The 112827-nt window shown below is 42.8% G+C and overlaps 6 protein-coding genes across 7 annotated transcripts; 3 read left to right on the forward strand and 3 right to left on the reverse strand.

Annotated features, from left to right (window-relative positions):
- Window positions 1-580: 580 nt before the first annotated feature.
- On the reverse strand, window positions 581-10826 carry DUSP3 (dual specificity phosphatase 3). The gene is made up of 3 exons (XM_084222067.1): window positions 10659-10826; window positions 6565-6791; window positions 581-2517 (listed from the first exon to the last, which is right to left on the reverse strand). The coding sequence occupies exons 1-3, from the start codon at window positions 10778-10780 to the stop codon at window positions 2312-2314; spliced, it is 555 nt and encodes a 184-aa protein (XP_084078193.1). The 5' UTR covers window positions 10781-10826; the 3' UTR covers window positions 581-2311.
- A 54-nt stretch (window positions 10827-10880) lies between these two features.
- On the forward strand, window positions 10881-17367 carry LOC311163494 (ras-related protein Rab-18-B-like). 2 transcript variants are annotated; one of them, XM_084222385.1, is made up of 7 exons: window positions 10881-11016; window positions 11087-11142; window positions 12827-12888; window positions 13248-13320; window positions 14246-14364; window positions 15471-15537; window positions 16316-17367. In XM_084222385.1, the coding sequence occupies exons 1-7, from the start codon at window positions 10952-10954 to the stop codon at window positions 16489-16491; spliced, it is 618 nt and encodes a 205-aa protein (XP_084078511.1). In that variant the 5' UTR covers window positions 10881-10951; the 3' UTR covers window positions 16492-17367. The 2 variants fall into 2 exon arrangements, with proteins under 2 accessions (XP_084078511.1, XP_084078512.1); XM_084222386.1 differs by having other exon boundaries at window positions 10919-11010.
- A 137-nt stretch (window positions 17368-17504) lies between these two features.
- Window positions 17505-45424, reverse strand: MPP3 (MAGUK p55 scaffold protein 3). Its single transcript, XM_084222387.1, has 20 exons — window positions 45293-45424; window positions 44306-44372; window positions 42458-42562; window positions 41106-41224; window positions 40538-40615; window positions 38047-38127; window positions 37400-37537; window positions 36104-36185; window positions 35234-35319; window positions 33718-33792; window positions 32599-32795; window positions 30564-30628; window positions 29411-29431; window positions 27708-27749; window positions 25835-25993; window positions 25125-25205; window positions 23644-23737; window positions 22791-22899; window positions 21149-21271; window positions 17505-19545 (listed from the first exon to the last, which is right to left on the reverse strand). Exons 3-20 carry the CDS (start codon window positions 42480-42482, stop codon window positions 19366-19368), a joined length of 1755 nt encoding a protein of 584 aa, XP_084078513.1. The 5' UTR covers window positions 42483-42562; window positions 44306-44372; window positions 45293-45424; the 3' UTR covers window positions 17505-19365.
- A 1432-nt stretch (window positions 45425-46856) lies between these two features.
- LOC311163453 (G protein-activated inward rectifier potassium channel 1-like) lies at window positions 46857-57700 on the forward strand (the record flags this gene model as incomplete). Its single annotated transcript, XM_084222307.1, has 3 exons — window positions 46857-47507; window positions 55277-55493; window positions 57020-57700. 3 exons carry the CDS (start codon window positions 46857-46859, stop codon window positions 57589-57591), a joined length of 1440 nt encoding a protein of 479 aa, XP_084078433.1. The 3' UTR covers window positions 57592-57700.
- Window positions 57701-87566: 29866 nt separating this feature from the next.
- LOC311163249 (olfactory receptor 10C1-like) lies at window positions 87567-88505 on the forward strand (the record flags this gene model as incomplete). Its single annotated transcript, XM_084222019.1, has 1 exon — window positions 87567-88505. One exon carries the CDS (start codon window positions 87567-87569, stop codon window positions 88503-88505), a length of 939 nt encoding a protein of 312 aa, XP_084078145.1.
- Window positions 88506-90741: 2236 nt separating this feature from the next.
- On the reverse strand, window positions 90742-105144 carry LOC311163250 (histo-blood group ABO system transferase 2-like; the record flags this gene model as incomplete). Its single annotated transcript, XM_084222020.1, has 5 exons — window positions 90742-90893; window positions 91425-91582; window positions 102047-102727; window positions 104840-104974; window positions 105071-105144. 5 exons carry the CDS (start codon window positions 105142-105144, stop codon window positions 90742-90744), a joined length of 1200 nt encoding a protein of 399 aa, XP_084078146.1.
- Between the last annotated feature and the right edge of the window lie 7683 nt (window positions 105145-112827).

Consider the following 112827-nt stretch of genomic DNA (forward strand, 5'->3'; position numbering starts at 1 on the left):
TCACCTGAAGGACACAGCACAGAAAAGGCTCCTTGATGTGGCCCCTCCATCCTGTGGAAGGAAAAACAGGAAGGCTGGAGCTCCAGCAGAATAATCTGCTCTGGAGTTTAACTTCAAGAACTTTACCTTGCTGTACAGAGCCTCCACTGCCACTGCCACACCTCAAACCACACAACCCCAAAACCAGCAGTAAAACAGTGCAGGCATGGCCTTTGTGATTGCTGATTGCTGAACAATTTCTGATTGTAAAACAATGCAGGCATGGCCTTTGTGATTGCTCATTACTGAACTGAGTAGACAAAACTACACCTGGGATCACATTTGTTACTAATAGAGTGTTTCTGTTTAAAACAGTGTTAAGATTTTTCATTCTAGAACTACATTAAAGCACAGGTGAGAATGGAGCAGTCCCTCTGGTTTCTGATGGTTTAACTAACAATTAACCAACAATTCCAGTTTGCAGTGGGAGATCACTGGCATCAATTCAGGGCTGTAAATCACAGGCACACACTTTCACACTAAGTCAGGCACAGTGCAAGAAAAGCTCCCTCTCCCAACACTCATTTCATCTGTAGTAAACAGAATCAAGTCATCATTTATTTGAATAGAATGTAAATATTTCCTGTACAGTGTGGTACATTACAATGCTCATTTTTATTTCATGATAACATGCAAGCAATCCAAGAAATCAAGAGTGTTCTTGTGCAAACTGCTTTGTAAGCACACCTGTGCTGGAAGGAATCTGCACATGTGGTTATTCCATTCTGCTACTGAACAGTGATAGTGAAGAAGAGATAAAGACACTGTAATTCCATACAAGCTTTGAAAGGCATTATATTAGGATACTTAAATTATACATCCACCACAAACACTTCTAAATACTAATATTATTTCTTCCTTGTTCAAGTTCTTCCCTCAGAATTTGCTCTTAACATTTTTTCTAGTATGATTCTGAAATAAAAATAAAAGAGCATTTAATAACAGACTATTTCATGTCCATTGTAACAGAAGAGATAAAAAACTACTCTTGGAAACACAGTGTGCATCAAGCATGGGCTCTGAATGGCTTTACTCTCACACTGTGCATTGCATAAATCCACACAAAACACTGCATGCACTTTATTTTCCAAGTGAATGCATCTGTGCATTTGTAAATATGCTTCCCATTCCTTGAAGCTCCTACATTCAAACTTTAGGCACCTGTGTGCATGAAAAAGAAGCTTTAGAAATAACAGTGCTCCTATGAAGAGTGAGTGAAGGGATGTGTTGGGGCTTTTGGGAGCTGGTTGACAGTATAGGGATAAAATATTTCTAAAATCATGGGATGTTCAGGGGAGTTGGAAAGAAAGGTTGGGCCTGGGAAAATGTTAGACTGCAAAACTGCACCTGTATAATCATTTAATGACTATGATAAAAGATCTGATTGTTATATGATAAATGATATGATTGTTAAATGTGATGATTGTTTGGTAATTGGACAGAATTATTGTTTAATCATAACAAGAATCATGAGAAACTATGTTTGGGAGGTTTGATGGAAATTACAAAAATCCACGCTTGGATGAAATCAATGTGTTTGATTTTTGGATTGGGAGTGGCAGTGGGGACACTGGGACAGTCCCAGTCCAGTGTCCCCAAAGGGCTCATTCTCAGCAGCAGCTCCATGCAGGACACTGGGGACCCCACCACCAGCTCCAGTTTGTACTGGGAACAGGGAAATGGGGACACTGGGAGTGGCACTGGGACAGTCCCAGTCCAGTGTCCCCAAGGGTTTGTCAAATTACAAAAATCCATGCTGGGATGAAATCAATGCATACAATAGAACAACATAAGTTTAATAATTAATATGTAGTTAGATAATAAGGGTATAAAAATGCATTCATCCTGAACCCATGGTGGAGTCAGATTTGGGTCTGTGCCCCTGCCACCCCGAGCTCTTCAATAAAAGCACCTGCATAGAATCATTCTGTGATTATGTGTTCCTGAACGCTGACACGGTGAGACTAAAGACAAAGCTTAAACAAATCACATTCAATGGCAACGCAAACCATATATGCTATGGAGTCTGCAGGGGCTCTGAAATGTGTGAAGACAGCTGAGTTATCCCTCTAAAAGCATCTCCTTATGGCAACAGCTCCAAACAGTGACACCATTGTGTCCCACCTCGAAAACATCCCAGAGTTCCAGACGGATATTTTCACTAGACAAGCAGGAAATCCAGCCCGGCGGTCGAAATTCGCGTCTCTAAAGCGCCTAACCCATCCTCTAAAGCTCTGAGAAACCGACAAGGAAACCACAGCGGTGCTGCTCTCTAGGGTTTGACCTTGCCCTCCTTGAGCAGACGCTCGTTGAGCTGGCACAGCTGCCTGAGGAAGCCGTCGTTGGGGCCGATCTCGCGCTGCTGGCGCACGGCGCAGAGCGCGCCGCGCACGTCCATGCCCCGCCGCAGCATCAGGTAGGCGATGACCAGCGTGGGCGAGCGGCTGTAGCCCTCCCGGCAGTGCACCAGCACCTGGCCTGCAGGGAGACAGTCACAGCTCAGGGTTATGCTGCAGTGGAGGGCTGGAAAGCGACAGCAAATGGAATGGGTGATGGGTGTTGGGAAGGATGAAGGTGGGATGAGTGTCAGTCCCTGGAGCGTGGGACTCTCAATCCCAGGGTTGTGGGTGTGAGCCGCACGTTGGGCGCCAAGCTGTGTCTGTAAGAGCCTGAATGAGGGATGTGGGACTCCAGGCAGCTCTTCAAAATGCAGTTTATTGTATCCAAGGTATTACAGCAGTCCAGGGTCATGGGCAACAGAGCCTGTGCCTACAGCTGCCAGCTCCAGCTGCAGGCAGGCCTGGAGACCCTTTGGTTTTGGTTACAATGCATTATAGACTTTGCTGAGCATCTTCATAGAGTAGAACCAATCTATCCCTTAACTATTGTCTATAGCCCATCATAACCACTATAGTTACCATATTCATGTTACTGCTTTCCAATCACTCAAAGTCAGTACATTACAGTTTAAGCTAGAAGTTGTTTTTCAGTTTTCTTGCAGTGGAAAATTCTGAGACCTTTTTTCTACTTGTCACATTGGCAGGCTTGTTTGCCTGTGCTCTCTTTCTGCTTGGTAAAAACATCTTGTTGTTTGGGGGTGGGTTTATACTTTGCTCTAAGTCATACTAACTAACTAACTTCTAACTCACACACCCTTTGCCTTCTTGGTTACCCAGTAAGACTGGCTCAGCAATTCTTTTCTTCTATATCAAAACTTGCTTCCATCTCTATTCCTTCATCAGACTCTCCATTTAAAAAAAACTCACACCAGAAACAATCACCTGTGGGTGAACAATCTCCAAACACATTCCAAAGGAGCAAAACACAGGAGAAGCAAGTGAGATAAGAATTGTTTTCCTTTTTCTCTGAGGCTTCTCAGCTTCCCAGGAGAAAAATCCTGGGTGAAGGGATTTTTCAGAGAACGGGAATGCCACAGAGCACAAGTGAGAAACAGAAAAGAGGCAGAAATAGCTAAGCATGCTTTTTGTCAGCATCAATAAAATGCTTCCAGTTGTTTGATTAAGGAACTCTCTCTACATATTAGGTGGGTTGTATTCAGTTTGCATGGCAACATTTTTGTGGTAGGGGGGCCAGAGGGGTGGCTTCTGTGAGAGGATGCCAGAGGCTTCCCCCATGTCCAAAAGAGCCAGAGCCAGCTGGATCCAGTGATAGTGGTGGCACCTCTGGGGTAATATATTTAGGAAGGGGAAAAAAAAACCTGCTGCACAACAGCAGGTCAATGAGAGGAGTGAGAATATGTGAAAAAAAAAAACTCTGCAGACACCCAGGTCAGTGAAGACAGAAGAGGAGAGGGAATTCCAGGCACTGGAGAGAAGATCCCCCTGCAGCCTGTGGGGAAGACCATGGTGAGGAAGGCTGTCCCCATGCCAGTGCCAGAGTCAGGGGAAATGCCCAAAGGAGGCCATGACCCCATGGGAAGGCTGCCCTGGAGCAGGACCTGTGGCTCCATGGATAGAGGAACAGGATTTCAGCAGGATGAACCTGTGCAAGCCCTGCACCAAAGCAAACTGCTCCTGGAGGACTGTGTCCCATGGAAGAAGGGATCCAGCCTGGAGCAGGGAATGCAAAGCTGCAGCCTCTGGGAAGGCCTCACACGGGAGAAATTCCTGGATGTCTCCTGTGGGTGAGACTGGAGCAGGGCAAGAGAATGAAGAGGAAGCAAAAACATGTAATGAACTGACTGCAATCCCCATTCCCTGTCCCTTTGTGCTGCTTGGCATGAGGAGGCAGAGAAATACGGTATGAAGTTGAACATGGAAAGAAAGGAGGGTAGAGGAAAGGTCTTTTAAGGTTTGCTTTTGTTACTCATTCCCTTACTCTGATTTGATTGGTATTAAGTGAAATTAACTTCCTGAAATTGAGTCTCTTTTGCCTGTGATGGTAATTGTGGGTGGTCTCCCTGCCCTTACCTTGACCATGAGACTTTTGTTTTATTTTTCTCCCCTGTCCAGATGAGGCAGGGATGTGCTGGCACAGCTTGGTGGGCACCTGGTGTCCTACAGGGCAAATCCTACAGTGAGATACCCAAAAATAAAAGAGCAGGCCACTTTTCCCTTTGAGAAATCTAACCTGATTTTATTGTTTCTCAGCTTCTTCCTCTTTGACCTGCTTTTCCAGACACAGAAATTTTCTCCTTCCCAAATGCAGTGGGACATGTGGCCCCAGTCTACTCTCCAGAGTAAATTGTTTTTTGAGACAAGAAATCAGCTGAACCATACACACACACCCTTATTACATGAATCACACCAAGAGAAATCCTGTTACCACATTTACCTCAAACAGCAAAAGCTTCTCAGCTCAATGAAAATCATGGTAAAAGAGCTAAAACAATTAATTCTCAGCATTTCTTGAGAGTCTATAGTCATAAATTAGTAAAATTTAGAGATTCTTCATTATATACATGGAAGAGAATTGACTTTTCAGCAAGTGGTCAGCAGTAAAAGGTTTCCAGCCTCTCTGTGAAAGGCAGAGGCTGAAGGGGTGCCTTTCAGACCTGCAGGATACCAGACCTGCAGGATACCAGACCTGCAGGCACTGCACACTAGAATGAAATTGAAGGAGAACACTGTTACATTCCTCTTCTCTTCACTATCCTCACTCTACACTTCGATGTCAAACAAAACTGACAATTTGCAGTAGCCAGTTAATCTTAAAACTGGCTCCAACATCACCCAGCTCCAAGGTTCCTCTTTGTTTACCACATTAAAAAAACAGTGGTGGGTGTGGTAAACAACTGCTAAGACTGAAATAATCAGCAAATGAACTGCTTCAAATCCAGACTGACTGAATTTACTGACCCTGAAACTACTGAGATTAAACTGAGCAGGTACAGTCATGGCACAGCAAACCCTTCTCTCCTCTTGCAGCCTGTTTCAGTGAGTCACAGTGCTAACTGCAGGAGTTACATTTCATTTTTAGAATTTTTCATACTCCACCAAACTGAATGTAGAATTTATTTCCATCTGTCAAAACCTGCAGCACAGCTCCAGAACCCCTTTGCCCATTTCAAAGAAAGAACTTCTAGAATGGTGGGAGTTCTCATTCCTCCTATTCAATGCTCAGTCACGAAGCAAGAAGGAAATTAAGCATGTGTAGAAATAACTGGAATGTTGAAATAGCTAGACAACACAAACACCATCTGTCCCACTGCACTGTGTCCTAGGATTTCTGCTCTGAGGAAACACACTACAAAGAAATGTGGCAATAAACAACATTGCAAATGTAACCTTCAACTTTCCTGCAATCCTAGGAAATAGAAAAAATCAACACATAAAATAATGTAATGACAATGTAATAAAAACTGTAAGGTGACAGTCTATATTCTTACTGTACATTTGGAAAAAACCCCCATGTAACAGGTTATGTGAGTACTCTTTAGTACTTGTATTACTTGTATCACTTCTGCCTTTAGATTGTGATTTCTAATGTCCTTAAACAACTTTTAGATGCTTAACTTATTTTTGTAAGAATATTTTAGCAGAAAAAAGTAAAAACATCTAAAGAAAAGTAAAACCATCTCTTCCCAGAAAGGTGACAGTCTGTATTCTTACTGTACATTTGGAAAAAAACCCCATGTAACAGGTTATGTGAGTACTCTTTAGTACTTGTATTACTTGTATCACTTCTGCCTTTAAATTGTAATTTCTAATGTCCTTAAACAACTTTTAGACACTTAACTTATTTTTGTAAGAATATTTTATTAGAAAAGAAGAAGAGAAAAAGTAAAAACATCTCTTGCCAGAAAGAAACTATAATAAGATGCAGCAGCTGTTCCCCATTTCAAAGTCACCCCTACAGAATTCCCTTTGCCATGTACTGGAGACTGCACGTATAAATACAAGACTAAGCTGGGCCTTCTTGTGCCTGACTTAGGGGCTTTATCTGAATTTTTCACTTGATTGTTCTGTGGATAATAAGAGCAAAGAAGCATTTTAAACAGCAAATGACTAAGAAACATATGCAGTGCACAGAAAACATGTAGAAAGGTATTTCAGTTTGCCTTACCATCCTTCTGGGAAAGGGCTTTGTCAATAAAATCAGCTGCCTCCTCAAAGTAGCGACTGAGGTTAAATTCCTGTGTATCATTAGCTTTAATGCCATGGTATCTGATGCCTGAGCCTTCATAGAACTCTGCATTAGTGTTCACATGCATGAATGATTTCCCCTCTGCTGCATTCAGAACATGGGTTATCCCCAGACGCTGCAGCCTCATTATGTTCTTGGCTATGAACCTGCGTGACAAAAAGTGTCAAGAAAATGATTAGAATTTGGTGAATCATCTCAGTATTTAGGTATTGAGAACCAAACCCTTGGATTTTTCTGTTAATAGATGCCAAATATACTGTGCCCAAAAGTGAATTAGCTACAGGTTATAAATTCACAAAAATATTCAGAGCCATGGTCACTACTTGTGCTGATTTCTTGGCTGACACTGAGGAATGCACACATGAAAGTGAATCTGCATCTGCTAGATCCTACTGTGGCATAAAATTCTAACTTTCTGAACATAAAATTCTGACCAAAGTAGGAAGATACTGGAGATGATAACACATTAACTTCTAAGATTAACCTTTATCCACATAAAATAATTTAAAAAACAGTTATAAAAAGCCTCTACTGTCAGGTACCAGTGTTGTAGAACTTGATAAGCAGTACTTGCTACTTTAGCAGGCAGCCCAGACAAACTGACATTTTAGGGAGCAATTTTAAGCACTGTGAAACAGCACTGACTTCCTATGAGGCCATGGGAAGAAAGGACCTGAGTGAATGTTAGTTAAATCTTCAGAAGACCCATCTAAGAGGTGTAGTCCAATGCCCTGTGCTATTCAACACCTCTGAAGTCATGAAAAGATCTGTCAAGGCTATGCAGAGGCCACCAACACAGAGATATCATTCAGTCTTTTCATCACATGTGTAATTTTCAGTGTCTTGGCTGAAATCAGTATCTGGATGGGAAAGAATCCAGATGAGTGATGTTTAAGATGCTAAAGTGCTTAAGAAAGCATTCAGTGGATATTCTCTTACTTTCTAGTTATTACTTGGCAGAAATATCCTGTTGGAAGTCCCAATACTTTCTAGAGCACAGAAGCTCCAAGACTGCACAAAATGGGGGCTCAGCCTGTTCTCATTTCTGGGAATAATGCTTGGAAGTACCCACAGGGCAGGACTGGAAATGGAACACATGAGGTTTGCTCAGTCATCCTGCTGCTAAATACAACTCAGGGGTGAGTATGATGGCATAAACTACAGTCAGTATGTAGTGAAAGCTAAGCCCTTTCCAACTCCTCAGTTTTCCCAATAATTGTAGCAAAATCATGAGCTTTAGGTGGCTAAACGTGACCTACCCTATTAGTGAATAATTAAGCTGGATGACAATAATCATGCCTTTCAGGCTTGATGATGATAATTAATTAGATCCAGTAATAATGCCATGAGCTTTGATAAAAGCTCCAGGATGTAAAATGGCAAACAAACCTGCTCAGTAACACAAGTGACCATGCACCAACCTCTGCCTGTGCCCTGGAGTGCAACCTACAGTAAGAGGAGCTAACCATAAAATAATATCAGGAGAGCATTAACTCCTTTTTGCCATAATCCCACTACTTTTCATTCTGATGCTGCTTATTTTCATATGTCAGTTGCAATATTTGCCTCACTTTCCTGGGAAGGAAAAAACCCCACATATTTTATCACTCTATGTGGTCTCCCAGTAAAATCTAAGCCCCACTGGTGAACATTAGCAGAATGTGACAGAAAGCTTGAGCTGAAGGATAACTCAGTTCCTGCACACTGTGGGAAAAGAAGTAGCCTAGACAGATTGTTTTTAAAAGCAGCTTTTAGTATGTGTTTAACTGCATATGGAAACAAATATTTTTAAAAAACTCCCCACAGCTCAACTCATCAATTGCAAATACAAGAGGACTTCATATTAAGCTGAGCTCCAGATAAACATTTGTGCAGTATCATTTTGGACAAGTTTCTATGAGATGGCAATGCATCCAGGGCATTTGGCTGGACCCTTGGGTAATCTAAAAAAATAAACACCCAAATTAGTCAGTTTACATCTACATGAATCTCTGAGTCCATTCACTCACAATTTTGAAGTAATTCAAGGCCATGAACATCTTGAGAATTTCTTTCTTGCTGATGACTGCACACCCCTTAAATTCTAGTGAAAGCAGATGAAGATTTATGCATGACTGAAGCTTCTACATTTTCTGCTGTCTGTGCCAAGCAACTATGGCAATGAACCAAATATTTGTAAGACTTCATTACCCAAACAAATGCTGACAGATTTTCCATCTGGCAGGACATCATCTGTGCCAGGGGAGAAGTTTCAGTGTCTGGAGAATTCTGCTTTCAACACAAAAATCCTACAGAGCAAGGCCAAACCAAAAAGTGTTAATTCAGTGGTGAGTTCCTATGCTTAGCAGGGTGAGAATATGGTTTAATTAACATTAAATAGATCAGCATCTATCTGTTCAGCATCAACAGGAACTCCCATCCTGAAATCATGGTTGAATGTGGCAACAGACTGTTATTTTAAAATTATTTACTGCACAAATCAGCTTGCAAGCCATGACTTCCTTTTTTCCCCAGGAAAAAACTACTGCCATTATTTTGTAAATACTACAAGTATGAAGGAGATGGTGGCTGTCAGAGTGGCCACTGAATCATTTCAGTCCCATCTCTAGATGTGCATGTCCTGGCAGTAACAAATATAATTTATTTTGCCTTAGGACTAAGTGACAATCTATGATCCTGACTTGTATTTCCTTAGGAGATACAAACCTAAAATAAGTACAGGCATCCAGTGTATTTAAAAAAATCCCCAATTTCACAGGGAAGAAGTGCACATAGATTGACCAAAAAGGGGAAAAAGAATCAGCAGTGTGAAAAATGTCTATTTTATTATTGGCTTTTGGCAAATATTAAAATGAATATTACATGTGTTGTGATAGAAAGTAATGCTGCATTAATTATCTTAAGTAGTGTGTTAAATATAGTTTTAGGTTATAACAAAATGTTAAAATAGAAACTATGCTATGTAGGATACTTTTTTTCTAAAGAAAGGACTCACACTGAGATAGCAGCTACAGGACACCCAAATCTTTCAGAGAAAGAGAATTTATTGCTCCATTATCAGAAGAAACGAACTTCTTCCTGCCTTGCTCAGCCCTGAAGACACCATGAGGATTCAGAGGAAGAAACTGACACTGCCCAGCCAGAATCCTGTGTGTGAATGGAATTGATGCATCATGTGTGAGGTGTGTGAATATGCAACAGGCTGTTGCTTTTAAGGGTTAATCCTCTGTGTACGTGGGGCCTTTTCGGGCTTATTTTGCCCAGAAAAGGTACCCGGACGGTCTGTAACTCTTTGTGTTTATTGTCTCATATTGTCCTAATCCAAATTGTCCAAATTATTATTACTCTAATTATATTACTATTTTTAAAACCATTTTATTACTGTTAAACTTTAAAAATTTTAAAAACAATTGACTGGCGTTTTTCATAAGCAGGATAGGACAGGATAACTAAAATCATGATGTGGTGTAAAAAAAAAAAACCCCGCTGAGGTCCAGCAGATCTCGTCCTGCAGCCCGACTGCCGCCGGCTCGAAGCACCGGGAGCTGCTCGGTGACCGCTCTGCGCCTCACGGCCCGGCCCGGCCCGGCCCTTCCGCCCGCCGGGCACGGCAACCGGCAACCGGCCCGGCCCCTCAGCGCACCGCACCCGGCCCGGCCCGGCCCCTCCACACACCGCACCGGTCCGGCCCCACCACAGACCGCACCCGGCCCGGCCCCTCAGCACACCGCACCCGGCCCGGCCCAGCCCGGCCCCTCCGCCCTCCGGGCACCGCACCGGTCCGGCCCGGCCCCTCCTCACACCGCGCCCGGCCCGGCCCCTCCTCACACCGCACCCGGCCCGGTCCGGCCCCTCCGCCTGCCGGGCACCGCACCCGGCCCGGCCCCTCCGCACACCCCACCCCACCCAGCCCAGCCCAGCCCAGCCCAGCCCGGTCCAGCCCCTCCGCCCCCCGCGCCCCCGGGGCCGGGCCTGCCCCGCGCCCCCGGCCGGCCCCGCTCCGGCGCACTCACGCGTTCCCCACGTGGATGCGCGGCACCACCTCGTTGCTGTGCGCGCTGGGCAGGCTGTAGCAGCCGCTCCCGTTAGACAGGAGCTCGTTCAGCTCCTCCACCGAGATCTGATAATCGCCCATGGCCGAGCCCTCGGCGCTGCGGCTCCAGCCCGGCCCGCTCCCGCCCCGCCCGGCCCCGGCCGCCGCCTCCGAGGCGGGGCCGCGGCAGCTGCCGGGGCCGCACCGCCGGGAGCCGCGGGCGGCCGCTCGGGGAGCGCGGCGGCGGCGGCGGCCGGGCCGGAACGCTGCGGGATGGAGCCCGCAGGCCTCACCCTGAAGCTGCTGCTGGTCGGGGACAGCGGCGTGGGCAAGTCCAGGTGCGGGAGCGGCCCGCGGGGCAGCGCCGAGCGCAGCCCCGCGCTGAGGCCGCGCTCTGTGTCCCCACAGCCTCCTGCGGAGGGTCACGGACGGCGCCTTCGAGCCGCGCCTCACACCCACCGTCGGTGAGCCGGGGTCTGCCCGCCCGGGGCTGGGCTCCTGCCTGCCGGGCTCCTTCTTGCTGGGTGTCTTCTTGCTTGGCTCCTTCCTGCTGGGCTCCTTCTTGCTGGGCTCGTTCCTGCCGGGGTCCTTCTGTGAAACACAAAGCTGTGTTTTGTGTCAGGTACAGACAGGCAATGTGTGTATTTGTCATTGTAATATGTGTGGAAACTGACCATGGGACAGTTATAAAGACGAATTCTAATAATAACTGAGGAAAGTAAAGCATGGAAGAAGGCCTTTGAGCTTATCCTTTGTTTGCAATTAACCTTTCTAAGTCTTAAGTTGATTTAGGACCCTTTGAATTAAAGCTTTAAGGATGTTGCTTTTTGGCAGGAACTTTCTGCTTGTAGCTAAGCCTGAAAGGGTTTTGCAATAATAACCTTTTGAAGTATAATTTTAGAATATTGCATGTAGTAAGGATCTTTGAAACTATAGCTTTAGAATATATAAAAAGGAAACATGCAGCTTGAGGAATAGGAAGATGAATATCAACTCAAGGATTAATAGCCTCGACCAAGGGAAGCTGGACATCACTGTAATGAGATTTATAGTCCTTGCATTTAAAAGTTGGACCTACATCTGGAATCTGGGAGACTTCTTCCTTCTTTTGGAAACCAAACCACCACCCTGGGATACTCCTTTTTCTGGGATACATGCTGAGAAAAACTAAATCACCATAGTGTATAGAATTGTGATGTAAAAATTGGGAATAGAAACTGCTGAGAAAGCTGATGAGTTCCCCTATAAATACCTGTGAGCCCAACCATCGGTGTGCAGCGTGAGGGAAAACTTCCCCTGCTGTATTACTGCTGTGTTGTTCATACCTTACTGAAATAAATAGGGCAGGAGATGTTTCTCCTTTTTAATGCTTTTATTAAATGTGATCAGCTCAGTGGGGAGAGCTGACAGGTTGCACTCACATCGCTGCTGCTCCCAGGAATGGTGCAGAGAGGGAGGAGAGGAGGAGGAAAATGCAGTTTTGTCTACTAGAATGCAGGCAGAGCTGGGAAGTCTGTCCTCAGGAGAGCTCCAGGGATTCCCAAATTTCTTGTCTAACATTTGAGGTCCTCTGTCCAGCCAGCATTTTTTAGGTTATGGTGAGGGGCAAAATAAGGGTCTCAGCGTCTCTGCAGGCTCTGGACTTTGTTCCTCACGTCCAGACATCACTTTGATCTCTTAATTCTGGCTTGGCTCGTTGTTTTTGGGGGTTTATTTGGTGAGTTTGGTGGGGGGTTTACCCCGTGCATCCTGCCTCCGAGGTCATTTGCATGTCCTCCGATGTCCCCTCCTTTCACCATCGCCATCCTCCTGGCAGCAGGCAGGGTGGCACTGACAAAAGGGGAATTCTCAACAATGCAGAGTTAACAACCTACTCACAACATGCAGCTAACAAAGACTTCTCCTCTGCCAGAACTAGTTAAACTTGTAATTCTACAACTTTTTTTAAAAAAATGGGTAACCCTTTTTTTTTTTACTCATAACATTTACCATATTAATTAATAAATTGATTACTGCTTGATTATTGGCCTAGTCAAGCTTCTCATTTATAACACTTCTTGCTGGGTTCCTTCTTGCTGGGCTCCTTTGGGGCTGCCAGGGTGGGCATTCAGCAATTCCTTCTGATGATCCTCCCTTTCTGCCTCTCAGGTATTGATTTTAAAGTGAAGAAAATGGTGGTGGAGGGCCGTGCAGTGCAGCTGGCCATATGGGTAGGTTTTGTTCCAGACACATGGGGTGTGTTGGGTTTTGAGAGGTGTACCAGCTTCAAGAGCTCCTTTTTGTGGTTTCCTCGCTTCCTTCCTGCCCCTCCTCTCTCTTTGCTGAATTCTTCTTCATTTTGAGGTTTCATGAGTGTCATTGTACAGCAGGAGCTGCAGACAAACCAAACCACTTCTAAACTCTTCTTTAGTCAGGGTTTGGGACTTCCTTCCATTTCATGTTTTCCTTACTGCTCAGGATTTAAAATTTTAAATTTGCTCATCTTGTTTAGTTTAAAATATCTTTTTTTTGTTGTTCTAAATGTATTTGATGTTGTGTGTTTGGGGTTTTTTCCCCCCTCCCTCTGTAGGATACAGCAGGACAGGAGCGTTTCAGAACAGTGACTCCCAGTTACTACAGAGGAGCTCAAGGGGTTGTTTTAGGTATGAAATGAATGGAAGAAAAGCATGATTACAGAAATTGTGGGGTTTTATTTCTGCTAAATGTGCATGTCCTTGCAAAAGGTTGGTTATACAAGATAATCAGAGGAATAATTATGGCTGTTAGAACATTATTGCTCATTAGCTCAAACACTGGGTATGCAAAACCTCAGGCAGGAAATATTGCTGCTTCAAAGTATTTTAAATTAAAAATGTCATGCTGCAGGCTGTTGAGTGGATGAATGATCAGCTTTGCAGCTATCACATGGCTGGTGTTCTGTAATAAGGCTCATCAGGGGTTGGGCTGTGTTCTTTTCCCCAGGATGTTTTTACTTTTCTTTTCCCTCAGAAGCTATTGATGTGATTATTGTGATTATGGTGAGACTTGAGGTTTGTACACACACAAAGCCCTTCTGTGTGACAACAGCAATTAGAAAACAAAAGGGTTCTTCCTTTCAGGATTTGTGAAGGCTAACCTTAACTTTGCTGTACAAAATATTCTTTCTATGACTTTTAAACCTTGGTGATTTATGTAAATGCAGTTATTAATTTACCAGTGCCCAAAAGTAGCTTTGAACTCAATCCATGTTTTAGCAGCAGCATGTGCATGTACTGATACATAAAATTAGCTGACAAAATACCTATTTAAAAACATTCTGTGTGCCCCAATTCAGCACTAGCAACAGGTAGAATATTTCTGTTGGTAAATCTGATTTTCCCTCGCAGAGGTGCTTGTGTTCTGCAATCCTGAGGTGACTTTGGGTGAGCACAGGAGCAGTGTGTGGTTGATGCCCCTTTCTGTAGTTCCCTAGAACCTTTTCTTTTTCCAGGCAGTAGTTAGGAAGTGTGGATGGACTAAGTTCTGTCACAATGAAGGAAAGTTGTCCAAGACTCTACAGCTGCTCAGCTCCTTTTCCTCTGTTCTCAGTGTATGATGTTACAAGAAAAGCCACTTTCACAGGACTAGGAAGATGGCTGAATGAGGTGGAGATGTACACCACCTCCAGCAGCACTGTGAAGATGTTGGTTGGCAATAAAACTGATAAGGTCAGTTTGGGAATGCATCCTTTTCCATTCTTCCCTGGGTTAATTGATTCATTACAGTGTGTAAATGTGAGGTGAGTGCTGTGAGTAACACAGATGTTGTGTCAGGAGGAAATTCACTCTGCAACTCACTTGGGAAGGCTCAATTTCTGGATTATTGATTCATCACAGTGTGTAAATGTGAGGTGAGTGCTGTGAGTAACACAGATGTTGTGTCAGGAGGAGATTCACTCTGCAGCTTAGTTGGGAAGGCTCCATTTCTGGATTATTGATTCATCACAGTGTGTAAATGTGAGGTGAGTGCTGTGAGTAACACAGATGTTGTATCAGGAGGAAATTCACTCTGCAGCTCACTTGGGAAGGCTCCATTTCGATCATTTTAGAAGCAGACATTGTTAAAGATTTTATTGGGAGCTTTCCTGGAGAGATGCAATTGATGATATTCCATTAAGATGGTCCAAGGGTCTGCCCAAAACCTGTCTAACACTGAGCTCACCTGCAGCACAGCTGCTGCTCTCTGCCCAGGCTGTGGGACAGGGGTGGGGAAGGGGAGCTCAGCTCTTTGGCTGGCTGTGAGGTGCACTGCTTGCTGCTCGTTTCTGGGCTCTTCTGACACATTTCCATGCCTGTTGCACAGTGAGGTGCTCTGCTCTTGCCTTGCAAGGAGAGGATTTGAGTGTGGCTGTGCTGAGCTGGGCTCTCTGCCCCTCCCAGTGTGCCCAGTTTCAGAAGCTTTGATGGACTTTTGGCCTGACTGCTGGGCCTTTCTGCTTTTGCTTGATTCAGAACACAGCAACACATCCAATTCCTGCTGGTTTGGCACAGGCTGTGGCTCTGGGGCTGTGTTGGACTTGGATGATCCTGGTGGGTCCCTTCCAGCTCAGGAGATTCTGTGGTTTGATGTTCAGTTTGACCCCCTGACAGCCAGCCTGGCAGTGAGCTACAGAATGGGAAAATCCAGTTGATTAATACATATCACAGATGTTTTTTCCCTTCAGCAAAACCTGGTTTTTGAGGTTTTGTTCTCATTTCAGTGCTGCTTTTCTGGGTACTTTTTTAAAGTGGCAAGTGTAGCTTATTTCAATCATGTTCTTCATCTGTCTCTGCAGCCTGACCGTGAAGTGGAGAGAAAAGAAGGGCTCCAGCTTGCCAGGAAACATGCACTGCTTTTTATAGGTATGCACCTCTGGGACAAAAACTTCCACATTCAGATGCTTATTTTGGTATTGCCAAGCATGAAATACAATTGTATTTTAGGTTGATGGGTTGTTAAACCTTTTTTTAATTAATATGGGTTCCTTTTGCTGTAATTCCTGGGCAGGGATGTAAGTTTCAGTTTCTGTATTGACCAGAAGCTCTGAAACAGATTTACTGCATCTACTGTACAGGCATGAATTTTATATTCTCTTGAATCAAGCAGGATTTTTTAATTCAGAGCCCAGAAGACTGAAATTTTCCTCCCTACTGGTGTCTGCAAGGACTTTGGCTGATCTTTCATTTCCAAGTTTCTGTTGCAGCTCCATAAAAGACAATATTCTTAGAGCTACAAGAAAATGTACAATGTGAAGATGTAAAGGTGGGAGTTTCTAAAGAGAAAGCTTCTTGAAAAGATTTCTAGGAGAAATTCAAACACAAAGGGGACAACATGCAATTCCCTCTGTAATCTTTGTTTCTCAGCTTTGTTTTGGAATAATTAACCAACTTGAGAAAAATTTTTTTTTCTCCATTATGGAGAAAAAGGGCAACTGTGGATTTCTTTTTGGTGGAAAAATGTGGTACTTCAGACTGGGATCTAGTCTGTTTATCCTATTCAAGTGTACCTTTAGGAGAGAATGGAGAGGAGGTTCACTCATTAAAAAACTCCCATCTTCTTTCTGCTCCCAAAATATATTTTTCTAAGTGGAATATACTCCCTGCAAATAAGATAAAATAATTTTTTCCCCCTTCTCTCCAGAGACCAGTGCCAAGACTCAGGATGGAGTGCACCATGCCTTTGAGGAGCTGGTCATAAAGATCCTGCAGACTCCAGATCTTTGGGATAAGGGCACAGGGAAGAAGGGAGTCCAGCTCATGGAATCATCAGCACAGCAGCAGAAAGGGTTATGTGGTGCCTACTGTGCACTTATTTAAATGTACAGCTGCCTGTTCTGCCTGACTGGAGGGAAAAAAAACAGGGGTGGGGATGGGATTCCAAGCACCAATCTGTGCCATCAGTTGTGCAGATCCAAAACACAAACTCATTAGCAAAATACATTTTTATTCATTAACAAAATACAGTTTCCCTTTCCCTTTTGCACAACTGCTGCCTGCAGGTAGTTTTTTGGTATCTCTCAGATTTTTCACTATTAAATCATAGTGCTGCTTAGAGAATTGTGCTTTTGCTGTATGACATTTAACATGGACTTTTGCTGGAATTCCTGCCTCAGCATAAATTAAGTGGTATTCAATTCTGGAACATTCTTGAGAACAGATTCTCTTCCTTTGGATGGCTTTGAGACACCCAAGGGAAGAGACATGTAGTTACTCAGCAGGAGTTTGATCAGTGGACAGTGTTTTCTGATTTTGGATGGTTTTAAAAAGTCAAAATTGCTACATGTGCCCAGACAGAAAGCTGAGTTACTGGTTAATTTCAGGGCTGTGATGAAGAGGATTTGTATTTTAACACTTGCCAGGAAAAGTGCAGGACACTGAAGTGATTGCTGTTCTCTTTGCACTGAGGATCAGGGATGAGATGCACTCATCATTGTGGGCTGTCACACCATGGCTGTGGTTTTGCAGTCACTGAGAGTCTCTGCAAACTCTTGTCCTCTTCCAGAAACCACAGATAAAATTGAAAATTTTATCAGAAATTGATAAAACTCAATTTCAGAAAATGTGCTGCCTGTGGGAGACTTTGCACTTGGGTGAGTGTCACCAGTCCCACTCTGAAGTTACCTTTTTGTCTTTTACACTTTTAATGGCAATATTGTATTTTGCTAACTTACATTAAAATAACTGAAAATTTCAGATGTAACTTGTGCCTTGCTTCTGTTAATGCATATTTCTACTATTAGACTATGTTAGATCATAAAGCAAGCATACAGCTTTATTTACTGCTAGTCATGCAAAATATGTTAAGATATTATGATAGCAACCTTGCTTTAAATAAATTTTGACCCTTAGCTTTTTAACTTAAATCTTCTAAATATGTTCATGTCTTGCAGACTCTAAAAATCTGTTTGTAACCTGAAATACAGACCTAGGGTGAGATCAATCTGGCCATTTATTATTGTCATAAAATGACTTAGTTTGAAATGCTGTTACTGAAATCATTTTTAAAATCTTTCCTCAGTTTTTTATAGGATCAAGGTACATCTGTCATGAATTGCCTCTCTAAGAATCCAAATCCTTTTTGGTGGCTGTGCTGGCACATGGTTGCAGAGCTGACAGCCCACTGCATGTGGAGGAGTCCTCAGCATTTTTTGAGGTCACCAGGCTGCAGCACTGACAAGAGCAGGGAATAATTCTTATTTTTGTAGCAGTGGGAACAGAACCTCAATGGGCAGGACCACAGGTGAAAGTTCTCATTTGGAGAGGATGGATGGGGGTGATTCTTCTACACAACTTTTTGGGCTTGACATAATGTAGATTCAGGGAGACTGGTATGTAAGAAATGTGCTTTTAATATGCAACTTTTAGTTCTGCTAAATGTCATGGAACAAGAAGAACATTATCTGTTAAGATAGAAGGTACACCAAAAGGTCTTGTTTAAAGGGCACAATACACAGGAAATATCAGACCTCAGCAGGCAAGTGAGAACAGGAACTAGTTACAGCTAACATGCACCTGTACAATGCTCTCCCCTTAATCCCCCAAGGATGAAGCACAGCTACTTCCAGAATCATCTCTGCATCTCCCTAAGACCCACTCAAAAATACTGTATATTCAAGTCTCAAATATATACAAGGCCCTCTAAGAGTTTTCTTCTTCAGGCCAATTAGATGCTCTGGAAACCTTGACCAGATTTGGAACAGAAATAATCATAAATGCTGGAAGGATGTTGATTTGGACCTGTAGCTCCTCCTTTTAGTGCATAAATGCTGGAAGGATGATTTGGACCTGTAGCTCCTCCTTTTAGTGCATAAATGCTGGAAGGATGATGATTTGGACCTGTAGCTCCTCCTTTTAGTGCCCTGTTCCATTGGTGTCAAGGCTGTGTCCCACCAGGTAGCACAGACAAAGATGTTTTGCAGAAACAAAGCTTCTTAACTATCCTGCTTTTAGAACCATATGCAGTTGTTTTCATGTACACTGTAAAAATTGTGTTTTAGGAGCTCACACAGGTACAGTCAGAGGTTATTCAGCATTTGTGACTGGGAAAGTGAGCAGAAGCTGTGCATGAGCAGGCAACACCTGTGACCTGTGCAAGACAATTTGGAGTGCTGGGAAATGTGATGGACATAAAAACCCCTCCTAGAGCTGGCCTAGTTTTTAGTGTCTAATTAAAGATTTGTAATTAATGCTTCTGTGTGAAGGGAAGCATGTTTTGCTGGCCAGCTGAACTTGTTGAACCTCTCTCCAAAGAACATTTCCCACCCAGCTGAAGGAGCTTGTTCCCAAGGGGGACTTTATTCTGAGGTTTTAAATCTAGCCACGGAATTTGTGGCCAAAGGACAAACTTTCCATCTTGTCAGTGTCTCAGCACAAAATGCTCTTAAAGTGTGGGAGCCTCTGTGAACACCACTGCAACAAAATGCACAATTTCCAGTCTAAACATCAGTAAAAGACTGGACTGGCTTATTTGGTCTGAGTATCAACTTCTAAATGACAGCTGCTATTCAAAATTTGGACTCAGAAAGGCAGTGTCAGCTTGTGGCTTTGTTTAGTCTTTCCTCACACAGTCTTTATTTATTGCCTTCTAGGTAAGACCAGCAGTTTTGAAGCAAATACAATGTACTTCCCTTTTCTAATTCATGTATTTACAGAACATTTTTATACAGTCTTTCCCTCAAACATGGTAAGAAGCTATGACCTAACCCAGCTGACTGGCACCCAAAATGAATCCTTGTTCAGTTTATCTAACACAGTTTTCAGCTCATTACATGCACTCTGGAGATCTTCTTTCACCAGGACAGTGTCAATTAAATGGCCATACTGCTCTTCAATGAATGCTGCTGAATTTAGAATTTCCTGCTGTTCTTCATCCTGCTGATCAACACAAGATGTTGGTATGAAATTTACAGCATGTCCTGGTTACTAGCATTTTAAAGTATGTATAGATTATTTTAATATAGATAAACACACACAAAAAATATTATTTTTATATATAACTATATATATAATAATATATATAATATAATATAATATGTATAATAGTATATAATATATAATAGTATATTACTATATTATTTATTATTATAATATATTATTATACACATTATATACTATATATAATATTTAATATATATAAAATACATATGATATATAGTGTATATATAATATATAACATATATATTATACACTATGTATAAAATATATAATATATACTTTTAAATATATATATAAAAAGTATCTAGTATTTTAAAGCACAATGAGTCATTACTCTGAGAACATGTAACAAAAGCTGCTACCACTAGGAAAAGTTATTGAATAAATGAGAACTGAGATCAAGGAGCAGAATGCCACAGGCAGCTGTTCCAAAAATGCAAGGGGCCTCAGGGAAGGGGAAAAATATGTTCCAGGAGGGACAGAAAATGGTGATACTTCATTTTATGTAGTCAGAGTTGCTGCCTAACCCAAGATATGGGAGGCACACTCCTCAAAAACTGAAAAGAAATGCTGCATACACTGTCCCATTCAGTATTTTTGAGGGCTTACACAAAAACTTACCAAGGGAACTAAGCTCTGTAACACATAAATTTAAATTTAGGTTGCCATAAATAATGACAGGATGCACTCTGTTCAGGTTTGCACATCACCAAGCTGCAGCTGATCCAGGTTTGATCCTCAAGGCATCCACACACTGTTCTGTGTGCACACCATCAAACACTGGCTGACTCTGGTGTGGGTGTCACTTTGGGGGTATAACAAAATTACCTTTTGATGGGCTGCTCATCAGAAATGTAAAATGATTGTTGGTTTGTCTGAGTTCAGCAGCAACTTCCTGTCACTGTGATATTTTATGAAAAATCCCTTTGCCAGGATCTTTTCTCCTGAGAAGCTGGGAAGCTTCATCTTCTCCATGTTTTGCTGCTTTGGAATGTGATTTAGAGAATTGTTTACCCAGCATGTGAATTGTTTTTAATTAATGACCAATCCCAGTCCAGCTGTGTTGGACTCTCTGAGTCAGTCATGAGATTTTATTATTCACTCCTTCCTAGCCTTCTGATGTCTTCTTTCTCTTTCTTTAGTGTAGTTTTAGTATATAATTTTCTTTTAATATAATAAATCAGCCTTCTAAGAACTTAGAGTCAATTCTCATCTCTCACCTCATCCTGAAACCCACAACAACCCCACAGCAATGAATAACCACAACTTCCACAATATTAATTAATAACCACAACTTCCCCTGCTGCAGCCTTGATGAAGCACCCAGATCCATATGGAAGACTGGCACTTGGCTTTGTATTATTTTAAAACTTGAGTAATAAGGAATAAAAAAAAATTCCATTCTGAAGTTGCACCTGAAAGGCTGGAGGACCTACTCAGTGCCCCACTTTAACTCCTGTTATGGGAGAGGAGCTCTTTCATGGAACACAAGTGGAAGCCCAAATACTTCTTTCAAGAGATTAGAAGTTAGAATACTCACCAGGGGGGATGAGATTTCTTCTGACATGTGAGATTTTAAGACATGTTTTTTCTTTTCTGAAATGAGAGGCTTCACAAAGATAACATAAGGCTTAAACTCAGGAGTCCTCAAGTGCTTTACTGCCTGTGAACAGATGATTTTTTGTTATCAGACTTCTTTTAGCTCCATGTCCACGAGACTCAAACTGGTTTCAGTGGTTTCACTGGTACTGTGGTGTGAAGTTCTGTTTCCTACACATCTGACCACAGCAATCTTTTGCTCTTCAAACCAAGGCTCATGCCAGAATCCTGCCTAGCACACAAGGGTGCATGGAGCATGGCCTGAATAGCACTGGCATTCCAAAGGGCAAGGACATGGCAAAAAATACTGAGCAAAGTATAAAAAAACCCCTGAATTCATGGGCAAGTTATGGTTTGCTTCACCTAAGCAGCAAATTTAATTAAACAAATTTAATTCTTTGAACAACTGCTGGACAATCACCTGGCAGGCACTAAATCAGGAAATCTGATCTTAGCAGTCAGTTCTATGAGATACCCTTGAATTTTAGGGCATCCTGAGAAACTGGCTTAGCACAAGACTGCAAATTTTCAACTTGCAATTCATCTGAGGTAGTACCACAAGGCTTTTCCTAGCCCAGTTACAAAATCTGCATCAAATTTTCAAGTATTAACTCACAGCATGGGGGTATTAAGAGCTGGTACTGCTTACACTGCTCTGTCCTGGGGGGATTCATGGTGTTACTGTATTCTGTATCTGCACCCAAAAATGGGTACTGCATCCTTGAGATCCTACAAATGAGAGCCTTGGGGGGTTGTGGGGGTGCTATGGCCAGCATTTTTAAAATCAGGACAAAAATGGAAACAACAGCTTTGCTCTAAGGATCCTCTCTAGGACCTGAGCAGGCTGGGACTGGGCTTTTCAAAATCAGGACTAGAATGGAAACAACAGCTTGGCTCTAAGGATTCTCTCTAGGACCTGAGCAGGCTGGGACTGGGCTTTTTAAAATCAGGACAAAAATGGAAACAACAGCTTTGCTCTAAGGATTCTCTCTAGGACCTGAGCAGGCTGGGACTGGGCTTTTTAAAATCAGGACAAAAATGGAAACAACAGCTTTGCTCTAAGGATTCTCTCTAGGACCTGAGCAGGCTGGGACTGGGATGCACACTGGTCCTACAGCAAGGGAAAAGTCCCACAGTGAGGATAACTAAAGAGACATCTAACTAAAGAGGCTGTGCTGGATTAATCCTTTTTCTGACCCAGAGATGGGGGAACTGAGAGGTTTTTAAAAGCTTTTATTCCATTTTCAATCTAATTTGAAGGGTGAGACAATACAGATGTTATAATTCACACCATGACAATCAGAACCAATATTTCCTAATTTCAATAAATCATAAATGTTTTTTTGGCCTATCAGACCATGCTCTAAATGCCTTAAAGCCAATCATCTAAAATTACCCCTCATGGCTCCTACTACAGTGCATCTTTCCCAGTTCTATTTCTCTGAAGTATCCAGTCTTATTTGCAAGGCATGTCCCAGCTGGACTGTAGGATCTGTAACCACTGCACTGCATTCCCAAGAGTCCCATTCTGCTCAGGCAGCAGGAAATGATTTGCATTCTTTAAAAGAAGCTGCAGAACTTACTTCAGGTACCACATCCACCAAACAAACCTTCTTTTTGGCCATCACAGACCTGATTGCCTCCAGACTCGTGCCATACAAATTTTCTTTGTACTCTCCGTGTTCCACAAATCTAAAAATTCAATAAACTTTTAAATACCATCTACAAAAAAAATTAACAATATTGAACTTAGAACATTTGATAGCTGTTTCCTGAAGTCAAAACAGTCAAACAGGGAGGAAAGAGGCAGAAAATTGGAGGTGGGTGGGGAGGGATTTTATTTTTTTTACTTTTTTTTTTTTTTCTTTCCTTGCTTTGTAGCAATTCTTCATAAATCACTAACAGTTAATCAGCACTACTGACAAAAAGGGGAAGAAGAATGGATATTTCTCACAGAAAACAGAACAAAGCTGGCAAGGCAATGGACTGAAATTTTCCCATCTTTTGGGAGCCTAGTAAAGATCTGAACTTGGAGGAAACATGTTCAGGCTCACAGTGTGAGGTAGAACCACAGGTTCAATCCAGCTCACATTTTCAGGGAGATTTGTGAATCAAACTTCTCACCCATCATATTAAACAGACAGTGAGCAGCCCAACTAAGTGAATCTGTTATTTCACTAGATTCCATTCTGACCAATCATTATGCAGATTATTTAAATTCTAACTCAGGATCCTCCTACTGATGTTATTCCTAAGTAGCTTCTTGGAGTTTACTCTAACAGTCCAGACTCTGTAAAGAGCTTTTTACTTAAAAGGTGAATGTTTTTAATACAGCTTGTCCAACTTATCACCTGATTTTGGTATTCATGTGATGTAAAACTGAACAAGCAATATTTTTAAATAGTCAATTATAGCAGTATCTTAAAATTAACTCACTTGTTTTGCTGCACATCTGTCTCAAATGATTGCTTAGAAACAAAATTGTATTCTACCCCCTCTCTCTCATGACTTTTCCTTGACCTTGTTGTATCTAGAAGAGAAGGGAAGCAAGACATGGGAGACACATCAGCCTTTGCAAATGTTTTCTCTACTTAGTTCCAGTCACATTTTCACAACTTCAAACAAGAAAGTTGCACAGTGGAAAATTCAAATAACAAAATATAAATCAGACCACATAATTTTGTATTAAACTCAAATACTGCATTACCAAAAATGAAGTTGTTTTGCTCTCAGGAGTGCTGTAACTAACAAAAAAAAAAAAAAAAAAAAGAGGAAGAATCCTTCTTACACCTGGTAGATTTAGCAGGGTATATCCTACAGAAAACAGTAGAATTTAATTGTTTGGAATTCTGGACTCTCATTTTCTTGGAAAGCTCAAAACTAAAACCAGGAAATATATAAAGATACATTGAATTTACAGTAAGAATATTGATGGCTGTTTCCCAAGGTATTGTGTGCATAATTATGTGAGTCCTTTGCTTTTGGTGTAATTTATTTTTGTAATTGTTATTACTGTAGGAGAAGCTTTGATGATCATTCTACAAATCTGTGCCAGACCATAAAAGTGATATCTGCTATTTTTTTTTTGTGTAGTTTAAATTCAAGTAGGAATTACTCACTTGAGTTCTCTTGCTAACTTACTGAAGTCTGCCTGAAAAACTTCTTTTTAAAGGTTTTAAATAATATATAAACAGTGTCCTCAATGTTAACTTCTTGGATTCAAAAAGCAGTTTGCTGGGGTATAAAAATAAGAATTGATTTTTTGTGTGTGTGTCTGATAATTCCATTTATTTTTAGAAAATAATCCAGTTAGAGAAATTCAGTGCAACTCCAGCCACAAAGCCATGCAAGAATCACTAATTTCTCTATTACTCTGACCTGCTTGTTTGAACAACTTAAAATCTAAATCAACAGCTTAATGCTTAATCACCAACTTAAAATCTTGCCAAAATTTTGACTTGATTTATTGCTGTCTGCTTTGGTTTTTTAACTGCAGCTGTAATGCTGTTCTCAAGCAAAATCACCCTCTTTAAAACACACAATGTTTTGGCTGACTTTTAAGATACTATTTTATCACACCAGCTCTTTTTGCTAGTCACATTCCATTTTTTTTCCTGTATTCAGTTAAAAAAAAAAACCCAAACATTGAGAAAATGCAATCTGCCCACTCAGGAAAACACAATTTAAAAAAACCCACTGAGCTGACAGAATTCCAAAATGCAGATGTGCCAAGTTACATAATGATTTATTCACCTATTGAGGGCAAACATAGGATATTACAACGAAAAAAAAAAAAGAATACTTCAGAAATATTCCTATAATTAATAATCAGAACAGAAATGATCACTAGTGCAGATGGCAGGACATTCATGAGACAGCATTTATGTGACAAACATAAATCAGTAAATTTCACTCACGTGGAACTGCTACACCATACTCCTGGGGGTTCTCTGACACAACTTTTTGCTTGAGCTCACTTAACTTGGCACCCAAACAACCTAATAAAATAAAATAAAATAAAACTGTCTGATAGGTTGCTGTGTGAAATGAAATAATGCAGAAAATAAATAGATCAGTTTCACACAAAGAATCTGATTCAGGAGTGTGCTTGAAGAAACCTCTTCATGAGAGAGCTCTGCCATATTCTGCTTTGAAGATCATCAGGAACAAATTTAATTCTTTGAACTGCTGGACAATCACCTGGCAGACACTAACTCAGGAAATCTGATCTTAGCAGCCAGTTCTGTGAGATACCCTTGAATTTTAGGGCAAGGCTGATAAGCTGAAATGAAATTGCAGGCAAAATCTTGTTAGATAATTCCAACATCTGCCTCTTCATCAATAGTTCTGACAGCCTAAACACTGGAGTAAAAACCTAAGGAAAGTGAGTAAAAAAAAATGAGAAATAGTCCGGCACCATTATTTTTAGAAAGATTTGGTGAGTTTGATTCCTTGTTTTGTTTTTTAATGTAATTTAAAATAAAACAGAGAGTTCTGACAAGAATCAGAAAAACATTTTAAAAAACCACAAAAAGCCCAAACCAAACATGTTAGAAAAGCCTCTGGAAATGCAGGATAAGGAAAGAGGGAAAAATATGAAAAAATTTCAACACACTGGGTACCTTACCAATCAAAACCACCAGCCTCTGCTGTTCACCAGGCTGTTGCTGATATTTTGTGACTTCTTCATATGTGAGGAACTCTGCTCCATCTGCCTGCTCTGCCTGCTTGCCTTCACTGTTTTCCTTCTCTTTTCGACTCAGCCTAAAGCTCCTGCGTAATCCAGCTGGGCACAAAACACAAAGCAAGATAAAACCCAGATTTTCAAGTTATTGCCTTCAAATGTGAGTTATTCCCATACATTTTGTTTATAATCAGTGCAGATATGCTCAGATTGTAGGAGAAATCTGTAACAAAAGGTGCTACCATTAGGAAAAGGTGTTGAAGATATTAAAGCTGAGTTCAAGGAGCAGAATGATACTGGCAGCTGTTCCAAAAAATGCAAAGGGCTCCAGGGAAGGGGGAAAATATGGATTGGGATAGAAAACCTAACATGGCATTGCATAAGGGATAGAAATCCTAATATATGGGACAGAAAACCTAATATCCCTTTGAATATGGATAGAAACTCTAATATATGGGACAGAAAACCTAATATCCCATTGAATATGGATAGAAACTCTAATATATGGGACAGAAAACCTAATATCCCTTTGAATATGGATAGAAACTCTAATATATGGGACAGAAAACCTAACATCTCAGTGAATATGTGATACAAAACCTCACATCCCATTGCATATGTGATACAAAACCTCACATCCCATTGCATATGGGAGAGAAAACCTCACATTCCATTGCCTATAGGATAGGAAACCTCACATCCTATTGCATATGGGGTAGAAAACCTCATACATGGGATAAAAAACCTCACATCCCATTGAATATGGGATAAAAAACCTCACATCCCATTGAATATGGGATAAAAAACCTCACATCCCATTGAATATGGGACAGAAAACTTCACATCCCATTGAATATGGGACAGAAAACCCAATATCCCATTGCCTATAGGATAGAAAACTTCCCATAGAGGATAGAAACCCTAATATATAGGACAGAAAACCTAACATCTCATTGCATATGGGATAGAAAACCTCACATATGGGTTAGAAAACCTAACATCCCATTGAATATGGGGTAGAAATCCTCATATATGGGTTAGAAAACCTCACATCCCATTGCATGTGGGATAGAAAACCTAACATCCTATTGCATATGGGGTAGAAAAACTAATATCCCATTGAATATGGGATAGAAACCTTAATATATGGGATAGAAAACCTAACATCCCATTGCATATGGGGTAGAAAAACTAATATCCCATTGAATATGGGATAGAAACCTTAATATATGGGATAGAAAACCTAACATCCCATTGCCTATAGGATAGAAAACCTAACATCCCATTGCCTATAGGATAGAAAACCTCATATCCCATTGAATATGGGATAGAAAACCTCATATCCCACTGAATATGGGATAGAAAACCTCATATCCCACTGAATATGGGATAGAAAACCTCATATCCCACTGAATATGGGACAGAAACCTTAATATATGGGATAGAAAACCTAACATCCCATTGCCTATAGGATAGAAAACCTCATATCCTATTGAATATGGGACAAAAAACCTAACATATGGGATAGAAAAACCACTGAATATGGGATAGAAAACCTAACATCCCTTTGAACATGGGATAGAAAACCTAACACCCAACCTATAATAAAATCCCCCTCTTAAAATTTTAGCTGCCAAGTATTGGTTATGCCAAAGTCAGATTATGCCTCTTTAAAGAGATAATTTGATTTTTTTTTTAATGTGGAAGTGGGTTTTTTGGGGTGGTTATTGGGTGGGGCTGTTTTGTTTTCATTTTGGGTCTGGGTTTTTTTGGGGTGGGTGTGCCAGGGAAGGGGTAAAGGGTTTTGGTTACTCACCTATGTAGTGTCCATTGAAATATCCTTCACAGTCACAGTCTTCTGTAAAGGACAAAGCAAGGAAGTGGGGGTAGGGCACAGGGGAAAGGAGAGGGAGAGGGAGGAAGGAAATATCTCAGACAATGTGTGTGATACAAGTCTGGCTCATTGGTAAGGAAAGAAACTTTCTATCCTGCATTGTTTGCAGTGCTTTTTAAACATAATCACTGCTAATACTAAAAAAATACTTCCATTGACTAGTGGTTTATATTTGAAAAAAATCCTTGACTTTGATATTGAACTAGAGAATTTTATATCTTGATATTTACAGTTCCCAAAGTTTATGCTTTGCAGCATTCATGACATTTGATTAGTGCTGCTGGTAAAAATGAGAGACTCAGACTTAAGTAAAAAAGAAGACTTCACAAACACAGAGCTCATTTTTAAAATTAAAAACTTTATAAATGAGTATGATTATGTAAGAAAAATGCCTCTTCTGATATTTCATTATCATCTGGGCTTGAAAAAAGTGCATCAGAAATTAGAAGGATGAACTCTAACCCCCTTCATTTTGACCAAGTTAAATTATCTTTATTAAAAAAAATAAAGATTTGATGCTTTGGTGATATGCATGTATGTAAAATACCATGTTAAAAACTCCCAACCTCCTCAAATTACAACCACCTCCAAGGCCCCTGAAGTGTGCACAATAAAACCATGATACTTAGCTACAAAAAAATACTCTGATATCCTAAAAAAAATATTGAGTACTCAAACTTCCTGAAAGAGGGATGCCTAGTTAACATTTAGACACCTTGTAATATTTACAAAACTCATTTTGAGGTGGTGCTGTATGGGATAAAGCAAAAATATACAGCACTGAAACCTTTAACCAAAGGTGCCAGTCAAGAGAGGACTTTGGTTTTTAATGAATAATTGTAATCAAGCAATGCCCATGTGTACTCCCAAAACATTGGAGTTTAAGAAATGAAGAAAAAATACAAATTAAGAAAAAATACTAATAGCAATAAGATTAATCCATAGCTAAGGTCAGAGCAGTTTTGTTTGTTTATTTTCTGCTGTTCAAGGCAGGCTCTTTCAGACTGTGCTGTCACAGCTGGCCATGACTGCTGCACTCTGGTTACAGAATATGATCTGTGCTTTCATCAAAGTGATGGAATACTTCATCCTTGGAATGGGAATATCAACAAGCAACTCTAATGTGAAAAAAATAAATCCCAGCACATGGAATTCAGCAGCAAATACCTGATATTTGGAAAGGCAGCTGGTACATGACATATAAACTGCATAAACCCAACAGAGTTGCTCATAATGCAAATAACACAGAAAACAATGAAGACAAATCACTGAGGATTGACATGGGTGCCCTAAAAGGTTAAACCCCAGTATTTCTTTATTTTTTTAAACATACCAGATACAAAGACTGCATTTAACTTGCAAGTCTTTGAACCTTACTCAGAAACCTCCAGAACATGTGAATACAAATCTTTTCTCTTGAATCAGAAAAGCAAACTTGGAAGTTACCATTACTGAAGTCATCAACCTGAATTAGATTAGTTTAAATAATAATTCACAAAGAAAATGTCCTAGGATCAATATATCTACTGTTCCCTTTGGAATTTCAGGAAATTTTATTATTTTTATTTTAGAAAATACTTTGGTTGTTTATATTCAGACAGAAAGGGAGTTAGGAGAGCACCTACCTTTGTCAGAAGACTGATCATCTATAAGTTAGCATGAAAGGCAGAGTTGGGATGATATTAAAAGATGGACAAATAATTGAGCAAAATTAGAGAAAATAGAATGGAAGGTTCTGGTTTAATTTGCTTAACAGGCTTTTCTATCTTAAAAAAAGTACTGCAATACAATACCCTTATCAACTGATAAAGAATTGTGGGCTGAAATGGAGTTATTAGAACCAGTTATCAGCTTAACTGTCTTGAAAATATCTGAGATAGAGCTTAAGCAGCACTCCTCATTACATGCCTCCTCATTTGAGTGTAATGGAAACTAATGTGGAAAAGCTTCATTTAAATCAGTAATGCTATTTTATAACTTGATTGAGCATCTGCCCTCCTTGTAGCAGCATGAGAATATTTCTATCTCATCATGCAGCAAAGGCAGAAATTCACTTCTGTTACTCCAAGGGATTTCCAGAATCCACAAGGGGGGCAGTCCCAGCACAGTCCTGGCTGCACACAGTCACAGGCTTCCCCCCACATCAACTGTGCTAAAATAAAACACCCAGGAGCAACAGAAACACCTTTTGGCAGAATTGTAACTCCTTCTGCTTTCCAGCACTTCCTAGGGATTTCCTCACAAGTAGAGTTTTGTGAATAATTCAGTGACAGAGCTGTAAACAACAATCACTCTAAAGTCTACTTAACACCAACTCTGTAACATTAAGCCTGAAATAGAGATTACATTTCCAGCTTCAGTGATTTTTATCCTCCATAAAGCCACACTTTATTTTCATATGAGTTTAGAGTAATTTCATGCACTCATATATAAATTTCCAGAAGATGCATTAGGTTATTTTTGCAGCTTTCAAGTTTCAAACCATAGAAAAAGTGTGAACAAATTTTAAAGCATCAAAATATGTAAGGCCTCATGTTCTTGAGAGCAGGAAGAGAGGGACAGCTATGATTTTTGAAAACAATAAACACTAACAACGCTGGATAAAGCTTAAACCCAAATCCTCCCCCATGGCAGCTTGTGTCCATGCATATCAACCAATGGTGTTTAAAATATCAATCAGTGGCAAAATACACTCCAGCACATCATTATTGAAATACCAGACAAAACTGAGAATTTATTATCAATTAAAACATCACTGAAAGAACAGAACAGACTTACATAATGGTTTCTTCAGAGTTCTGGTGTTCTGCAGAGTACCTGTTGTTCTCCTGTAGGTCAGTCGTCTGAATAGAAAATAATTCTATTTTAGATAGGTAAACTCAGAATTGTAGAGAATTTACAGCATGGAAAATAAAGAATGACATAGTGCTTTTTAAAAAAAAAGGTCAAATGTTTCTGATTCAACTACTTAAAAGGTTTTATTTAAAACTATGACAGCCTCAGATTTTTACCCAGATTACTCAGAGTGTTTTCTTTTCATTCCCTCCATTGGTAAGGGAATGAAAAGAAAATTTAAAAACATTTAATGCTTTCATGTATCAGAGCATAGAAATCAATACTTTAAAAATCTGGGTTTTTTTCCTATTTCCCTTTTGCTCACATGATCTTTTTTTGCAACAGTAAGAAAACTAGATAACCTTAGTCCAAAGCTGTGCATAAGTAGAAATGATTCACCTTTTTCCAGATCAGTTTGAAGTTTTTTGTTATTTACTAGTAAACAAACCAAACATTGTGTGAAAATGTAAGAACAGAGCATCAAGTAAAATTTTCCTTAAGTGTTAAAATCACAAACCAGATCACAATTCCTATTTGCTCAACACCTCCCACCAAAAACCCAACATCAAAAACACCCCAACAACCCAGCACAAAAATCCAACCCTCAAGAAATCCCTCTCTGCTGGCAACTGAAAACACAATTTCCTCCCAATTTTTTTGCAATATTTAAACAGACAAAAAAATGCTGCTCAGGCATTTCTACAGGCACTCAGGGGAAACAAATACTGAAGCAATTTCTATATTCTTTTTACTTGTACATCTTTTTACTTGTTTACAAGGTTGAAAAAATTTTAAAGACTGCAGTGCAGCAGTGCAGCAGCATTTTATGACACATATGGATGCCCAGGAAGAAGGGAAAAGCTGTAGAGGCAAAATTTGCCTCATGTTTCAAAGGAGCTTTCATGTAGTGGAGCCAAGACCTCAATTCTGGAAATGATGCAGGCCAGCAGCAGCATCAGACCTGTTCAATTGTTAGGAACCCCCCTCTGTAACACCTGCAATCCAAAGAAGACATTTGTAATGATGTGCAGCAAGAATCTCAAAGTGAGACCAGATTAAAACAGATTCCTTCTCAAAATAGGATTTCTGTGGTGTAAAGACAAGATCTGAGGGATATTTTGCAGTGAAAACAGGGAAACTTCAAGCCCTAAAAGGTAAATACTCTCTTAGGAGCCAGAAAAAAGATCAGATCATAATATCTGTGCATACATTCAAAAGAATTACAATAAATGTGTGGAAGTACAAGGCTGTGAAATACAGTCACATAACCATAATCCAAAATGGTTAAGAGACTGATACTGCACATTTCACTTCATACATGTTTGTTTAGCAAGTGCTTGTGTCCTCACACTACAGAGCATTAAGACAATGGCAAAATACTCAAAATAAGCTAGGAATTTTATTATATAATCTGGGAAGATGGAGCTTTTTAGCAGTTTCCCCTTAGCTGTATTTACCCTGGCATGACCATGCCTTTCATTTTCTGTGATAAAAACCTGGCATTGTCACAGACATATTTTATGAAAAATCTTTTTGTTAGGATTTTTCTCCTGAGAAGCTGAGAGGCCTCAGAAATGGAATGTAAACAATGATTATTTGCTGCTGTGGGATGCAAAAGGTGGATCTGTGATTGGTCTCATGTGGTTGTTTTTAATTAATGGCCAATCCCAGTCCAGCTGTCTCAGACTCTCTGGTCAGTCATAAGAGTTTATTATCATTCCATTCCTTTCCTTGCCAGCCTTCTGATGAAATCCTTTCTTCTATTCTTTTAGTATAGTTTTAGTACATCATTTTCTTTTAATATAATATACACCATAAAATAATAAATCAGCCATGAAACATGGAGTCAAGATTCTCATCTCTCCCCTCATCCTGGGACCCCTGTGAACACCACCACAGGCAGAAAATCAATTTATCAATGTAGTCACACTGCATACACGTGAAAGAAAAATAAATCCTGTAATCTTTGCTGACAAACCTTTCTTGGAACTGTTTGGAGGGGATCAAGCCTGCTCTGAGGTTGGTGTCCCCAACACGTTTGGCTTGCCACCACGTGGGATCATCCTGGCTCACGACCTCCAGCACGTGGCGCCGTTTGAAGGGCAGCCCGGCCTCCTGGCAAGGGATGGCTCTGTCCTCCTTGGGGTTATAGCAGAAAAGTGCCCTCATAAACACCTGCAAAAGAAAGGTAACATGGCATTTCTTCTTGTCTTATCTGGAATTTTAAATGTCTGCCTTTAAAAGGTTTTCCCCAGGGCTAACACTGCTAATGATATATATACTTTATCCCTCCTGCAAGCACTCAAAAATACAGACACCTGGCAGCTTATGCAGAAAAATCAATTAACTTTCCAAAAGATACCCAGAATTGTGGAACATGAGACCCAAAAGACCAAAGTTCCAAGAAACACAGATCACAATCTACATTAAGTACAAAATGTAATAAAGGAATGGTTGAAAAAAAAAATAAGGGGAGGGAGAAAACAGTAAAAATGGATTTTTGGCAAAGTTGCCCAGTTGTAAAGACTGTCCTTCAAATGTTCCTTTAATGCATCAAAATCTACTGTTTGACTTTGGATTTGTATCTTAACACAATTTAACACAAGAGCAGAACCATGTCAGAAAGTGATTTGTGGGCTTCAAGGAGAAGTTCAGCAACCAAGAGCAGGGAGGCAGAGACTGAGAGAGGAGTCTTGTGAGGGACCAGTGGATCAATCTCTTCTTGCTGATCAGGTGGGGCAGAGGAAATGGGCTGATGGGGTCATATGGTGAATGCAGCTCTGCTTGTAGAGAGGTCCATTTTCACTCAAGTGAGTGGCAAAATGCCCAGAGATAATGGACAGACTGCAGCTGCCACGGTGAGAGGAGACAGCAGGACACAATTTAATTATGCCTCTAAGAAGAGGCAGGATTTCTGAAATGCTATGAAAGAACATGTGCCAAGATGGAGAGGAGAGGAGTCAAGAATAGGAGGGAAGTGCACAAAAAAGCACTCTGCTAGCTTTGCAGCTCAGTTGGGAGTCTGGCCCTCCCCACTGGAGCAGGAGTGCTGCAGTTGCAGAGGGGTGAGATGTGCCTCGGGGGTTCCGCCACGTACCTTGCTGTCTTTGAGCCGATCTTCTTCCTTGATGGCTGGAATTATCTTCAGTGTTATTGACCCTTGAGACTGAGCCTGAGAAAAACAGAAATGGTTTTTTACTTTGAAAGCAGGGCAAGGATACAATGCAGACTACTCAAGCTCCAGTTAAGGAGCCAGCAGCTGTCTCCACCTCAGAACTTCAACAGGCCAAGCTAATCCACTATTTAACTGCACTACAGAGAACATCAGGATGTTCCATGACTCCACAACAGTGGAGACACCCACAGTAACTACTTGGCTAAAACTTATTAAGACCTGCATTAAAATTCCTTTGTTTGCTTTTAGCAATTGCATTAATTTCTGGCCTACAGTTCAGAATACATTACATACTTCTGTGGCTTTTAGTGCAACACTGCCTTAAATTTTTGCAGACTAATCATTTTAAAGTGCTGCTTTGAAAAATACTGCTGTGTTTTCTCCATATAGTGGCTAACTTGTTAGAGTGAAATGTAAGCATCTACAAAATAAACACCTACTTTCACTCTAGAAATCTTTGCTAGGAAATTACAATTATTAGTTATGGCAAAATAAAAAGCATGTTTAGGTCCTTCAGAAATCTAGAATGGGTTTATCTCATCTGTTTTAGATGCCTTGTTTTGCATGAGATGAACTGTGTTGTAGGGAAGCCTGCAATCCTGCACAGATTAAAAAGCAAACACAAACATTTGTAGCTTTTCTTCAAAAAATAAACCATGAAAAAGAAAATGTTACACTTCAGGCATTAACTCACATGGGACAGCTGCAATTAGAAATTACACAGGACAGATATATAGCATCCCAAGATCCCCATAAATAAAACTTTACACACTATTTCAAAATGGTTTTGACCCCCCTGCCCCCCAAGTTAAAAGCAGTCATTGGCATTATTTGGGATTATTTGATCTAAATTGAAATTAGGTGATGGAACTGACACCATTCTCCTTACTGCACCCCTAACTCCACTCCACACCAAGACAAGGGGGAACCACAGCACAAGAGGGAAATCAGAGATACAGAAGCATAAGAGCTACACCACTTTCTACCAAGATTTGTGGGTATTCATGTTAGAGAAGCTTGAAGCAAGAAATTGCTCATGTCACCAGGAATCTGCTGGTAAAGCACTGCCAGCTCTACTGAGCACACAGACAAGACTCTCTTCAGCTTCCCAACACACCACATGATCAATCATCCCCTAGGAGAGTATTTATAATTTGCAGCTTGCTTGCCATAAACAAAGCATTAAAGGGAAGTTCTTGACAGAGCAACATGTTAACTTTGTATTTGTATCTTACTTGGTACCAATCCAGTTCGCAGAAGTTTCTGAAGTCAAAAGGAGAAGACTAATCCACTGGGAGAAGCAAAACTCTTAATGCAAAGACAAGCAGGGATTGCATCTTTTAGCTCTATATTTTAAACTCATGGTTAAATTTCATCATCTACTGTAATTACTAGATCACCAAACAGAAAAGATCTTGAAATGAAAATCAGTGCAGACCAAAATCTGACTTATTTCTTCTGGTCGTTTGTGAAGCACAGTAATACCATTGACTTCTCTTAGTTCATCTCCAACATGGACAAGACCTGAAAAGATGGTAAGGAAATTAAAATAGGTCTGGAGACTGCAAAGCACTACTCCTCTGATGTCCAGCCTAAGTCATTAGCATGTACTTCCTCTCCTCCCTCATCCAGACTGATGGATTTAGTACCAAAGCCAAGTGCCTTTGTTGGAAATGTGCCTCAGAGTCTCCTGCCTTTATTCCTAATGGCACTTTTTTTTCTCCATGCAGCACAATCTCAAAGGAGAGCAGCATGCAGACAGGCAACTTGTGGCAAGGAACTCTGGAAAATCACTATTTGGATCAGTATTAAGTATGCAAAACTGGAATAGTTTCATGAGTGTGTCCAAATCTTATGAAGTCAGGAGACACCCAGGAATATAAAGGCAGGAATGACATGTCTGTCACCTGACAGATCAATACTTCACACTCACAGAAAGAATGCTACACTATTTTTTTTTTTAACAAACCTCTACAAGATTTAGGTTTATCCAGTTCAATAAGAAATGTTGTACTTGCCATATAGCTACTGTTAACTGACATAAAAGAATTTCTCACTAAAGCAAACAGAAAACAACACATGATACACTGAATAAACCAAGCTACCAGATTGAAAATTCAAAACATTCTTTGCATTTTTCTAAAGCTCAAACATACTTCTTCCATCTCTGTTTTCATTTTTTTCCTAATAAAAAGCAGATGTAATTAGATGAAGAGATTACTGGTGAAACACAGAAATGCTAAGAGCATGCTCAGGAAACTTGAGAGGTTTCCAAATGCAATTCAGAAATGTACTAGTGCAATCATACCACTGCGATCAGCTGCACCACCCCTCATGATCCTTGCTACAATCACAGCTCCTGTGTGTTCATCTCTTCTGATGGTAGCTCCCTGAAATAAAACATACCCCCCACCCAAAAAAAGGTAAGGTATGTGCCCTGAATTCAGCAACCAGATAAATAATGTGTATGCTATTACATCTTTTAAACTGGAATTAATTTATTCTATGGATTTCCACTTTCTCCTTGATGATTTTCACCATTACTCAAGTTTTGCCTGTGCCAAGCGATTGTGGGAAGGTGCACCCACCTTCCTTTCTGCTGACTTTGATAAGTGCTTATACTTCCTGCATTATTGTGGTCATTAAAGTCACTCAAGTGTGCAAGACAGCTTATTGTAACAAATTCCTTCTCCTTTTCTGACTCTTTACACAATACAGTCTGTCACTTTGATTTTTTAAGATTTTCTAAGCCTTCTGATGTTTATAGTTATAGCAAACTTTCTCACACACTTTCTGTAGATAACTCATTGTTTTGCACTCTTTTATGGAAGAGGAGAAATTTGATGGGCTGTTGGTTTGTCCAATGTCACTGGAGAGGTGGCACTGTCACCCTCCAATCCACTGTCACTTTTGTAAAACTATAAATGTTAGAGTCAGAAAATAAACTTCCCTTTTCTTCACCTTGAGAGCAGCAGGGTGTGTGCTCGTGTTCTTTCGTGTCCTATAGTGGCAACAGTCACCACTTTTATATGTAAAAACAATAAAAGCCAAGCAATTGGATTTCTTTCCTCCTCCTACCTCTGCTGGCAATACAAAGCTTTAATCAGAAATTCAGCCACTGCTCCCTTCTACTACTGTGATACACAAAAAGCAGATTTCTTTCCCAATACAACTGTTTTTCCTTAGGGAATCAATCCTTCTATTTCCATTTGTACAAAATTAGGACCTTGACAATATAATGTTTACATACAGGTATCAAACATACTCTCACTGACCTTCATGCAAGTGAACACATGAAGTCATTGGATGTTAGCTACAGCATCAAAAGAATTAATAGATATAATCAGCATAATTGCTTCAATATATACAATTTCTTCACTGTGTTTCCTGGCATTATAAACTATGCCCATAAAGCAGCTAAATGCAAAATTGTGAAGGTGCATTTATCATTTACCAAATTGTTTTTTATGTTACTTTATAAGCTTCATAACTCTCCAAGTTTCTGAAGGCTATTTGATGACATCTTCAAGTACCTCCTCCATACTCCCAATAACACTTTTGCACAATAAATTTTATGACTAGAGATGGGTGATCTAATATGTACCAAAGGTTCTTTATTTTTCACTAGCCGAACAATTTTCACTGATTCCTCATCAAAATCATCATCAAAATTATCAGGTAGAGGTGGAAGAGCTGGGTCAAAGTTCTTCTGTGCTACAGTGTCATGTACTACAAGCATTGCCTGCATAAAGAAAATAAAAAACAGTCATGTAATGGAGTAATATCACAATTCCCATTCTCATGTTTCCAGTATTGCAGCAAAATTAAACCTCCCCCTTTCTATCCTCACCACAAATTCTCAAAAAAAAAGATTTACCAATTTCCTTATCCATCATGTAAACTATATACTGGTATATGTCAATATTTAAAATAAATCCAGGCAACAACAAAAACCAAAGTTTTTTGTGGACAATGTAAAACAAAGTGGACAATGAAAAGCAAGAAGGTATCCTTTTTTAATTTTCTTTTCTGGTCCCTCAGAAAACAGTAAGGAAGGGAAGAATGGAAGACAGCATGGTGCATTATGTAGGAAAGCTGTCTCTTTTCCATTTCCTTCACATCCTAAAGTCTGTGCAAGAAATCCCAGTGGAAAAGAAGTTTGGAGGAGGCTTCTTTATAACTTTTCTGTTACAAAATGTTCTATTACAATTCTGCAAAGGCATTTCTTTAAAGTTCCCAATGTGGTTTTACCCTGAGATGTGGTGTTGACAACAGCTGAAGCAGCTCCTTTTCTTCATTATTCACTGGTGCTGTCTGCAGTTCTTCTATTACCTTTAAAATAAAAATGTACAACCTCAAAATTAAAGGACTCCACCAGACAAGATAATGTATTTACATTTCTGTTGAGTGTTTGCTAACATCTATCATCCATCAAAGTAGTGTGCACAGATCAAAACTGATCCCAGTCCATAGTGCATGAAACCTGAAAGAAACCAAAGTTTCTTTAGCTATTTTTATTAGATAGTACAGAAAGCAGCATTAGGAATCAGAATCATAATCTCTAAACATACATTTTAAGAGTTATTCCATCAATAGAATTTCAGAAGTGATTTCTGAAATTTTAAATTCTATATGGAATACATAAATGATAACTGAAACAACACTTGTATTATTTGATAAAAGTCTTTAAACTTTTCTGCAGTCATCTAGTATTACCTGTGTGGAACATGCAACATCACTTCCCTTGCTCCCCTGCAAAACCTGGACACCAAAATATGCCCTGGACTCTCAGGCACTTTAAATGAAAGATGAGAGAAATAATGGAGGCACTTCTGCACTGGGCTGAGTGGGTGGGAGGAGAGAGAAGGCAGAGGAGGGAGGAGGAAAGGAAAATGGGTTGAGGCAAAAGAGATTTCCTTACCCTGTTAAGGGCTCTAAGCAGGGAAGTCATATAGCTCTATAAAAAACTTCTCTGCTATTCTGAAGATGGAAATTTTGTATAACTTGACAGGCAGCAATGCTGAAACTTTTGTGGAGGTGGCACAGTGTGGGTGGGAACAGGGAGAGGCGGTGTGCTGCATGTTAAGGGGGGCACTGGGGTCTCCTGACTTTGAAAAGGGAAATATTCCAGCTCCCAAACCTTCCACTGCTCCTTCCTATGCTATGGTAGAAAACAGGTGCACGTAAAAAGCAAGCAAATGCAGAATAAATTTCACTGCAAAGGCACAGGGCATCATGTCACACACAAATCTAAGACACAACTCTGCTCTGTGAACAGACTGGGGCATGAACTGATTGAGAGCAGCCCTTAGGAGAGAGACCTGAGGATCCTGGTAGATGAAATACAGATCCATGACAGCAATGTGTGCTTGCAGTCCAGAAAGACAACTGTATCCCAGCCTGGAGAGAAGCAGGGCCAGCAGGTCAGGGGAGGTGATCCTGTCCCTCCTCCTGTCTCTCTTCCTGTTCTCACGAGACCCCCTCACCCAGAGGTCAGGGGAGGTGATCCTGTCCCTCCTCCTGCTCCTCCTCCTGCTCTCATGAGACCTCTTCACCCAGAGCAATGTCCAGCTCCAGAGTCCCCAGTGCACAGACCTGTTCTAGTGCATCTACAGGAGGATCACCAAAATGCTCACAGGGCTGGAACACCTCTCCTATGAGGAAAGGATGAGTTGGGATTGCTCAGCTTGGAGAAAAGAGGGCTTGGGGGAGACTTTACTGTTGTCATTTATTGTGGAAGAGGTTTTACAGCAACTTCTGTGAGCCAGAGAGAAGTTTCATCAGAGGATCCATGTTTATCCCTGAAAGAATTTCCTACCAAGGTCCTTGACAGAGAAACCAAGAAAGAAAGAAGGAGAAATAAGAGAAACCTTCAACTGCCTGTTCCAATGAACACTGTGTTTGCCTCTGGTGACCAATGAGTAAAGTGTAAACTGATGAGTTTTGTAAGAATGTAAAAAAGCAGGCATGCCATAATAAAAACAATTTGAAGCCTTCTGAAAATGGAGTGTGTTGCTTTCTGTTGTCTCTGCCTCAACTACAACAACTCAGCACATAAAGGAGGCTCACAAGAGAGAGAAAAGCTCTTTACCAAGGCCTGTAGGGACAGGACATTAGGCAGCAGCTTTAAATTGAAAGAGAGCAGACTGGATATAAGGAAGAATTAGATTATCCATATTTAGATTGGATATAAGGAAGAATTTTTCTATGATGAAGGTGGTGAGATGCTAGAATACCTGCATGGTGAGATGCTGGAAACAAGGCTGCCAAGAGAAGTTTGGGATGCCCCAGCACTGGAAATGTTCAAAATCAGGATAAACAGGGCTGTGAGCAACCTGATTCAGGGAAAGGTGAGCTGCCTGTGGTGCTTAGATGAGATCACCTTTCAAGGTCCCTCCAACCCAAACCAATAGCTGTGCTGCCTGGTTTATAATGGTTTTAAGGCTGAATATAAGACTGAAAGCCCAGCTGGGATAGTCTCCTGTCAGGACAGGGCCTCTCCCTTAAGAAGGTCATTCATAATATCCTTTCCTTCTACCTGAATGTGTCCATCTTCAGTAGACATTTAACAACTTGGTATTTTTGAGCTCTCATTTCCTTGATTAATCATGGCCAACAGATTACAAAGACAGTTGAGGAAGATGAGAAATATGTTCACATATAGCACAATTGCAAAGCTTTGATTTGTTAGAAAAGCAGGCATAAATAACAGGAAAATTAGGAGACAAGAATTTTTACTCACATCTTCAACTAATCCTGCTGCACTGTGTAAAACAGGAGTTGGACTCTGTCTTTCATAATGACGGAGCTTTTCATGAATCTGAAAAAAGATTATTCAGGGATATTTCTACAGAGAGATACAAAGCTTTCTAAATATACCTACACTGGAATATTTTTCTATTTAAGGAATATAATTTATCTGAGATGTGTCAGAAAAATAATCTCTCTTAGGGTTATTCTTGTTTTGTTTAGGAGTTTTAGTTTTCTTTTTGCTCATGGTAGTTTCAGACAGACAGAAAATTTGTAAAGACTTTAGGAGCATAAGGGAAAAAATGAAGCTATTTCACATTACATTTTAGTTATGGGGCACTGTATGCTCATTTTAGCAAGAAGAGCAGACAAATTTATTTCTGAAGAAAATATGCTAATTGTCAAACATTATTAATGTTTGCTCTTAAACACACATATGCTTTGGTTGGCACAGAATTCTTAAAAAAAAAAGTTTGGCAAAGTAAATGATTGATAAATCCAGGGAACAGAGGAAAAGCAAACTGTAAGGAGAATGTACATAAATAAATATAAACTTTTACCTTCATCAGGTAGCTGAGACTCCTTTCACTGAAGACATCCCTAAGGAATCCCATTTCCTCTTTATGATTTGAATCAGGTCTTAGCTGAGATGTCAAAAGGGCCAAAGTTTCGTGCAATCCTAAATTTAGATTCAGGACAGAACAAAAACATTGTACCCAGGATTTCTCACTGGACCTTCTACTGCAGACTTAAAAGTCACTACATTTATTTGGCCACCACATTGGTGATCATCAAATTTGCAGAGAGACTCATGTTTATCTTTTCTTTAGCCACCATTCATTTTGCAACACTCCCTCTGTAAGTGGCAAACACAGCATCACATTAAAGCAAAAGCTAACAAAGGAAAATATATATTAAAAAAATATCTTTTACATTTCCCACTTCATGTTTATTATGCTTTATTTCCAGAACCCTTTGTTTCCCTCTTACAAATTTTGAATTTTTAGTACCACAGCAGACTCTCAAAATGACTGAATGACCTCCTTTAGCAGCTCTACTTCCCCAGCAGCTTTGCTCACAAGTGTTATCCTGCCCCTTCCACCTCTGAGGCACCTATAAAAGCCAGGCCTGACCAGAGGAACAAAGGACAGGTGTAGATTTCCACTGTGGTGGAATCAAAGCTTGTGGCTAGTTCTCTAAAAAGCATTAAAATCACCAATATCCCAATTTTGCAGCACACACGGCCAGACAAACACCAGATTTTTCCTGGTGAACCATGTCTGGGAACACAAGACCAAAATAGAAAATAAAAAAAGATGGAGGGGGTTCAAGTCTATTACTGTGGCCATTCTCCCCATGAACCTTAGAGTGGATTTTGATCCAGGAGACTCAAACTCACCTAAGCATCATTTAATATCTATGACTTCCCCCTGGGCAGCATACTGAAGAAGGTAGTAAAGTAGCTTTGAACAAAGTCACTTATTTGAAGTTAAAAGGAAGAATATTAACAAAGTTTACCAACCCCTGTTCAGAAAATATTAAGAAATGACACAGCAAGCAGCAGATATATATGGGCTGATCCTTAATAAGCAAATGTAGAAGGTACTGTTACACTGAGAGGTCCAACTTTGCCTACAGGAGCCTATCAGAATATATTTAGGTTTATCAGAATATATTTAGGTTTATCAGAATATATTCAGGTCTATCAGAAGATACTCAGGTGCTCCAGGATTATTAGGAAACTGTTTCCTGACAAACTTTATTAATTTTCACTTTTTACTTTCCACCTTCTTTCTTGTAGATAATTGCTCAAAAAACTCCAGTTGAATTCTCTTAATTCTGTTACACTTTACTCCAATTTGAATTAATTTTATGTGTGACACACCTATGATAAGATTTCAGTCACTGTTACCTGAGTCTTCTGAAAGCACTGGCATGGCTTTGTTCTTAGAGACAAATGTTCAACTTCAGCCAAGAGGATTGTTTCTTCTTTCTGGACTGTGGTTCAGAGGCAGTTCTGAAATAAACAAACATAATATCTAAGCTCAAGCATGCAAGAAAAATGTCAGGCATGTAAAATTTTTCTAGTTTTCAGTTTCACCTGGATCAAGCAGAGTTCTGCAGCTATTCTGCTATGCAAGTAACAATGTAAAATACTAGGTTATGTAACGAAATGTAAGTAAAATGAAAAATACTAGGTTATATAATAACCATATTGTATCTGGGATAAAGCTGAGGCTGAAGAGAGTATCTCTCAAGATAGGTAGTTTTAACAGGTCTAAACTGCCTGAAAAAACAGAAGAGATGTTTAAAAGCACTGGGAAATATCACCTGCAGGAAGATGCCACATCACAAGATATTCTGGGGCTCCCTAAAAGTTCATCTCCAAGAAATGTCCCCATGCCTGAATTCTGGTGGGAGCCATGCTACAGTTACACACAGCTCCCTAGAGCTGGCAGGACTGGCACTCTGCCAACCTTGGTCACAGGTACTAAGGATGTTATAAAAAATAAAGCTACTTCCACTGCTCAGAAATCACTGCTTTAGATATTTCTCTTGAAGATTCTTCTTGTCACTCAGAGCAAATTACTGCACAGCAATTTTTTTTTAATTAAAAAAAAAAACCCAAAACTGAATCTATGCATATAATTGCCAGTCCAAGATTGTGTTCCAGAGCACTTACAATCTTGTTCATGCTTACAAAATTCACTGGAGTAGTATTTACATAAAAATAAACTTCCATAACAGCACACATACTCCAACTCTTTGCTGAATACAAAAAAGGATGCTCCTTGTGTTTCTATTTGTAGATAAGTCTCTGATATTTTGGTTGCATGAATCAAGTTTGATGGTCTTCCAATTCAAATTTTCTTGACTAGCTGCCTGAAATACCATAGTACTGCATGGCAAATTAGCATTTCCTTATTTAGAATTTTCTGGATTCCTGACTTTCTCTACTAAGCTCAACAGTCACCTGTGTTTTACACCCTGTATTTTCTACCACTTCCATTAATTAATCCATCTGGGCATCAAAACATAGCTGGAGTTCTCTAAATAAATTAACTGAGTGTTGAAACTTCACTCTAATCCATGGATTCTGTTCCAGTGCATTATGTATACACTATACCTTTATTTTTATATACTATACCTTTATTTAAACACTCTTATTACCTATTCCTTAGAAGAAATAAACATTTCACTCACACACTTCATGCCAAAGAAATTTATGGGCAATTCATTCATCTGCTTTGGTTCCTTGACTATAGCATTTCATTTGACACATACTTAAATCTTCTCAAATTATTAAGAAAGAACTTTAATTGCATGCTTTACCTTTGCAACAATGTGTGCTTCCTACAGTCAAACCTACTTAGCACCAAACCCCACGAAAAGCCAAGTTATTTTCCAGATTCTTAGTGAAAAAAAAGCCCACACAGGAACCTGAAAACACATTTCAGCATCTTAAAAACCTGACAGCAAACTCAGGAGCATCAGAATTATTCGAGTTAGGCACAGCAATCAAAATGGAGGCTTCCCCTAGAGGCATCTTCCATGCTCTGTAAAAATCCAGTTACACAGAGCTGCCTGGAATGAACACTCCAAAGCATGAAAAGCATTCCATAGCCAGGCTATCAGAGGTATTAAAGGCAGCCCCAGCATGTGATATTTTGCAAGATGGGTCTCAAAACCATGAAACTGTCCTCTCATCATTGCAGCATCAATAGGCACAATTACACTTTTCCTCTTTAAAAATACCTACCTAAACCTTAATTCATTTTTCTTGCCCAGCTGCTCCCAAGACTGAATGCCTGAAGCACCTTTCTTACCTAGAAAAGGGGTTGTTAATATTTGGAAAGAGCTAAATAAACTCAACTGATGCTCGCCATGGGGTCAAAGCAGGAGACAAAACACAAGCATAATATGACCTGGCATATCCCCATTAATTACACAATAAACCTATTGTGGTTCTCAGCCTAACACCACATAATTCTGTAATCCAGATTGTATCATTCAAAGCAGCAGCTGCTTTGAGAAATCATTTTTAACAGTTGAACATTTTACATGGCCCTAGCGATTAGGTCCGAGGATACATCACTATGCTAAGCGGTGAGAGCTGACGGCACACAGGATTTCTCCTCCTGTCAAACCTGAGTGAAGCTGCTTCACGGGTACCTCCTCTAACACAGAAAAAGACCCGACTCTGGTGCTGACCGAACACAGACAAAACCGCAAAACCCTGCAGGGCACCGTGGGGCCGGACTGTTCCTCCGAGCCCCCCGGTCAGGGGCAGCCCCGGCCCAGCCGCGCTGGGCGCTCCGGGCTCAGCCGAGCAACCCTGGGGCGGTGTGGGGGCCCGGTGACACCCCACCGGCAACCCCGGCAAGGGCTGTCCCGCCCCGGAGAGCTTTACCGAGCTCCACCGAGCCGGAGGTGATACTTGCGGGCCCAGACCTCCTCACAGCCCCACCGCGTACGGAGCGAAGCTGCGCTCCGCACCGGACCGGAGATGGCCCTGCCTAAGCAGCTTCCCGAGCCGTGAGGCGAGCACGCTCCGGGCCCACATCCACCGGGGTGCCCTAACCCGGACCGAGCCCCCAGGCACACCCAGCACACCCGCGGGTTCCCTCACGCCGGGCCGCGCCTCGAAGGCAGCAGCGGAGCCCGGTCCGAAGCGCCGCAAAATGGCGCCGCCCCCGCGGCCCCCGCGCTGCGCCCCGGGCCCGGCGCTGCCCCGGGCCGCCGTTACCTGCGGGAGCCGCCCGGGCTGGGCTCCTGCGGCGCTGGAGGCTGCCCCGGCCGGCCGCGGAGCTGCCCGCAGCCTGCTGCGCACCTCGCTCATGCGCCCTCAGAGCCGTTCTACGCACGCCTCCCTCCTTCCCTTCCCTGCTTCCCTCCCCCAAGCTGCCGCGGCCTGAGGGGCGGCGGAATCGCCCCAGAGCGGCCGTTCGCTGAGAAATCGGGGCCTCAGCACCGTCAGGGTTAGCGGCTGCCAGCTCCGCTCCGGGGGCTCGCCCCAGAGCTGGCGGCTCCGGACGCGGCTGTCCCCGGGGAGCTCCGTGCGGACCTGGGCGCTGCCTCAGCCCGACCTCCGGAGTTCCCTTGTTGAAGTCACCCTTGGGGACTGTCAGGAAAGTCCAAAACGCCAGAGGTCTTTGTCCAAAAAGGAGACATAGGAGTCCTTTAATTTATTCGCATAAAGGAAGAGAGTTCACTGGGGCAGAGCGGGGTTTTCTCTCTCGGGATTTCAGAGGACTCAGCCTCCCTTTTATCCTAACTCCTGGCAGCACGGTGCCCTGCTCCTTTCCCCATTGCTGAGGTACCAGGAGGGTGCAGCCTTCCCGAACTGCCTACCCCATATCCCCCCCTTGAACCTGGCATTTATCCCAAAGTTCAGCCTTGTGCAGACCCGTGCCTATCTCAGGAGCCAGACTCTAGGCTGGTAACAAACCTGCTGCCCAAAGTGACTAGAGACATTAAAACCCATTTCAAAGATGTTAACATCCATATCTTCGTCTATTAAATTATTTGTAAAGACATGAGTAGTTAATTTAGTAGCCAGCACAGGCCTGTGTTTTGGAACCAGTATGAGAATAATGTTATTAACACACTGATGGTTTTGCTTGTCGCTAAGCAGTGCTTATCCTAAGCCAAGGATTTTTGTGTGTCTCATTCTCTGCCAGTCAGGAGGTGCACAGAAAAGATGAGTGGCAGGATAGCCAGAACAGGTTATAGACAGCCCAAAGGACATTCCACACCACAGAACATCACACATATATAAATTTCAGGAGTTATTGAAAGGAGCACTGACAGGAATTCGGGGACAGAGTCTGCTATCATTTGCAGGTGGTGTGATTGTATTGTGCATCACTTGGGTGTTTTTACCCTGGGTTTGTGTGAGCTCGAACAGACACCTGCAGCGCTGGACCCGCCTCGAGCCCCGGCTCTCTCAGCTCCATCCCAGCCACTCCACGGCACGGCACGGCACGGCCCAGCCCGGCTCTCCCCGCCCCATCCCAACCCCTTTCTCCCCGCCCCATCCCGGCTCTCCCCGCCCCAGCCCAGCCCGGCTCTCCCCACCGGCTGCGCGGTCCTGCTGCCGTCTGCCCTCTCCAGCCGCCGCTGCTCCGACCCTTCCCCTGCCCCGCTGGCGATCGGGCAGCGCTGGCAGCGCCGCTCCGGCTCCGCGGGCACCGCGTTGCTCCCCGAGCCCCGGGGGCTGGCGGCCGCTGCGCGCAGGCAGCGCGGTGCGCTCAGCCTCCCGCCCCGCCGCATCCCCGGCGTGCCCGCCGAGCCCCCGGGCAGCGGGCGGCATGGCAGCCGTGCGCAGGAAGTTTGGGGACGAGTACCAGGCCGTGGGCCTCGCTCGCTGCAGCGCCCGCAGGGAGCGGCAGCGCTTCGTGGACAAGAACGGGCGCTGCAACGTGCAGCACGGCAACCTGGGCGGCGAGAGCAGCCGCTACCTCTCCGACTTCTTCACCACGCTGGTGGACCTCAAGTGGCGCTGGAACCTGCTCATCTTCCTGCTGACCTACACGGTGGCGTGGCTGGTGATGGCCTCCATGTGGTGGGGCATCGCCTACCTGCGCGGGGACCTGCAGCAGGCGCACGGTGACACTTACAGCCCGTGTGTGGCCAACGTGTACAACTTCCCCTCCGCCTTCCTCTTCTTCGTAGAGACCGAGGCCACCATCGGCTACGGGCACCGCTACATCACGGAGCGCTGCCCCGAGGGCATCGTGCTGTTCCTCTTCCAGTCGCTGCTGGGCTCCGTGGTGGACGCGTTCCTCATCGGCTGCATGTTCATCAAGATGTCGCAGCCCAAGAAGCGAGCCGAGACCCTCATGTTCAGCCGCGCCGCCGTCATCTCGCAGCGCGATGCCAAGCTCTGCCTCATGTTCCGTGTGGGCAACCTCCGCAACAGCCACATGGTGTCTGCCCAGATCCGCTGCAAGCTCATCAAGGTGGGCCGGTGGCACTGGGTGGCACAGGGCACCTGGGTGGCGGTGGCGACACGGGCAGGGGGTGGCACAGAGGGCAGGAGCGTGGGGATCCTGCTGTGCAGCCGCTGCTGCCGGTGCCCGCTGGCAGCTGTGCCCTGCCCCGCGCTGTCCCTTGGCAGGCGGGGCAGAGAGGATGTGGCTGGGGCGGTGGGAAGGACTGGGGAAGATTTTGGTGTAGCTTTTGCAGCAGGAGCCATGAAAGAGCCAAGCAGGGGTAGGGGAAAGGTGTCTCCTCAGAGTGCCCCCAGTGGGTTGTGGGGCTGGCAGAAAGCCAGGCTGGTCAGGATGGACGGATGGATGTGTCAGGATGCAGGACAGCTCCAAGGACGGGTACTAAGGCATGCTGCTTAGAGATAATGGCTGGGAATAAGGAATTGATTTGTGGTGGTATTAAACGAGGATAAAGATCAACCTTGACCTCCTCTTCCTCTTGGGGAAACTTGGTGAGCTTTAAGTTGCAGCCCCTTGTCCCAGTGTTCCACCTCACAGCATTTCAGAGGGATTGTATAGATGCTCCTTTGATTGTCACCAGTATCTGTTTATTAATCACTGACAATGGCCAGTAGAATTCAGAATGCAAGAAAACTGGGATTCAAAAGAGATCATAAAACAAAAAACCAACCAAAACCAAACCACAAAAAACCAAAATAATTACCCCAAAACAAACAAACAAACAAACAAAAACCCACAAGAGTTTGGCAGTTACGAAGGTCGAGAAGATAAACTGGGCTAGAGCAGAATGGAAGAAAAACACTGAAATTCCAAGCAGCATAGCATCTCACAGCAGCTATGACTTGTCAGGGGAGCATGCTTGGTGAGGAGCTCTGTCTGAAGCTCCTAAGCTGTCAGAATCTGGATCCCAGTGATGAGATTAATTTCAGGATATCATATTTGAGTGTTATAAATGTTCTGTACTCTATCTGGTAATTCTCTCTGGCCTATTTAATAATCTCCATGCATAAGCATGAAGCAGTAGGTGTTGGGGCAGTGGTAAATATGAATGGTAAATCTGAGTGGTAAATCTGTTCTGTGCTGAATGCTAGACTGAGCTGTGAATTTTTCTTGCTACATAATGCCACTTAAAATGGAGAATCTGCTAAGATTTAAAAAGAAGTTGTGTGTATATATATGGGAACAAGCTGTGAGCAGTTACATTGGAGCAATTTTTGTAGGAATTGGACCCCAGCTGAGCCGTGGTTTTTGTTGCTTTATCCTCCAGAAATCTCCTCTAACGTATTTAATTCTATCATTCAAAATGGAATGCAGGTCAAAGTGGAATAAAAGTGGGGTCACACTGTATTTTTACAGAGAGGGCAACTTATTTTCTTTTGAAATAAGACACCAAATATACAGCCTGATGTCCTTTCTGCTGACAATTCTATTGCTACACAATGCTGGTGTGCAGGTGACTGGGCCAGAAAGCTGAAGGACATTTGATGGAGCTGCATGACCATTGTCTTAGGATAGCTGTTTTGTAGGCCAGACAGTGAATCAGTGAGAAATTCTTGATTTTATTTTTTTTATTGTATGATCATCATGTTGTCTTTGAGCTGCTTTGTGACCTTTGACAAGCACAAGCTATGAACAGAAGAAGATTTAAAATTGAGTGTGCAATAACTGCCCCCTGAGTCCTCATTTCAAGGTGTGGCATTGGTTCCCATGTCTTTGTGTAAATCCTTGTCACTGAACTGGACACTGGGAGCCACTGGTGGCTCTTCAGGTCACCCTTGAATCTCCATCAGCTGCTTTAAAGGAACTTTTTGTGTCCTGTAAACTTAGGGTGAACGTGCCAGAATTTGCTTGCTATCTTCAGCAAATCCTTTTTGTGGTTTGGGCTGTGCCCTCTGTACTTCCCTGCGGTGCTGCCAACAGCTGATCTTGCTACACCTGAGCAGGTGGCCAGGATTTTCTTTTGTACTGGTGCCACAGTGAAGGGATGTGAAGAACAACATCACATTTTTGTACTTGAGCTGGGAGATACATCCAGCAGTGAATGTGGTGTTTTGCTGAGACCAGTGGAGCTCTGAGGATTTACCTTTGTGCACTAACCTGAGTTTGTCTGAGCAGTATTTCCTGACAGTGTGGTAATGCCCTGATCCATTCAGGGGATTAAAATGGTGCTGCCACACTGGGCTGGCTTTCTTTGGGTCCAGGGGCTCTGCAGCAGCATGGCAAAGTGATACCATGCAAAAGTCTGAGGTTCTATTTAAACTGAGTTGTGGAGAGCTTGGAAAACAGTCACAAGATTCATTGTGTGTGTTTCAGCAAAAACTTTTCCAGAAATCCAAGTCTTTCTTTTACATTGAGTGCTAGAGAAGCTAGGAAAAGTGAAATCCTGGGGTAAGAAATAGAAAAAAAATCTGTTTGGAACTAGCAGGTGAATATGTACAGTTTCAGGTCCTGGACCTTTCTAGTGTGCCTAAGGCAGCAGCCACCAGTATGGCAATCAGTATTGATTTTATAAAACTCAATCACAGTACACATTTGTACCTCCTCTTGATGTAACTACACATCATTGATAAATATGGTAGTGTTGATATGTAAAGTTGTCTTTATGGTGTTTCAGCTAGTATAGGAAATTCTGGTTCAGAAAGTTGAGGAATCTAAAATCATCATTGCCTGTTTTCAACAATAGTTTTAAAATGTGCTACCATTAGTTTCAAGATGTGCTAACAATAGCTTTAAAAATACAGTTGTGAAGTATGATGGGCACAGGGCAGTGAGCTTTGGGTTAGAACCAGCAGTGCCTGTTCTTTAGGCTGTACTTACTAACAGCTTTAATAGGCTGAGAGCAAACAAAATTGTACCAGAAACTTTGCAGATGGCAGGTAACAGGCATTGGAAATAAGTAAGAAGACCCATTATATTGTGATTTCAGTAAGCTGATAAGTAGGGCAGAAAGTGCAAAAAAAAAGTTTTTTAATATGACAGAATTGTTCAGATTGGAAGGAACTTCAGGAAATTTGTGGTCCAACCTTGTGAAAGGATGGTGAGCTGGGAGAGCAGACCAGGTTACTCTGGGCTTTTTCCAGTATAGTTTTGGAAACCTCTGAGGAAAAAAAAACTGCACAGTCTTGCTGGGCAAGCTTTTCCACAGCTTAACTGTCCTCATGATGAAAATGTTTTTCTTCAATCCAATCCAATCCAATCCAATCCAAACTTTCCTTGTTTCAGTTTTTACCTGTTGTCTCTCATTCCTGCCAGGTGCCTCTATGAAAAGCCTGGCTCTGTCTTCTTGGTCATGTTCCTCTGTTAGATCCCCCTCCATCCTCTGCTCTGGTCTGATCAAGCCCAGCTCACATAGGTCAAATTAACAACTAGAATAAAATAAAAAGTAGCACTGATCCTAGGAATTATCTGTGGAGCTCCAGGTGTAGTGTCACAACTGAAAAACTCCACACAAATCAACAATGGTATCAAAGTAGCAAAATCCTATTATTCCATTTTTCAATATACTTTATATTCCAGTAATATAAAAGATAATAACACTTTTTGCAAGCTGATAGTCTGAGTGTGGGGGAGGAGCAATGAGCATGTACCAGTTTAGCATTTTATAGATTTTTTCCTAGATATGTTTCTCTACAATATTAAGCTTGATGGTGCTCCATCTTTTGAGTCCCACTTTTTCTGCTCCAGTACTAAATTAGTCCCCCTGGATATCAAAACATAATTATGTGAGTTCTCTAATGAGTGAACAGGGATAATAATAATAATAATAATAATAATAATAATAATAAAACTGCAGCATGTGCAGTTAAAGGGAGATATGCATGCTTATGCATAAACAGGGTTTAGAAAAGCAAAGAGAATTAATAAAGGATTGGAGTGAAGCTTTAAAGAGCAGGATGGATTTGTTCAGACACTAAAATAGACTAAGTGGTGATGCAGTGGAAGTCTGCCTTGCAATAAAAATTGAAACAAAGATCCAGTGGCAGAAAGTTAAAGACACAGGAGTCTTTTTTTCATGTTAAATTTTTTTTACTTAGCTGTGAAGCAATTAACCTTTAGAAGAATTCTTTGAGACTTTTAGATTATCTATCTCTGACCACATTTAAATTGCAAGCTAGGGCATTTCTAATTAATTGTTCCCTTTTTCAATGTGTATTAATCTGCAGAATTTACTTGTCTTTGTGTTATGTGGATGGTCAAAATAAAGAGTCACAAGTGTTCCTTCCAGACTTATTCCTGACATTTTATGGCCCTCTGTCTTCCTGTTTTGTGATCCTTTGGGTAAAGCTGTAGATGTTAAACAAAGGTCACTGGCTAGGAGGCTGAACCTGTTCAGGCCATTAAGCTCTCTTCATTCAGGTTAACCTATTTTTATTCAACAAACAAGTTTAAAAATCCTCCATGCCCTGCATAAATCAATCCTGCATGTAAGATACTGAATACCTCAAACACAACCTTCTGCTTTCTCCCAGATCTGTTACCTCTAATCATCCTGGCTGGATTTGTTTATTATTGAATGGATTTGATTGAAGACTCTTCCACAAAGAAAAATGGTGTGCAGATCAAACAGTTTTCAAGTCAGGGGACAGTTTGTGCAAAATGGCACATTTTTGTCTGGGTAGATGTATTTGATGAAGATTTGGAACAATTTGAGATTTAGATGTTGGCCCATGCAGGTTTTTTACCTTGGAGCAAAGATCATACCTGGGCAATCAGTCTGTGCACCCACTGCAAGAACAGCAGCCAGGCAGCAAAAGCAGTGTTGGTCTGCAGCTTTGCTCTGCAGGAAAAGGGAAAAGATGTTTTTGCAGAAGGCTGATTCCACCTTTGCATATAACAGACTGTCATGACTGCTGTGGAAGTGTTGATCACTTTTATCTCACAGCACTTTTACCTTTCAGATCATAAATAATTTGTGAAAATGCATTCACATGCAATCAGCTGATATTTTCTCTGTCTTCATCAGCAAAGGAGAAACTGAATCTTGTCCTCCTGGGTAGGAATGTGCCCTGGAGTGACTAAATTATCTTTTGGCTCCTTAAAAAAGGATAAAAGCTCAGAAGTTTCTCTCCTCAATTAGGTAAAAAGACACATTATAGGACCTTGGGGACTTCACCTCAAACTTCAGGATAGCCAATTGGACAGAGGCCAAAAGATAAGCAATTCACTAGAAAAAGAAGAGAACAAAGGAACTAATGCCTTTTGTGAGGTGTTTTACCTGGAGCAAGAACCTCTTGCCCCTGGCTTGGGTTTTCTCTGTAAAGAGCTTTGTTATTTTGCCTTTTATTAAAACTTTTCTGTTTCCAACACTGCCACAGAAGCCATCCTGCTGATTTTATGTCATTTGAAGTGGCTGAGCTATCTCAGGTGTGATAGAGACCTCCAAGAGCTCAGAAGAGCTGGCTCAGGGCAGGGGAGAACTTTGTTACTTAAGACAGGAAGAATATTTCTTCCTCAGCAGCAAAACAAGCAGGTAGCACATGGATGAAATCAGGGATTGTATTTAATCATGAGCTGTGCTCCAGCTGCTGCCTAGCTGGGTATGTAATCTCCAGTAAATACCAGGCAGTTATAAAATCAGCATTTTTAAGGTTCAGGTGAAGGAGGGAGACAATATGAAGATATAGACTATTTGCTTGGGGATTTTCTTTAAAGACAAAAACTTAACAGAACACTAGTCAGATCTGAGTTGATGGAAAACTTCTGCCTTTGGCTTGCTCTCAGTGAACAATGTTCCCAAAATGCAACACAATTAAAACTATCTATTTATTCATTTATGATAGTACAACTTATAATAATATTAGTAGAAATATAGATAGTATAGATAATAGAAATATATCTAGATAGCAGAAATATAATAATATTTATTTATTTCTAATCATTAGTCATCTTGAAGAGTTAAGTGCTTTTTGATCACAAGTAAACAGGAAAGAGTTGAAATAGGATTTATTTATCAGCTGTACAAAGCTGCTAATTTTGGTGGGCAGTTTCCACCAGAGACCTTCTGAGCAATCCCATGAGGAGCTGCCTGGCCAAGTGATGTAATTTTTAGTCAGACTTTGAATACCAGGAAAATTTGGAGGGAAGCTCCTATATCAGTGTTTTTCTTGGACCCATGGAATGGTGGGAAGAAGAATGAGGCACTTTGGTAATAAATTCGTTGTTAAGGTCAATATGCAGGAGGTGGTACATGCAGGGGATGAGAGCATCATCAGCATCAGCTCAGGGGGTTTTGTGAAAATGCCACTTACCAGATGTCCTGTACAATTCCTGTGGTGTTTACCTTTGAGTTAGTACATCACAGAAACAACCAAAATTAGTAATATGCAAAATTCATGGAAGGTGAATTCAAACATCAGAATAAAATGTGCCCAGCTTGCAGATTTTGGTCTTACTAACAGGAACTTTTACCACAGGATATTCATGTTGAACATCCATTACAAGGCATGTAGTGTGTGGTACATGACATTTTGGTCAAAAATAAATATGTATTTAAAATATATATTAAACTATATAAAGTAAATATATGTTAAACACCTAAAGATATAAAATATATATAAAATACATAAATATAAGATATAAAATATATTCAAATATTAATTATATATTAGAATATAATTATAGAGATATATATATACGTGTCACAGTAAAGTTTACAGATGGTGATGAGATCCACTGGCATAATAAGAAAATTCAACCTTGATCTTGCATAGCAGCCTCACAGTATTTAGCATTATTTCATCTCCACAATGAAGCCCCCAGACCTACCACATGCAGCTGAAAATGTCATGCAAGAGACAGGTTTAAACTTTATTGCATTGTGTGGTACATGACATTTTTGTAAAAAGTAAATATATATTAAAATATAAAAAAATAAATATATGTTGAATACATAAAATATATAACATAGAAATGTATTTTAATATTATCTATTATATTTATATTATTGATAATATTAATATAAAAATATGTATTATATATATAATATTTATCTATAAAATATATATTGCATAGCAGCCTCACAGTATTTAGCATTATTTCATCTCCACAATGAAGCCCCCAGACCTACCAGATGTAGCTGAAAATGTCATGCAAGAGGCAGCTTTAAACTTTATTGCATTGTATGGTACATTTTTGTAAAAAGTAAATATATATTAAAATATAAAAAAATAAATATATATTGAATACATAAAATATATACCATAGAAATGTATTGTAATATTAATTAGCTATTATAATTATATTATTATATTAATAATATTTATATAGAAAAATATGTTTATATATATAAAATATATCTTTAAAATATATATTGCATAGCAGCCTCACAGTATTTAACATTATTTCATCTCCATTAGGGAGCCCCCAGACCTGCCACATGTAACTGAAAATGTCATGCAAGAGGCAGGTTTAAACTTTATTGCATTGTATAGTACATTTTTGTAAAAAGTAAATATATATTAAAATATATAAAAATAAATATATATTGAATACATAAATTATATAATATAGAAATGTTAATATTAATTAGCTATTATAATTATATTATTAAATTAATAATATTTATATATAAAATATATTTATATATATAAAATACATCTATAAAATATATATTGCATAGCAGCCTCACAGTATTTAACATTATTTCATCTCCATTAGGATGCCCCCAGACCTGCCACATGGAGCTGAAATTGTCAGGCAAGAGGCAGGTTTAAACTTTATTGCATTGATTTGATGCTTTGCCTCACACAGTGATTATTAAATCATCTTTTTCTCTTTAGTCCAGACAGACACCAGAGGGGGAATTTCTGCCACTGGACCAATGTGAACTGGATGTTGGATTTGGAACTGGAGCTGACCAGCTGTTTTTGGTTTCCCCTTTAACCATCTGCCATGAAATTAACTCTGAGAGCCCCTTTTTCTGTCTCTCACAAAGATCCCTGAGGAGTGAGCAGTTTGAAATCGTTGTCATCCTCGAGGGAATCGTTGAGACCACTGGTAAGACTTTCAATAATCTGCATACTCTGATTTCTAATCTTTGTTTCCAGTGCTGATATTTTTAGCAAGGCAGCTGTTAGTGCTGGATGCTCCAGCATATCCTGCCATGTGCTGCAGAGCTCCAGTGGCTCTCAGCAGGAACAGAGACCTCCCTTCCCCACAGGGCTCTGCACTGCCAGTCCCCAAGGGACACAGCCTGCCACTCTGTGTGCAACAACTCAGTGCTCTAGTGAGGCTTTTTTTCAAGGATCACCACTCTGAAAGAAAGCTGAACTTTAAAAGTTGCCAGTGCTGCAAAATTCCTTTCAGCCTAGTGTGGTATTTTCTGGGTCCCCAGCATGAAGGAGCAATTGAGAATCTGACTCCATGTTCTTAGAAGGCTAATTTATTATGATATGATATGATATGATATGATATGATATGATATCATATCATATCATATCATATCATATCATATCATATCATACTATACTAAAACTATATTAAAGAATAGAGAAAGGAAACAGAAGGTTACAAAGAATGATAATGAAAACTCATGACTGACTCCTCAGAGTCTGACACAGCTGGCTGTGATTGGTCATTAATTAAAAACAATTCACATGTTGGATGAACAATCTCCAGACCACATGCCAAAACAGCAAAACAGGGAGAAGCAATCAGATAATTACTGTTTTTATTCTTTGAGGCTTCTCAGCTTCCCAGGAAAAGAAATCCTGGCAAAGGGATTTTTCCAGAAAATATGACAGTGACAGCCAAGCTTGCATTTCCCACACTGTAAGAGTCTGGCAAGCAATAGTTCTTTCTCCCTAGAAACAGTATTAATTAATCTCTCAAAGCTAAATTGGGATTGTTCAGCCTGGAAAAGGGAAACTTTGGGATGACCTAATTGCTTCTAATACTAGACATGGTGAAGAAAATGAATTCTGTCCCACCTGAAACCAGCTCACAAGCTGATACTGTTTGAATTTTACATTTTGCCATGGCTTGGTTGGAAGTCTGCACAAAAATTTAGTCAGTCAATTAGAGGCACTCCACTAACTGGACAATCAGAAGATGATCTAGGAACAATTGCCTCATTTTAGAACCTGTAAAATCATTGGCTTGCTGGCTGAAATTGATTTTTATCTGTCAGTCTCTGGCAAGCAATAGTTCTTTTTCCCAAGAAACAGTAGTACTTAATCTCTCAAAGCTAAATTGGGATTGTTCAGCCTGGAAAAGGGAAACTTTGGGATGACCTAATTGCTTCTAATACTAGACATGGTGAAGAAAATGAATTCTGTCCCAGCTGAAACCAGCACACAAGCTGATTCTGTTTGAATTTTACATTTTGCCATGGCTTGGTTGCAAGCCTGTATAAAAGTTTAGTCAGGATTGGACAATCAGAAGATTGTCTAGGAACAACTGCCCTGTTTTATAACCTGTAAAATCATTGGCTGCAATTCATTTTTATCTCTCAGCCTCATGTATTTCTGGTTCCATGTGCCATTCTGCTTGCTGACATTGAATGCTCTTGTCCATTTGCCCAGGAATGACATGCCAAGCCAGGACCTCCTACACAGAGGATGAAGTGCTCTGGGGTCACAGGTTCCTGCCAGTCATGTCTCTGGAAGATGGCTTTTTCCGTGTCGATTATTCCCAGTTCCACGCCACCTTTGAAGTCCCCACTCCTCCTTACAGTGTCAAAGAGCAAGAAGAAAACCTGTCCCAGTCATCTCTCTTGAATAGTCCTTGTGATAAGAAAAGCAGAAGAGAGCAGGTTTGTCCTCTTGACTGTGCTGATGTTACAGGAGAGAAGAACAAGCTCCCTGCTAAACTTCAGAAGATCAGCTCCAGGAAGGAAGGCCTTCCACCAAGAGCCCTGAGGATGAGTTCCTGTAACACAGAGAAGACTTTCAGTACTGGAGATCTCTTGGAAATTCAAGAAATAAGTCCCATCTCTGATGGTGAAGGCAGTGATCACAGGATGCAGCTGAAAGCCTTGAAAAGAAATGCCAAGGCTCTGACTCAGTCCACCAGCGAGCTCGAGTTACAGAAAGATTTTCCAGGTATGGGTGCTCTAGAGGTGAAATTGGAAGATCATTTCCCTGCCAAACTTTGAAAAATGAACTCTGATTGCTTCTTTAAGAGCTGGAGAAACAGAAGTTGTTGCTGATGAACTGCATTTGAGACTGCTGCCCTGGAAGAGTTGTTTCACAGTAAAGTCACAACTTGGCTCTGCTGCTTTCAGGAAGAATGATCCTTTTTGTATAATTGTTCTGTACAGATCCAGTTTAGGTGTATAACAGGACTTGGAGGGGCAATGTGGTTTTCCCCTGTCATGCCAAAGAGATTCCTGCCCTGATGATGCTTGTCAGCATGCTCATTGCAAATCTGTCCTGCCTTCCATGTATGCAGATGCTTTTCCCCAAAGCAAGGATCCCATCCTTAGTCACAGATGGAAGCAGGAGGGGTGTAACAGCAGCTGGAACCTGGTTTTGTGCAGCTCAGGTCCTGGACTGCTCCTGATGGGCAGAACAGCAGAACACAAGAGGAATTTGTGACACTGCTCAGTCCTAGTCCAGCTGTCTCTTTGCAAAGAGTCTTTCCTGGTCCATCCTTCTTTCCCAGTGGCTGTGGCACGCTCCCCTGTGCTCCCAGTGTCTCACCCATGCTCAGGCAGGTGAGGAAGCAGTGTGCAATAACCTTTTGGGTCATTTGGCCCACATGAGGATCTTTATCCTGTCCAGAATTAGACCTCAGCATTTGATTTGGTGGATCACATGCTGAATTTTGATGGCCATATCACCACTCACTGTGAAGGAAACTTGAGATCAGTAGCTCAGCTTCTTGGCATGTTTTATACTGCAATTAAGTGACATTTCTGTTTGGAGACATTGTAAGTAAATAAATAAAAGCAAAGTGCTAAATAATGCTTTGTCATTACACATCTCAGAGTTTTACTAATGAATGGTAGTCTTTGATGTTGCTAATTTTCATTTTGTTACATTTGCCTTCTCCATTTATAGATGATTCTCAGTAATTTTGTAGATTTGATATTTATTGCTATTCAGCTCAATCCACCTCTGTCTGTGAGAGGGGCTTTTTCTTTCCTGGTTGGTAATAATTATAAACACACCCTGCTTTTTTGTAAACAGTGTTCAGTAGCTCAGCAGCCAGGGTGTTCATCATCAGAGCACTCTCAGAGAGAAGCATCAAATTCTGCTCTTGTTACACAGACAAAATTCAGTCAAATTTAATTTAAAGGGGTGGCAGTGGCCCTATTGTTTGGCAGTGCATTCCTTGGTGATAATATGATGTATCCAGGCTAGGAATATCTTGGCTTGCAGAACTCACTATTTCTTGCTTTTGGTCTGTCTGCAGTGGGAGCCTGGAAAATGCTACTTTATGCAGGGATAAGATGTGCTGCTTGTTGTTGTTTATCTGTTCTCAACATGAATTTCAACAATATATATGTGCTGAAATCTGTATTTTTATTTATCAACTGTATTTGTATGGAGTACTTAGATGACAGCATGAAGTCTTAAATGATGATGACTCTCCCTACTCTCCAGAATTGCCAAAATCAGTATAAAATAAAATTACATCCACCTCAGGTCTCAAGTGTGCTTTGCTCACGTGCATGTGTGTGTTGGCAGGAGAGCAGCTCCAGGAGATGAGGCCCCATCCTTGGGCACACTACCCAGAGTAATAGTATTAATTAATTGTTAATGAGCAACAATGCAAATTATCAATGAGTTGTCCAACTTAGGGGCCAATTCTTTTTACACTGCACTTATAAAGCAGTTAAACCTTCTCATTTCTATACACACTGACAAATAATATTAACTTAGATAAAAACTAATTGGACCCCAGAGCACTTCACCATAGGAGAATGGGTGAATACAGATCTATACAGAGCACATAAAATGTTGAATTAACACATTCTAGGCAGGTGCTCTTTACAGTGAAATGCTCATTACAGCATCTCCCTACTACCACTGAATGACAAAAAGCAGTACTGCAATAAAAAATTAAAAAAAAACCCACAAAACCCCAAACCAAACAGAAAACCACAGAGGCACACTGACACTCCACACCCATGCTGACACCTGATGATGAAAAGCAGCACTAAGAAATAAAAGGATTAGGGTTAGGTTAGAGAAGAGTGGTGAAGATGCTCAGTGTAGGGAGAAACATGAGGCACCTTGCCAGAATATTCCTTGTGTGTGTGACAGATGTGGAAGCAGTCTGAGTGCCAGCAGCGTCTGCAGGGGAGCTGTGCACTGGTCACATATCACAGTAGGGGTGGCTCAATGCTCTTCTGTCTGCCCACTGCTCAGAAATCCTTGCTGCTGGCTGTGAACTCCTCCTCAGCCCTGAGTCCTTCTGGAACACTCTCTCCTTGTTGTATTTGCTGGAATGCTCTGATGAAGGCAGGAGTGGTGAATCAGGCAACCCCAACTCTGGGAATGATTGGCACCTGACTCCAAGGCTTTGGAATGCTGAATGCTCTTTTTTATTAAAACTCTATTATATTACATTATACTGCACTATATTTGTACTACAAAGAATCCTAAAGAAAACTCGTGACTGTCTCCCAAGTCAGGACACAGCTTGGACCTGCTCAGCTAATTAACATAAACAATTATTGTTTTTGCAGGGATTGCCCCAATGAAGGCAGGAATGATGAATCTGACTCCATGTTCTCAGAAGGAGAATTTATTACTTTATAATGCTATATTATATTAAAAAATACTATACTAAAGGATACAGGAAGGATACTTACAGAATGCTACAAAGATAATAATGAAAACTTGTGATTCTCTCAAAAGTCCTGACACCCCTTGGCCCTGATTGGCCAAAGAGTGAAAACAACTCAGAGCAGAATGCAATGAACAATCACCTGTGGGTGAACAATCTCCAAACACATTCCACATGAGCACAACACAGGAGAAGCAAATGAGATAAGAATTGTTTTCCTTTTCTCTGAGGCTTCTCAGCTTCCCAGGAGAAAATCCTGGGTAAAGGGATTTTTTCAGAGAACGTGAATGCCACATCTCCCAAGTCACGAGAGAGCCCAGTTTCAAGTCCCACACCCAGGCATCCCCCTGATGGGCAGCACAAAACTGTTCCCAGCTGCTGTCCTCAAGAGCTGCAGCCCCTGTGACCTTCATCCCCTTCTCTCATCTTTGTTTTGCTGGTACCTGGCTTGGGACTCCTTTCCTTGCACAGGAGACTGGACTGGACTGCAAACACGTGCTAACAGTGCCTATAGGCAACTTTATTTCCACAACTAAATCATTTTCAGCATTTGTGTGCATGCAGAGGAGGAAGGTGGGCAGGACAGAGGACACCTTTGACCCTGAGGCTGCCTTTGGATCAGCAGGCACTGCCCCAGTGTCAAGTGGTCATGGTCCACTGCAGCCTGCACTGGATCTTGTTCATCCTGCTGCTCCTGTCTTGTTCCCCATGAGGCTCTGCAGCATCTCGTGCACCTGAGTTAAGAAGTGCTGCAGGACCTGGTACGGATGTGGAGAAGGCATGACAGGTTGTGTTGGCATTGGCTCAGCGAAATTTAAAGTCAAGGCTGGCTCTGGCATGGATGTTCCAGTTGGGGGATAAGTACTGGCTGTGGTAGAGCAGCCTGCCTCTGTTGGTGTTGGCTGTGGCTCCTCAGAGGGGGTTGAGCTGAAGGTTGGTGCTGGTGTTGGAGTCCCTGTTTCAGCTGGCTGTGGACATGAAGTAGAACAGCCTGATTCTGTCGGTGTTGGAGTCACTGTTTCAGTTGGCTGTGGACATGGAGTAGGGCAGCCTGATTCTGTTGGTGTTGGAGTCACTGTTTCAGTTGGCTGTGGACATGGAGTAGGGCAGCCTGATTCTGTTGGTGTTGGAGTTTCAGCTGGCTGTGGACATGGAGTAGGGCAGCCTGATTCTGTTGGTGTTGGAGTTTCAGCTGGCTGTGGACATGGAGTAGGGCAGCCTGATTCTGTTGGTGTTGGAGTTTCAGTTGGCTGTGGACATGGAGTAGGGCAGCCTGATTCTGTTGGTGTTGGAGTTTCAGTTGGCTGTGGACATGGAGTAGAGCAGCCTGATTCTGTTGGTGTTGGAGTCACTGTTTCAGCTGGCTGTGGACATGAAGTGGAAGTAGAGCAGCCTGATTCTGTTGGTGTTGGCTCTGGCTGCTTGAGAGGGGTTGAGATGCAGTCTGGCTCTGGTGCTGAAGTGGCTGTTACAGGTGGGCACACGCCCATCTGGATCAGGATCCAGTTGTAGAAGTGCTGGGTGGAGGTGTAGACTCCCAGCCGTTTGGTTTTGGCACAGCCCTTGCCCCAGCTGGTCACTCCAACCAGCCAGAAGTAGCTGGCACGGTTATCTTTGCACACCAGAGGCCCTCCACTGTCACCCTGCAACACAGGAAAGAGGATTAGGGTGCTGCTCTTGTAAGAGCCTGAATGAGGGATGTGGGACTCCAGGCACCTCTCCAAAATGCAGTTTATTACATCCAAGACATTACAGCAGTGCAGAGTTGTGGGTGACAGAGCTGTGCCTACAGCTGTCAGCTCCAGCTGCAGGCAGGCCTGGAGACCCTTTGGTTTTGGTTACAATGCATTATAGACTTTTGTTTGCTGAGCATCTTCATACAGTAGAACCATTAACTATTGTCTATAGCCTATCATAACCACTATCATTACCATATTCATGTTACTGCTCTCCAATCACTCAAAGTCAGTACATTACAGTTTAAGCCAGAAGTTGTTTTTCAGTTTTCTTGCAGTGGAAAATTCTGAGACCTTTTTTCTACTTGCCATATCGGCAGGTTTGTTTGCCTGTGCTCTCTTTCTGCTTGGTAAAAACATCTTCTTGTTTGGGGTGGGTTTATCCTTTGCTCTAAGTCATAAAATCCCCTTTTAACTAACACACCCTTTGCCTCCTTATTTATCCAGTAAGACTGGCTCAGCAATTCTTTTCTTCTATATCAAAACTTGCTTCCATCTCTATTCCTTCATTTAAAAATCTTTCTGCCAAGCACACATATCTGTGAGACTTTCTTGTCAAACTTTCATCCTCCCCAACATGCTCTCAGCACTAGAGGCTTGCTTTTCTCTTGCAGCCCCTGCCCAGCTGTGTTCATGGCACAAAAAGGCTCTGCTCAGGTGCTGGAGTCTCCAGAACTCCAGGAGTCTCCAGAACCTCAGCTGGGATCAGGGTGGGTGTGTGAAGGCCCCCTCTTATGTCTGCACAGTGATCCTGGATGGGCAGAGCTTGGATGATCCAGAATCTGGATCTCTGGGCTGCTGAGAGCTCTGGATGGGCTTTCTGGGCAGAGGGGCAGGGCTGGGGAACACGGGCACTTGGCAAGGAAACTCCAGCAGTGGAGGGAAAGGGATTTTCCTGGCAAAGCCCATGGTGACAGGGTACCTTTAGTGCTGGGGGCTGGCTGGCCCCAGTGTCAGTGTTCAGGAACACATAATCACAGAATGATTATTGCAGGTGCTTTTATTGAGAGCTCTGGGTGTCAGGGGCACAGACCCAAATCTGACTCTGGGTTTGGGATGAACGTGTTTTATATTCTATCATTATATAACTTACATATTAATTATTCTATTGTATACATTGTTCTATTGTATACATTAATTCCATCCAAGCATGGATTTCTCATGATCCCCCTCAAACCCCTACCATAGTTTCTCATGATTCTTTAAACAATAATTACATCAAATCACATCTAACAATTATATCATTTATCATATACTGGTTACACAGGTGCAGTTTCCCATGATCTAGCAAACACAAGGCCTAACATTTCCCAGGGCCTACCTTTAACATTTTTCCCAGGGCCTACTAAGCCTAGCTTTCTTTCTAACTCCCCGAATATTCTCTGATTTTAAAATCTCTTACTATCACTGTGAAAAACTCCAATCACTTGTTTTTAAGATTTTAAAAGTTTAATAGTAATAAAATGGTTATAAAAATAGTAATAAAAATTTGGACAACTAGGATTTAGGACAATATGAGACAATAAGAACAAAGATTTACAGACAGTCCAGGTACCTCTTTCTGGGCAAAATAAGCCCGAACAAGGACCGCCATTAAGAGAGGATTAACCCTTAAAAGCAACAGCCTGTTGAATATTCATACACCTCACACATGATGCATCAATTCCATTCACACACAGGATTCTGGCTGGGCAGTGTCAGCTTCTTCCTCTGAATCCTGATGGTGTCTTCATGGCTGAGCAAGGCTGGAAGAAGTTTGTTTCTTCTGATAATGGAGCTAAAAATCCTCTTTCTCTGAAAGATTTGGGTGTCTTGTGGCTTCTGTCTGGTGTGAGTACCTCATTCCTTTCTTTAAAAAAATACCCCACATAAATAGCTTCTATTTTAACCTCATGTTATAACCTAAAGCTATATTTAACACCTTACTTGAGAAAATGAACACAGCATCACTTTCTAACACAACGCATATAAGATTCATCTGAATATTTGCCAAAAGCCAATAATAAACCATTTTTCATGATCAGAAATGTGAAGCCCTACCTGGCAGGTGTCCATGGCCCCTCGAGGGTAGCCAGCACACAGGTTGTGGGTGTGGATGGCCCCGGCGTACCAGCGGCTGCTGTTGACCAGCCGGATGTCCAGGAGTCGCACCTTGGCTTCCTGCAGGACATCGCTGGGAGCCTGAGCTGGGAGCACAGCGAGCAATCAGCACCCAGCAGCTCCCTGCCTCTCCCACCCCCCTGGCTGGGGGGGAAGTCATTCCCCAGGGCTTGGCTTTGCCTCTGGAGCAGCTGTGGAAGGGCTGTACCCTATAGGGATGTGCCCTCTGTTGAAGGAGTGACAAAACTATCCTCAAAAAGGAAATAAGCCCAGAGGTTTCTCTCCTCAATTAGGTGAAAAGGCATCTCAGAGAATCTTGACAACTTCACCTCAAACTTAAGGATGGCTAACTGGACAGGAGCCAAAAAGGCCTGCCTGAGCAATTTACTAGAAAAAGAACAGAACAAAGAAAACAATGGCTTTTGTGATGTGTTTAACCAGGGGCAGGAGGGCCTCTTGCCCCTGTCTCGGTTTTTCTCTGTAAAGAGTTTGTTATTTTGCCTTTTATTAAAACCTTTTTGTTTCCAACACTGCCTCAGAAGCCATCTTGCTGATTTAATGCCTTCTAAGCTAGCTGAGCTATCTTGGGTGTGAAATAGATCTCCAAGAGCTTATGAGACCTTGTGTGGGAAAGGCTTTTGTGCTGCTCTTGTGAGCCAGCAAAGGCTTCCTGAAGATAAGGAAAGCCCTGTATCTCTGCTGAGGAAGACACCAAGGCTGTCACCATGGAGATGTGATGAAGGAGAGAAAGTTAAAAGATACCAACTTTAGCTGGCTCACAGAATGATGTGGCTCCTTGTTCATCTACTGAGAACTTTGTTCCTTTCTTATGACCAATGAATTCTTATGACAAATGAATTCTTATGACCAACCTAACAGGCAGTGAATGTGCCTGTTAGGTAAATGTAAATACCTTGAAAAACTACAAAAGCAACATGTTGCTATAACAAATCCCTCTTAAGCACCTTTCTGATGGAGCCTTGGTGCTTTGCACCGTGCAGTGCTCTATAGCAACACCTGGCTTGAGGAGAACCACATTTCACTGCCCTTCCTGCCTTTGGGGAGCAGACCAGGCACACCTCTCCAGAGGCATAAATCCTACAGCCTTAGATCTCTGCTGTGTGGAAGCTCAGCCCATTCCCCTCAGGGTGTTCCCAGCTCACCCTCAGTCCCTTTTTGGCAGCTCACCTTTAGCACTGGCAGCACCCCAGCCAGCAATGTAACAGGTTCTCTGCTTTTCTGCCTTTGGGGAGCAGACCAGGCACATCTCTCCAGAGACATAAACCTGACTTTGGTCTCTGCTGTGTGGAAGCCCAGCCCACTCTCAGTCCCTTTTTGGGAGCTCACCTTTAGCACTGGCAGCACCCCAGCCAGCAATGTAGGAGGTTTTCTCCTTTGGGGAGCAGACAAGGCACACCTCTCCAGAGGCATAAACCAGAGACTTTAGTCTCTGCTGTGTGGAAGCTCAGCCCATTCCTCCCAGGGTGTGCCCAGCTCACCCTCAGTCACTTTTTGGCAGCTCACCTTTAGCACTGGCAGACCCCCAACCAGCAATGTAGCAGGTTTTCTGCTTTTCTGCCTTTGGGGAGCAGACCAGGCACACCTCTCCAGAGACATAAACCTGACTTTGGTCTCTACTGTGTGGAAGCCCAGCTCACCCTCAGTCCGTTTTTGGGAGCTCACCTTTAGCACTGGCAGCGCCCCAGCCAGCAATGTAGAGGGTTCTCTGCTTTTGGAGAGCAGACCAGGCACACCTCTCCAGAGACATAAACCTGACTTTGGTCTCTTTCTGTCAGCAAGCCCAGCCCATTCCCCTCAGGGTGTTCCCAGCCCACCCTCAGTCACTTTTTGGCAGCTCACCTTTAGCACTGGCAGCACCCCAACCAGCAGTGTAGCAGGTTTTCTGCTTTTCTGCCTTTGGGGAGCAGACCAGGCATACCCTTCCAGAGGCATAAACCTGACTTTGGTCTCTGCTGTGTCCCTTTTTGGCAGCTCACCTTTAGCACTGGCAGCACTCAGCCAGCAATGTAGCAGGTTCTCTGCCTTTGGGGAGCAGACCAGGCACATCTCTCCAGAGACATAAACCTGACTTTGGTCTCTTTCTGTCAGCAAGCCCAGCCCATTCCCCTCAGGGTGTGCCCAGCTAACCCTCAGTCCGTTTTTGGCAGCTCACCTTTAGCACTGGCAGCCCCCCAGCCAGCAATGTAGCAGGTTCTCTGCTTTTGGGGAGCAGACCAGGCACACCTCTCCAGAGACATAAACCTGACTTTGGTCTCTGCTGTGTCCCTTTTTGGCAGCTCACCTTTAGCACTGGCAGCCCCCCAGCCAGCGATGTAGCAGGTTTTCAGCTCCGACACCGTGAGCGAGGCGTTGGGCACGCAGGCGAGCTGCACGTAGTCGCTGCACTCCACGGGCTGGTCCAGCTCCACCAGGGCAATGTCATTCTGCTGGGAGTCAGCTGTGTACTCCTGGTGGGCCAGCAGCCTCTTGACGTGGCGCACCTGAGCCTCGGGGCCCAGGTGGCTCAGCTGGGTGGCCCCGATCAGCACGCGCCACTTGGTGAGGTTCCTGCGGGGCAGAGACAGGGCTGAGAGGGAGCGGGGCTGGGTGCTGTTGGTGCCTTGGGATTTGAGCTTTTGTGGTTTTCATCTCTTTGTCATCCTGCAGGTAATAGATGAGGTGTATAAATCCGTGCTGAGGCGACAGTAATCTCGCCTGATGAAAATCCTGGCATGCCAAAGGAGAGTTCTGGTGTTAGGAAAATTAATCCACGAACACCAGAGGTTTATGTCCAAAAAGGAGGCAAAAGAGTTCTTTTACTTTATTTGAATAAAGGGAGAGGCCATGGGGCATTGCCCTGGGGTCTCTCAAATTTTTGGAGGATGCAGCCTCCTTTTTATCCCAATTTCCCACATTCTCTCTTTCCCCATTGGCTGAGGTACTTGAGAGGTACAGACTCCCTGATATGCCTGATACTGGAGATTCCCAAAGATTTCCCTGGTTGGTGGCTCCCTACCCCTTCCCTGCCCCTCTCCCCGGGGTTGAAAGGAACAGCACCCACGCAGTCAGGGAGTTCTGTAGGAGCTGTTGCTGGGTTCAGAGCCCTGTGGGCCAGAATAAAGCTCTGGATCCAAACCCTCCATCAGAACTGACTCCTTTCCTTCCCCATCGCCTTAAAGCTTCTCCAGCAGAGGTAAACCAGAGGAACAGACCCTGTTATGGGGGGAAGCTCCATCCCACCACCACCAGAGCTCCTGCATGCCTGCACTTGTCTCCAAGCACCCAGCTGCAGCATCCAGCCAGCCAAAAGTGTCTCTGGGGTGAAACAGCACAGTGCTGCTGTTTGGTTCAGCAGCAAGGGCCAGACAAGCTCAGGCACATCCCATCCAGCTCTATTGGTAAATAATCCAATAACTCCTCCTTACCTGGCCTGGAGGAAGCAGTGGGCTGCTGTGAGGACCCACTGTGGGCTGATGAGGGACCCTCCACATGTGTGGCCAGTGCCAATTTTCCTGGGGTCCTGGATGCTGACAATCCAGGGCCAGGCCCCTGGCAGGGCACCTGTGCCAGCCATGATCCTGTAGTCAGCAGCTATGGAGTTGTAGTCAGAAGCCATGGGCCGGTGCCCACAGGTACCTCTGGAAGCACAAAGTCATGAAAGTGATCAAGTTCTGGAATGTTCTGCCCAGGGAGGTGGTGGAGTCACCATCCCTGGGTGTGTTTAACAAAGCCTGGATGTGGCTCTGGGTGCCAGGGCTGAGTTGAGGTGTTGGGGCTGGGTTGGACTCGATGGTCTCGAAGGTCTCTTCCAACCCAGGGATTCTGTGATTTCCCCCAGCTCTGCTGGGGAAACACATCTGGGGAAACCCTGCTGGGTGCCATCCCTGGAGGTGTTGAACAAAGCCTGGATGTGGCTCTGGGTGCCAGGGCTGAGTGGGGAAGATGTTGGGGCTGGGCTGGACTCGATGATCTTGGAGATCTCTTCCATCCTGGTCATTCTGTCCTGCTCTTTGTGCTCACCCCATTCCCACAAGGTCATTTCCTCTGGAGTGCTCCCCAGTGACACCAGGACAAGGGGACACAGCCTCCAGCTGTGCCAGGGGAGTTTAGGCTGGGCACCAGGAACAAATCCTGCACAGAAAGAGTGACTGGCACTGGAGTGTGCTGCCAGGGAGGTGGGCACTGCCCTGGAGGGGTTGAACAAAGCTGGATTGGCTCTGGGTGCCAGGGCTGAGTTGAGGTGCTGGGGCTGGGCTGGACTCATGATCTGGAAGGTCTCTTCCAACCCAGATTTTGTGATTCTGTGAATTCTGTGAATTCTGTGATTACTGCCCTGCCCAGGAGCTGCTGCTGCTCCTGCTGGCTCCTTCTGCCCCCTCCCACGTGGGGTTTGGGCTGTGACAGTGGGGGAGAAGCTCCCTCCCAGAGCCTGGGGCCATACCTGCAGTTGTCCCAGGTGCCATGTGCAGGTGTGTACACAGCCAGCAGGATGAGGAGGTGCAGCAGGCTCATCACTGCCAGCTGGAAGAAACAAAAGCTTGTCTCTTCCAGGGCAGCCTCTGAGCCGAGTGCCTGCAGCAGCTGCACTGCCCCTGGCACCTGCAGCCCTGGGGCTGATGTCACAGAGTGGGGGTTCCAGGTTCTGGGCATGGTGGCCTCAGAGGGCAGGGAAAGGCCCCAGCCTCAGGGAACCACAGGGTGGTTTGGGATGGGAGGGACCTTGAAGGTCATGCAAGGAAAAAGGGGTCCCATGCCTGCAAAATGGGGAGAAAAACCTGGCACAAAGGGAAAGTCACTCCAGAGGATCCCCAAAGGGAGCAGAGGGACATCCAGGTTCCCCTGAGGGAGCAGAGGGACACCCAAAAGGAGCAGAGGGACACCCAGGTGCCCCAAGGGAGCAGAGGGACACCCAGGTTCATCAGAAGGAGCAGAGGGACACCCCGGTTCCCTTTAGGGAGCAGAGGGACACCCCGGTTCCCTTTAGGGAGCAGAGGGACACCCAGGTTCCCTTTAGGGAGCAGAGGGACACCCAGGTTCTCCCTTTTTTAGGGAGCAATCAGGATGCAAATTCTATTTTGTTTAAGGCTGTCAGGAGCCTTCCAGTGCCCTTACCCTTGGATTTTTATCTAAGTCTGCAGTGGTTTTTTTTTTGAGATGTCAAAACAAAGTGCAGAAAGCAGATCTTCCTCCCCTGAAGATGCAGCTTCCCCCCAGCTCAGAGGCAGCAGAATAAACCTTTGCTGGGAGCAGTTTTGTCCCAGTGCCCATCACCTGGACCTTCTGCAGCCTGGGGAAAATCCCAATCCTTGGCCCCATGGACACAACAATCACAATACAGGACAGAGTTTTCTGTTATGGACTGAATGGTCTTTGTTCATCCCTTCTTTATCTTCTGGTTTCTGTGAAATGTCCTTGAGACCTTTAATTCTGCATTCCTTGTGTCCAAATTCAGCAATGAATCTCTCTTTTTAGACTTTGTTGAGGCATGTCAAGGTTAGTTCAGGAAAACTTTAGGGTGTCAGTAATTTTTCCAGTAATTTTTCCAAACTTTGTTCCCAAAGTTAAAAGTGAATTAAAATGAATTACAATTAGTTTTCAACTTTTAAAGTAAAAGCTGTCATGCCCCCCTATGAGCAGGGGACAGGCAGTGGACACAAGTGCCATTATTAATGAGAGAGCTACAAATTTCTTCTTTCTTAGGCATAGCAGCATCTGACAAACTTTGCTAAATGCTGCCTAATAGTGGTTTGAAAGTAACATGCAACTTAGGATTAATATACTGGCTATGATTAATGAAAACTGTTCTTTTAAAGTGAATTAAAATGAATTAAAATGAGTTTTAATTGTTTAAATTAAAAACTGTCATGCCCCACTGTGAGCACAGCTGTGCCACAGCCAGACTGGGGCATTGCCCACAGAGGTTCTTGGATCCTGATCTGAGGCTCCTGTGGGACTTGCAGGGAAAAAGGGCAATTATTGCCTTGTGGGAAGTGAGAAGGAAAACTGAGAGAGACAACTGCTCAATTTGAAGATTTGAAGTGGTTATTAAAGCTTAACAAAAATACAACAAAGGATTAAGTAAGGAAAAAGCTTCAGGGCTGGGAGCTGCCTCTCTTGGATACCACGTGCCCAGTTCATCTTCAGGGTGGATGCTCAGTGTTTTGTACCCCTGGGGGTTCACCAGCCAGCCCTGGCCCTTCCCAAAGTCTGTCAGTCAGCTCTTCTGTGCCATTTATCACTGGAAACTGCTTTCTTGTCACTGCATTGGAGATCAGGTGTTGCCATGCCCACCCCCTGAGCACTCCCTGAGCTTTTCCATTCCCACCTGCCCCAGGTAAGGGACACCTGTGCAAGCCTGTACAACAATACAGGGGGGGGAAAGGGAACTGTGGGGGGAACAGAGGGCATCTAAACTACAATAACATAACTGTACATCACTATAGGTTTTTTTCATATTCACACAATGGTCATCTTTGAATTGCGAGATCGTGAAAAACGCCAATCACTTGTTTTTAGAATTTTAAAATTTAATAGGAATAAAATGGTTATAAAAATAGCAATGTAATTAGAGTAATAATAATTTGGACAATTTGGATTAGGACAATATGAGACAATAAAAACAAAGAGTTATGGACAGTCCAGGCACCTCTTTCTGGGCAAAATAGGCCCAAAAAAGGCCCCACGTTAACAGAGGATTAACCCTTAAAAGCAACAGCCTGTTGCATATTCACACACCTCACACATGATGCATCAATTCCATTCACACACAGGATTCTGTCAGCTTCTTCCTCTGAACCCTGACAGCATCTCCAGCACTGAGCAAGGCAGGAAGAAGTTAATTTCTTCTGATAATGGAGCAATAAATTCTCTTTCTCTGAAAGATTTAGGTGTCTTGTGGCTGCTGAGTCCTCTCTTTAAAAAGTATCCTACATAGCATAGTTTCTATTTTAACATTTTGTTATAACCTAAAAGTACATTTAACACACTACTTGAGAGAATTAATACAGCATCACTTTCTAACACAACACATATAATATTCATTTGAATATTTGCAAAAAGCCAATCATAAAATACACATTTTTCACAAGAGCCAATCTTGGATCCTGATCTGAGGCTGCTGTGGGGCTTGCAGGGAAAAAGGGCAATTATTGCCTAGTGGGAAGTGAGAAGGAAAACCTAATTGCTAAATTAACACAAATGCAAATGGAGTTTGTGGTTGTGCTGTGGTGGTTCTGGCCCCTCCTGCCTGTGCCTCAGACTGTCCCCAGCAGGAGGGTGTTTGGTGGGCCCTGATCTCCAAAAATCCATCCTTGCTTTCACAGCCTTGGGACAGAACTTGGTGAAACTTGGTGGCCCAGGCTGGGCAGGGGCCAAAGCAGCCAGTTCAGGTGGGGGTGATGCCTTTTGGGACTACCTCAACACAGAGGCCAGACAAAATTAAGGGAATAAAAGTGGTTCTATTTATTGAAGGGCCTTCAGGCACACTTTGGGCAGAGGAAATTCCCCCAGGTGCTACACCCAAAATGGACCACGGGTCATGGATTTTTATATTTTAATAAGTTTGGTCCATTTGCATATTGGGGGTTAATCTTCCAATCACAGCTCCTGGTAATGAAGTCATTTACCCCAAGTTTGCTCCCCCAAGTCACTTTTGTTCACATCTCTTGGGGGTGGAGGCAGTGAGGTGTTTTTGGTTGCCAGGCCAGGAGAGAAATTGTTGTGTCTGCCCAGAATGGGAAAGCAGCAGCTCCCACTGAATATGGAATTTAGAGTTACACAGGAAAGAACTGCAGGATTACAAATAGATGAAAAACATAAAGGCTGAAATCCTGAGGCATCAGGGGTGAATAGCAGCCAGCTGCCTCCTTGGGGCATGAGGAACAAAAACTGCTCAGAGCCTGCCCAGAACTCAGAGCATGGCCCCAAACCACAGGAACAAAACTGCCCCCAGCCATCCTGGGTGGGGATCTGGGGTCTGATCAAACCCAGCCTGACCAAGCCTGGAGGAAGGAATCCACGTGAAGCTGCTAAAAATCTGCCCAGGAGAGGCAGCAGCAGCTGGGGGGGCTGGCAGCCAAATTCCCCCAGCCCAGGCTCTGCAGGGTCCCTTTGGTGGTGCTGCTCCAGCTCAGCCTGGGGGTGCCTCGAGGGCAGAGAAAACTCCCTGGCAGTGACCCCATCAGAGCTTTGCCCATGAGTCCCCCAGGGGAACAGCAATGCCCAGGGAGCTGTGACCAGGCAGATCTGTCACCAGGCAGAGCTGTCACCAGGCAGAGCTGTCACCAGGCAGAGCTGTCACCAGGCTCTGCAGCCCTGTGCTCGTGCAGCTCTGGGGTTTGGGGGAGCACTGGCAGCTCCTTCCAGTGAACCCCCTTCACCAGCAGCACAGGGAGGTCCCAGTGATGCCCACCAGGAGAGCAGCCAGGTGGGTTCCTGTGCCAGGAGCCTCCAGGGGACACATCCCTGTGTGGCCCTGTGTCACAGAGATGTGGCACCTGTGCAGCGATTGTGACCTCACCTGCCCAATGCTGGGAGTCCTGAAGGCAGGCTAATGGAAGAGCTGGCCTGCAGGATAACTCAGCTTCTTCCTTTGCCACTCACATGCCTGCCTTTTAACCACATTTATTGTTCACTGTCCTCCTCAACTTTCATCCTCTCTAAGGTAATTATGATTTGACTCTTGAGGTAGATCACAGGGGAAGGGGATATGGGATGAAAGTCTGGGCTGGTTTATACCCTGTAGGCTGCAGTTCTTACTTGCTGATTCTCTTTTCCACAGCCCAGGATAGCTAAGCAGGGGCTGTCTGTAGTCTGAGGGGCTGGGCTCAGCCCAGAGTGGCAAAAAGCCCACCCTGGCTGCTGCAGAGGGAGTGAGACACAAAGAGGAGAGCAGCAAAGGCAGTGGTTGAGTGGGTGGCTGAAATTCGGCCCCTCCTGCAGAGGAGGTGGGACAGCCAGAGAGCTCTGCTGGTGATGCTGTGGCAGGGGAGGGAACAGGCACTGGGGCACTTCAGAGGGACCTCTGAACTTCCTGTGAGCTGGGGCTCTGCCCCTGATCCCAGAGGTGTGAGCCTGCAGTTCAGCAGCTGCTACAAGCACCACTGAAATTCTGGATGGCAAATGCCGTTCTATTGGTTGTATTTATTTGGAGTTTTTATGCTTTTGGCGAGCTACAGTAATTTCTTTGCCATCAGGTGATGGGATTGACACAGATCTCTGTATTCTGGAGCATGTCCTGATGTCCTTGGTCATCCAGAGCTTTGCCCTCTGTTCCTGAGAGAGGCAATGGCCACAACAGGGAACGATTTCTGTGAGTAACAGCTCCTCTGGCAGGTTTGGGCTTTGTGAATCCCCACAGACATGACAGTGGTCAGATCCCAGGATGATGTGCTCAGAGTGAGCTCTGGAATGTTTCCTGTGAGCAGACAGGCTGACCCAGTGTTTATGATCAGTCACAGGAGAACATTTTCTGTTTCTCCTTTGTCACTATGTACAAGAATTTGAAACATCATTGCTCAGAGAGAGGTCTGACATCCTTGAGTTACCTTTTGCCTTCAGTTTCTTGTTTTCAATAAATTACAATCAGGCAAAGCTTGACCTGATAATCCAGTCTACAACTCTGGTGAGAAAGGAAGGTACCCTGGGGCCCAGAAATCAGAGTTGGGGTTTGTTGGACTCGTGGCAAAGTGAGCAGGGGTGTGGGAATGTTCCTCACTTGGGGTCACCAAATGTGGGGGTGTTTGCAGGGGTCCCAGGATGAGGGAAGAGATGAGAATCTTGACTCCATGTTTCAGAAGGCTGATTTATTATTTCATTATCTACATTATATTAAAAGAAAATTATATACTAAAACTATACTAAAAGAATAGAAGAAAGGATTTCATCAGAAGGCTGGCAAGGAGTAGAAAAGAATAATAAAATCTTGTGACTGCTCACAGCCTCGACACAGGTGGCTACCATTGGTCATCAAGTGAAAACAATTTCACATGCTGGGTAAACAATTCTCCAAATCACATTCCAAAGCAGCAAAACATGGAGAAGCTGAAGCTTCTCAGCTTCCCAGGAGAAAAGATCCTGGCAGAAGGATTTTCATAAAATATGTCCATGACACAGGGGAGCAGAGTTTTCCAAAGCAGTAAATTTCAAAGGCAGGGCTAGGCTTCCCCTGCTGCTGAGTTGAAGGTTTGAGCTGATTGTCCTGACTGCTTGTGTGGAGAGCTCAAAGTTTAAATATACTTTTGTTCCTCGTCTCATCTCTTTCCAAATGGAATTTCTCTGCAGCCATTGCTGAGGGAATAGCTCCTCCAAAAAGGATCCTCTTTCCACCAGAGAAGATCTGCATGGTCTGGCAGCAGAGGCAGCGTGCTGGGGCTGGGCTCTTCAACGTGGGCAACACCTGCTTCCTCAACTCTGTGCTGCAGTGCCTGACCTACACCCCCCCTCTGGCCAACTACCTGCTGTCCCGAGAGCACAGCCAGGCCTGTGAGTGCTGTGGGAACACTCAAACCCCAGGGATTCCCAGAACATGGAATTAGATTTAGGGAGAATGTGGGGGCACCAGTTGTGGGTTTCTCTGGGTCTGCATTGAAGGCACTTGAGACAGTAATTCGTGTTCAGACTCAAGTGTTTATTATTCCTTATCAGTAAAAATCTCACTATTGTGACTTGGGCAGCTTTTCATTAGAAGGCACAAAATGGCCAACAATCTATGGTCACAAGGTCTTTTAAGATTAAACTATCCCATTAAGAATTGACACCTCGATTATTTTCCCTTTTAACCCAATAACTGATCCCACAGAGCCCACAATGGGGACTTTTCCACCCAATCTCAAAATTCCACCCAAACCCATTGAGAAGAAGGAAGAAGAAGCATGAAGAAGGAACCCAGGACAAACCCTGTGCCCTCCATCCTGCTGCCATCCACAACACACTAAAAATCCCAAAACCTCAATTTCTCACCCAGTGGCACACCCACACTACTCTCTCTAATCTATTTCACACTTTTGTGGATTCCAGTCTGTCTTGAAGTCTGGGAAACTTTCTCCAGGAATGAGGGTCAGAGTCAGGGCTCCCCTGGGGGTCAGGGCACCCCAGAGCAGACACAGAAATATTCCCTGGGTGCCCTGGGTTTGCACAGGAGAACAGCAGCCCTTTGTCAGCCCCAGGAGTTAATGTTCTTTGAGCACTCAAGCCTAGAAGCCACTTGTCCTGCCCAGCTGTCTTACCCTTCATGAAGACACCTCTTTGTAGCTCCAAGTCTTTATTCCTGCAAATTAAACCCTCTTGGCTTATTGCACAGAAAACTGTCAGTTTAGCATCCCTTTTAAAAACATTTTCTAAAATGCCCTGGGATTGCTGGAATAAAATCCCTCTTTCTAAAATGCCCTGGTGTGGTGTTGTGAGGGTCCCCAGGATGAGGTGAGAGATGAGAATTTGACTCCATGTTCTCAGAAGGCTGATTTATATTATATTATATTATATTATATTATATTATATTATATTATATTATATTATATTATATTATATTATATTATATTATATTATATTATATTATATTATATTATATTATATTATATTATATTACTATACCATAGAAAGAGAAAGGAGACATCAGAAGGCTGGAAAGGAATGAATAATAAAAACCTGTGACTGACCAGAGTCCTGACACAGCTGGACTGGGATTGGTCATTAAATTAAAACGATTCACATGCAGGGTAAACAATTCTCCAAATCACATTCCAAAGCAGCAAATCAAGGAGAAGCTGAAGCTTCCCAGCTTCTCAGGAGAAATGATCCTGGTTTAGGGATTTTCCATAAAATTTCACAATGACACCCTGGGAGTGCTGGGACCGTGGGAGGAGTGGAGTATTGCACTGGGGTGGGAGTGGAAGAGGGGGAGTGCCCAGCTGCTGTGGATATTTTGCTAAGCTCAGGCCCTTCCCTGTGCCCCTCTTCAGGTCACCACCAAGGTTTCTGCATGATGTGCATCATGGAAGCTCACGTGAACAAGGTCCTGCACTCCCCTGTCAGCGCCATCCTGCCTTTGGCCGTCCTCAAGGTTTTCAGACGTAAGTTGTGCCAGGTGCTCTGACAGGATTCCTTCCCTCCTTGTATGAGAGAACCACAAACTCCTTCTTCCTTAGGCATAGGAGAGCATTTCCAGCCTGGCAGGGAGGAAGATGCCCATGATTTCCTGTGCTGCACTGTCAATGCCATGCAGAGAGCTTGTCTGAATGCAAGCAATGAGTAAGCACCAGCAAATCACCCTCACATCATTCTGAGCCCTCTGGGCTGCTGGATGGGCTCCCATCAAGGGAAAAGCTGAACCCTGGGCTTCCAGGCCAAGCTTAACTCATGGAGGAGATAATGCTCTGTCTTAACATTTATTTCCAGCTTGGACCTCTCTTCTCAATCCACTACCGTTGTCTATCAAATATTTGGGGGCTTTCTGAGATCCAGAGGTATGTTTCCACAACTATTCTTCTCTTTGGCTTTGCCTGTGCCTGGCTCTTGGTCCTGGGACTGGTGAGGCAGGTGCAATGTGGAGTTGGGCAATGCCAGCCAGCTTCCCATTGCTCAACATTTGGAATTTTCCTTCCAGTCACCTGTTTCAGCTGTGAAGCCATTTCTGACTCCTACGAGGCCTTCCTGGATGTTCCTTTGGATATCAAAGTAAGAGGCTTTGCACTTCTGCTTCAGGGCATCCCAAGGCCCCTGCAGCTTCCCAGAACCAGCACATCTGTCTTAGAAATGCAGACTGTGCACACACCAGAGCTCTTGGTGGTGGGTGGGGAGGGGAATGGAGAGGCACTGGTCTCTCTGTAGGTGCTGTTTTTAAGCTGGACAAGCAGCATTACCCTCTCTGCACCCTTGATGTGTCCTCATCCTTGTTCCCTGTGCCCTCCCACCGCTCCTGTCTGCCTGCCAGGCTGATGGGTTGCATTGTTTGCACCACTGGTGCCCCTGGCATTAATTGAACTGAGCAGTGGACAGGAGGGAGCCCTTGATGGCTCCAGGAGCTGCTGGGACACAAGGAAATGTTCAGCATCTCACCCTGCTCCTGCCTCCTCCTGCACAGGTTCAGGGTGGGTCTCTTCAGCATCAGCTGCAGGGGTTTTCTTGTCAGCTCCTGGGAAATGTTTGGGGTGGGGACATTTCCTGCAGCTCAGCTCATTTCTCACCCCTCCAGGCAGCCTCGTCCCTCACTGCAGCTCTGGAGGAATTTGTGACACCTGAGCACCTGGATGGTGATAACTGCTTTAAATGTGACAAGTAAGATGATTACTGAGAACATATCAACACAAAATCCTGTCTGAGGGGGCTGCATGTCATTGAGCAGAAATCATCCTCTTGGCGAGGTTCACTGCACACACGTGAGGTGCAGCTTTTTTAGAACATGGCAGTGAAAAACCTTGGAATAGCAAAAACTGTGTGAGACAGGAGAGGCTGCCTGGCCACTGTGGTGCTTGTGAGGTCCCCAGGATGAGGGAAGCGATGAGGAATCTGACTCCATGTTCTCAGAAGGCATTGCATTGCATTGCATTGCATTGCAATATTGCATTGCATGATTGCATTGCATTGCAATATTGCATTATATTATATTATATTATATTATATTACATTACATTACATTGCATTACATTGCATTGCATTACATTGCATTACATTATATTATATTATATTATATTGCATTACATTATATTATATTGCATTATATTATATTATATTATATTATATTATATTATATTATATTATATTATATTATATTATATTATATTATATTATATTATATTATATTATATTATATTATATTATATTATATTATATTACATTATATTACATTACATTACAATATTGCATTCTATTGCATTACATTATATTGCATTCTATTGCATTGTATTATATTATATTATATTATATTACGCTATATTATATTGCGCTATATTATGCTATACTACAACTATACTAAAGAAAGAGAAAGGATACTGCAGAAGGCTTAACAAGAATGAACAATAAAAACCCATGACTGATGCCTCAGAGTCCGACACAGCTGATGGTGATTGGTCATTAAGTGAAAACAATTCACATGGAACTAATCAAAGATGCAGCTGTTGGTAAACAATCTCCAGACCACGTTCCAGAGCAATCAGATAATTATTGTTTAGGTTTCTCTCTGAGGCTTCTGAGCTTTCCAGGACAAGACATTCTGAGCAAAGAGGATTTTTCAGAGCACACCATGGTGGCATGGCCACCCTGGGGGAGGATTGGTGCATTTCAGCACTGGGCTCTGTGCTTGCTTCCAAGGTGTAAGAAGAATGTTGCTGCCTCCAAGAGGTTCACAGTCCATCGTGCACCCAAGGTGCTCACGGTGTGCCTGAAGAGGTTTGACTGCTTCACCGGTGGGAAGATCAGCAAGGTGTGTACACAGCTCTGTGCAGCTCTCTCCTCCTGCAGCAGATTTCCTGGAGCTTGTCACAAGCCACTCCTGTTGGGTCACTCCTGTTCCCTTCTGGGGAAGAGTGTTACACACACACACGTGATCACGGTTTAAGAAGAAAAAAGTTTTTATTTTGCTGTTTTCCAGCAAATATATACTTATATACTCTTAATAGAGTGTGAATTTAAGTCATTAATTATATCACAATAGCTTATTATATTCATTGGTGCAAAGCAATTAGTGTAAATATAATTGGCAAATGTTTTACAGAAATTTAATAAAACACACATCTACTTATACACATAGCCTAACTTTTCATGTATCTTTTCTAATCTGTTTCCATGCTAACAACCTTGTCTTCTTCCTTGCTATAAATACACTCAAAAATCATCAATTGTTATTTTTTTCTATTAACTCAGCTTTGCTGGCAAGCCAGCTGTCAAAACCCCTCCATAGGAGAGAAAAATTCCCTTGGGAAGATAGGCAAGCTCTCTTCTCCAAGAGATGCTTTGGCCAAGAACAATTTCCTGCCACCCAAACCGTGGTGCTTTATGGAAAACCAGCTGTTGATGATCCCCAAAGATGTGGCCCCTGGATGTGGCAGGCTATTCTGTGGGACACTCAGGGTCACTTCTGAGCCCTGCTGGTGTCCCTGCAGGTTGTGGAGTACCCTGAGTACCTGGACCTTCGTCCCTACATGTCCCAGGCAGATGGAGAACCCCTGCAGTACTCCTTGTACGCTGTCCTGGTGCACAGTGGGGTCAGCTGCCATGGAGGACATTATTTCTGCTACACAAAGGTAAGCAGCAGCTTCTTTCCTTCCTTCCCAGTGGGGAAAATAAACTTTCCTGTCAAGGTTTTGGGGCAGAAGGTCTCCTTAGGGGCTGGGCTGGTGTTGTGTTTGTGTTGCCCCCAGATGAGGGAAGGAATGATGACTGTGACTCCATGCTCTCAGAAGGCTAATTTATTATTTTATGATACTATATTATATTAAAGTATGCTATACTAAACTATACTAAAGACTACAGAAAGGACACTTAGTGAGTGCTAAAAAGATAAAATGAAAGCTCGTGACTCTCTCCAGAGTCTGGACAGAGCTTGGCCCTGATTGGCCAAAGAGTGAAAACAACTCCCAGCAGAATCCAAAGGAACAGTCACCTGTGGGTGAACAATCTCCAAACACATTCCCCAGGAGCACAACACAGGAGAAGCAAATGAGATAAGAATTGTTTTCCTTTTTCTCTGAGGCTTCTCAGCTTCCCAGGAGAAAAATCCTGGGCAAAGGATTCCAGAAAATGTGAATGCCACAGGCTGGATTTGTTTTGACCTGCTCTTTGTTTGGGAGTTTTCTGCCTGTGTTTTTGGAGAGAAACCATGCAGAGGTCCTTGCCTGTCACCGTGATATTTTCTGAAAAATCCCTTTGTCAGGATTTCTTCTCGTGGGAAGCTGAGAGGCCTCAGAAAAGAATGAAAACAATAATTATCTGATTGCTTGGGAATGTGGCTGGAGATCGTTTACTAACAGGTTCATGTTTGATTGGTTCCATGTGAATTGTTTTTAATTAATGACCAATCCCAGCCAGCTGTGTCAAACTCTCTGAGTCAGTCACGAATTTTTATTATTCATTCTTGTTTTAGCCTTCTGATGTCTCCTTTCTCTTTCTTTAGTATAATTTTAGTAGATAATATAGTGTAATATAATATAATATAATATAATATAATATAATATAATATAATATAATATAATATAATATAATATAATGTAATATAATGTAATATAATGTAATATAATGTAATGTAATGTAATGTAATATAGTGTAATATAGTGTAATGTAATATAGTGTAATGTAATATAGTGTAATGTAATATAATAATCAGCCTTCTGAGAACATGGAGTCAGATTCTCATCTCTCACCTCGTCCTGGGTACCTCACAACACCACACTTGTCTTTTTTCCCTTTTTCCCCAGGCCAGCAATGGGCTGTGGTACCAGATGGATGATGAGTCTGTGGAGCTCCGTGGCATTGACACAGCTCTCAGGCAGCAAGCCTACCTGCTGTTTTATGCCAGGTGATAACCAGGATCCTGATCTCTTCAGAAGATGTTTCCTTCTCCCTGTTGATTGTTTTGCTTCTCCTACTCCAGAGTGTTTTTCTCACTGAATGCAATTACTGCCTGCATCATTCAGTGCTGTGAAGCCTGTGCCACCCCATGTCTGTCAGCCTGCTATCTGTCTGCTCTCTGATGCTGGAATTATGCAGAGAAGAGCAAGAGAACTCAAAGGGGCCTGCCAGGAAAGATGGGGAGGGACTCTTTTATCAGGGAGGGTTGGATAGGATGAAGGCTATCAGTTTTCAGCTGACCCAGGGCAGGTTTACATTAAATATTAGGAAGAAATGCTTCAGGGTAAGGGTGGTGAGACAAGGGAACAGGCTGCCTCATCCCTGGAAGTGTTCAAGGCCAGGCTGGACAGGGCTTGGGGAAACCTGGTCTGCTGTTTATGTGACAGAGGGGTGGAGCAGAACAAAATGAGCTTTAAGGTCCCCAAACAAATCTGAATTTATGAAATGGAGGCTGTAGAAGGTTCAAAAATGAGGTTTTGCTGGGACAGGAGCAGACTAGGTGGGAAGACTCTAGCTGAAATTTCCATTGGTGGCCTTGACTGAGTCTTCTCTCTGTCACAGAAACCTCTCCAAGAAAATGACTGCGACAACAGCCCTAAACTGAGACCACTCTTTTTTTCTCCAGATGCTCTGATCTGAAGATTGCAGAAAGAGCTGCTTCTTCCTCTCTGACACCAGCATATACCCATTCCCTCCTCAGTCACTGGGCAGGCAGCAGCAAGAAGGTGGCTTCCATTGGCCCACAGGGTCTGCCTGGCAGGAGGAAGGTAACTCTGGGGAGGAGGGTCAGGGCACCAGAGGAGCTGGGGATTTTCTCTAGGATCTCTCTCAGAATCTCTGCTGGTCACAGTGACCCTGAGATGTGTTAGAAAGTCTCTTTTCCCACCCAGCAGTTGAAGGAGGAGTCAGAACTCTTCTATTCTTGTTCTCAAGGCTGTTTATTGTATCTTATCTATAAAATTCTTTCTCTGACCTGCTGAGGTCTGTCTGGCAGGTTGGGTTGAGGCACTCTGGTGTTCTCTTTTTATACTAAATACTAGGTGTACATTATTTACCATAACTTCCCAGTACCTATCACCTGTGTTAGACAGTGAGCTTCTACTCTAAACCAATCTAAAAGTGCCAACATCACCCAGAAGATGGAGGCTAGGAAGAAGAAGGAAAAAGGACAAGGCATGCCCAAATTCCTCCATCTTGGGACCCCGAGCCCCCATTCTAAAAACCTCAAAAATCTATTTTTCACCCAGTCACAAACTAACTATTATTCTACTTAAACTTTCATGGCTTGTAATTCTTCATAAAAGGTTGGTAATTGTTTTTTCCAAGGGCTGAATCAAAGGCACAGGGGTCTTGGGCTCTGTGCCAAGGTCTCTGAGCCCCCTGGGCAGGGGCTCGAGCCCTCCAGGGCAGCCAGAGGGATTTCCTGGGTTCCAACAGATCTCAGCAATTCTGCTTTTTCCCCTCCCACCCTGCAGCATTCTTCACAGCCACAATGCTGCTTCCTCTCAAACATCCCACCTGGATCCGTCCCATCTCTGCACCCTTGGCCCTTCAGCCTTGGCAGCCTCCAGAGGAGCCTTTGGGAGGCTCTGAAATGTCCCCTCCCAGAACTCCTGGGGGATCCCCACTGACTCTGGCCCTTTCAGAAGAGGAGGGCAGGAACTCTCCACAGCTCTCTTTGCAGGACACGGTGCTGGAGGTGGAGGATGCTGGCAGGGAGCAGGCCTGGAGCAGGTCCCAGCTGTGGGACGGGGACGGCCACAGCTGCTTTGTGGACACCATGGACTGTGACCCCTCAGCAGGGAGGAGAACAAACCCTCCCAGTAATGGCCATTCTCCCAGGGATGCTGCAGCCTCGGGGCCTTCCAGGAGGAGCCTGCAGTGGGCTGGTGCCCCCAGGGCTGCTCAGGAGCAAACCCTGCTGAGGCACAGAGAGACGAGCAGATCCATGTGGGGCGGCTACGACCTCCGCAGCCGCTTCGTGCAGCACACGGAGCCCTCACCGAGGAGGAGGAGGAAGAGGAGGCGGACAACGAATTCTCCATGTCATGACCACGTCCATAGAGCACTCCCAGAGCCCTCCAGCACCAGCTTGAAGCAGGCTGCCACGCTCAGAGAGCAAAGCCCACCGAGGCGCAGGGCGCAGAGGAGATGCCCGCGGCGGGACCTGCGCGGCCGCTCGGTGCAGCCCTCCCTGGGCAAGAGGAGCAGGGCCAGAACGAGTCCTCCACGCTGTGACAAAGCCCCAGTGGATGATGCAGCCTCAGGGCACAACAACAGCAGCCTGAAGAAAGCTGCCATGCTCAGAGCCAGGCTGAGAGAGCAGAGAAGATCCCCGCCACGGGGCTACGATCTCCGCAGCCGCTTTGTGCTCTGCACCCAGCAGCCTCCAGCGAGGAAGAGGAGGGTTTGCATGGCCCAGAGATGCGTGTCAGACAAGCACTCAGAGCACCCTGGGAGTGCTGCAGTCAGATTATGGCCCTGGCTGAAGCAGAATGGAAGATTAGCGCTGCGTTTTTTAGCAAAGGTGTCCTTGTTTTCTCCGCACCTTCTCAAACACGAGGGAATGATTTGTTTACATGGATGATGATGCTAATGGCTAGACTAAAAAGGGTTTCCTTAGAATTCTTTATTCCACAGAGTAGAGAGTTATTGCTACTAACATAGCTCAGTATTTGGAAGCAATATTGAAGCAATTATATTAAAGGTAGAAAAATAAATGTTAAGTAGAGACTGGCATTACTCACCCTTGCCAATGGCCCTGAACAAGTCTCTTTTTGTCAGCCCCAAAGTGAAACCTTGCTGGCTGTCCCCACTCAAGGGAGGAATCTCCACTCTCTGAGAAGGGAGGTGTTGAAGTGTGTCCTGTTCAAGAGGGGACAGGGCTTTTACAGCCAGAGGGGTGGGTGTCAGGGAGCAGCCACAGCAGGACCCCCTGCCTGAGCAGGGACACGGCAGCTCCAGCTTCTGCACCTTACCAGGACAAGGAGGAGCTCCTGTTTTTAGTGCTAAAGAACCCTGAGAGCAGCTTGACCCATCACACCACTGTCACTGATAGCATCAGGATCAATTAAGCTCTCTAATGCTGCTTTTAGTATCAGGAAGGACACATTACTTTATTACAGTGCTTCTCTAAACATGCACAGGCTCTTTCAAAACCTTGCACTATTTATACATTTCAGCAATTAATGTTCATTGGCTATCAATTGCATAATGCTCTTCAGTAATTAATTTTCTGTCTTCTATTGGTTGTTGACTTCTTGCTTTTCATGCTAATTAGTCCATATTTTCAGTCTTTTTATTATCTTTTTCCCAGATAGAGAGAGGTGTCGTGTTTTAAACCCAGATGGAAATTAAGCACCACGCAGCTGCTTGCTCAACCACCTCTTCTTCCCCCCCAGACTGGTGGAATGGGGAGGAGATTTGAAGCAAAACTTGTGTGTTGAATTAAGAACACCTTAATATTTGAAAATAAAGTCAAGTACAACAATAGCAGTAATTAATAATGCTAATGAAAAGGGACCACATGCAATTGCAATTGCACACCACCTGCTGACTGAGGCCAGAGCAATCCCAAACCAAGACCAGCTCCCCTCCTGGGCAATTCCCCCCAGTTTATACACCAGGTGTGATGCTCTAGGCTGGGGGTGTCTCTGGGGCAGTTCAGATCACCTGTCCCAGCTCTGCTCTCTCCCAGTTTCTTTTGGGAACCTCCTCTCTGGCAGAGCAGAAGACGAGGAAACAAAAAGTCCTGAGTTAGCAAAACCTAAAAATTCAGTGTATTATCAACACCATTCTCATTCCAAATCCAAAACACAGCGCTGCAACAGCCAAAGAAGAAATTAAAGAAGAAATTAACTCTAGCCCAGCTGAAACCAGGGCAATGGGATTACAGTGAGGTGTCTTTGTCAGTTCCCTCTTTATCTCAGGGCTCTGCACAGTGGCCTCGTGGCTCATAAATTCTGCAGTCCTTGTGTCCAGCTTCAGCAATGAATCCCTCTTCCAGCTCTGAGACCACTGGAGCATATCAAGGTTGATTACAGTTGTTTTAGCAAAACTTAAAGCTTCAGGAATTTTCCCAAGCTGTGTTCCCACCGTAGCAGTTTATGACAAACCTTGCTGAATGCTGGCTACAGTGGCATGTGTCAGGGTGGAAAACTACACTGGTTAAGATTAATTTAAACAAATAATTAGAAAATTTAATTTAAAAAAATCATTAGAAAAGGTATTTGTAGAGTCCTATCATTTCCAAACAGATACTCCCTGATCTGAGGTCAGGAGCAGCAGGGATGTCCAGGCCTTCACAGGGAAGTGAGAGTCACAAGTGTCACCCTTCTAACACCTTTTATTCAGCATATTTTGCTGAATAAACCTGACAAAACAAAATGTAAACATGGATCAGTCTGGCAGCCAGTCCTGTTCTGCTGTAGAAGGGCAATCCCACTTGTGCCTGGTGAGGATTTCCAGCTTCCCTCCCTAAGGGGGTGAAGATCCCTCCCTTGAGTAGGGAAGACCCTTCAGGTCACTTCTCAAGGCTAAGAAAAACAGGTTTGCTCATGGTTGTTGCATGGGTAACATCAACCTCTACTTAATAATTATTTTGCTAAATTTAATATAATTGCTTGCTCAAAACTAGTGCACTACACTATACTAGTAGTTATGGCTGCCTATGCCATGTAACAAATAATTCTAATCAAGTTATTTTGCTTAATCATTGCAATAAATTTAAATAAATACTTCATTTTATTTATCTAAATGTATTTGCTTTGCCATCTTGAATCCCATGGGACAAAGCTGTCTACACAGGCAACACACATGGAGAATAGAGAGATTTGATGAATTCCCCTAAAGCACAGTTTAATATCTGAGTTCATTCTCTGCATGGGGTCCATTCTAGGAAAGAATCACCTAGTGAACACAGATAATCCCACTTATTCTCCACAGTAACATGCAAAAAATTCTAAATAATGTAGATTGCACCCCAGGAAATAGCATTTGTCCTAGGCATGTTTCAGGTTTTTTTCAAGAATACAAAAATGTCTTGAATTGTTCTTCTATTGACTTGATCTTCTATTCCAATAATTTATTTTTACTTCATAGGCTGTAAGTCTCCCTGAAAGAGAAATCCTGCCTGTGTAGGTGCCAGAAGACAATAACATCTGGAAGAAGAGACAGAAGAATGAAATAAAATAAAGTAGCTCAGCTGCCAGTAGGAGAAATCTGTGGTTAATGTTTTTTGGAACAGCCACATCACAAATCTGAAGTATTTCTCTCTGTGTTCCCAGAGGAAAAGAGTCTGGTGGGTATTGAATGCTGCATCTGTGGGAGTCAGTAATTTTCTTCTCATTGTACAACACAACTCTTTCTCTGGTTCTCCTGTCAGAAAAAAAACTGTAAAGAAAGACCTACAGAGCACTTGCAGATCTATTTTAATCTGTTTTGACCTTTCATGATTTTGGGCCTGATCTTGCCTGAATTAAGGGATCAAATTTTGATGTGGAGACAAACCACAAAGAGAAACAGGAAAATGGTTTTAGAGGATTTGCAGGAGGAAAGAACATGCATAACTCAGATTTAACTCTGGTTTTATTTTCTAATTAATGGTGCAGGAAAGGCCTGCAGTGGGAGAACACATCATGCCATCACAGACAGGCCCTTCAGATTTCTCAGAGATTTTCCTCAGTGGATAATAATTTCTATCTCTATTATGTTTCTGTTTAATTAAGCAAAGACACTGCACTTTCAAGTTGTCCCCATGCAGAAGACACATCACAGGAGGTGGTTCTTCCCTAGAAAATCCCTTTCTGCTGCTCACAGGGTATGGCTGTGATGCAGAGGATAAAAGTGGGCAAAGACAATCCTACAGCCAGGGGGAAAAGGCTCAGACTGAGATGTTTTAACCCTGGAAATGTGAGTGTCAGCCAGTAATTCAACTTTCAATCCATCTCTTTGGCCTTGAAAGGGGCATTGAGGTGAGAGAGACAATGTGGGGTTGCTGATGGATCTGAGTAAGAAGCCACACAATAAACCAAACAACAGCTAAATAAAAAAGATCTTTTAATAGGATACAATAAAAATTAAGATTGTTAATGAGTGAATCTTTTGTCCCTCATCCCTAAATGAATGTGGACTGTGACTGTGTCTTTGCTTCACTTTCAAATTTTATTGAGAAAGCAGAAGTGTTGTAAGCCTGTGTGGCAATTCTGTCATGAATTTGGCTGCTTTATGAAGTAATAGCAATTACTGCAAAGTAAAACCAGATCTTGATATTTCTGTATATATCTGGGTTTATATGGAAATGCTTTCCAAGTGATGTAAAACTAGAGGTGGCTGTGAGTAAACTCAAACAAATGCATCATGTTTATCCAACCACTCACAACTCGTCCTTATTGCTCCAATCAGCACTAGCCAGTCTCAGTGGACTCTATAAATACATATAAATACAGCACAAAGAGCTGTGGAAAAGCCTCTCTTCTGCTTCACTGCAGAGTGCTCAGAGTTGAAAGCTTTTCTGGAGACCTCATAATTTAGGGTTGTTTTTCCTTTCCTCTTCTTCCACAACAGGTAACAGAGAAATTACCTTTGTCATATTCAAATGTTGCTACTGATGATTTTGTCACTTGAACTGATTCATCCCTAAAAAGATATCTACCATAATTTTTTTTCTTTTTCTACAGGGTAAAAATGGTAGCTGAGCATTTGAAGACAGTAGTAAATATGCAAGCTTGGAAGGCAATGCTATGAAAGAAGAATCTATCAAAAATAGAGACAAAAATAAATACATAATACTGCTTTATTTTCTTTGGAAGCTTTTATAATCTGTTTAGAAGATATTTTAACATAAATTCTAGCCATCCTTTTGTCTGTTCAAGCAGGCAGTTGTGTTTTGATTGCAGATTTGCCTGGCTGTTTGCAGCTTCATCTAAACCAAAGCAGGATGATCCTTGGCAACCTCAGTGGACTGGATGAATTCAGACTCCTGGGTTTTTCTGGAATCCCTCATTTGCACCCTTTGCTCTTTGTAGTTTTATTATCTCTTTACATTCTCACCTTGGTGGCTAACACAGTGATAGCAGTCACAATAAACACTGATGCCACCCTTCACACCCCCATGTATTTCTTCCTCACTCAGCTGTCCTGTTTGGATATCTGCTATTTATCAGCCATGATCCCAACCATTCTGGAGAACCTGGTGGTGGGAACAGTAAGTATTTCCAAGACAAGATGTGCCATGCAAATGTTTTCCTTCCTTTTCTTTGGAGTGGCTGAATGTTTCCTCTTGGCTGCCATGTCCCTCGATCGCTATTTTGCAGTTTGCCACCCCTTGCACTACACAATTCTGATGGGCAGCAGGCTCTGCAGGAGCATGGTTGCTGGCAGTTACATTTGTGGGGCTGCTGTGGGCTTCATCCACACCCTGATCACCTTCAGCTCACCCTTGTGTGGCTCTGCCATCGACCACTTCTTCTGTGAGATCCAGCCCCTGCTGGACCTGCTCTGCGGGGACACCTTCCCCAGGGAGCTCCAGGTCATCCTGGTGGCTGTCTTTGCAATTCTCAGCCCTTTCTTACTGATCCTGTATTCTTATATTCGTATTATTTCCACAATTCTTCACATGGCATCGGCTGAGAGCCAGCAGAAAGCCTTTTCCACCTGCTCCTCACACCTCTTGGTTGTAACTTTGTTTTATGGCACTGCTGGTTCTGCGTATCTGAGGCCAAAATCCACCTACTGTGCAGCTGTGGATAAATTCCTCTCACTTTCTTATTCTGTGCTGACTCCCTTGTTGAATCCCATCATTTACAGCTTGAGGAATAAGGAGGTGAAAGGAGCCCTGAAGAAAAAATGGAGAAAAATTAATTTAGTGTGGAAATGAAATGGAGTATTTGGAGTGTTTGAGGTGTTTGTACTGGTATTTTTCACTCTAAATTCTTGTTCAGTGAGATGAATTTCCAGATACACTTCAGCTCTTGAAGGAAAGAGGGAGAAGAATGGAGAGCTGTAAGAGGGAATGTTAGAAGCTATGTTCACAGTTTGGAAGGAAACTTTTTCCACGTACTTAAGAAATTCTTAACTAAATAAACTTTTATTCATTTTTCTTTTTCTTTTTCTTTTTCTTTTTCTTTTTCTTTTTCTTTTTCTATTTCTTGCTATTTTTCAGAAACTTTAAAATTCTGTTTTACATACTCCTGGCTTTTTGAACAGAAGAGTAATGTTCAGGAGCCTGATTTTACTGAAAGAACTGAGAAGAATAAGTTTTCATCCATTTGCATTTTTTTTCCTGAAAATGCTTAGTAAATTTCTTTGGAAGAAGTCATAATTCATGCTATAATGTAAAGCCCAGAAAATTGATGAGCACTGATTATTAATTCTGAGATTGTTATTGGAAAAAAAAATAAATGAGGTGTGCAAAATTGCATTTTTGCCTCACTGCCTCAAAGATAATTCTTTAATTTTAGAGAAATTGTTTTAAACATGTTAGACCAAGTCTAGGCATTTGAAGAACCCAACCACTGTAAAGCTCTGTAACTGTTAATAAAGTTCTTTATATGAAATCCTCAAAACTGGAGTGATATTGGAAAGTTAAGGACATGAATTCCAACAGCAAGGTGGTTTTGGGCAGCTGGGAGATGCCAGAGCAGTATTAACCCCAAAATAACCAATAACCACCGGCCCAAAGGACCTCTCTAGAGGAGAATTTGTTTGATTTATCTGACAAACAACAGAAAAGCTCTTGTGGGGGGAATGCCCTGCTTCACAGCCTCCTGTTGGCATGTTGGGGGACAAAAGAAAGATTATGAACCTTGGGCCTGGTTGGTACAAGGGATTTGATAACAGGAGGCCTTGGCAGGAGCAAACAGAACTTTGGGAACTAAATCAAGACTGCAAGAAGATCAAATCAGATGGGTTTACAGGAAAAGGAAAATTACATCAGACTTCTGCAAGCAAGAGATGTTAAAAATGTATGTTTGTTTGTGTGATTATTAACCCAATCACTGTAGTAAAGCATTACTAGCCTCCCTAAAATGGTACACAAGTGTCACCATGATATTTTCTGAAAAATCCCTCCACCAGGATTTTTCTCCTGAGAAGCCTCAGAAAAGAAATGTGAACAATAATTATCTGATTGCTTGGAATGTGGTCTGGAGGTTGCTTACCAACAAGTGCATCTTTGATTGGTTCCATGTGAATTGTTTTTAATTAATGACCAACCCCAGTCCAGCTGTGCAGGACTCTCTGGTCAGTCACAGGTTTTTATTATCATTCTTTTCCAGCCTTCTGGGTGTATCCTTTATCTTTCTTTAGTATAGTTTTAGTACAGCATTTCTCTTAATATAATATCATATCATAAAATAATAAATCAGCCTTCTGAGAACTTGGAGTCAATTCTCATCTCTCACCTCATCCTGGGGACCTTCACAACCCCACAATATATAAGTATTTGTATCCCACAATAAATCAGATTCAGCATTTGTATCCCACAATAAATCAGATTGAGCATTTGTATCCCACAATAAATCAGATTCAGCATTTGTATCCCACAATAAATCAGATTCAGCATTTGTATCCCACAATAAATCAGACTAAATCAACCTTCCCTGTCTCTCCTCATCTCTGACAACCTCCCTGCAGATCCTTTCACATGGGGATAAGGTCCCCTCTCAGAATTTGGAGGCTGACCAGCCCCAGCTGCCTCAGCCTGGCCTCACAAGAGGAATTCTCAGCATCTTTGGGACCCTCCACTGACAATGAATAATTTGGGATCACGTCTGCTGCTCCTGTGGAGAGGTTTCTTGAAATTGGTTGGGCACTGGCAGAGCCTCCCCAGGGGAGGGGGCTCAGCCCCAAGCGCACCTGAGCTGCTGAGGCGCTGGACACTGTGTCAGACACACGGACACTGCTGTCAGACACATGGACACTGCTGTCAGACACACAGACACTGCTGTCAGACACATGGACACTGCTGTCAGACACACAGACACTGCTGTCAGACACATGGACACTGCTGTCAGACACACAGACACTGTGTCAGACACACGGACACTGCTGTCAGACACACGGACACTGCTGTCAGACACACAGACACTGTGTCAGACACACGGACACTGCTGTCAGACAGACACCTGGACACTGCTGTCAGACACCTGGACACTGCTGTCAGACACATGGACACTGCTGTCAGACATGTGGACACTGCTGTCAGACAGACACATGGACACTGCTGTCAGACACACGGACACTGCTGTCAGACACACGGACACTGCTGTCAGACAGACACATGGACACTGCTGTCAGACACACGGACACTGCTGTCAGACAGACACATGGACACTGCTGTCAGACACACGGACACTGCTGTCAGACACACGGACACTGCTGTCAGACAGACACATGGACACTCTGTCAGACACACAGACACTGCTGTCAGACACACAGACACTGTGTCAGACACACAGACACTGTGTCAGACACACGGACACTGCTGTCAGACACACAGACACTGTGTCAGACACACGGACACTGCTGTCAGACACATGGACACTGCTGTCAGACACAGGGACACTGCTGTCAGACACATGGACACTGTGTCAGACACACGGACACTGCTGTCAGACACATGGACACTGCTGTCAGACAGACACATGGACACTCTGTCAGACACACGGACACTGCTGTCAGACACACAGACACTGCTGTCAGACACATGGACACTGCTGTCAGACAGACACATGGACACTGCTGTCAGACACACAGACACTGCTGTCAGACACATGGACACTGCTGTCAGACACACAGACACTGCTGTCAGACACACGGACACTGCTGTCAGACACACGGACACTGCTGTCAGACACATGGACACTGCTGTCAGACACACGGACACTGCTGTCAGACACCTGGACACTGCTGTCAGACAGACACATGGACAGTCTGTCAGACACACGGACACTGCTGTCAGACAGACACATGGACACTGCTGTCAGACACACAGACACTGCTGTCAGACACACGGACACTGCTGTCAGACAGACACATGGACACTGCTGTCAGACACACGGACACTGCTGTCAGACACAGGGACACTGCTGTCAGACACATGGACACTGTGTCAGACACACGGACACTGCTGTCAGACACATGGACACTGCTGTCAGACACAGGGACACTGCTGTCAGACACATGGACACTGTGTCAGACACACGGACACTGCTGTCAGACACATGGACACTGCTGTCAGACAGACACATGGACAGTCTGTCAGACACACGGACACTGCTGTCAGACACACAGACACTGCTGTCAGACACATGGACACTGCTGTCAGACAGACACATGGACACTGCTGTCAGACACATGGACACTGCTGTCAGACACATGGACACTGCTGTCAGACACACAGACACTGCTGTCAGACACACGGACACTGCTGTCAGACACATGGACACTGCTGTCAGACACCTGGACACTGCTGTCAGACAGACACATGGACAGTCTGTCAGACACACAGACACTGCTGTCAGACACACAGACACTGCTGTCAGACACCTGTGCTGACCCTGGCGTGTCCTGAGCAGGGCCAGCAGCTGCCATGGGTGGTCCTGGCAGGTCCCTTCCAGCTCCAGGTCCTGGGGTTCTGTCACCTTGCTGAGAGCCCCTTTGTCCCCCAGAGCTGCCCTCTGTCACCAGCCCTGCCCAGGATGTGAGGCCTCAGCTCTCTCAGCAAACCTGAAACAAGACAATTATTCTTGTGTTAATGAGCAGATTATTTTGACTTTAAACTGGGACAGATCAGAACTCCCTGCAGCATGTCTGCATCACTGATATTCTAAGTGTCTTGAGTTTATTTGGCTTTTCGTTTCTCCAGCTCTTCCCCTGTGCCCTTGCTCACATCCCTGGCTGCTTATTCCCTCTTCTCCATGAAGTTTCTTTCCAGACTCTGAGTGCAGGTGTCCCAAGGCATTAAAGTTTCACCAAGTTTTAACTAGGCCTTTGTGTTTAGCTGGGTCCCTCCCAGGGGAGATTCTGGGCTGTAGAGAATTGGGGAGAGGGTAAATCACCAGCTAGGAAAGTTCTGAATCTCAGGAGTCAGTCTAATGGCAGAAATCCTCGTTAGCTCCAGCTAATTGCTCCTAGCTTTTTACCAAACACAAATGTTTCCTTTTCTGAAGGAATGGCAGGATCACATCCACACAAATTTAGATGAGGCTGGGAATAATCCTCTCCTTCGGTGCTACACCCTTGTCACATCAGAGCTGGAGAGAGTGAGGAGTTTTTTAAAACTCCAGGACAGCTCCAGGGGCTGTCAGGACATTGCATTGTGCTCATGAGGGCTGGTTTGCCTCTGCCCAGAGATGGACAAATCCCAAAGGGCAGCAAGAATCCCTGCCCAGCAAGAGACAGACCCTGGGTGCTGTTCCTGGCTGCTGTAAGTTCCTTTAGCCACTGCTCAGAAGTCCAAACCCACATGCTCTGGTGGGAAACAGAAATATCTATAAGAGAACAAGCAGGGCAGGATGTCCTCCTGTGTCTCCAGTGTAAAATGGAGTGAATTCAGACTCCTGGGTTTTTCTGAAAGCTCTCATTTGCACCCTTTGCTCTGGAGTGAATTCAGGCTCCTGGGTTTTTCTGGAAGCTCTCATTTGCACCCTTTACTCTTTGCAGTTTTACTGTCTCTTTATCTCACCTTGATGGCCAGCACTCACTGAGTGTCCTGCACACACTCAGACCAAACCTCTTCTTTCTCACCATCACCAGTACATAAAGAAGTAGATGAAAATATTTCCCCTCCTAACAATGTACTGATTCCCATTTTCTCCCCAGAATTCCATGTGGACATTAGGGGTTTTCATTGCTGAGCTGTGCCTGCACAGAGCCAAGGCCTTTCCTGCTCCTCACGGTGCCCTGCTGGCCAGGAAGGGGGAAGGAAAACTGTCAGGGGTGAGGAGAGACAGGAAAGACTGATTTGGTGATCAGAATCCAATTTTATTGTGGGATACAAGCACTTATATACTGTTTTAGGGAGGCCAGTAATGTTTTAACTACAATGATTGGGTTAAAGATCACATAAACAAACATACATTTTGGACATCTCTTGCTTGCAGAAGTCTGATGTAATTTTCTTTTCCTGGTAAATCTGTCAGATTTGATCCTCTTGCAATCTTGATTTAATTCTCAGCCATTCACAAGATAATCACAGAACCTGAAAAATATAAAAGCTGAAACCTGAGGCATCACATCCCTCGTGGAACTTCTGTTCAAGCTCTCCCTTGTGCAGAGCACCCCTGAAGTTTGTTTCAAGCTGCTGCTGCTGCCTCCCAGGCAGGGAGAGGCTTGCAATGAGCACTCCGGGCAGCAGATGGGAGCAGCAGCCCGGATTTGCTGGATTTGTGCTGCAGGCACCACCTGGAGGGAGGAATGCCTGTGGAATTTGCAGGGAATGATGCATCAGACTCCATCTTACTAATTAATTACTTTATTATACTATATGATTCTGTACTGCATTACTATACTATATTACACTATATTATACTATATTACACTATATTATTACTATATTATTACTACATTACACTATATTATTACTATAATTATTACACTATAGTATTACTATATTACACTACATTATTACTATATTATACTATATTATTACTATATTACACTATATTATTACTATATTATTACTACATTACACTATATTATTAGTGTAATTATTACACTGTAGTATTACTATATTACACTATATTATTACTATATTTTACTATATTATTACTATATTACACTATATTCCCTCCCCCTGATGAGGGCAGGGAATGATGCATCTGACTCCATCTTATCAGAATGCTAATTAATTACTTTATTATACTATATTATTCTATACTATATTACTATACTATATTACATTATTACTATATTACACGATATTATACTATATTACACTATAGTATTACTATATTACACTATATTACTATATTACACTATATTATTACTATATTACACTATATTACTATTTTACACTATATTACTATATTACACTATATTTCACTGTCAGTGACAGTCCTGACACACACACACACACCTGGCCCTGGCAGGGCAGGGAAACAAAACACCATCCCTGTGGGTAAACAATCTCCACATTGCATTCTGCTGTGGCACAAACACAGGCACTGCCATTGAGATAGGAATTGTTTTTCTTTCTCTGAGGTTCAGAGAATGTGAAACCCAGAAATATTCTTGGGGAGAATTGTGCCTTGCTTTCCTCTGTGAAATGTGGTGACAAATGCCAACTGCTGGAGCTGCTGCTGTGGAAGGAGGGGTTGGGGGAGGCTGTGTGGGGGTGGCTCAGCAGAGCTGCAGAACTGTGTCACAAGCACTGCTGGAGGCATTTCTGCAGATGGCTTTGTGCAAAATTCACTGGCAGTGGAGCACAGTGTGGTAAGGCTGACCTCTGTCTCCTTAGTTCTATTCACTTCTGCATCACAACCTGCTCTGGCCTCATATTTTCCCCACTGCCCCAGTCTAAAATCTGCTCCCCTATTCTGGTGCATCCATTTCCACTCCTTATCCAGCCATGTCCATAACAAATGTTTTAGAAGCCTGGATTTGCTGTGCCCTGCTCCTGTCAAACCTGACCCACAGCATGAATCTCTGTTTAGAGACCAAAAATATTTAGAGGCCATAACTTCCATGCTGAGGCAGATTTACCATGCTAGAGGTTCTTGGGTTTCTGTGGTTGAGATGACCCTGAGGTGTTGGAAAGTCTCTTTTTTCCTGGCCCTGTGACCAAAGAAGAACTCGAGATTCATCAGTTCTGCTTTTCAAGGTTGTTTATTTTCTCTCATCCATTCCATTCTTTCTCTGACCTGCTGAGATCTGTCCAGCAGGTCGGGTTGTGGCACAGTCCCTGCCCTTGGGGTGGTGTTAGCTTTTTATACTAAGAACTACCTGTGCTTTATTTACAATAATTTTCCAATACCTGTAATGGACATGTTTTATGAAAAATCCTTTTGTTGGGATTGTTCTCCTGAGAAGCTGAGAGGTCTCAGAAATTAAATGTAAACAATAATTATCTGCTGCTGTGGGATGCAACAGGTGCATCTTTGATTGGTCTCATGTGGTTGTTTTTAATTAATGACCAATGCCAGTCCAGCTGTCTTGGACTGTCTGGTCAGTCACAAGATTTTATTATCATTCCATTCCTTTCAAGCTTTCTGATGAAATCTTTTATTCTTTTAGTATAGTTTTAATATATAATTTCAATGTAATGTAATGTAATGTAATGTAATGTAATGTAATGTAATGTAATGTAATGTAATGTAATGTAATGTATATCATAAAATAATAAATCAGCCTTCTGAAACATGGAGTCAAGATTCTCATCTCTTCCTTCATCCTGGGACCCCTGTGAACATCACCACAAATACCTGTCACCTGTGTCAGACAGTCTGTCTCTACTCTAAACCAATCCAGAAGTGCCACCATCACCCAGAAGATGGAGGACAAGAAGAAGAAGGACAGGATGCAGCCAGATTGCTCCATCTTGCCTCTTGACCCCCCATTCTAAATCCCCAAAATTCTACTGTGATAAATTCACTGTCATTCTACTCAAACTCTTGTGGTTGTAACTCCTCACACAAAGTTGATAATTGTTTCCATGGACTCAAATCAAAGGCACAGGAGGTTTTGACTCCGTGCCGAGGTCTCTCAGCCCCGTGTCAGCCAGAGGAATTTCCTGGGTCCCAACAAGAGATTAGGTCACCCCAGACTTAATCCTGATTCATCTCTGACTTCCTGGCCTGCTCCACCTTATCAGCTTGGCACAGTCCCACCCACAGCCAGTCCTTCTGCATTCACAGCTGCTCTGCTCTGCCCTCTCAGGGCTCTCCTGCCCTGGACAGGTTCAGCCACTGCCTCCTCCTCCTCCAGGTGCCAATTAAACTGCACAGCCCCCTGTTCCCCCAGTGAGAAAACGCATTCTTGGCAATTCTTGTGGATGCATCACTCTGAATTTCCTTCAAACACTTGCATGACGGAGTCTGCCAGGGAGGGAACCTGACTAACGAAGAAAACAGGCCATGATTCCTGTCCTGTGTTCCCTGACTACAAATCCACCTCTATTTCACTTTCCTGCAAGTATAAAAAGGTTTTTTAATGGATTTGTATAGATTTGTGAACCTGACATCTGAAGGCAACAGGCCACGATTCCTGTTTTCTGTTCTCTGACTACAAATCCTCTATTTCACTTTCCTGCAAGTATAAAGAAGTTTTTAATGGATTTGTATAGATTTGTAAAGGCTCTAAGTAGAGTGTACAACCTTATGTATGAAACAGCACCAATTTTAAAATTTATTTTGCCATGAGGAGCAGTTTACATCTTCATTCTCCTTCCAGAAATTCTAAGCCTTCATGAGCTTTTGTCTTACAGTGCCTTACTCTGTTAGTGTCAGTTGTTTAAACACAAGGGTTTCTGAAGGTGGCATGACTTTTAAAAGGGAGACAAACAAGCAGAAAATAAATTATTCCCATGGAGAGCATGGACCATAACTTTTCCTTATGCCTTGCCCTAGTCCATTCAGTTTAACACAATGACAGAACTGGAAATCTGGATGCACATTTTTTCCTTTGCAGAGCCTGTGTGGACAAGCAATGGAACTGAAAAGATCCTGGACATTTTTTCTAACTGGTGTGGCCTACTAAGGAACAGGAGGAGGTGACCAGTTCCATTTTTCCTCTTCAATTCTCTTTTAAGCTCTGAAAGGCAACCTGGTTCAGTCTTACTCCTGGGTCAGGAGCTGCCAGCAGTGAAGGGATGGGATTATTTTCAGGCTCAGAATGATTTATTGCTCAGACAAACATCACTCTCAGGGGCTGTGAGATTTTAGAGGAGCAGGCATTCAGCCACAGCTCAGAGTAGTCACAAGTTCTTTGTTACAAGGCAATTTAAAACTTTCTAACCCAATGGGCAGTTGCCACAGGGTTTATTTTGCTTTTCTAACCTATCACCTTCACTCACTTCTGCTGCACTGAGGATATTTTTATGCAATGAGTTTCTAACTCACATTGGCTTCTACTGTAACTTCTAAACTCTCAGTTTATTTTATACAACCACACCCTTTTTATTTTATAGAACCCTTCACCAGCTTATCAGCGCAGTTTCTCACTTAATTAAGGCATATCATCACCTTATTACATTCTCACCATTCTTATATTATAGAAACATAAGTTTATGATTTTTCTGCTTAATATCTGTGTATTGTATTTTTACATCAATCAATGTAAGCTTTTTCTAGGGCTGAAGATAAAATCATTCAATGTCTGTGGAGGTTTCTGTTTTTCTGATTGCCACAAGGAGCCATGGAGACTTTGTGCACTGTTCTGACTTTCTGTTCTGGGGGCTCTTTCTCCTCCATTATCTCAGTGTAACTCAGGGACTGTCACTGTGATATTTTCTGAAAAATCCCTTTGCCAGGATTTCTTCTTCTGGGAAGCTTCAGCTTCTCCAAGTTTTGCTCCTCTGCAATGTGATTTGGAGAATTGTTTACCCAGCACGTGAATTGTTTTTAATTAATGTCCAATCCCAGCCAGCTGTGTCAGACTCTGAGGAGTCAGTCATGAGCTTTTATTATCATTCTTGTGGAGCCTTCTGATGTATCCTTTCTCTTTAGTAGAGTTTTAGTAGAATATAATAAATATAATATCATACCATATCATAATATAATAACAGATCAGCCTTCTGAGAACATGGTGTCAGATTCTCATCTCTCACCTCATCCTGAGGACCTCAGAACACCACAAGGTTCATCCCAGCTCCCTGCCTGGCCTGGCAGATTGTGCCAGTTCTTTGTTCCTTCCTCCCAAGCAGAACCACTCAGTGTCACCTGGACACATCCTCATTGCTGGGTCCTTGTGGCTCTTCCTGTACAAGGGGTAGGAAATGCCACAGCAGTGAGTTACAACATCCACTGTGGGAAATGGATTTGTGAGAATTCTCTAAGCCTGGCAGAAGGCTCCCACAGTGAGCAGCTGTGTGCAAACCTGGAGAGGAGAAATGCTGACTTGGAAATGCCATGGAACAGGACAGACATTGCTGAGAGAGAAATGGAGCCAGGAACAAGTTTCAAAGGATGGTTTTATAAATAAGATGAGATACTTTGGAGAAATAGAACTGTGAAAGATGCATTGCAGAGGGGTAATTTGAGATGATTGGCTTTAAGGCATTTCCAGCATGGGGTGGCTAAAGCTGACAGGCCAAGAAACACTTTTAGTGTATTGTAATTAGGAAATAATTGGCTGCTGATTGTGCTGGTGTGAATTGTAACATCTGTATTGTCTCACCCTTCACATGAGACTGAAAATGGAATAAAAGCTTTTAAGACACCTCTCAGTTATCCCATCTCTAGGTCAGAAAATGGATTAATCCAACAATCCACAACCCATTCCAGCTCTGATAATGGAAGGCCTTGGCAGTGCAGCAGGTTGTGTGTCAGCTTGTCCAGGAGCCAAAACCCTTTGTTAGCATCACAGGCTGATTTCTTACCACCAGTGGGACTAGATTTTGGAAGCTAGTAAGGCTAAATCTCACAACAAATCTTTATACTCTCTTAAAACTCAAATTGCAACTGAGCACAGACTCTCTATTATACCATCCCTTACAGCCAGGTGTTTGAATGAATGGAAATAACAGAAAATTACATTTCCTCTGGCCTAATCTGTCCTGCTGCATAGTGTGGCTCTGGCCCAGGTACAGAACTCTGCTGCAGTCTGCTCCATTCGTGCTGTTCCAGTACATTTTGCCATGACCCTGCCCATTAACCCTCTTTCCTGGCCAGGTTTGACCCCAGCACCAGGCAGGAATTTGCACCAGTGCAAATTTCTTACCTTGGTAAGATGAGGGCTCCTGAGGCAGAGCATTTGGTGGTCCTTGCTCACAGTCACCAACTCAGCTCCTCTCTGAGCATTGTGAGTTCTCTCCTGCCTGTGGAGGTGCTGGGAAGCCTGGCTCCAGTTTCCAGAGGCATTGGGCAAGGAAGCTCCATGGGGAAGGGAGATCTTCCAGTGCCCAGGAGGTTCCAGGTCTTTGTTCTCCACTGGGAAGTGGCAGTGGGACCCTGCAGGGTCCTGTCTGCAAGGGGTCAAGTTTCACAGGTTAAACCTGTTCAGCAGTGGCAGAGAGTGACTGAGAAATCAGATAGCAGCAGAGGATTAAGCCTCACCGAGGGGAAATGCTGCAAAAAAGATTAATTTACCCCCTCAGCTAATTCAGCTCTCTGATTTCATGGGACCATCATCATCTGTGCTTTCTGAAGGGACTCAAAAGGGCTGGTTCATCCCAGAATTGACTTTCTCTGAGTCTCACAACTCAATCTGTGTCCTGTTCCATTAATCTAAAATTATTTGATTACTTTTGCCTAAGAATGCTAACTCAATTCCTCAGAATGCTTCAGCTGCCTCAGCTGAATTTTCATACCAATCTTTATCTGGAAACTCTTCATATCACACAGATTCCCCTTGTCTGTCCCCTTTTTCACTAACATTTTACTGCCCAGTCTTTGGACAAACCAGGTTTGAGCATGATGTTGTCTTCTTGTTCTGTTTTCAAATCTGTATTCTTAAGGAATACAATTGCAATAAAGCAGATAACACCATTAAAAGGCCAAACAAGATTTATGGAGCAAAGAACAACACTTTCATAACAGAAACATCATGGATGATATTAAATTATCATCTTTTCAGTAAATAATATAAGACAGCAGAATAATTGTGGACCCTAACCTGTGGGGTCCATTTGTAAATTTGCAAACTGACTTTATTCAGATGCCTAAATATTGTCATTTTGGGCATGTCCTTGTCAGTTTTGCTATGTTCTCAGGATGGCAAGGAGCCTGTGCTTGTAAATGTCACAGATGTATTTTATGAAAAATCCTTTTGTCAGGATCTTTTCTCCTGAGAAGTGGGAAGCTTCAGCTTCTCCATGTTTTGCTGCTTTGGAATGTGTTTTGGAGAATTGTTTACCCAGCATGTGAAATTGTTTTTACTTGATGACCAATGACAGCCACCTGTGTGAGCAGTCACAAGATTTTATTATCATTCCATTCTTTTCCTTTCAAGCCTTCTGATGAAATCCTTTCTTCTATTCTTTTAGTATAGTTATATCATTCTCTTTTAATATAATCTATATAATAAAATAACAAATCAGTCTTCTGAAACATGGAGTCAAGATTCTTATCTCTTCCCTCGTCCTGAGACCCCTGTAAACACCCCCACATGTAAACATGCAGCAAGGACAGTTGAGGAGCAAAAAGTTGAAATAAAATTTCAACAAAAGTTGCTAATAAAAGAAATTTCTGGGTTTAGTAGTCTCTAGCTAAGGAGACCCACTTTCTGTGAGAGGATGTGTGCAGTCCTACAGGCAGAGGGAAAGTTCCTTTGCCCCTTGGGCTCAGTTTGGGGGGCTGTGTGTCTGTCACGAGCCGTCCTTAGGAACGGGTTTGCGATGGTTCGTGGGTTGATCTCAGAGTGCAAAAACAACACAGCACAGGGGCTGCAGTGTTGATCAGAACCAAATGCACCTTTATTGAATGAGCACAGCAAAATGTGCTGGGGAGGAACTGGGGGGAAAGGGAGGAATAAGGAAAAAGAGGGAGGAAGAGAAAGGAAGGTGTATAGGTACCAAAGGTAGAATGGCGAAGTGCTTCGATGTGGATGGAGTTCACCAGGTCACATCAGGGCAGATCTCAGAGGCTGCAGTTCATTCAAACTCTTATTATACCCTTTTTTGATGGGGGAAGGGGCTTGAGATGGCCTCAAAAGTAGTCTATTGTATTTTCTGGGGAAAAATAGTATTTGGAGAAGGCTGCACACAGTCCATGTTCTCAGCAGTGGGCAAGAGCCATGGTCTGCTTGTTCCACTGCTCACACCTGTGACATCCACCTTGCTCTGGTCAGCTTGCCTGCCCCACACACCTCCCTGGGCTGGGGGCTTCAGTCCCAGTCCTTGGGAGGAGCTGGGGGGGCATTTTCACACAGGGGTTTCATGTCTTGGTCCTTGGTAGAGAGGCTTCTCCCATCTCAGTCTGTCACGGTGGTTGTAAAACAGGAGAGGGGGCTTCTGTGGGGACCACCCCAAACCTCAGGAGAAGCCCAGCCAAGCTGAGAGGTGGGAAAAATTCCAGGTCAGGTCCATTGTAGCAAAAAGGGCAAAGTGCCCCTGTTCTCTTTTCACCGGGTTCAGTGCAGCAAACACAATTATAGATTGTGTGAGCAATAGCTCAGCACTGTGCTCAGGCCTCGGGGGCCTCGGCAAGAAACTTTCTCCAACAGGGCCAGAATTTCACACCAGGGTCCTTTTCCTTCAGTGGTCCCCAATCTCTGTCCCTGCCATGATGAGCATAAGGCAGATGAGGGAAGCTTCAGACTCACCCTGTGAAGAAGAAAGGCCTGGCGCTCCGCGGCTGAGGATCCTGCCTGGGGCTGTGCAGGTGCACAGGGCACATCCTCCTCACCTGGACGCTGCTGGAGCTCAGCTCTGGGTCCCAGTAGTACTCTGGGGACAGCAGGCGAGTGGGCCTGTGCTGCAGCAGGTACCTGTTGAGGTGGCCTTCGAGGCTGTTTTCTGTGTCCTGCGCCAGCCCTGCCGAGCAGGCTCTGGCCAGCGCGTACACCTCAGCCACGCTGCCCCCATAGAAGCTGGCTGTGTAGTGGAAGTCCCCTTGTCCCTCAGGGATGGCAGATTGGGACTCAGGGCGCATCTCAGAGGCTGGGGTGAGCTGCCAGGAGCTGATGGTGGCCACCAGGGCATCGATGATCTCCACGCCGACGTGCGCCAGGAGCTGGAGGTTGATGTCCATGCAGTACAGATAGTCCACCTGGTGCTGGAACTGCCTCTGGATGTAGGAGCTGAGGATGTCCATGCGGCTCCTGGAGGTGTCCTGCCACCTGGGCTCATCCTGGACAGGGATCACCCACAGGTGGTTCTCAGGGGCCATCTGAAGGTGGGAAATCTTCTCGGGGCTGTCTGTGAACAGGTAGAAGTTCACGGGGTGCCCAGCAAGGAAGTATTTGTTGGCAGAGCTCATGAACCCTTCTATGAACTGGACAGAGCTGGGACATGGAAAGGAAAAGAATGGAGAGGTTCCTCCTGCTGAAGAACAACAGCTTTTCAAATTCATTTTCTTTGTCTTTTTCTATCTGCTGCTCCTTACAATGTTAGTGCTCTTTATTTAACACAGCTGCTGCACATTTCCATTTTAGCTTTCACTAAATTCACAGTTTAGCTTTTCACAGTACAGGCACCTTCCACCCAGTGCTGCTCTCTAATATCACTCCATAATGGAAATACTTCCTCTCACCCCTCCCTGGCACTCTTTCTGCAGTGGAATATTTTAACTTCCTAGAGAGGATCATAGAATCAACAGAGATTGATTCTGTGATTAATCAATGGAATGGTTTGTGTTGGGAGGGACCTTAAAGCCCATTTCATTCCACCCCTGCCATGGTAGGGACACCTCCCACTGTCCCAGGCTGCTCCAAGCCCAGTCCAACCTGGATTTGGGCACTGCCAGGGATCCAGGGGCAGCCCCAGCTGCTCTGGGCACCCTGTGCCAGGGCCTGCCCACCCTCACAGGGAGGAATCCCTTCCAAATATCTGATTTAGAGCTCTCCTATTTCAGTTTAAAGCCATTCTCCCCCATTCTGTCACTGCCCAGCCTTGTAAAAAATCCCTCTCCCCTTTCCTGTCGGGCCCCTTTAGGTACAGGAGGGGCTCTCAGCTCTGCCTGGAGCTTTGTCTTCTCCAGGCTCACCAACCCCAACTCTCTCAGCCTGTTTTCATGGGAGAGGGTCAAAATTATCAATTAAATAGTTTTGATTGCCTTGAAGTTGCTGTGCTAATCCAGGATGCCAGTGGAGATAGAGAGTATAGAGATAGAGCATAGCTCAGAAACTCAAACTAGAACCTCCCTAAGAACATACAAGCTGCAACAGTGTGATCAATATTTTTACTAGAGCTAATATTTTACCTTTAAACTCTTAGAGAAACCAAATAAAATCTCAACTTCACAGAATTTTTCTATTTTTTAGTGCATGATAGAGGGAAACCTTGTTGTTAGAAATGCAGCAGCAGCTAGAATTTTGATTTCACTGGGCCAAAATGCTAATTATATTTCCTTTGATATTTTTTTGTCCTATTCAAAACAATGTCCCAGCCAGCTGCCTTACTTTGCAAGGTGACACTGACATGTCCCATTTCTCCTAGTCTACAGCTGCTCACTTTCAATCTTTGGAATGTTTCTCACTTGTGCTCTGTGGCATTCACATTCCCCAGGATTTTGCTCCTGAGAAGCTGAGAGGCCTCAGAGAAAAAGGAAAACAATTCTTATCTCATTTGCTTCTCCTGTGTTGTGCTCATGTGGATTGTGTTTGGGGATTGTTCACCCACAGGTGATTGTTTTGTTGGTTTCTGGTGTATAGGAATGTGCTCCTTGTTGACAGAGTGACAAAACTATTTTTTGTCCTTTTAAAAAGGAAAGAAGCCCAGAAGTTTCTCTCCTCAATTGGGTGAAAAGGCACCTCATAGGACCTGGGGGACTTCACCTCAAACTTAAGGATAGTTAATTGGACAGAGGCCAAAAAGTCCCACCTAAGCAATTCACTAGAAAAAGAAGAGAACAAAGAAACCGATGGCTTTTGTGAGGTGTTTTACCAGAAGCAAGAACCTCTTGCACCTGGCTTGGTTTTTCTCTCTAAAGAGTTTTGTTATTTTGCCTTTTATTAAAACTTTTCTGTTTCCAACACTGCCACAAAGGCCATCCTGCTGATTTTATCCCTCCAAAGGTAGCTGAGCTATCTTGGGTGTGATATAGATCTCCAAGAGCTTATGAGACCTGGACTCAAGGAGGCAACTACTGCTCTGGTGAGAATTGTTTTCACTCTTTGGCCAACTGGGGCCAAGCTGTGCTGAGACTCTGGAAAGAGTCCCAGGTTTTATTATTATCTTTCTAGCATTCAGTAAGTATCGTATCGTATCGTATCGTATCGTATAGTATAGTATTTTTTAATATAATATAGTATTATAAAGTAATAAATTATCCTTCTGAGAACATGGAGTGAGATTCATCATTCCTGCCTTCATCCCTTGCAGATACAAAAGTGCTCCACCAGCAGTGCTGCAGAGAGGTTTAACTATTTGACAAGAAATAAATGACAAACCAATACTTTTCAACAGCAAAAGTGACCACTCCAGTGACCAGGTTCTTCTGCAGGTATTGAGCATCCAGGATGTCTCTGCTGAATGTGCCTTCCCAGACTATTGGAGCCAGCCATGGTGTCAGCACCAGCACATCCCTTCTCCTGCAAGGTGATGGCAATAAGGCAGGGTTTAGATGGCCCAGGAAATTCATCAAAACAAACAGAGATGTAACACTGAATTAACCATTCCAGGCTCACTTTGAAACCAAGAAAGTACTGCCAGCAAAATCTGAGATATCAGAATAAATCACACCAGACTCCATTTTCTCCATGGTGGAAAAAGCCAATTTTTTATTCACATTACTCATTTTTATACTCCTGTGGGACCCCAATTGGTTAATAGCTTTCTTAATTTATGTAGTAACTTACTTGTTACTACTAAGCTACTTACAAGTAACAAGTAGTAGTTACTACTGAGCTACTTACTACTAAGCTACTTACTACTAAGCTACTTACAAGTAACAAGTAGTAGTTACTACTAAGCTACTTACAAGTAACTTACTTGTTACTTTATTGTTTATATAATAAAAGGTATGTACTGTAATGTTTATATAATAAAAGATATTTTACTTGTCAATCAAATCTCTCTACTCTTCAATTGTTTCTATATTTTCTTCACTGGTTCTCATGGGATAGATTTAATGTTTATGCAGGTGCTGGTGGTTTTTTACTCAGGAATAGATTGTTATGTTAACAAACTGCTCACACCAGGATTGCAAAGTGTTATCTTGACAAGGTCAGCCACTAATTTAACAGAGCAGGCTGCATTTTTTTTATTTCTTTATAATTTTTTTCCCTTACTGCAACACCCAGCTGCCTTATGCTGGAGCAGACAGCTGCACTAGGTGTTTGTCCTTGATTTTCAGCCCCCAGCTCCCAAGCTGTCACTCAGAGGAGCTTTTGACAATCCATCCATCCCTTCACACAGAGCACAGCACATCCTCCCAAAGTTCCCAGCCTGTCTCTCCTGGAAAGCTCTCAGCCCTCAGCTGTACTGTTCCAGATGTGCAGCTCTCCACCATGACAAGAATTAATAATTATTAATAATTCTTGAACATGCAAGACTAAAGATACCCAACAAAGAATTTATGTTGTGTAAAAATCACCATTTAACAGATATGCAAAAGCAGGGAAATTTCATTCATGTGACCAGTCATGAAACTTGAATTCATCCACTGGATGTATCACATTAGGTGGGCAGATTCCTATTTTCTCTCTGAGAAATTTCCCTCTCAGGGAAACTGGCTGAAGGACTTCATGGATGCTTGCTTTCTGCCATCACAATTCACATCTTAACATTAAATTTATCAGAGATTTCTAATTGCAGCACAGATTTCTGAGTGCAGCACAGATTTCTAATCACAGTACAGGTTTCTGGGTGCAGCACAGGTTTCTGCTCCTTGCCTGAGTGTGGATGGAGGCTCTCCAGCTGGGTGTTGATCTCCTCCTCCTTTGGAAAGAGGAGGAGGAGGGGATCCCTAATTTGCTCCCTCATTCCATGGGGATGATGGACAGGTATTTCCCTGATGCTTCCCAGGCTGTTGTTTACTGCTTTATCTCAGAAGAACATCTCCTTCCCACTGGGAATGGAGTTCACAGCTCAGCTAATAAGGTCAGCTATTGCTGCTGACAATGGAGGGATGGGATTATTTTCAGGCTCAGAATGATTTATTGCTCAGACAAACATCACTCTCAGGGCTGTGAGATTTTAGAGGAGCAGGCATTCAGCCACAGCTCAGAGTAGTCACAAGTTCTTTGTTACAAGGCAGTTGAGAACTTTCTAACCCAATGGGCAGTTGCCACAGGGTTTATTTTGCTTTTCTAACCTATCACCTTCACTCACTTCTGCTGCACTGAGGATATTTTTATCCAATGAGTTTCTAACTCACATTGGTTTCTACTGTAACTTCTAAACTCTCAGTTTATTTTATACAACCACACCCTTTTTATTTTATAGAACCCTTCACCATCTTACCAGTGCAGTTTCCCACTCACTTAAGGCATATCATCACCTACAGCTATAGAAATATAAGTTTATGATTTTTCTGCTTAATGTCTGTATATTGTATTTTTGTATATAATTATATATAAAATTTACATGTAACCAACAAAATATGTATCTCTATATATCTATATTATATAGAAGTACAGATTTATAAATTAATTATAATTTATAAATTAAAGTATTAATTATAATTAATTATAAATTATATATAAATTATAGAAATTAAAATATAAAATATATTACAATACATAATTATATACATTAGAATTATTTATAGTTTATACATTTTATAATAGAAATATTATGTAAATTGTAGGAATTTATTTATTCATATTTATACATTTACATATAAATATGTATTTTTATAGAAAAATAGAAAACTAGAAAAATATCTACTATATAAATAGATGTAATTTACATATAATTTACATATATGTAAATATATGAATCCAAACTTCTTCCAAGGTTGCAGATCAAGTCCTTCTGGGGAAGTTTCTGTTTTTCTGCTCTGCTCTGTGTTGAACAGTCCCAGCTCTCTCAGCCTCCCCTCATAGGAGAGAAGCTCCAACCCCTTCATGATCCTTTGATAAACTCTCTCCAGTATCTCCATACCTCTTTTATTACTTTTTAATTTTGTTTTGGTTTTTTTCATACTGCAAATGGCTCTATAATAGGCAATTCTAAAAAATAACTTATCCCAGTGACCTAAAATGTTAATTCCACTGGTATTTACACATCATGTATGATGCTGACTGCCACCACAAAAAATATCAGCCAAGGCCTCTTGTTTTTTAGCTTCTGAGTGGTGACAGAGGATGCAAAAAACTGAATTAAGATAAAATTAAACCAAAAGATTTTCAACATTCACCATCATTTCTCAGTTTCCTTTCTGAAAGTAACAAATTGGAGATCCTCCATCTGTGCATTTCTGATGGTTTCTGGAGGAGTTGCTTTCCTGGTCAGGCATCCTCTCCTGATCACTCCGTCCTGCTCTCAGCTGTCCTGACCTGTCAGTGCCACTCTGTGGGATTTCATGGTCATGATATTCCATTGCACCAGAGCAGGCACACTTACCATGGAAGCATCAGGGATGTTTCATCTAAGTCTATTTTTCTGCAAATGAAAATTTAAAAAAAAAATATTAGAAATATTATATAGGGAGAAATAAAAGGTGCATGAATGCATGGTGGCACAGAAGTTTCAGATTTTCTTTTTCTGACAGATGAGCCCCACAAGAGATTTTTGGGTGGTTCAATGTCAGTGAGCATCCAGTCAGAGTCCACCACAAACACTATTTTATTATTTATATGAGTTCATATACAATGGGAACTACATTTACCAGGCTGCTCTAAGTAGTGCTGAATGCAAATAAATCAGATTTAAAATGATTTTCAACGTGTCTGTTTCTTTGGGGCATCTTGGGAAAATCCAGTTTTACTTCTACACAATGAGAGCCTGGTCCAGTAAGGCCAAATTTATATTTTTGCACCAAGTTTGTATTTTTCTGACAGGTTTATGCTCAGGACAGGGAGCAGAGGTCACTGCTCCCCATTCTCATTGCTTGTGCAGGTTCCTGTGGATGGGTCACTGAGTGGAAACCCACCAGTCTTGATTCCTAGATTTTCCACCAGGAAAAACAGGTTCTGCTAAGTGGAAACACTCACTAAAAGTAACAGATTAAACAGGCTAATAGAGGGAAATAAAAAGAATCACATGTACACAAAACCAGAAAGATATCTAGCCATATAAACTTTTTTTTTTTAGGGTGGTGGTATGAAAATGTTCTCATACTGCAATCTTTTAAGTTTCAAATTAATTAAAAAAAGAATGCATTGTTTTTCTTTATTGGCATTAAAGTTTCTTTCTCCCCATGTCATTTATGCTGGACTCCTTAGAGCAGCATTTCTAGAGGATTACACAAGTGTGTGTTCTAAAAGAAGTGATGAAGAGGGGAAACCAGAGTAAAAAGAGCAGTGGGGATAAGAGAAGTGGAATTCATAAGAAAGGTAATTCATAATTAAAAAAAAAAAGAAAAAGTAAAATATGGTTCAGTGAAATGAAACTAAGCATTAAAAACCCAGGAAGTTTCAGTCTGGTAAAGGACCAGGTTAAAATCTTTCTTCATTCCATGTCTGGAATCTCTTGCTTCTCATCAAGTTTGTGGACAGCACTAGACCAGAGGGAGCAGACAGTGTGCCAAAGGGCCCACATTTTTTAATGACTACAGAGGAAGCCTGGATGAGGTCCTGCTTCAGGGACAGCAGCTCCCAGGTGCCCAGATCAGGTGGGGTTAAATTCCCTTTTTGCTGCATGGTTTGGGGGAGCTGCATCAATGGATTCCCATTTCCCCACAGGAAGTCTCAGGAATCTGAGCTATACCAGAATTCCTGCAGGATGGCTGATACCAAATGGAAATCAGCACTTGCAGGGCATGGATCTGGTCCCTAAAAATGGATCTGTTCAGGGGAGTGCTGCCCTCATGGCCTGGAATGATCCTTGATAAACTCTCTCCTGTGGGGGTGCTCACAGGAGCCTCAGGATGAGGGGAGAGATGAGAATCTTGACTCCATGCTTCATGGCTGATTTAATATTTTATTATGTATATTATATTAAAGAAAATGATCTATTAGAACTATACTAAAAGAATAGAAGAAAGGATTTCATCAGAAGGCTGGAAAGGAAAGGAATGGAATGAGAATAAAATCTTGTGACTGACCAGAGAGTCTGAGACAGCTGGACTGGGATTGGCCATTAATTAAAAACAACCACATGAGACCAATCAAAGATGCACCTGTTGCATTCCACAGCAGCAGATAATTATTGTTTACATTCCATTTCTGAGGCCTCTCAGCTTCTCAGGAGAAAAATCCTAACAAAAGGATTTTTCATAAAATATGTCCATGACACTCTCCAGTATGTCCATACCTCTTTTATTATTTTTTTATTTTGCAGAATGAACTTACAGGACTGAATCCTCTCCAGGGGAGGCTTTGTGTTCCTGGGCTCTGGCTGGGGAGAAAGGGTAGTAGTACCTTGGACAGGATAAGAAAGCAATGAGTCAATGATAAAAACAAAAATCAACCTCTCCTCCACTTCCTTTGTGACTGAAACTATAAAATAAATCTAGCAGAACACACATTTGTGGGGCCAGTATGGTGATGAGGATTTGCAAATCTCAGCTGTTTCAAGACAGGATGTGAAAAATGTGTATTTTATTATTGGCTTTTGGCAAATATTCAAATGAATATTATATGTGTTGTGTTAGAAAGTGATGCTGCATTAATTCTCTGAAGTAGTGTGGTAAATATAGTTTTAGGTTATAGCAAAATGTTAAAATAGAAACTATGCTATGTAGGATACTTTTTTAAAGAGAGGACTCAGCAGCCACAAGACACCTAAACCTTTCAGAGAAAGAGAATTTATTGCTCTCTAATCAGAGGAAATGGAACTTCTTCCTGCCTTGAAGGTGCCTCAGGATTCAGAGGAAGAAGCTGACACTGCCCAGCCAGAATCCTGTGTGTGAATGGAATTGATGCATCATGTGTGAGGTGTATGAATATTCAACAGGCTGTTGCTTTTAAGGGTTAATCCTCTGCTAACCTGGGTCCTTTTTTGGGCTTATTTTGCACAGAAAACATACCCAGCCTGTCCATAACTCTTTGTTTTTATTGTCTCATATTGTCCTAAATCCTAATTGCCCAAATTTTTATTACTCTAACTATATTACTATTTTAATAACCATTTTATTACTATTAAACTTTTAAAATTCTAAAAACAAGTGATTGGTGTTTTTCACACACGAGTTCAGCCTAAAGTTATCTGAAGATCAGGCAACTCTGAGGATCTGGGAATGATTTAATTTGCCCCAGACTAATTGCACCAAAGGAAATGTGTGTGCTTTGCAGCAGAGCTTGGTCTCAGCTGTCTCTTGAAGCCAGGTGTTCACAGCATCACTGCTCTGGCCAGTCTGTGGGATCTGAGTGGAATTTTAAACAAAAATGTGAGCATTTGTGCTCACCTTTGAGCATTTGACACTCTGCTGCAGAGAAAATGTGGCTGAAAATTTGGCCTAATTCCTCCAACTGGAGCAGATCTCCAATATTGTTCCAGCCAACTCTGAATTAACCCCACCTGCTCTGATTTCAGGCTCCAGAGCACTGAATACACACCATGGAACAATTTTTTAACATTGAAGAATACTTGAAATATTCTTGATATTATATGTATTATAAATATTCTTGATAATACTTGAAATACAGGTGAGGGGTTGTTCATGCATACCTTCTGTTCCTTATTTTAAAAGAAGAAAAACTACTTTCAGAATAAAGAGTCTAGTGAAACAACTGAAAAATCCTTGCAGCAAACTTAACAACCAAGGGAGACTCAAACCAACCATGGTGCAGCTGAATAAATGCAGCTAAATCCAGTCCACAGAGTTCCAGCATCCTTGTGCTGGTCTGGAGCACACAGGTGAGTGATGTAAACATGAAAACATACATTTGGGCTCTCAGGAATACAGAGAGATAATAAATCAGACTTTTAGAATGTCACAGAAAAGGTTAAATGTGTCCACACCTTGCTTATTTTCATCTTTTGAATGTAAAAGGGGATTTGGAATTTAGCTTTGTGTAAATTCAAAGCTGACATTGTATCTGCATTAGTTTGAAGAAACCTGTCTCAGTCTGGGCAATAGAAAGAAATGCAAGTTGAGAATAATTATCAAAGGTTCAACACCCACCAGATTGCACCAGTGATCCCTGCTGTCACTAGAATAGCCAGGCCATGTAATTTTGTCATTCTCATCTCCTCAGTGCTGCAAGAAAAGATTGTGAACTCTGGATTGACAGCAAAGTGGAGAAAAAAAAAAAACCAAATACAAAACCAAAAAGACAGCAAGTACTGTAGTTATTAAATACTGGGTAAGTCTTTGGACATAACACAGAGAAAAAATCGTTTTTCTAGATAGAAAGTTTTACATTTAGGTATTCATAACACTTACTACATCTTTACACACTGAGCTCTCATTTTACAATAGTATAAACCATTTTTAATTGTTCAAACCAATAATTCTCATTTCAGATTTCCTTTGAATCAGGTTGTATTTTTTTCCCCCAGCCAGTGCCCTCTCTGTTCTTCTGCTCTTTATCTTTCTTTTTTCTTCCTTTCCCTCTCTCCCCCACCTTCTCTGTTGTCTTTTATTTATCTTTTTTTTGACCTTGCTTCCTTGGGTTTTCTGCTCTGCCCCTCACTGCTGCAGTTCTCTTTTTTCTAATTTGTAGGTCACACACTCCTTTTCTCTGGGTCAGTTTCTCCATCCATTCTGGGGCTGTTCACAACTGGGGTTCAGCCACATCTTCCCTTGTGCCAGCCTTCTGAGAAGGCTCTGGGGCATTCTGTTTGTCAGTATTGACCATCCCCTGCTTTCTGCATCTCCTCCTGCTGTTACCCCTTCCTCAGCCTAATTTCTTATTTTATTACACTCTTACAAGTTCTACAGCATTTCACTAACAAGCTACAAAATGGCCCCATCTCTCTCTCCACAAGGTCTTTTAGGGAAAAAAAAAAATCCCTAACCAATTAAGAAATGGTACCTCAATGATTTTTACTTTTAACCCAACAAAACCACCCATGACCCAGAATGTGGATTTTTTAAATCCAATTACACAAAACCACCCAAACCCATGGAGAAGGAGGAGAAGAAGAAAGGAGAAGAAAGAAGAAGGAGAGAGAAAGAGAAGGAGAGAGAAGAAAGAAGGAGAGAGAAGAGAGAAAGAGAAGGAGAGAGAAGAGAGAACGAGAAGGAGAGAGAGAAGGAGAAAGAAGGAGAGAGAAGGAGAAAGAAGGAGAGAGAAGGAGAAAGAAGGAGAGAGAAGGAGAAAGAAGGAGAAGGAGAGAGAAAGAGAAGGAGAGAGAAGAAAGAAGGAGAGAGAAGAGAGAAAGAGAAGGAGAG

Source organism: Fringilla coelebs, assembly GCF_963513975.1.
Source record: "Fringilla coelebs genome assembly, chromosome: 27".
NCBI lineage: Eukaryota > Metazoa > Chordata > Aves > Passeriformes > Fringillidae > Fringilla > Fringilla coelebs.

What these genes read in the sequence shown, in the direction of transcription:
- DUSP3 (XM_084222067.1), bottom strand. Translation starts at nt 10,780, where the DNA reads ATGGGCGATTATCAGATCTCGGTGGAGGAGCTGAACGAGCTCCTGTCT. An exon ending in CGCATCCACGTGGGGAACGC is followed by an intron (nt 6,792 to 10,658) that starts GTGAGTGCGCCG and finishes TTTGTCACGCAG; the next exon opens with GTTCATAGCCAAGAACATAA. An exon ending in AGCCCTTTCCCAGAAGGATG is followed by an intron (nt 2,518 to 6,564) that starts GTAAGGCAAACT and finishes GTCTCCCTGCAG; the next exon opens with GCCAGGTGCTGGTGCACTGC.
- MPP3 (XM_084222387.1), bottom strand. Translation starts at nt 42,482, where the DNA reads ATGCCAGTGCTTTCAGAAGACTCAG. An exon ending in AACTCTGAAGAAACCATTAT is followed by an intron (nt 29,432 to 30,563) that starts GTAAGTCTGTTC and finishes GCTAACTTATAG; the next exon opens with ATGATCAGTCTTCTGACAAA. An exon ending in TGGTGGATGTGGTACCTGAA is followed by an intron (nt 21,272 to 22,790) that starts GTAAGTTCTGCA and finishes ATCTGTTCACAG; the next exon opens with GCAGTAAAGCACTTGAGGAC.
- LOC311163494 (XM_084222385.1), top strand. Translation starts at nt 10,952, where the DNA reads ATGGAGCCCGCAGGCCTCACCCTGAAGCTGCTGCTGGTCGGGGACAGC. An exon ending in CAGTGCAGCTGGCCATATGG is followed by an intron (nt 12,889 to 13,247) that starts GTAGGTTTTGTT and finishes CTCCCTCTGTAG; the next exon opens with GATACAGCAGGACAGGAGCG. An exon ending in ACATGCACTGCTTTTTATAG is followed by an intron (nt 15,538 to 16,315) that starts GTATGCACCTCT and finishes CCTTCTCTCCAG; the next exon opens with AGACCAGTGCCAAGACTCAG.